Here is a 124,602-nt window from a genome sequence, read left to right as displayed (position 1 = left end):
GCACTTGTGTTTTATGTGAGTCCAAGTCTGACACTATAGTTTCTTTTTGTGAGCGTGGACCGAAGAAATGCAAGTGTTTCCTGTGTGCTGTGGGTTCTGTGACCAATGAAACCAAATGATCAGATCCTGTCACTCATGGCTGAGGGAAAACTGGAGTCTGGAGGTTTTGGTGGCAAATCACTGAGGGGGAGTGGTCTGCTGATGCACTAAGTTGCATTAATATTAAACTTGTGGGAATTTTGTTAATGAATGCCAAGCTTACCAGTTTCTAGCAGCTAGCAGTTAGCTTCAAATTTACCCAAGCGACAACCTACGGGTCTGCAAAGTAAAGCCAAATGTCTTAAACCTGCATTCTTTATAGTGTCCAGCAGGGGACGACTCCACTGGTTGTAAAAAGACAGTTTTTCTAGAAGTTTATGAGAAAATTGCTCTACTTTTCGTTTGATTTATTACCTCAGTAAACATTTTCCAAATGAGGTTATAGTCTCAATCACTAATTCAATTCTTCTTCAATACATGATGTTCAATTTGAAAACTGTGGTCCCATTTAGAGTAAAATAAATGATAAAGCAGGATATGCTTTTAGGCAGGCCAAGTTGGTACAATGGTGTCCTGAGTGCTTTTGTCTTAGAACTTTGACTCTTTCAGTGTTTTCAGTCTTGTTCAGCATTTGGTTATACTAAAACACTCTAAGGAGTCAGCTGTTCATTCTGACTTACAGATGTACCTTGTTAACCAAGCTATCCAGCACTAGTTTTAGCTGATAACATAGCTTGCCACCGTCTGCCATATCTGTTCTGACAAAATGACAAATTTAAGATTTAAAAACAGGATTCGGCAGTGTTTTTGCCCCAGGGGGGTTGCCAGGGGGGTCAGATACTATTTTTTATAAAAATATATGTCTTTTATAACAGAAGACACTGAATGTAATGAATAAATAAGCCTAAAAAAATAGAACATTTCTTAAAGAAAATGTTTACTGTTAATATTACTGTTGAATGTTAGGACAGAAGGAATGAATGACTATTATATTTATATTAAAATATATATTAGTTATCGAATTAAGATTAAAATATATTAGGTCTGATTTTTGCCATCATAATGTGGGGGGGTGGGGGGTGGGGTTAATGCTATACAGGGGCCCTTGGCATGGAAAAGTTTGGGAACCTCTGCTTTAGAGGACACTTCATCATGTTTAATCTATCATAGGGACATCTGAAAGGACACTTTTGCTCTCCCCCGAGTCCACCTGAGTACAAACGTGTGAGTGGTATCGATCTTATCTAATGCTCTTTGCAAGAAAGAAACTAAGCTTATTTCCCAAAGGGTTCCTTTAATACAACACACCATATACAGGTGGCTGCAATTATACAAATAATGCTATAAAGATCTATAGGCATGTCTTATCACCCCAGTTTACACATTCCTGACTTTTTCTTCATCTTTTTTTGGGCCTCCGTCCCTCTTGCTAAAAACCTCTTTAGTCCCTTCATGGCTTCTGGCCAGGAACACCATGTTCCCCGTTGTCTCGGCCTAGTCTAATCTCACTCTGCATAGACAGCTCATTAGCATCTGTCAACGCGCCCAAAACTGAAAATGGCCTGGGAGAGCTGAGGTGATGTCTGAGCCGAATAAGTGGAAGCGAACAGAGAGTTGCTAATGTTGCAGTGTTTTGACGACAGGAACGACTGTTGGAGGGGACCTCAGTCGTTCCTTTGCTGGGGGGGAGTATGTGACGACAAGGTTACGCTGAGGGACCTTTGTGAAAAATGAATTTGCGTGTGCATGCTTGGAGTCCAAAAGAGGGCAAAAGTGATGTGGATTACAGCATGAGTTGAAAGACTAGCTTGTGACATTATAGATTTATTTGCCCGACATGATATTATCTTCCTTTTCGATGTTTCCTTTGATAAAACCGTCACAAAGATTTACACTGAAGCTTCCTCGCAGCTGGATGACAGACCTCAATTCTCACAGCACCATTTTATCACCCATCTTGCATTAATTAAATAAGAGTGTTATTCATTCTGATCACATCATATAAGTGTGGGAATGGCAACTACTTCAACCAGCCCGCATTTCTACTATGATTCATAACAACCGCAGCCCCAATGGGCCCAGATGGGACCACCGTCCTGTGGGCATTATATATACAGATTGAAATCATAACAAACCTCTTCCTCACTGGATCCCACCACATGACTTCATTTTGGGTGTGGGAAGTATGGCATTCAATCAAAATACACTTCTCATGACCTCAGTTTGGAGAGATCTTCCTTTTCGATACCACATGGAGGGGGATGACTTCATACGAGGGGAGGAAGGCGTCTGTCAAACAAATGTGCTTTGTTTTTTGGAGTTTTTCTTTGCTCTGATTCACTTTAGTGTCATATGCGGAACAACAAAAAGGTCAAAAATGTCTTTGATGCTGCTACACAGCTGGTGAACTCTCAGGTGACCTTGCATCACCGTGTATCCAGTGGCGCTTGGGAGAGGAAAGGAATGTCAGGAGTTAACATCCAGGAAAAGAGTGCCTTTGTTTCTTAATTTGTCTGTGCATTTGTGTCTGCTGGAGGGTGTTTTCATTACATTGAACAAAACATTATGTCATCCCCACACCCATATAATACAGCAACAGCTACATGTGAATAAAACTTGATCAGATCTGCATTGCAACACAGAAGAACTGACAAAGAGGGAGTGAATGTGTCCATCTGACATAATTCCTTTGTGAGATGATCTGTTGGAGGCTTTTGTTTGCTTTGGTTTCCACCTAGAGATAAGAGTGTCCTTATGCTCGCGTTTCACTCTGGTGACCACAGGACTTTCACTTTAAGCAAAAGAAAAATGCCAGCTGTGGGGCGTTCCCTTGAGCCCTCATACTTAATACGTAACTATAGTTTGAATACGATACAACAAAAATCATCCAACTGAGCAATATAATAAACAGTCAGTGATGATCATGAGCTAAATGCCATTTAAACATTAACCAGTAACAGATAACAGGGTCAGGCTGGAAACAAAGACATTTCTCTGGAACTGTTTTAGTAGTTGTTCAGCCCTGTCAATGTTGCAAGGTATTAAAAACATCATAAAATACCAACAACCAGTCACATTGCTGCAAAGAGTTGCCCAGTGAAGCTCACCTTAGGCAGACAAGGAAACAATGGCCACAATCACCCTATTGACAAAGAAATCGAGAGTAATTTGTTTATCATGAGTATATTATTTATAACATTATGGATATACACTAGATCAGTGGCTCCCAACCCTTTTATGGTCTGAGGTTCCCCCACAGTCCTGTCAGATGAACTTGAAACTATAAACTAGATATCTTTTTTTCTTCCTACAATCAAACTGTCCATATTTAGGTTGGTTTGGTCACGATCTCAACCATTTACTCATTACTTTTAGCTAACAATTTCAACAATCCATTTTAGCTAACTATTTAACCGTTTACTAGCTTACTACTTCAACCGTTTATTCAGTAATGCTCTTTTTAGCTTATCATTTCAACCATTTGCATGTCAAGCAGTTTGTCTTTTGACTTTTGTCCATTACTTTTAGCTAATTTTTTTTAACAGTTTGCCCATTAACCTACTTTAGACACATTTTTTGAGCTGTTTAGTTAGCACGTTTAGCCATTTATTTCTACCATTCATCCATTACTTTTAGCTAACTTTTTCAGCCATTTATCCATTAGATCAAGCTAATTATTTGTACTGTTAAGTTTAGCACGTTTAGCTATTTATTTCATTAATTGACATTTGTCCATTACTTTTAGCTAACAATTTAAATGATTTACATACCACTATTTAAACCATTTATTCATAAGGTTACATTTACAAAATTGAAATGTAAGACTAATACATAATTGTAGTGGTCAGGTGTTACAGATGATATGTTTGAGAAATCTTAATTTCATTATTTGATTATTTTCAAATAAGCTGAGCTGCTCTGCAATCTTTCCAAGTACCTGCTGGCAACAGCTGAAGTAGGCCACCCCCTGGGGTAAAAGCACTGCTCTATATCTCTATCAAAAGTCATTTGTAAGTGTAAAGTGCTCTCCACATATGTAAAATTCAGGAATCTGCAACTGTTGACATTGAGAGATGTCTAAATGCAATCCCTCAAATAAAAAAGGAGGTGAACCAAATTTAGGTGTGTTTACTTTCTACTGCTTCCGTGCACATGTCTAACCAAACAGTATCCTGGCAACAACTATTCTCATTGATGCAGAGCACAATTACTGTACCTCAGATTTAGCTCGCTGGCCTTGTTTTCTGCAAGCAGGGCCAAAAAGACAGTCTGGCTGCCAAAGTCCTGGAGAGTTTGGCCTCAATCAGCCCTCCTAAGTCAGCAATTGGTGGTTCCTTGGACCACTGTTAGGGCTTGGGTGGCTGCTGTCACCGGACTTTCCCAGCATGAGAAAATGGCATAGTTCAGCTGTCACCAAGGGTCAGCGGGGAGAGTTAACTCTCTGGCTGGCCAGCCAAAACCTCTAGCATTCAGCTAGCCTCAGCTGCTAATAGCCCCCGTGCTGGCAACAGTGGAGGAGTTAAATATAGAACTATACTTTTAGCCTCGGTGACTCAAGTCAAAGAGAGTAGACAATGGAGGATGTTGCTGAGTGAAAAGATCTGGCCCTGTGACAAAGGACATCACTGCACCTCTGCCTTTCTCTTCACTGGGCAACAACCACTGAGAGGGAGTAGAATAGTGCCTCCCTCAGCCCCCCTCCTCCCTCTGCCTTTTATTCTCACACACTCAACTGACTTCTCGAAGGCAACGGAGGGAAAGAAAATGAGAGGTGTGTTTTAGACCGCTGTGCAGAGCAGATCTGGATAGGCTGTGGGAGTGAAAGAGGGAGGGAGGGTGAGAGAGAGGGAGAGGGAAGTTACAGTTATTGCTCTCTACCATTCCCTCTCTGACCTGAACAACTGAAAGGAGAGAGAGAGAGAGAGAGACAGAGAGAGAGAGAGAGAGGGAGAGAGAGAGAGAGAGAGAGAGAGCAGAGCTTGAGATGGCTCTTGGCACAACTCAGTAGCCTGCACAAACGAACACCACAAGTGGACCACACTAGCCAGAGGATATTAGTGGATACTTTACTGCTCTAGTGCCTTTTTCTCCAGGATTACCCTTGGTGTGACTACTAATTGCTCCAACCTGGGGACAACACAACAGCAGGTAAGTCTCCTGAGTTTCTCCTAATGAAGACATTCGTGTTCTCCCTGTACTTGAGTGGGAAACTGCCAGAGGCAGCCATGTGCTTCTGGCAAAGTGGAGCTTATCAGCTGTTCTGCTTTCAAACTGAAACACAGGAAATAGCTCAGGTACAGGTGCCGCCGCTGAGCTGTCATCAGTTTATGGAGCTAATAAAAAGCACTGATTGATAGAAATTAACTGGGATTACTTGAGCTGTGGTTAGAATTGTTCGGCACTGTATGAATGAAACAACTCTTCCCTGAAGCACATACTTAATTCAGCTCATTTTTTATGCTTTGAAATAATATGGATTTCGACATGTTGCATCAATTTCGCGCCCATTAGAAGACAAGGGGCTACTCTTGGTGCTGTTAACGCCAATACAGATTTGGCATTGTGACAGAAAAGGGAGGGTCATGAATCAAACATTTCTCAATGAATTACATCTTATATTGCTGTATGAATAAGACCATTTAGAGTGGAGGCTTTTGTGCTTTGCATGTAGGAGGAGAAACCCACAACTTCACCAGACTACAGGGCATGATATTGAGAACACCTCACTATTGCATCTACTGTCCACACACAGAGGCCCCCATGAGCTGCAACAGGATGACATCTTTCATCTTGAATATTTATGGATTGTAATGACGCCAAAACGAATTCCATTGCATCCACATGAAGTCATCGGGCTTACGGAGGAGACACATGGCTCCTGCTAGCTGCTGTCCATTTTTCAAAGCACACATCACCTTCCCTCAGTAAACCGAGAAAGAAATATGAAATGTATCTTGCTCTCAGAGAGGGAATCTAACGCAGGTGTGGCTAACACTGCTGTCAAAGATCCTTTCTGTCAGTGTCCAGGGGCTCTGTGCAACCTCACCCTTCCTCTCTCTCCCCCTCTTTGCCTCCCACCCTCTCCAGCTGATGTGGCCTCTGTGCACTCAGTGATATCACCACTGACACCAGACAAAGAGAACTAGTGGCCAGATATTACTCATTAACATTTTTGAGCTGGTTCCAGCTTTTATCTAAGCTCATCCTCTCTGGCTCAGCTCATGCCCTGCAAAGTCTGTGGAGCTCAATCAGGCAAATGGCCCCCTCGCGATAGACAGATTTGTGAATGTTGACTGGACAGTTATTGGTCCCAGCTTGTAAATGAATCAGTCTTACTGTAAATCAATTGGTGGTCCTTGTTTGAACTGAAACCAAGCTGGGCTAGCTTGGGTGTTAGCCAAAGCAGCATTGATTTGAGATGCACTAAATGTGTCACTGGCTTACCTCATGACATTACTATAGCTCCATGTCACTTGAGTCACGTAGAGAACTCAAGTGACAGGTTGTTAAAGACATAGTTTAACTGTGAGGTGCAGTGTTTGATTGTGCATGAAATTGTGAGAAGGAAGGCCTTTTTATCTGTTGCAGTTAAACTGACAGTAGCACACTGGGGATGCACAGTCAGGATTTTCAAAGGGAAAGTTCAGATTTTCTGAAGTGGGGTTGTATGATGTACTTATCAATAGTCAGTGTATTACCTGCAGTAGATGGCGTTCGGCATGCCGCCAGTTTGGAGAAGCAGGTGGAAGTATTGGCACAGAAGCTAAGCCATACACCGTTGTGGACAGGGGCAGCAGCAAAATATTTTAGCCACATAAAAAAGGTAATAAATCAATATCAGTTTAAATGTATGCTACATTGCACAATGCACAGTACTCTTTATTTATTATAACAGCTTTACCTTGCCGTCAGACAGACCTGTTATGCAGGAAGAACTGAAGCCGTTCTATGCACTCGTCAAAGCCACCAGACGTTAAGTTTGTTTATGTTTTTGTGTCTTTGGTGTTTTAACGGGTTAGTTTGAATCCACCAACTAGGGATGTCCATCTACTAAATAATACACAGTCTATGGATTTAACCCTACTGTAATTTTTTTAAACTATCCATTTAACCCTGCACAAGATGAGACCGTCCTGTGGGCATTATGTTTCTGCATCAAGCACTTTTCAAAAGAATTTCTTGTACCTTAGGAATACAAAGATTAATAGCCAAAGAAATTATGTGAATTGCAAAAATTGCAAAAAGAACAAGATGCTTTGAAGAAGAGGACTTGAGCCTTTAAGGGTTTCACATGCATTGCTATCATTACTCTTCGACACCTTTATGGTTTCCTGCACATTATCAACTCACTGACCCCATTCCTTCTTTACTGTGCATGTGTCTTGCATATGTGTGCAAAATCGTTTGCGGATATGTCTTTGTGCATGAACATAAACACAACATAGTGAGAGGAGGAGCTCACTGCTGCCAGTAGTCAGTGGCTTCCCCATTACGTCTGGTGGGCCTCAACAACAGCTGACACTGACACATGCAAAGCTCCAGTCGTATCAGGGCCTCTGTTCTTGAATTCCAAAAATGCAGTTCAGACACATTTGGATATTTCGCAGAACAGTGTTACTTATAACTCATGTCCCCCTGGTTTAAAAATAAGTCCTTAAACGCCATAGCAACTCGAGATCTTCTTGAGATCATTTGATATGTGGTGTGCAAGATGGCAAGGTATACCTGCTATTAACAGTAAATTGGTTGTTGACATGGATTAATATTAGAACAAGTGAGGTCATTATTAAGTTCACATACATTATGAATATCTGGGGTGTTCAAAAGTTTCAGGCCATCTAAGCTTAAAAGGATATTAAAAAAAGTGCTACATTGCAAGTTGTATCTTTCTGAACCAGGAAAATGAAGTAAGAGTAAGAGACATTTGAAATTCCACAGATTGGAAATATATTCCCATCATCAACATGACATCATCATGACTCTTCCAGTGAACTGGTGTGTGATGATGACAGCCACCCAGAGATCTTATCTGTCCAATGATGTCACTAATGTGGAGGGGGTAAAAATAAAGGGTACTAAAAGCACTGAGATAAGGAGGACTGGTCTGTGAATGATTGTCCCAGAGTGCTGAAAATCAGAATCACACTGTAATTTCACAGATCTGTTTTCAACCCAATGCCATTTAATCCTTCAACAATGCATTTCATTGTTTTGATGATTGCAAGTTTTTCCTGTATGAAAAAGGTAAACAACAGACCAAAGAACAGAGTCACAAAACCAAGAATAAACAATACAAATACTTACCTACAGAAGTTAAATAGGTAGTAGTGGTGAAGATTATTGTTGCGGTAAGCCAAGTTGTACATTATCATTCCAGGCACTCTAGTGTTTGCACTAGCGGACTTAAAAAATGTACTTGAACCACATAAACTAACAAACACATATTTTACCATTAGATAAGTTCTTAAGGAGCACTCACAAGTTGGAGACCTCAGGGAATCAATTTATTGAAAAACAATGCAGTAGAAACGTGCTACTCAAAAATCGGAATTCTGCATCAAACATAGGCAAACAGGATGTGACACAACCAAGAAGCAACCTCCGGGTCTGAGCAGTGAGACAAACCATGAAGCGCCTTTAGCTGCATTCTACCGAAATTCCAACAGCGGGTGGTGACGGTGGCTGCAGATGCGTTTGGGTCCATTCATTTCAATACAAAATGAAAAACTTCTCACTTGATTTATTACCTCAGAATCTTTTTTAGGACAACACTATGGTCTCATTCGCTAGTAAAAAACTTCTTCAAGACAATATGATGTTAATTGTTTAAATAATGGTCCAATTTAGAAAAAAATAGAAGATAAAGAATCATATGATTTGGGGCGTGGCTAACTTTGATTGACAGGTCACTAACAAGGCAGCCGTCTTCAGGAGAGAAAAAACCCCAATGCGTATTCACGGCACTGTTTCATTAAAGTAAAAAAAAAAAGGACATTAACCTGTTTGGTCTCTTAACTGCCCCTTTCACACTTTATTTTAACTCAATGGCAGTTTTTTTTGAACATTTTGTTCATTAAAAATGTCTTGTTCCGCGACAAGATGGCGACACAAGATGGCAACAAGTGTAACGCTAAACTCGATGCCTCAAATGAGCAGTCCACAAACCAATGGGTGACGTCATGGTCACTACATCCATTATTTATACAGTCTATGGACGCAACATAATGGAGAGTGGTCAGAATAAGTCTGAAACGTATGAATTAATGCAAATTTTAACACTAAAGAGGTTGCCAATGTATATTCATACATAGGCAGACAACAGCCTTGTAATTACCAGCATGCTGGGTGTTCAAGGGACCTGGAAAAAAACAGGAACAAGGAGAAATAAAAGCCTTCAGCCAGAAAATGAGTTGATTAGGAATCAGTGAACGGTTCATCTCAGCAAGTCATTGGTGTTAGCTAACGATAGTTAGTGCTAGTAACATGACAACACTGTTGAGTTTGCTTACATATTTTACCTCACCAGCTAGTTGCTAACTTTGTCTAACATTTGGGTTGGCTCTTCAGGGTTTGTCTGATAAGGAGACTAAAAGTCTACAGCCGTGCTAGCAGCTTTCTGAGGCTGTACACAGTAATGCTTTGAGCTTGATGCTAAGCGTAACAACATGCTTACCATGACAATGCTAAGGGCTTTATCCTCTGGGGACCATGAATGGTTGTAAAAAACAACAAACAATAAAACATCATGGCAATCCATCCAATGTTGAGATATTTCAGTCTGGATTAAAGTGGTGGACTAACTGACTACAGACCAACATTGTAATCCATGGAGCCATTCCACAAGCTAGCAGCTGACTGATGCCACAAATTGGTTAATAAAAGCAGTGAGTCTGAACTATGTGGTAAGGTTTTGAGCTATCAAGTGTAAGGTGATGATAGACAAAACAAGAAACGTGTTGTTATTATTAGCATTCATTGATAATGACTGAATACCATTGAGATAACCCAGTGCCAGAGTCTTTGAATTGTTTATTCGGACTCACTAGATTGGCCAATGATGACACATTATATAAGACAGCCTCAGTTAATGTTATTAGGTGCTTTTCCTGCTATGACAACTGAAAACAACTATTGTCTGTTGGCTCATCACCAAAAGCAATTATTTTACAAAACATGTAATAATTAGATCTTGCTTGTATAAAATTATTAATGCACATTACAGTTCTATTTGATCCAGATTAATTTTTAGATATTGCATGGTCCACATCAGAAAATTCCATAACAATTGAAACGTGGTAATTAAAAGTAGACCTAAGAAAAGGAAAAACTGGTTTAATTTATTGTCTATATAAAAAGATCTTAATATACAGTCTAAGGGCATACCATGCCAGTGACATTACATTACATGAACATGTGACAGTTAAACTTGAATAAAATCTGTGTTGCTGTAACAGTGCCAAAGAAGAAGATTTCTTCTAATCAATGAAGTGCAAATGCTGTCAAATTGCTCTAATATAGGTGTATCATCTGCATAACTTTGAACAATATTTCCTAAACCTCACCACACCACAATAGAATTGTCAGTTTACAATAGGAGTGCCATGAAAACATGGCTGAGGCTGACCAATCGAAACAATGCATGTCATTGGCCCAAACGGCCCAATATATATATATATATATATATATATATATATATATATATATATATTTTATGCAAGGAAGCTAAAAACTGGCAGAAAAAAATATTAATTCTGGGACAACTAGCCAAACAGAAGAGTCAATCTGTGTAATTCTGATCTTGTAGGCATTTACATGTGACCCTCAGATACATGGCCAACCCCATGACATTGTACCATATCTGAGACTGCTTCATCCATATGTTGTCTTGCTGTTTCTATTCATAGAACAGCCAGAACTTGATCTCCTCCTTGATCTCCATGCCGTAAAGCTGACATCCACTCATGCCAATCTGATGCTTGATAAGTTAGTGTCTGGTGACAGACCATCTCAAGAAACTTAGTAAATGCTGTTGCTGTGGAAATTAACTCACTTACTAACTACTGGATGTGTTCATTTCCCCCCATCATGTATATGACAGGTGGAGATGAGTCATTTATTCCAGCAGCTGCACCGATCCATATGCTTGGTGACAGTATGTTATTGAGAACAGTGGGGCTGGCTTGTTGTGCGTCTGAATATTATATGCATCCCACACACATCAGTGTTCATAATGCATGACCCAAATTAGAGCTTGTTGCTACTTGTAAAGATTTGACATCATATGACTTCATACAAGTCAATATTTAACAAACTGCCACAGGCACAACCATCATAAATATGTAATGTTTTATATGTGACTGATTCAGGAACTACCTGTGCTGAGCACCTACATTCCTCTCAGTTCAACCATTCGTGAAACCTTAACTGCTGAAACTACAGTAGGCTCCAGTGAGAGGATCAGGTTAATGTGACATCAGGAAAATACTACAAGATGAAACCCACAACCTATGCTGACATTTTGCTCAGGCATGGCGTGCCAAAGTTAGAGTTATTGTCGCTAGGAGGTATTAATAGAAGCCATCTTGCACTAAGACAAGCTGTAAATGCTTGGGTTTTGACCGTGAATGCTCTTTGATAGTCCAGTTTTCTGATGAGAAATATGTGCCTGAAAAGTAGAATCTTAAGGGATTGTGTGCATGTCTGAGGCGGTGTTGCTATCTGGGCAGAAAAAGCTTGTCATCCTTGTCCAAATCTTCTTTCTTTTCCTAGAACATGTCTGTTATGTAAAATCTGACCCCAGAGGTCAGTGCCCATCTAGGCAGGAACGCGTTGTCCATCAAAATCCCGGAACAGATCGCAGCTTTGTACCCTCGCATGAAAAATAGATGCTCACAAGACTTTCAATATCAGATGGATTGACTTGTAGATTCAGATCTCATCCACAGCTACAGTTTTGATTGAAATTCCTATATCTTGGCTGGCTGAGGTGTTTTTCTTGTCAGGACGGAAGAGCTTCTCGAGCGCACTGCATTTTATCAGTGTCCTCTGACAGAACAAGTTGCCAAACGCTCGCATGCAAAGAACATTTCCCACTCCTTATTTAGTCACATTGGGTTTGTGGTGTGAATATATCAAACTCACTGAAGTCCTTTTTCCTATAACATGTTGTTGCATTATTTGCAGCTGCTGTACTCATCTCCCACCTCTGGCAAATACATTTCCCCATCCTCACGTTTACTCTCTATGTGAATATCACAGACGAGCATGATGTTTGCCAGCATTAGGGCCTTTTATTTCAGGATATTCAGCATGTCAAGAGAAAACAACAATATAGACTTTACAGTTGTAAGGCTTTGAATAAGGCTACTTGACTGTAGATGCTAGAGTGTGTCCACCAAACAGTGGTTGGGTTAGTTAAGTTTAGGCATGTGGAGTTAGATTGGTTAAGGTTAAGATAAGAATATCAGGGAGAGCCAATCAGGGGCAGAGAAGGGCGGGTCATGCCTTTCGGTAGCTACATTCTAGCATCTACCCTACCACAACCCATGATGCTTACAGTTTCCCTTTCTGCTAATCTTGGTAATGCTAATGTTACTGCTAGTATTTTACAACTCTGATACTGGAATATCTGCACACAAACATTCAGTCATCTTTATACTATTAAAGTATCACGAAACACAGAAGCCACTTGAGTACAACAAACAATTATTTATCAGTAAATATAAGTCTAGTAAGTAAGTAAGTAATATAATAAGCAATAAGTAGCAATATAAAGCCATAAAAAGGGTTGAACATACTTTCATTTAACCCATTACCATACAATTAAGTGTTTTCAGTAAATTTCCTTTGCTAAATACCTTATAACTTTCTAAATAAAAGCCCCTCTGGAGTTGTGGTCTTGCAGTTATCAGCCTTAAGACTTTGGGTCTATAGGTAGGTGGGTGTGCTAAAGCTAGTTAATTGGAATAATTTTATGGGCTATTAACACAAAAGATCTTAAATACATAATTATTTTTTTCCCCAATCCCCTTTAGAGATAGATAATCTAGAATTAACTTATGTTGTTCAAATCGAGAGGGCAAGGAAAATTATGGCAGACCCCTCACATCCAGGTTTCGCCATGTTTGAAATGCTCCATTCCGGAAGAAGGCTTCGGCTCCCGAGAACTGCAAAATACCGGCATCGCCTGAGCTTTTTCCCTACGGCCGCCAGGCTGCTCAACGATAGCCCAATACCCCACCAGGACTGAATGCACTGTTTGCACTCTTCTGTTATTCCTACTATTATCATTGTTATTATCATTATCATTATCAGTATTATTACTTATTATTACTGAAAAGTGATCTGTTTCATTCTGAAGAGTCAGCTTTTTCAAAACCAAGATGGCTCAGTTCAAAATTTTGTTTCAAAACAAAACTTCTCATCTCTTCTCTATCCCTGTCAATCCCATTGCACTGTTGTCTTGTCATATCATGTCTTGTCTGTCAACCACATCCATGCATGACTGGCTGTAAAAAAAATTCCAATTGTGTTTTATACTATATGGCAATAAATTGAACCTTGAACCTTGAAATGGTGTAATTTCTACTATTACCCTTTTACCGTCTCCTTGTAAACTCTTTATTCAAGAAATTCTCAAAAAATAAATAAAATAAAACTTTTCTATTAAGCCACATCTTCATCTTATTTTGTTGGGCTACAATATCAATTATGCCAAGGCATCCAGGACCCCTTCCACTCCTTATTGTTTCAATTCTCAAGCAAAACATTCATCAATGATAATAAAGTTATTCTGAATTAAGTAAGAGCACTGCATTCTTGTATATGCATTTCTCACAGTAAATGGAACTTCAGACCAAAGATAAAAGTCATATAGTGAACATCAGTGGTTTTCACTAACTTGCTGACCACTGACAAAATTTTATAGCCCCTTTTTTCACTTTGGTATGGAGGCATGTGTTCCGCTTGGGCCTATAAATACTCATATGTGACAGCTGGACTTGCCCAAAGCATGAGACAGATTTGGGATCCCGCTTTAAATTTAGGCTCAGGCCTTGACTGGGACCTCGCTGGGTATTAGGCCAACCTTTCATATTAGAAGGAACTATGGACTTGGATGCCGGGCAATCAGTAACATCGTGCCAATGGTTTAGATGCCATAAATGTGTGTGGGCATTGTATCGGGTTGGCACAGACGTCAGAGTAAAGGCTTCACGTCTGCCAACTCTCCTTTATTCTCCATAAGGACAACTGGAAATTTAGCATGTCAGACTGGAATGAAGGCCACGTGCCTTTGGAATCCCCATTTGTTCCTCTGGAGAATTCACTTCAATCAGGAGTTGAGCAGTGACCGGTCAAGGTGGATCAAACAGTGAAGACATCATATGGACTTGTCATCAATAAGCTTTGATGACAAAGTCTTGTCAAACAAAGTCTTATCATCAATCGGGCCTGTGAAATTGTAGATTATTACTATCACCTACAGCTGTTGTGTAGTGTGTGTGTGTGTGTGTGTAACTTAGGAAAGCAAGACTTATATGTATAATTGAGTCCTTCCAATAATCAACATTTTATATTATCAATGTATACAATAACTATGTGTGATTTAAAAAGTGTTTCATATAATGACAAACCCACAGAGAATTGTCACCCAGATCTGCAGCTTCCCTCAGTTTTAGGAAGTGTTTTAGCATCATTTAGCAGCATTTAGCTCATTGTTTTGATTTTAAAGCCTACAACATAACAAGGATCAGTGTTGTTGTCAGAATTCAGTAGAAAGTTGTTGATTTTTAAGAACATTTTCTTAAATACAACTGTGAGCTAAGCAGACTACCTGGTATATACCCTACCCTAGCAATATCAGATGGCAGGAGATGCAGTTAATGAAGTATCGGAGCTAGCTAAAAAGGGCAGATATTTGCCCAATGAGTTAATGGAGACTAAAAAGGCAAGTATATTGGACTGGACAGTTGGATTAATCAAGTGGACATAAACAGGTTTAAATGCCATTGTTGCACCAAGTCTGCTCAGTAATATCGGTAAATAGGCAATTGCAACAAAATGTGTTTATTCTGAGATCAAAAAACAATATTACAATACAGTACTTTGAAAATGTGGTTTGCAAGACTTTTGTGGGTCACTTTACTGACCTTTAATACACCGATAGTAGGCAGTTTTATACATATAGGGGGTTGAGTGCCTTGAGCCTGATTGAATTGCTATTTAATAATAACTGTTTATAGTCAGATGGCTCACCGACACACACGCACTGGTTATGTTGTTGAACTGGAGTGACACCAACATAAAACGAAGCGAGCCGTTACAGTAGCTTCACTTGATTTCCATGGCATCAGCCCAGAAATTAAAAATAAACCTTTCGAGTGCCTAACTCAGTGTCAACCATTTTGTCGCCAGTACTTAGGAACTCTGCCTGAGTCATTTACAGTACTGCACATGTTTCTATGTTTCATCACTCTCATGCCCCCATGGTGCCAGTTTTAATGCCCTCCACCACTGGGCTTTATCTGGTCATAACTCTCTGGCACTGCTTGAATGGTGGGATGAAAGCTGTAAGCGCCAGTGAACGCTGCTGCGCTATGACATTTGACTCAACGATAGTGAGCCCACAGCTGAAACTAATAGTTATGGACAGGAAAGACAGCACTGCAATTAATCTCCGGTTAAGAACCGGCTCTCATTGGAGCCAACGTGCACTCTCTGAACTAAGATAAGGAATGTTCTTAATGTGATGGTTTTGAACTTAGAGATTCATTCGCTGTTATCTTGCACGTTTCCCTCTCATGTGCTTGAGTCTTTTTCCTGGAAGCAGAAGAGATTGGTTTCAAGCATCATTAGAATTCACTGCAGTCTTAACTTCGCTGACCACCATTAAAGAAGAAGATAAACATTTTTTCTAGATGTGAACCAAAACCTTTGATAGACTCGCGTTTAAACCTTTCAACATCGCATATAGAAAGTCTAATTCCTCTTCTAGAAGAACACTTTCACTTTTACCACCTTGTTTAAATCCAGGAGACTGATTCAAATGTTTATTGATATTGTGCACATATATTCAGTGATGGAAGAAGTATTCAAATCCATTACTTTTGTGCTAATACCACACTTTGGAATTACTTCACTACAAGTTAAAGTCCTGCATTTAAAACCTAAAGTAAAAGTACAAAAGTATCAGCATCAAAATGTACTTAAAGTATTAAAAGTAAAAATTATTATTGGATTATTATTTTTTATGCATTCAGCATTTTTCTGTTGTCAGGGTAGGGCTAATGTTGACTACTTAATATACTGTTATCTTGTTTAATTTATTAAAATACATAATCATTTTAAATTGATCATGCATTTTATGTAAAATCTTAAAATCTTAAAACCTTAAAACCTAAAAGTAACTAAAGCTGGCAGCTAAATGTAGTGTAGTAAAAAATATTTGCCACCAAAATGTAGTGGAGTAGAAATATAAAGTTACATATAGAAATGGAAATAATAAAGTACAAGCACCTCAAAATTGTACTTAAGTACAGTAATTGAGTTAATGTACTTAGTTACATTCCACCACTTCATACATTGTGCCACATATATACATATATGCATGCACAGTTAATGTGTTTTTTGTCTGTTTCTACATGCACCCTGTGTTTAGAGGGAACGGCATTTTGGCGAGTGTACTCAGGATGTCTCAATGCATGATTCAGAGGTCAGGGTGCTATGACATCACCAGGGTTCTACGGTGGGGATTTTGGGGGCCGGGAGCATTTTCTGTTAGTAATTAAAAAGCAATGTTGATGTCATATCTGAAATCAATCAAAAGGAGTGCACTTGCTCAATATCTCGAGGCTGTTGTTGCACGCACACACATTTGGTGTACACTTAGACACATTCATAAGGCCTCAATCCTAATGACCTACAGTGTGTCTTTAACTGTTTACTGCAGTGATTCCGAACAGGGGGTACTTGTTCAGCTCAGATGAACAAAAAAGTATCCACATATACATATACATTTGTGTTAAGGAATGAGAATTGGGGAGCTTTCTGCGGAGCTGCCACCATTTCTTGTGTATCAAGTTCAGACGGCAGTATCTAGCCCCTTTCAGACTGCTGTTTCAAGCCGCAATGTTATTTTTCGTCTTAGTCTAAACGTCCCAGGAGGCGTAATGGGGGGACCAAGTGATCCCCGCTCTGTACCGCCTTTGGAGGTAGTAACAGAGGCATTCAATTGGCGGGGCTGAGAAGTTTGAACCTGCGGAGCGAGAATAATGGAAAATACTAGTGTTGGGAAGTCTGAGTCTTTTTACTGTCTCGGATCACTGATTCCTGGACAATAAATTGAACCAATCTTTTTTTTTTAAGTCTTTTTGTTCATTTTAACTAGTGCAGTGCCCACAGCCCTGTAGCTAAGCAGCTTGTCTCGTGACAAATGAACGAGAGACTCAAACTTGAGGACGCATAGTTGAGTCACGAACTAATCATTTCTTTTTCCTGTCCTGACTGAACTTATGCAATGTACTGAATAAACGGATCACTCACTGAGACTACTCATTACCCCCCAGTCACATAAAAGATTAGTTCAAAGTGAATGAAATGTTCACGAATGACACTAGAAAATATGTGACATACGTTATTTGTGCGACCAACACCTGGGTGACATGAAAGTAAGTGGACCGTATCATCAGAAACACGCCTCTCACTTGACTCCAACAGTGATTGAATCATCTTCAGCAAAATGCAGAACAACTTTGCTTGAGTATGTAGAATCTCGACATTATTGTTGTTATTGTTTTAAATGGACTCACCACCGCTCTCACTTATTGTACATGTACAGCTGCTGCTCTGTCAAATGGCACTGTTGTCTCCTCCTAAAGCTATATTACAATGTGAATGGACACCAATATTATGCAGTTGTGTGTTGTCGGTATGAATGTCCTATGGTGGGTGGATGGATGGATGGATACTTTATATATGCTTGAATTTCCCTAGGGATCTATCTATCTATATTGTTACGGTACTTTTGCAGAAACGCAGTATGAAAAGGGCTCCTGTCACAGGTCTAATCACCCACCTACCGTTGATCGGAATCTCACACGTAATAGACAAGAAGAAGAAGAAGAATATGTTACAATACTGAAGTTATAAGGGTCATTACAAAATAAGAGACATAAAACGGTCCAAGTATTTGAAACCTTGTCATCCATTAGTGTCACTGATGTCGGCACCTATCTGGCATTTGGCATTAGCACCTACAGTACTCCTGTCAGCAATTTAAAAATACTGAATCTTTAGGGGCGCAGCATTTATGTACTAACTTCTCAATGTCATCCCCCCCAAGCTCACTGTATGTTTAAGTAATTAAGCATGCTACAGGCCACCTCAACATGACTTGTGTCGTTATAAATGATTAATGCAGTAAAATTTAATTTAGAGTCTGTCACCAACAGATTTATTTCCAGGATCTGGATAAAATGTTCTACTCAGACTTTTAATGTCAGCAGCGAAGGTTAAGACACCCAAGAGTGCCACAAACGTGCTTCCAGACCATCAACACTCAGCATGAGATACACAAGCACTTTGTGAGAGGATGTGTCAGGAATGCACACACAACACACAAGCACACACACAGTGCTGGGTAATCGTGGATATTTATTCCAGGCCTACATAGTGCAATCATATTCAGTGTAGTTATTCCTGTGTTTGTGCAGCAACCCCCCTAAAAATTAGATAGGAAAACTAGCTAGAGAAGCCAAAATCTAAAATCATGTGTCTTCTGTTCTTGTTGCAGGTAGAAGATGAGGTCCAAAAGCAGCGGGGTGGAGAGCCCGACCAATGGGGTGCTTGGGGTTCCACAGGGTGACCCCGACATCAGCCAAGAACAGGAAGTGGGTCTGCCCGTGAAGAGCCTGAAGGCCAAAGTTCAGCAGAAGGACGGTGAAGAGAATTTGGAGGTGGAGGTGATCTCTGACAAAGAGAAGCTCCTCCTTGATTCCTCTGAGGTGGGAGAAAAAAGAGGAGACATCATGGATCTGTCCAAAAAGGATCTGCTGAAACTGCTGGGGATCATGGAAGGAGAGGTTCAGGTGGGTTTGGTGTTCTCTTTGACCTTTGACCTTATACAATAAGTAGGTTACGTGCAACAATACAGGAAGATCACATACATGTGAATGAGGCACTTTGCATTAACACAAAGTCAGTTTGAATTGGATGAATTCTGACTGCAATTTTATGCACAATAGCTCTATCTTGTGGTTGAAAATGGCAGTTTGATGTGTCAGAGAGAACAGGAGAATGTGCCATGTGTTCACCAAGTGACTATTTTGGAGAAATCTGGAATCCATGAAACAAATGCTGCAGGGGTTTATACACCCTAAAATGGCATGTGCTGCATTCAGAGGCGTTTGAGGCCATATTTAACGCACCATTTCTCACATTTACATGTCTGGGACAATGAGATGTCTTCCTCCTCAAGTCATAATATGCTGTTTCCTTTGTATGTCTTCATATTTCAGGCCAGAGAAGATGTTATCAGCATGATGAAGTCCAAACAGACTGCCCCAGAGGAGCTGGAATCACGTTACGGCTCTGCGGCCCCTGGTTCAGCCCTGCAGGCCCTACAGAGGGACGGCATCGTCGCTGGCAGCGAGCCACACGACCACAGCGTTTACCAAAAGCCTATGGTGGAGGTCAGTCACAGCAGTTACATGTTGAAAAACAGCTGTATCACGGCTGTGCAGAGACTTTTAGAGGGACAGGTGCTCAAAGTTTTTTTTTTTTAAAAGGGCACATGGAGCAATAATTTGAAACTTTCCCAAAAATTTCAAACACTTAAGCTTTAATTGAAAGACTTCTTCTAGTTAGTTAGTTTTTTTAAAATTTTGTTATTGTAGAAACGTTAAAAATATCAAAGTAAAGTCGAATTGACATTAATGGAAGTTAAACACGCCGTGATATATGTTAACAGCTTGCCAAATTTATAATTTATAATTTTGGTCATAAATACTGCACTAAGCCAAATATGGGATGGAAAATAACCATCCTAATATAAGCTATATAAAATATTAGTAAGTTTGATAGTACATAAAGAGGCAATTTAAGAGTTTTACCTCCCCGCAATAGATCGATTGACTCTAAACTCAACTAAAGGTTAAAGTGGCACTGGTACAAAAAGAGTTATTGAAATGATATCCCCACCTACAAAACCTGATCTCTGTGCATTCTCTTTAATCAAAGGTATATAAAATAAATGACATGGAAATACAATCAACCAGATCAGTGGTGTATCATATATGTGTTTCTTATTGATCTTCTTTGCATACAAAAATATATGCAGTAGCCTACTCAGAGGTACAGTACTTGATATAAAAAAGACTGAACACAAAAAGCATCTGCAGATTTAAAAATTCTGTCCACATAAAAAAGTATCAATGTATGTATCAAATGCATGGCATTATCACAGATACTAACGACAGCTGCTAGTTTTTAATATCTAAATTATTAACAACTTCATCCTATAATAAACAATATAATGATTGTTAAACATTCTTAATGAGGGCCATGGGCAGGCCTTCACAAAAAATAAAAATGAATAAATATAATAAAATATGCACTTTAAGTACAAAGATTAAGGAAAAAAATGTCATATCATACATAATATATAATGATACAAGAGACATAAGGAATCAAGAATATTGTAATAATAATTATGTTTTAGCATTTTGCTGTTAGTTAGTTCCTTCAATTTAAAAAAAAAATGATATAGACTATAGAAAATAATATGCAGGACACAATAAAAAAAAAGTTATATATTGCTGTATAATACAGCCAACTAAGAAAAGAAAATAACAGATGGAATGCAAAAATAAATAAAAAAAAACAACTAAAAAAATCACTGAAGGCTAAAATAATGTTATACTGGGCAGAAAGTAAAGTGATGTTCAGTTTGTAAAATATACGTATACGTTTATAAAATATACACTACATTGTGCATGTGGTCCATGCTGCAGGTACCCTCAGTCGCCTCCCTCTGCATGTGCCTGAGCTGTATAAATATTTCCACAGTTAAATCTGACATTCAGGAATACCTTGCATGAGATTATTGCAACAAAAGATTTGGCATGTTACACCAGTAAATAAAGTTTACTTTTTATGTGTCCCTGCATGCGTTTTGTGTGCTTCCCTACGTGTCTGTGATTGTGTGTCTTTGCTGTTTCTTCAGCTGGAGCGTCTGCAGGAGAAGCACAAGGAGACGTACCGGAGGATGCTGGGTCAGTTGCTGATGGCTGAAAAGTGCCACCGCCGCACCGTCCATGAGCTGGACACAGAGAAACGCAAACACGTAGATTACATGAACAAGAGTGACGACTTCACCAACCTGCTGGAGCAGGAGAGAGAAAGGTGAGGAGGAGAGAAATGAGGAAGCTGGGGCATGCAACAAATAACTCCTAAATCATCTTAGTCAACAATAATGCACATAATGTCGGATTACTGTAGATGTTATAATTTGATACCATATTATATGGCAAAATGTACCAAATTAACCCTTTATTTGAAAAGTCACACTTTCCAAATTACTTTTTCTCTACTTTCTTCCTGTGCGAGATTTCAAATCTATTATTTTTACATTTGGAACAACACAAAAAATATCCATAATTAGGAGGAAAACAAAAAAACCCTCTTCCCTTAAATACATACATGTATACACACTAAAATGTTGCTTTGCCAAGCATTTGCTCAACATTTCAATTCAAATGAAAATCCAGAAATATGACAGTTTTTGTAATATTGGCATACATTTTTATTATAAATTGTATTTATATGAATTGAAATGATGTTAACATTTTATTTGCAGTACCATAAGGCAATATTTGATGTCAGTATATTATTTGCTATACCAAATCAAGCAGTATTGCTTATGGAGAATTTGCATACAAAGCAGACTGGTGAAAGAGGTGGCTGGATTAATGGTGAAAGGGAATCACGTGAAAGCAGTGGAAGAGGTGAAGAGTGGCATGAGAGAGAGAACATAAATTAGAGAACCAACATGGTTTAGTATTAGAGGTGAGAGAATCCAGGAAGAAACAGCAGCCAAGGAATGCATCTACATTGGAGAATGTGCGAGAGATGGCCTCATCAACCGGGTGAATAACGAGAGAAGGAGGAGGGGAGGAGATGAGAGGAAGGGAGGGGGAGCTGGATACTGAAATGATAACCTCAAATACCTTCATTTGACAGGGAGAGGTAGGGAGTGCGTGAGGGGGGAGGTGGAGTGGGGAAGGGGTCAGGCTCTTTGCTGTGGGAAAGAAGGAGGTCAGGGGAAGAGAGGGGAGGAGACGAGGCCACTGGGTGGAGGAACAGGAGGGGAAAACAAGCGAAGGAATAAAGGGCTTTGACAGGAGCGAATCTCCCATGACATCATCCGCGAAATGAAGTCATTGCCGAGGTGGCGACCTGGCTAGTTGGTCAAGGGGTGACAAGGGATGAGAGGCTGGGTGGAGAGAGAAAGAGGCACATACACAGAGGGGGTGGTTGCATCACGTGTATGTGGAGGGCCTCACAGAGATCAAACGAGTGTGGTATTGAGTGTGTGGATGTGTAGTGAATGAGTATGAGCGAGGAGGCTCTACTAATTAAAGTATTTACAGATGAAAGAGTTTGATTGGCTGTTGCTTGTTGGGGAATGTATTTAGTTGCAAATCCCACAACACATGGCTGTCCATTCTCACCCAATAAGCCTGAGGGATAAGGATGCATTCTTTGTAATTTGCACAAGTAAGTTAATGTGTGGTTTGCTCTGCATAAATAAGCATTAGGAGTTTGCCAGCGGACATGATAGCATATGTGAGGGAGAGAGAGCATCTGTACTACCGTATATATGGTCCGTCATGTGCAGAGCAGACCAGAGACCACTTATATGCTGCATTTCATGAGCTGTCAGAACTTCAAATGGCGGAGGCACTGACTGCCTCCCTTTCTTGAGCTTTTACTACAGGACACAGGAAACAGACCATGGAGGTTAAATCACAGTCGTGACAGCTGAGCTGCCATCACATGCCGAAGAGAGGGCTGGGAAATGAATAGCAGACTTATAGCTACTCCTTTGGCTCGTTTCATGATTCAAAACATTTCAATGAGGAATTTGTCTCAACTGTAAATCAATGTGCACACATGCCGAAATAAAGTTATCCAGAGTGAATTTGGTTGTTTTATGATTCCAACCAAATTGGTTCAGGAATGCATATGTGCAACTTACACAATTCAGGCTTTGTATGGTTCAGTAAATAATGTGGTCTGTTGACTGACAATTGACTGAACTTGACTCCACAACATATCTAACCTGAAGCTAAATATACGCATGAATGAGCACAGACGTAGAGTAGAGATAAAAACAGGAGACAACAGTCAAGTTTTTGCTCTTCACTTTGATGTTCAGGCAAATTTGTGCATTTTACCATTAAAAAAATGTTGTGACAGTGCAGGTGGGCCTGTAATAGTGAAAAGAGTACTCTCCAGCCATGCTCTCCATATATGCTCACAATGCTAATGTGGTGATGCTAGGCAGGTTTAATGCTCCTTGGAACCATTAATGTGTATGGAGTGGAAGTTATTTAACGCTAGCTAGCTAGCTAGCTTGATGAGCAAGGTTGCATGCATACTTCAAAATGAACAGCTGGCTCTTTAGAGTGTCTGTTAGTACAACTGGATGCTGACATTTTAGGCAATCAAAATGTTACAATTAACTTTCATGAACTGAAAATATACTGTGAAAGAGTCAAAGTTCAGACAGACATACTATTGAACTGTCAATCATAAAATAACAACTCCCAAGGCATTCCCTGCTTTATCATCTATTTTACTCTAAATTGCACAATAAAATTACAAAATGAATAGGTAATAAGTCAAATGAGAAGTATGTTCATTTTCTCATTGACTCATATGATCTGACTGTTTTTGCAGCCAGTGGAGTCGCCACGTTTGGCCATTAGAATAATAAAATGCAGGTTTATTTCCATATTGGCTTCACTTTTTATACCTAGAGGTTGCCAATTAGTTTGGACTGATCAACTGAGCTACCGGCATGGTTATTACCAAAATAATTGAATGTAACATGATTGAATCCTTTACATACTGGGAACAGTAAGCTTAGGATTAAGCATGTGGCACAAACCACTTACCATTCACTTGATCCTCGGTTTGCAGGCAATGACCTCCTTTTGTTGCCAGGTAGTTTCCAGCAGGTTCCTTGGCTCATGCACAGGTCGGCCTCGGTCACCTCGCAGAAAGAGTGAAGGGGATGAGTTGTGCTAGGTCTGGATCTGTCAGCACCTGCAGAGCCCAGATTCTTCTATCTGTTGCCGTAGAAGGACATGAAACTGACTTGGGATATGTGGATGAGCTGAAGCCAATATACAAAACACAGACCAGCAAACTCTGTGAAAAACAGATTCAAAAACATTACCTTATCCTTTCCTTTCCTTTCCTTCGCCAACGCCTTTACAAAAACACACACATAGTTGACATGTCTAGTATCTGTTTTGACATTCACTCTTCTCCAGTGAGATGGAAGCATTTCATCATCTCGTCTTTATCAGTGTGATCTCCTCCCGCCATCTGGGTGAAAGCGAAGAGAGAAAAGTCAAAGGTCTTGTGCCAAACACCTGCAGGAATGCAGAGGATGGGCACAGGAGGAGCAGTTTATGACTGGTAGCCATCAGCCATTAACACCCTCCCAGACAGCAGAACAATTTATATGTCAAAATGTTCAAAAGTTAAAATATTTAAGTGGCATGGTGGTATACAATAATTAACGGAAGAAATAGCTCACATGTAAAGTCACGCACCAAGAATGAAAACACTAACTTGAAATTGAACTAAAAATGATTGTTTTCTTGTCATTTTAAAGCCGTACAACCAAAACTCCACATTATTTCACCATCTGTCAGCAGACTGTGTACACACATATGCGTAGACATATTGTGGTTGTCTTTAATGTCCACTTTGCTTCTGATTTCTCTCTTTTAACACCGCATCAGTCTTGTGTACTGTACACTATCACGGACGCTCTTGCTCAACACTTAATGCTTTTTCTCTGTCAAGAGAGGTCATTACTGTACAACACAGTGTTTTGACAGCTTTTTGGCAGTTCACGTCTGCTTCAATCCTCGGCCTCCTGACACAGAGGGGCTGCAGTGCCTCTGAGCAAATTCCCCAGCAAACATGGGATGAGATGTTTTTCCAAGGTGAAAAAAAAAAAAAGTTCTCTCGTGGATGTTGGCTTATGGATTGCACCTGTGTATTTGCTCAGGGAATGTGTTTTTATTTCTCACACGCACATTTTACTTGAAACTGTCATTCAAACAACTTTCTAAAACCCTCAATGCACATGAAAAATGTTAAAACTAAGACAAAACATATGCACTTAATGTACAAAATAATAGAAACATGTTTTTTTGGGGAGGTTGGTCTTCTTTTCTTTATCAAAAGAAATGTTTCCCTTGTGCTCCAGCATTTAAATTCATAGCTTGTATCCAGCCATTTGTACTTAGGTATGGATATACTGTACACAGCCAATTTGTCTATATTTCTTTCTTAGTAACAGAGCACAGGCTTGCAAGACTAAACTGTGGTTCTTACATGGCTTGACCACTGGAGTCAGATACCACTGACATCATTACTTTGACCTTTGCATGAAAGTAATTTTAGAAGGCCAATTTTAGGGTATCAATGACATCTGTCTGTTTGACTATGAATTTTAAGAGCTGCACTCTGAGATCTGGATGGCTTTTTTGTACAGTAGCCAGACCCACTGATCCCACTTGGCTATGACGGCTGCTGGTGATATGAATCAATAGAGGTGTTTACTGCCATTTCCAAAGAGATTGTCCTCTGCCGAAAAATGACACCTTAAGTCGTTTGTTCAAGGAGCCTTTTACGATCCATATTTATGTGTATTGTGAGGAGGTGACCCCTGGTGGATGTAATTATGACAGGAGCAAAGCAGGAATTCAAGTAACATACACAGGTTGTATAAAAAATAGTGGACATAGTCACTGTGAAGTTACCCATTGCTTTGAGGACTCCGATGTCAAGTACGGCATTTTCCCCCTCGCCATAGTAGTTTATAATCGTCACAATATTGCTTTTTTGCTAGCAGCGTATGGAGATGAAATGGACTAAGTCATCAGCTAATGCTAGTGCTAGCAGGATAGCTTGGTTTAGAAGGTGCATCCAAACTATCTTATGGATCCCACTGCATTTCCTAGCGAGTAGATTTGGTCATGGTGGTACCAGACGTCCTGCATCACACAGTGTTGTGTCACCGCATTGGGTGTATGTGTCACCTTTGGATAAGCCGTCAATAGTGCAATGCCAACGTAGCGTTTATAAGAAGTTGTGTCTTAACCAAATATGTCACTCAACCACACAATTAGACCTACAAGAGACCTCACGTGTAATTATATGTTAACCTAAACCCTCACCCTAACTCTAAGGTTACTGTTACCCGTGAGTTGTTAGTTTTGCTAACTAAAGTTAACGTTAAGCCACAAAGACGTAAGACACCAACACCACTCTGACCACTCCTAGCATCATAGGGCAGGACTTGTTAGGAAAAGCTGTGGGGTTCGTAATAACGCAGCAAAATGTTCAAAATGAACAGTCAATTGCATAGGGTGTCTTTAGTGCAACTGTTTAGTATTTTACTTTAGCATACATAGATAAAATACTAGGTAGCATGACAGGGGATGTGCAGATACCATAGAGTGTATAAAATAATTATAGGATGTAGTGCTAACCACCTTGTACCCCTAAGAATCAACATTTAGAGTTTAAATTGAATTCATATGCAGGGAGGTGAATTTGTGGAAACCATGGTTTATCATAAGATTAACTGTTTCTGTACAGTTCCATGAGAAACTCTGGGTTTAACGCTTCATAAACCTATTGTCATGGTTACATATCCTCCCAGATCTTTTTAACCTTGAGGGAGACATCAGGCTCAGCCATATCTGCTTTCCTCATCACATGTAGACTTTGCAAGGAACTGAGTTCAAGTCCAGTTTCCCCTCAAGTGGAACTATAGCAGACGCTCTCTTCTGTACCGGCCAGATTATGGTTTACGCTCTGCACAGGCAATATCCTCTGCATTTTGGAATATGGAAACTTAATTTAATTTGCACCAAACTTGCACTGAATTTGTCTGAGAAAAAAAGGTTAATATATCTTAATTCTCGTAATACCTTTGTAAACATTCTGGAAACAAATAAGTCCATAGCTTCCCCCCTAAACATGCCATGTTTTATGAAAGCATGAAAATTGGGGGGAGTTTTGCAAAACACTCCTCCTGTGGCAAGGGTCCCACCCCCTTCACAGTGTCCAAAGCAGAGCAGCACACACACTCTTATACACACATTACTGCCTTATATGGATGAGGTGACATCACTCACTAGAGGTCCAGTAGTGCTTCTCTGTATTTATTCATCTTTCATTGTCTTGATAACATGCCTGGAATGTGACGGTGGAGGATCTGTGGAAAAGTAGGTCCCTGCTACTTCTTATGTGATCTCAGTGGATGTTGTGTAAAGGGAAAAATGTTTATGTACTGATTGTAGAGCTTCCATAGAGGGTAACTTTTAAATGGGGTTTGTTGAAAAGTTTCTGATTTGTTGTGACTGCACCTCCAGTAGTGCATATTGAACAGTGAGAGATTGTTTAAGCTGTAGATGCCCAACCTTACTTGTTGTGTTGGTCATTTGGTTTCTTTTGCAATGCAAAAATGTTCAGACTGAATACTGTATGTCCCTGGGAGTGTAAGCCGAGAAAATGCAGCTTTGCATTCAATCTGCTTTGCATGCATTTTGTTGGAGCCGGAGATGAGAATGAACATGAGCAGCATAGAAAGGAGCTGAGAGAAAAGAAGACCACTTGGTGAGAGGGTGTTAGTTAAACTTTCACTAGCAGTTTGTATTCTTAGACTCTATCCCCAAAACAGGGATGGAAAGTGTTTGGGAGTTGTTCTGTTAATCTTTGCAAGTGTTCTCTCTTGATATTGTTGCTTTTTCTGCACAGTGGTACAGAATAAATTATATTTATTTTTTGCATCCTGTATTATGATCTGTTCTATCAAATTCGTTCTGATTTTGTCTCAAATAGATAGAAATGGCTTAAAATTTTAGACTCAGTTTCAGCAGCCAAAATTAATATTTTGTGGTTAAAAAATGGTCAATTAGTGGATTTCTTTGAGTGATCGTTTAAAACTGTTTAATGCAAAAATTGTATCTTAGAGGTGTGTGTTTTGAGATTATACTTTCCATAACGAGAGAACAATTTTACAGTTGAAGAATCAGGATTATCATTCATTATTCTTGAATCATTAACTGGGATAATAACAAATTATTCCCATGACATGATGGCAAACACAGCTACTGGCTTTTAAATTAAAACACCAAACTAATGCTTTGCCTTTGTTTTATCTCTTTACATTCTAGGCTGAAGAGATTGCTTGAGAACGAGAAATCCTACCAGGTAAGAAAGGAGAAGGAGCACTCTAAACGCCTGGCCAAGGTGCGAGAGGAGCTGGTTAAGCTAAAGTCCTTTGCCCTGATGTTGGTCAATGAGCGGCAGCAGCACCTGGAGCAAATGGACCAACAGAGCCAGCGTGCCCAGGAACTCAGCCAGCAGCTCCAGCAGTGGGAACAGGCACTGAGTGAAGCCAGGGAGCGTGCTCAGGAGGATGGCCACAGGGTGCTGAGCCTGGAAGCTGAGCTTAAAGAGAAATCTGCCAAGCTTACCCAACAACACGAAGAAATGAATGCCAAGCTGGCCAGTCAGGAGATAAACAACCGTCAACTTAATGCCAAACTTTTAGGGCTTACGCATAAAGTGGAGGAGCTAGAGGATAGCAACAGGGCCTTGAAGAAATCTGAGGAGGAGCTGCAGGAGCTGAGGGAAAAGATCAGCAAAGGCGAGTGCGGAAACTCAAACTTAATTACTGAGTTGGAGAAATTGCGGAAACGGGTAATGGAGATGGAGGGGAAGGATGAGGAAATCACCAAGACTGAAAATCAGTGTAAGGAGCTCAGAAAGAGGCTACAAGAGGAGGATGGTAAGAGCAAAGACCTAAGGCAGGAAGTGGAGAAGCTCCAGAAAAGAATGATGGAGTTAGAGAAACTTGAAGGTGCCTTCAGCATAAGCAAGGCCGAGTGTGCACAGTTACACACTGCTCTTGAGACGGAGAAGGGCCTCACAAAAGAACTCTCAGACGAAGTTGTCGCTCTCAGGATCCGTATGAAAGAGGTCGAGTCTTCTGAACTCAAGTTAGAAAAGTCCGAACTGAGCCTCAAGGATGACTTGAGTAAGCTAAAATCTTTGACTGTTGCTTTAATGGAAGAACGAAAGACCCTGATGGAAAGAACAAAGTCAGACGAGAAGAAAAAGGAGGATTTGAATAAGATGGTCACAGTTGAGCAGGGTAAAGTTATGGAGGTCACTGAGAAATTGATAGAGGAAAGCAAAAAGCTCTTGAAGTTGAAATCAGAGATGGAAACCAAAGTGGAGACTCTAACCATTGAAAAGGGGGAGCTTAGCACTCAGCTAGCCTATGAAATTGATAAAACTAAGGATCTTAGTTCCAAGGTCAGTCAAATGAAAAAGAGGTTAGATGGGTTCGAGCAAGCAGAACAGCTATCAGTGAAGAATTCAGTGAAATGTGAACTGGGAAGAATGTCTGATACCATCAAAAGAGAAGACAACAAAGTTAAGGAGCTGACATTTGAAATTGAACGCCTGAAAAATCGTCTCAAACAACTTGAAGTCGTTGAGGGAGATCTGATCAAGACAGAGGACCAGTACGACATGTTGGAGAAAAAGTTTATGACTGAACAAGACAAAGCCAATGTTCTTTCCCAGCAAGTGGAAGAAATGAGGGGTCAAATAGCACGGAACAAAGCAATCGAGAAAGGAGAGGAGGAAAGCCAGGAAGCAGACCTACGACAGCGATGCAAGAGGGAGGAGGTTAAAACCAGGGAACTTCAGGCAGACGTTGTAGCCCTCAAAGAGAAGATCCATGAACTGATGAACAAGGAAGACCAACTTTCTCAGCTCCAAGTGGATTACTCTGTCCTGCAGCAGAGGTTCTTGGAAGAGGAGGAGAGAGCCAAGAACATGGGCACAGAAGTTTTCCATCTCACCAAAGAATTGGAGATAGCAAAGCGTCAAAGTCGAGCCCTAAGGCCAAGTTTGAATGGGAGGAGAATGGTGGACGTTGCTGTGACATCCACTGGAGTTCAGACGGAGGCGTCGTCCACTGGACCAGCAGAGGAGGATACCCCAGCTGTGTTCATCAGGAAGTCTGTTCAAGAAGAGAATCATATAATGAACAACATCAGACAAAAATGCCTGAAGAAGCCAGTAGATAAGAGTGGTGTTGAGCGTTCCCCTTCATCTAGCAGCGACTTGGGTGTGAAGAAATCCTGGATTCCCTGGATGAGGAAAAAGGACAACACCCCTCAAGAGACCAACTTGGGGAAGCATCTGCACATTAACGGAGGTCATCTGTCTTCTGAGCTGACCATGTCCCAAAAGCAAGGGCAGCCTTTACACATCCGTGTAACACCGGACCACCAAAACAACATGCACACTCTTGAGATCAGCAGTCCCACCGCTGAGGACGCTTTCTCTCGCTCGGCTCCCCTCAGTCCAAACCCATCGCAACCTAAATCCAGAATCACAATCATTCCAACATACTCTGCTCCAACCCACAAAAAAAAGTCCACCACTGGACCTCATGGGCCAGAAAGATCCAAGTCTCCAGTCACCATCACAACGATATCCAGAGCCAAGTCTCCAGAAAGCAGCCGATCCCCCTCCACTGGCTTAGGAAGGCCCTTGTCCCCTGTCTCTATTATGACAGTGAGCACTGCTATAGTGCCAGAAGCATCTGCCTCCCCAGAACCCCAGGAGATGACTATGGGCCGTGCTGTGTTCAAGGTTACCCCCGAGAAGCAGATGGTGCCAATGCCTATAAGAAAGGGCCCCAACAACACCAGCATCATCACCACCACAGACGATAACAAGATCCATATTCATCTAGGCAACACTATGAGCCCAAAGATGGTAGTCAGGCCAGTGGTTTCTACAACAGAGAGCAAGGAAATGACCTTGTCAACTGGGACAGTTTTACGCTCCCCCCGCCAGATCACCACCACTGCTACCAGGAGCACACAGAGCAAAGTGATGAGCACCATCACAATTTCCCCTGTTACATCCACCACCTCCAGACCCACACAGAGCATGGTAAGTGTCGCTCAAAGGTAACATGCATCCACATTCCTAACTAGTTTGAGCAAACCAAAAACTGAAGTGTACAAATGACAATTCACTGTTTGTATTATGAGAGAAGGGCTACTGGGCACAGAAATGCAAAAGGCCCTCACCTCTTTTACATAAAAGCAGGACACAGACTTTGCGGTGGTTTTGCATGTTTTTGTTGTTGTTTTGCATCACTCTCATTATGCATCTATCCAAGGTGTCTCTTTGTGGTAATTTTCTGTGTGGCCTTTTTTGTGTCTGTACTCATTTGTGTCTTTTTTGGTCATTTTCTGTCTCTTTGTACTCATTTTGAGTCTTTTTTGGGGGGTTAATTTCTGTCTCTCAGAGGGCTTTTGTATCTTTTTGTGGTCACTTTCTGTCTCTTTGTAGGCATTTGTATCTCTATGTAGTAATTTGGTGTCTTTCTTGGTCATATTTTTTGGTTTTGTGTGTCTGGTAATTTGGGTCTTTTTGTAATTATTTTGTGGCTCTTTGTGTACATTTTGCATTTTTTCATGGTTAGTACTTGTGATATTTCACTTCACTTTTGTCCCCTAGGCCTGTGACCAGTATAGGCCCGTTCAGTACAGTAATCCATCCAAGTATGTTCCAGATGACTTGACTACAAACCCCTGTAAAACGTCAAATTGTCATTTTTGCACTTTGGTTTTTGTACAGATTACAACAAACGTGTTAATGTGTAAGCTTGAGAGGAGACGGTAGTATTTTTTTTCACCTTTGGACAGATCCAGGCTAGCTGCTTCAACCAGTTTCAAGTCTTTGTGCTAAGCTAACCTACTACTTGCTGTAGGCTTATATTTTACAGACAGACATGAGAGAGCTTTTGATTATCTTGTGTAACTCTCAGACAGAAAGTGAATAAACTTATTTCCCCAAAATATCAAACTATTTCTTCAAGATGCATCACGTCTTGGTTTCATATTCTATATTACATATGTGATGTTTAATAACGTAAACCTATTGACCAACAAGTTAATCTCTAAAAATGAAAGAAGAACAACCACAGTTGGTGTTTCAGTGGACCTTATAATATGCTCTTTGTGGAACAGATAGCGTGACAGAAGTGGTCCTATGGGTAGGCCTCAGAACAACTAATGATGTGGCATTTTGCCACCCTGCTACACTCGTGCTGTAATTTATAGTTGCTACACAGTGTTTACATTCACAAACAGCCATACAGGGCTCGGTGCCCTTTGGCTGACACAAAACAGCCTTGCACCACTAACAGCACACTGAAACCTAGCCTAGACAAGCGCTCATTGAAGTGAAAGAATGAATAAATATTTACATTTTTCATTCACACAGTTCCTATGGCACATATGATCAGTTACACTGTTTAGAAATTCAAAATTACACTAAAATTACCCCTCAAGTGCTCCCTCGTCTTTATTCTCCTGCCTGAGAAACTGTACTCTCTCTCCCTATTATCAACAGACTGGGCACGACGCCCAGCCACCTCGCACAGGACTGACCCGCATCCCAATGTCCAAGAGCCTGAAGACAGGGAAAGCTGTGCTGGGATCCCTGGGGATTTCGGGTGGAGTGAAACTGGAATCCCGTGCTGAGAGTCAGTCGATGAGGATAGAAGTTAAAAAATCCACTGTGAATAACAATACTTTACAAAATGGTGGGAAAGCCTGATTGGTAGAATAGTACCAATGAAACACTCAAATATATCTAAATATGGTGCTTTAGAAACATTAAAACAATACCCACAGAAAAGTCAGCTAGATATTGCAAGACCTTTTTTTTTGTAATTAAATAAGCCATTTTTAATTTTTGTAAAGTCATTTGTACTTGTTTCTCTTATGCATTTCTGCCATTTAGAAAAAACATATTCTCTGTATTTGCAGTGTGAATTGTGATGGATTAAATATTATATCAGGCCGTGCTGCTACTAACAGTGTCTTGCTTTGAGTGGTTGTTTCACATATATGGAGTTTGTTGATAATATTTTATAAGGTCACTTTATGAGTAAAAATATTTGTTTTCTTGTAAATTATTATTTTTTTCTGTAAAAGATTTGTACTGAAATGTATTTTAAATAAATGTAATTTCAAAGGGTTTTGTGACATGTTTCTTTATATAGGCAAGAAGCAAAAACCTAATTTCTTGATCTTTAGCAATTTCCATATAATTGGAGATAAAGTGAAACTATTATGATTGTATATGGAATAAAAGAAAGGCCACAATATTCTTAAATTTAGAATATAATTAAATGATTAAGCAAAAGACAGGTAAATTAAATTAAAATAATATCATCATTATATATATAAATAAGCAGACTCAAACACAATTGCATTTAAATACAACTGAATTCATAGCAATGAATATTTTTGCTTTGAAAGCTATTTGTATGCATTTATGTAAATTAAATTCCCCTCCTTAAAGTTTCCAAACTTGAAAATTAGGTTATTGTTATATTATATTTTTATTTTTATTTTCCTGTCCCTAACTTCTCTGTTTTTAATTATATGACAAAGGTCACTTCCATTTGGGTTAAATTGCTTTTTCTTGGTAGCCTCAATTGCTTGGTATTTTTGTGGGCCTTTTTTTGAATAATGGACAATTTATTCTTCTGTCTTAATGTTCAGTGGTGGAAGTACTAATTCCATACTGTGACATTACTTCACTAAAGGTAAAAGTCCTGCATTCAAAACTTTCTTAAGTAAAAGTACAAAAGTATCAGCATCAAAATGTACCCAAAGTATCAGAGGTACAAGTATTCATTATGTAGAATTACCCACCCAGATTGTTTTATATATTCCAAATATATTAGTGGATTATTATTATTATTGATGCATTTATGTGAGCAGAGTTTTATTTTGCTCAAGGTAGTGCTTACTGCTTAATATACTGTAATATGGTTTAATTAAAAAATAGGATCATGTTTTTTTTAAATGTCAAATATCGAACTGAAAAGTAACTAAAGCAGTTGGCTGGATGTAGTGGAGTAAGAAGTATAATATCTGCCTCAAAAGGTAGTGTAGTAGAAGTATAAAATTAGATGAAATTGAAATACTCAAGTAAAGTACAAGCACCTCACTTGTACACAATTGTACTCTAGTGTACTTGAGTAAATGTACTTAGTTACATTCCACCAATACATATATTAAGTTTCAAATGGACTCAAATGACAAAGTCAGATGGACAAATTGTTCTTTCAATGCTACAAATTCAGTTAACCCTCTGGAGTCCATGAAAGCGCAGGAGCAGGACTTCTTCATGACGTCACAACGTAAAAACGATGCAGCATCGAGCCCTAATGTCAGCTTTTCTCTAAAGTTTTGCCCTTTTCCAGAAGTTTCCATGTCCAATTTAATGCCTCAACCCTGTTTCAGCCAAGGTAAAAAAACACCTTGACCAAGTGTAGGAACATGATTTTCCTATTTTTGCAGCGAATTTTCTAATTTTGCAATGTGCAGCATTTGTAATGCAATCTTTTGTTTTTACTGTTTTTTGTGTGTTTTTTTGTCATTTCTTTGTGTATGTGTGTGTGTGTGTGTTTAAAAAAAAGTTTTTGGTGTGTTTTTTTTTGTATTTTTGTGTGTGTTTTTATGTTTTATTTTTTTTTTTTAGGTTTTTGTATTTTTTTGTGTGTGTTTTTATGTGTGTTTGTTGTATTTCTTTGTGTTTTTATGTGTGTTCAAAATGTTGATCCAGTAAGTCAAAATGAAATAAATAATAGTCAGGTCATATAGGTGAGGTTGTGCTGAAAACAATGATACCAACATGTCATGGTAAAGATTTTTAAGTGGTTTATACAGGCAGAATGAAAAGGAATCAAAAACCGACAAAATAGCCCCAAACTCCAAAGGGTTAAGGATTCAGTGGTAATTACATTTCCAAATTGGGAAATTTAATTAAGTTTTTATTTTTATTTTTATACCAGATCAGGTGTTTCACCACAACATACAATGTGAGAAAGGGGCGTCTTTATTATCCGCGGTGACGTAACTGCTACGTATCGTGCTCCTATTAGCTCAGAAGCTTCCGGCTTCTTTCTCTTCGATGAGATTAACAAGACAGTAAAAAGCAATACTACAATGAGTACATATTTGGATTAGATAGAGGGTAAATTCGCCTCTTTAGACACTTTTAATCTTCGCTTTACCGTGTTTCCTCGTGTTTACCGTGTGGAATTAACGAGGAACAACACCGGCTGTCAACTACAGTAGATTATTTTTGCCCGAAGCGGATTGCAGCCATGATGGCGTCAAGCTACAACGCTAAGGAAGAGGACGGACACAACTCCGGTGCTTCTAATCACGGAGGCGCAGGGGTTGTGAAAAGTAAAAAGCCGGACAACACGGCGTTCAAACAGCAGAGACTACCAGCCTGGCAGCCAATCCTGACTGCGGGCACCGTGCTGCCCGCTTTCTTCGTTATCGGTCTCATCTTCATCCCCATCGGCATCGGCCTGTTTGTCACTTCAAACAACATCAGAGAGTTCGAGGTACAGTCACTGTTAACGTCTGCCTGTCTTATAAACAACAGTTTAACTTTATAGCCACCACCGACCATCTACTATTAACGAAGATGATACCACTATGTTATAAACGATACGTTTGCCCAGGGGTCGGCAACCTTTCACTTATCCTTTATTTATTTTCTCGAGGAATCATTGAGGGCAAACCCGCATTTACAATGATGTCGAGAGTACAGAGAAAACACATGCAAAAACATTAAAAACAGTTACAGTGAAAGGCAGAGTTATTGGTTATCATAGTTTTAAACTGGCCCATAGTTATAATTGTGCAGAGTTTGAGTGAATGTTGTAATAGCCTTGTACTTGAATACCGGACTGCTGTGACAACCGAATTTCCCTTCGGGGATGAATAAAGTAATCTATCTATCTATCTGAGATGTTCAGCCTCATGTGACTCCGGAGCCTCAGGTTGCCTACCCCCGTGTTAGCCTTAAATTGAAATGACCATGGGCACTCAGTTGTCAGTTAAGAAGCTAGCAATTTACTTGCTAAAACCAATACAACAGCACTAATAGAAGGTTTGGGGGAGCTGATTTAAAAAGTCAGGTGGTGTATATCATATATAGATTGTATATTATGTTACATAATATATGTAATAACAAAAATATAACTCGTCAACATAACTAAGATAAATCCATATAAGTAATGGAATTCTATGTCGATTAAGATACATTCATAAGTATTTTTTTTCATTGATAATGAATTTCTACTTTTGGTCAGGATAGGTATATCATGAATATATATCATATATTATTAATTTATGTTTTCACATGACATGAGGTAATTGTATTTATACAAATTTAGAAAAAGTAATTAGTGTATAGGTTCACATAAATAAGGAAGCTAGTTAAAAACAACAAAATGATGTATGGAGAAGGCACTTCTTCTCACTCCTTTTCATACATATAAACCAAGGCATCAAGTGATTTTCAATTTTTGCTTCATGCTTTTTATTTTCTGTAAATATTACTTGCTTGTATGATCATTTCTCTTTTCTCTTTTTAAAAAAAAATATATTTGGAGAGAAAAAATCCAAACAAACAGTATTTACATTACTGTGTGCACTCAGCTATAAGTTAAGAATATTATTGAAGGTTGTCGTCTTTAGTTTTGGGGAAATTGTTTTAAAAAGGTGTTAAGAGAACTTTATGGTTATTCATAGGCGACATTTAATGGTGCTATTGAGTTGTATTGCATTATAATAAACATGTGTTTATAGGATTTTGTCTACATATTTATATCAGAATGTTAAAAACGCCTCTTGGTACAACTGCAAACATATATTAATGAGGGCTGACAATATTTTAGAAACATCTCACAGTGCAACACCCTAACAATAAGCAAACAAACTACCTGACCTAAAAGCTAAATAATATTCAATTATTATAACCTTTATAAAAGTGGAACTATTACTGTTGCAGTGCCCCTTTGCGAAATGAAAACAGGAGGCTTTTTTGTTTGAACAAAAAATGTATTATAATTGAAACATGAAGCCATTTCCTCATTAAAGTTAAGTTAGATAAGCAGATGTAACGGTATGATAACTTTCACTTTTCATACTGAGGAAATGGTATACCGCTGCAGCCCTAGTTGTATTAGACCGAATATATTTTTTCTACTTGCACTTAATCAACTGGCTACTAAGTGCACATGGATATGGTGCAGCATGAAACAGTATGCATGTATTTTAGCTGGGTGAACTTAAAATGTTTAATTCTGCTGTGTTTTTTTAACTAATCATCTCTTCCTTTTCAGGTTGATTACACTGGTGTAGATATTAACAATCCATGCTACAACTGCGCCAAAAACTTCAGCTGGAACAGCACCACCCCATGCACCTGCGAGGTGCCCTTCACATTGAAGCAGCCATTTGAGGTGAGCACCAGTTGCAGTATGCGGACCTCATGAATAATACATGCCTTCAGCTGCAAAACTGATAGTGTTGCTTGAAGTGCAATTTAAGATGAATACAAAGATGCCCCCCTGACACTTAATGTCCATTAAGATCTATTTTAGGTCCAAAGAAAGGTACACTCAAGGTCCGTTTGGAGCCATCATTATCATTGATTATTCTAGCTTGAAAATATGCACTCCAACAACTTCCAGAAGGCTTGTATTGATTTCTTATAAAAGCTCTCAGCCAGTTGCATTTTCATCTTAACAGGCTTCAGATAAGACAAACCAGGGTCTCTAAGTACTGCTTAGTTTGAAATAATTGCAGTTAAAATCAAACTGGGGTAAAATTACGTCAAGCTCATCTGAAAACACAAAGAAAGCTATGTTTTGATACACATGGAGAAGTGAGTGTTAAAGAGCAGTTGATCCAGTCATGCCACTTTACTGAAGTACTTCCTTTCCCTTATTGTCAATAACATGATCTCTCTTCCCCTGCAGAGCAACGTCTTTATGTACTACGGCTTATCCAACTTCTATCAGAACCACAGACGCTATGTGAAGTCCAGGGATGACAGCCAGCTGAACGGTGACCGGAATTCTTTAATGGTATGTTCTTGGAAATGTTGTACAATTATAACATGCATAGATGACAATAAATGGCTTTTCCGTCAGCTTAACACTGGCTGCTTTTTACAGTCTCCCAGTAAGGAATGTGAACCGTACCGTACAAGTGAGGGACAGCCCATTGCTCCGTGTGGGGCCATAGCTAACAGCCTTTTCAACGGTGAGTGAGACACAGTGTAAGGATTACTCATGTGTTCAACTAAAGGCTTTTCTGACCATTAAAAGTCCTACCAGAAGTTCTGTACATGACAAAACTTTGGCACAGATTTTCAGAAGTTTAGTTCACTTCAGATAAGATATTACTTTGTTTTTTATCACGCAGTGGGGAAATTTAGTTGTCACAGCAGCTCAAGACAGAATAAACAATCCAAAAAAAAAGACATATGCATACATTATACCAATTCTATGAAATATACATACACAATATTTGGCATTTATTAATATATATTTTTTGTGCTTGTTTGTTTTTTGCGCTTGTTTGTTTTCCTGAAAGTACTTTGCATTTTTACAGATATTGCGTATTGAAGAAGATATATTTTAGCATGTTAAATAGGTTTAATAGGTTGTTGCATGTAGTTGTATGAACATCAATGAATAAATATATTTAAATATATAAGTGGTACATGACATGTATAATATAGAAAAAATACAGAAGGCCTAATATAGGCTTAAATTACTTAATGGAACAATATTGAATGTAACGTTTGTTTGTTTTAGACACTCTGGACCTGTATCACATCGATTCCAATGACACCAGAAATGTGATTCCTCTGGTTAAGAAGGGTATTGCGTGGTGGACAGACAAACATGTGAAATTCAGGAACCCCGGTGGAAACAACAACCTTACTGTATCTTTCCATGGTAATTTGAACTCTATGTATTTAACTGATCTTTCAGGCTCAGAAACACTTAAGTTGCACTGACTGGTTTGATTTTCTCATTCTTTCTCAGGCACATCCAAGCCGGTGAACTGGAGGAAGCCGGTGTTTGAGTTGGACCCATCCGATCCCGAGAACAACGGCTTCATCAATGAGGACTTCATTGTGTGGATGCGCACGGCTGCATTGCCCACATTTCGCAAGCTCTATCGAATCATCCAGAAGAAGTCCAGCACGACCCCTACTCTACCCAGTGGCAGATACATCCTGAAAATCACTTACAGTATCCTTGATTTATAGCCAGAAAATATACTGCACATTCAAAACTAGAGCGAGTCTGTGGGGTTAATGCTTTTTAATTTTTATATAAAGCTTATCTTTTATTAACCTTAAAGGTTAGATTATTATGTAGAAACACACTAAGTGTAGATCTTTTTAAATAATATAGAGCTACAACTGTAAATTCATAAATTCTGCCTGCAGAGCGACAAATCAGTGCAAAAGAGGTTGTTTTATATCAGCACATGTTCCAGATTAGAGGGAGATCTGGGTTTTACTCAGCAAAGTGATTCAGATATGCCAATAAACCAGCTTCTGAAAAGAGACCCCCTGGTGTAGAAGCTTGCGAGTCATGTGCAGACAAATCATGCAAGTTATACTAAAAGTAGTGTAATTAGTGTAACTGAAGTTTTCAGGCCCACATTAAGTTGTGTGATATTTGACCATATATAGGCTGAGAGAAACCGTAACGAATGATGGGACAAATTTATCACTTGCTGACTTTAAGCGGATTCATGTTCATGAATGTGTACAAGCTGTGATTTTACAAGCTATGAAGCCAGAATCTCTCTCATCTCATTTTTCCTTAACCGTGCGATCTTCAGATTACCCTGTGCTCAGCTTTGATGGTCGCAAGCGTATGATCCTGAGCACCATCTCCTGGATGGGAGGGAAGAACCCCTTCCTTGGCATTGCCTACATCACCGTGGGCTCCATCTGCTTCTTCCTGGGTGTAGTTCTGCTCATCATCCACCATAAATATGACACCCGCAACAACAGCGCGGACATTCCAAGCTAAACTATAATTAAATAGCATTTTCCTGTCTATGCATGCATGGGTGACCCTGAAGGGTCCATTCTGGATTGATTGTTGACTTTAGCCTGAATACACTGGTCTCTGTAATTGTTGTTTGTGTAAAGACAGCATTGTCTTGAGTGTCTCATCAAAAGCTGTGTTTCTGTGTAAGGGCAATGAAGGAAAAAGAACGATGCTGGAGTCTGTGTCTCTGTGCATATAGCTTCAAGTCAGCTGCTGAGAATGTCCATTTCTTGTCTTTCAAAAAAATGTATTTATCTTCTATTTATCTATACATTATCAAAGTATCTGTTTTATTTTAGCAGTGCTTTGCGAACGGCTTAATTATCGAAGGATGTATGTATTTTTTATGCAAGTTCTTGTCCATAGTCTGTACTGTAATATGTCCTGCTGATGAATGTACCATTATATTTCATTGACATACCTCTGTGGTTTTTGAGATTACCTTGAATATAGGATTGAAAAAGCCTTGCTTGTGTGCCGCTGATTATAGTAAGCACTGATATTTAACAAGAAGTATTTTATCCTTGAAAGAGTCATAGAATAATCATGACAAGTAGCAACAAATGTGTGATTATTTACCCTCTATGACTGGTTTTATAAAGAGACTGAGCCAGTCATAAGGCATCTTTTTAAAATTACAATCTGATGCTTATTATTGATAGAAGCATTATTCTATACCACTGTAACTAGTATCCATAATTCTATGACTCTGGGCAGCGTCTCAGGGTGATTAGAGCACAAAATTAATTTGGTATTTTTACAGATTGGCCTGAGTGTTCGATTACCTTTGCTTTCTTTAATGTTGACCAAATGATATGCACTTTACAAGTGTCACATTTGTTAGTCTCCTCCTTTGTTTCACTTCATCTTCTGTTACAAAATTGTTTTCTTGATTTATTAAGTAAATTGTTTAAATTTGAAATTTATGGGTTTTATAAGGTTTATAGGGTCCAATTAAACAATTTGGTGAATGTATTGGTGTGCTTTATGATTTTATTACAGATCACAGACATCACTTAACTACGATAGCTGTATGACTGCCATTCATTTTTTGTGTCGATTTTTTTTTTTTCTTATTTTATAATTATTAAATGACACACTAATGATAACCATCACACGCAACCGGATGTAATCATAGACTGTATAAATAAGGATGTAATAGACACACCGAGGGATTGTGGGAAGTCAGACAGTCAGAGTCCGTCCTTGTGCTGTGCATTAACCTCCCAGCTTAAGATAACAAGTTTTCCAGAATGTACAGACAACTTATGGTAAGAGAGGCGTCTAATTTATTGTATTTAACCACACAACTTTTCATTTTTTGTCATTAACATGTGTATGGTGGGTTGTTGTGGTGTAACTAATGAATTTTAAACCGTTTTAACCGTTATTTCCTTAACGGTACCTCGCTAACGTAAACTTTTCAAACAATCAATCAAGCAATTCATATAACGAAATAAAGTTATTTAATTTCAGAAACACATATACTCTTAATATGCTATTATTGTGTGTAATAACTTAAACACGGTTGCCCTTTTTGACATGACTTCAGTTATCTGATAGCTTAACGTAAAAGGGTCACGTTGACGTTGTCACGTACAAAGCTAACGTAAAATACTCGACCTGGTATCGACCTTAACCCATAAGAACCAATGGTGACACGGGTGTAACAAACACTTTAAATCTTCTAGAATCTCCCATATTCAGAATCAGCTTTATGCTTCGCCTTCACTCCGTAAACTCAACACCCTGGTGTGGTGATCATGTGACTGTGACAAGAAGTGACTTCTAAATGTGTGTGTGACTGGAAAGAGAAATGTGAAGAAGTAGGACATTTCAAAAAGCTTATTTTTTGTTACGAGGCAAAGTTTAAACCCATTTAATAATTCTAATCCATTAATGTCATGTATTGCATTTAACTTGTTCTGACCATATTTCCTGAACAAATTAAAGTCACAATTTTGATATATGTTATGGAGATGCAAACAAAAAGGCAAATGGTTATTTGTTTTTATTTATTATTAATTTATTATTTTGTTACTTAAAAACTAATCTGAAAACTAATTTGTTGTTAAACAGCACTATTGATGTCACAATTTTGATGAATGCTATGGAGATGCAAAAGAAAAAGGCAAATTTGTGTCTCTAAGCAGAAAATGTGTCTAGTTTTTTAAATTTAAAAATAGGAAATATTATAAACATAAATACCATAAACGCCCATTGTAATGTCAGAAACATGAGATGACAAGTATCATGAGCATTAATGTTACTTCAAAGTGTCATTAATGTTCATGACACATCCGATGTCATGTTTATGACAAGCTCATGTCACTCTTATGTAGACACCTTGAAAATAAAGTGTTACCATATCTTGCTTGACTCACAAAGGCATGTTCAAGAAAGTGCCTAAGTCACATTTTATTTTTACTTAGGCATATTAAATCTGCTGAAGTCACAAATACGGATTGGGGATTGACAAATAAGGCCATTATTTTAAAGGGGTAAATTTACATGATCTGATCAACTGAGGATGTAGGCGATTTTACCATTGGTGGCCGGCGTCATGAGGAGATGATTTAGGCAAAAAAAATAATTTTGACAAGAAATGACGTAGACGATTATTTTAACCGTGTGACGATAATCTACCACGACAGCATTGATATGACCTCTGTTGTGATTGACTCAGTCTTCCAGTTAAAACTTAATAGCATTACAGATGATTGACCAGCAGATGTCACCATTGTAAACTATACTGAGGACTTTGAAACGGACGAGGAACTATTTTCAAAGTTAAGCATGAATGTGAATATACCACTCATTCACTTGTGTAAACCAGAAATATTTTGATATTTAAAATGAAATGCTCTTTTCTTGTGTTTACAAACCTATCCACTTGACCAATATTAACCTTTTAAAGGCGTATCGATTGTGAGCAGTGAATTGAGCTCTGTTCTGACTCACTGTCTTGCATTTAAAACTTTAATACAGATGCATAATACAGGTTTGGCCAGCAGATGTCATCCTTCAACTATATTGAGGGCTTTGAAACAAGGAACTATTTATAACTCTTTTGCTTCAAAGTTGGGCATGAATGTGAATATACTCCTTGAAATAAAAGCTTGATTTTAGGACACAATCTGGTGTTTCATCTACACATTCACTTGTGTAAACCATAAATCCTTCGATATTGAAAAGGAAATGTTCGATCCTCAGTCAGAGCTAGATAAGTCTTGTTGATCCCTCACTCTGGCAATGAGAAAGCATTAAAAAATCATGATCAAAACATGCACAGTTAACACGAACAGCAGGTAAGCAAAGTTGCATTGATGAAATAAATTCTGTACTAAACTTTATTTTTCGTAATTGCATTTACAGTCGCAATTTAGATGTAATGATAAAGTCTTACAAAGTTGGAAAGTTTAATTTGAGGTAACCTGAAGTGCTTAAATTTTATTCTATCGAAAAGTCAGTTTATTGAACATAAAATGTTGTTAAATTGGTGGGTCTTTATGACACTTATTTCACTTTCTTATACTGTTTTATTGTTAGTTGTTTACACAATAATCCACCCTTTGTTATGCCTTGACTTATTACTGTTTAAACTAGTAAAGCGTTTGCACCTCCAGGGCCTTTGGCAGCTTTCCAGGCGAACTATTACCAGCAGTGCCCGCAGACAGATTGACAACACTGTGAAGGAAAAACAAAAGCTGTTCCAGGTTGGTTCATTATCTGGAAACAGTATGACTGATATGTTAAGTATTGTCCTAATGAGATAAAATCAGCAGTGTGAGGTGAAATCATGAGGTGTTTTTATACTGATAATGATAATGTTAAAGTTTCTACTTTATTCCCAGGTTCTGGCGACAGAATCTAATTTTATCCTTTTTATAGCCTGACAGATAAGTATCCCTGTGCAATGTTTAAATGTTTTTAGCTAGAATAATACTAATTATGCTCACAAGCTAATAAAAAATCCATTGCAAAATCAACGTTCCAGTGTGGCAGGCTTTGCTGATCCATGCATAGCGCTAGAAATGACTGTAGCCTTAGTTGAAAAATGGCCTAGCCTTGCTTCTAAATCCTAAAGCAAGCACTGCTTCATTGCATAGTGTACTGTACGCCACCACTTAATTGCTATGGTTAACCAGAGATGAGCTGTACTAAGCTTTGAATACCATAGAAACAGCAACACATAAAGCTAAAAGTCCTTCACATACCCCAGGAGTGGAGCTGTCTTTCTAAAATAACTTTATATGCCTTCATTCTTCGCTCATTGAACAGGAGAATAACGGTATGCCTATCCACCTGAAGGGCGGGACAAAGGACGCTCTGCTCTACAGAGCCACAATGACACTCACTGTGTTTGGTATGTCAGCATTTGCCTGGATTTGATGAATCAGACTCACTCCACATGTCTCAGTCTGTGTTTTTGTATAAAAACACATTTCATGCCAGTGGCCTGACCCAGTGTTATTACTGAAACTGACTTTGAAAGTCAAATTACTGTAATTGCATGATGCGTCATGAAGCTTTCGTTTGAAGGCAGGATAATTAGCTTGTGTTGTATATCTCGGTCACATCTGTAATACTTGTCTGGTCTCTTCACAGGGAGTGGATATGTGGTGTACGAGCTTTTTACTGCTGCGATGCCCAAGAAGCCACATTGAAACAGGGTTGGGTTTATTTATTTGATAAAACAATCATGCACAAGTGACGTGTCGTTTGTCAACTCTGTGTCTCTGGGAGAAGTATCTGTCCTGTCAATAATATCAGTATGTTCAATGTTTGAATCCTTTATTGATTGTAAAAATCATGAGCTGCAAATAATAAAAAGATAAATCTTGTGAAACAGTGTCACTTTATTAAACTTGATTTCTGCTGTAGATATTTGGTCAGTTTTACTACAAGCTACATATTGAACTTAAGCTTTTAAAAACCATCTGTACGCCAGTGAAGATAGCCCAATTTTTTGCTTTTTTCATTGACATGCTATAGTTTTAGCAAGGTTCTGGGACACCACAAACTAAAAACTCATTAGCTCCTATAGTGTTAGGTCTAGAGGTCTTGAATTTTATACAGGTGTGGCTGACAAGATGTAAAAGGTAAGTGGTGATGTGCGTAGTTCTGGCATGTTATGTTATTAAAAATGACTTACAGGGCGAGGACCAAATAACTTTGAACCATGTTTGAACAGATTTAGTTTAGGTTGAGGTTTTAGCCACATGCTAAAAAAGCAAAACTAGGAGATGTAACTTTTCCAATGAAGCGTAATATTTATTTTGTTATAAGGTTTTCCTTGTGGGTATACCATATAGACAAAACATTTGTGGATGTAAGCATACCAAATCCTTAAGGAAATAGATCAAGACCAATTTCCTATTCTTCACCCTGAATTTATATTAAACAGGAGACTTCAATCTGTTTTTAACTGGTGTGTTTTTAAGACTTTATTTCCCTCAGTAGTGCAAACTTGTTTCCAGTTCAGGTCTTTAGTTTGTGCACTAGAGGGCACCATAACCCAGTTAGTCTGAAGTCTCTCATAGTGGCAGTGAACAGCAAGGTACGCTGTTTCTAAATTACTTTGCATTTCCTAACAAAAGTAAAATTACATTGATTCCCATATTATAAGCAAACGTCCAAAATATATATTTTCTAACAGTATTACACTTGATTTTGTTTATTTAAGCATCCTGAACGCATTTTGAGTTATACCCAAGTTATGATACAAACATACAAGATGTTTCTGTGTACAAAGCGATAAATTCTACATTTATTTCAGTGTACATCTGAGTAAATATAGTGGATAAGGTTGCCTGTAGCGCATATAAAACACTTCCCCTCTCAGTGTTGTCTGGCCAACTGTTACCCTGCTGTGAAGTCACATTGGCACTGGAAACTCATTAAATCCCCAGACCAAAAGAATGCAGGAAAAAATGTAATTTCCAAACAGTGGATCGGTCTAAGCGGGGGACATACATCAACTGACAGGCTATGGTTTCGTAAGATGCCCATACGATGGTAAACTGAGAGTTGGGAACTGCCCCCCTATTAAGTAGCCGATGGTGGAAAGATTCTTCCCACTTGGAAAGAGGCTTTTCCTTCTTGGACATCTGCTGGCGGAGCTTCCAGTAGCCAGAGAGAGGAGAGAGGGGTCCAGCCGCAGCTCCTGAAATTTTTACTTAACTTTCCAGAGGGGGAGGCTTCAAGCAGGCTGCTCTGTTATTTGGTCGGTCCATTTTTAGGGGGGTTGAATAGGTGAGTTGATTAACTTTTATTTATTGTTAATATATTATTTTGGCACTTTAAACAATATAAATAGTTCATTTATATTTTACAAAATTGACAGAATATTGACATTTTTGTCGCTTTTTTTTGTAATGTAGTTCGTTTTGCAACCATCATTTAATCACTGTAACTCTGAAGGATTTAATGACGATAAACGCCATCAAGGCAAGCTGGATACATTTACAATAACTTCCTAAAAAAACGTTTTTGCTTTTTAAGATTTTACCCTGCTTTACATTATTTAACTCAAATGTATGTAAAGCACTGCTTTTAGTAAAGCAGAGTCAATGTAGTTTTTAGCCACGCAGCGTTTTTAAAATTTATTCATTTATAACGTTTTTTTTGTAATTATAATAAGATGAGCCCCAATTGTGTCCTAGGGGCCATGAAAGTAATTTCTGCCCCTGTGGCTGCAGTTTTCGTGCTTGTGCACCAGGCGGGGCGCACAGCCTGTGGTAAAGATTGAAGAAATTGAATTATTCGTGTGGATATGATTCACTTATCTTGTAGTTTAAAAAAAGAGAGAAACCCATGAGATTATTCCATTTAATTATTCTGCTTAAGCAAGCTTATGGTATGAGGTGAGTCCATGTAAAATATGCCATAGTCTCTCATTGCTTATTTCTGACTCTTGCCATAAATAAATATATCTAGTCTATGCAAAGGAGAGTAGGTAGGAGGTGGATATTAAGAATTGAGATATATTAATATGTGATGAACAGAAGGGACTGCTATCAAGATGTGTCATAATATTTTATATCTTGAAATACATGAAAAAAAGGTTGATCATTAATTACCTATGATATAGTTTTTGGTGACTTTCACCCAGACACCATCCGTGTAGGGTTAAATTGAGTGAGAACCACCATATTCAGATAATGCTCAAGCAGATGTGTTAAAAAGTCCCTAATTACCAAATACCTACAGTAATAACCCACCTCAGGGTGTGGGAAACAACTTGAATCAGCTAGGTGTGGCACTAGTTGTGTAACGAAGTCTAGCTGGATCTTGCACTCTGTCATAATGGAGAGAAACTATTCAATAATAAGAGCAATCAATATTGATTCCATAAAAAATATATTAAAAGAGGAGTTGGGTCGACTGCACAAGTTACATAATACCTTATGTACTTTTAGTTAAGGGGAAACTGGGCATGTCCAGCTAAATCTGATTATCATGAAGCAGCAGTAAATTAGACATACATGTATACCTTGCATGAGTTGCATTGTCCCACCATAATGTGTCACACACCTGCAGTTTAAAGACATTTTCTCTCTTGATCCACAGACTGATTGATGCTCTGCTGACCCTTTAGAGCCAAACATGAATTTACGGCTGTCACTGGCCACGGCTGCCTTCTTTGCAGCCCTGCTGTCCTCCATAGATGCTCAAGGTAAATGAAACCACCACGCCTCGGTCCACTCACATACTCTATCCCACTCTCTCTCTTTTATCTCCTGCTTCTCTGCTTTCACCTGTATATCATTGGTTCACAGGGATTCGTTTATTATTATTTTTTTAACTTTAATGTCAGAGTCATCACAATGACACCGAACTCTTTGTATTGATAAACTGAATAAAGTCTTATTTCATTTGTATGATATTTGATTATGTGACTTTTGGACTACTGACTGATTCCTTGATGACTGTCATGCTTTTATCCCTCATTTGTAGCATATTGTGTCCTATTAATCTGTCAGGACTCATTACAGGCTTTGATGTGAAATCCAAAATCCAGATCTCATTTACTTGTATTCAGGCTGTAATTTAGATGATATAAACCATTACTCCAGGAGCAATTTTCTCATTCAGATTTGGCAAATATAAAGAAGCAAGCACACTAGTTAGTTTATTTCATTTCCAATTTATAATCTAATGCATTAAACAGCAGGGGAGAGAGTAGAACAAAAGTCATTTCATGTTTAAATGTTTCCCTGTAAATGTTTTTAGCAGGGCTGTCGCTGTTTCAGTTTTATGATTTCAAGCCTCTTGAAGCACTTTTTCCAAAGCAAAATTTGGAAGATTGCCAAGTCCTTGTTAATTAGGCATTGAAATGCAAGATCACATATGTTTAAGTTATTATAATTGTGCTGAGGTTTTAGTAGGATCTTGTAAACTTGTGTAAAACTCTGTGCAGTAGCTGCTCAGTGTTTTAAGTCATTAAATTCCTTATGCAACATTATAGTACAAAAGTGGAAGTAGAGTGCAATAATTTAAAGTGCATCAAAAAGGTTGAACTGCATTCAAAACATGTAAAAAGCAGCGTAATGTAATTTAGTTGTTAGAAAGTCTAATAAATGGAAATATCCAAGGAAAAAAAGCAAATGCTTCAAAACTGTACTTAAGTGTCAGAGTTGAATAACTTTGTTACTTTCCATGTTTGATTTTGTGCTAATATATATTACTGTTTTAGTAGCTATTAAGTATGTTTTACTCTTCATGTCATAAGAGCCAATCTGTCATGGACTGTTAACAATCTGTCAGTAGTTTTGACAGAAAATGACTCAAAGTAATTTCATATGCAAACATTTCAATCCAAAATAATGGCAAATATGGAAATATGGTATGGAAACCCTGTGATTTTTTTCCCTTTGAAAGCTTTCTGGCTGTGCAAGAGGAGTCTAACGTCTACTCTCACATATCTTCACCAACGGAATGGAAAGATGAAATACGAGAATAGCAAATTAATCCTCAGACAGCACAAAGACAAAGAGCCTTTCTCGGGCTTCTTTGCGGGCATTCGCAAAAACGCTGAGTTGCAATACATATGGAAAGTTAATATGCAGTAGTGTTTAATGTCAGCACATGTTGTGGAATTACTTTGGCATCTGTCCTGACTCTTTGGGAGAGTCAGTGTTCTTTCCTCCTCTTCTTGGTCTTTCCTCCTGGCAGTAGCTCAGGCCAGGATAGCTGGCTGGCTGGAGACTGAGGTTACTAACAGAACAGTAGCCAGACTCTGGCCCCTGGGAGCCAGAGGTGTCCTTTATTAGGAACTGATGGGACAGACGTCCGTATAACAAGAGTGACCACAAGGTCCAAATAACATACCAGAGTTTGTTAGTTTGACAAAACCACCTTTGTTCCTCAAATATATTTTAAAACCAGGAGGACATGTGTTTCAAGAAATTGTAACAAACTCAAATGATGTGTTTGCTACAAACCAAAATGGGTGTAGCAGGTTGCTCATGTAAGTGAGCCTCCGCCTAAAACAATTTTATCCGAATTTGTCAGTCCACCATCTATCACCATTTGCCACCCATTCCATCTCCTACACACACACACACACACACACACACACACACACACACACACACACACACACACACACACACACACACATCCACACTCACTTCCATACCCCTAACCATTTGGTGTTGGAGATCAGTACTCGCGAAGAAATCAGGTGGAACGCGGCCCATCGGGGCTCCTTGAGTTGATATGCCAGGTTGGTGATCCTTATTTGATGGGCTCCTGTTTGTCATCTGCCTGTGCATTCAGTGTGTCCCAAACTCTGGCTTCATCCTCAAAGTGTATTTTACAATGATATTCTTGCCTCCCATGGCAATCTCATTCTACTTTACAGCTAGCATGAACCCACACGGCAAAGCTCTTTGCCTTACAGTCGAACGCATGCTAACTTACATCATCCCATCATGGCATGCTACCACTGTGGATAAAGTAGATGTTGTCCTAACATTATAAATTAGTGCAGATTACATCGTGCTAACCTCATTAGCATCTTTAATTTTCTCAAAAAAACTAATTAAACTAATTGTGTCTTATCTACTGTTTTTCAGTTGTTGTGTCACCATGAAGATTTTTGTTATCCAACACTAATCACACTTTTTTTAGCCAAGAAGTTAGTTGCATGAAACAAGAATTTAGTTTTGTTAATTATTTAATGATTAAAGAAAACTAACCGTATAACACTTTTTAAATGACAGTGTTTAACTTTGTTAATAAAAAGTGAGTTTGCCACTTTTAGATTAAACTAACTTTTATGCATGTAAATAACACGTTAGCACACTTTGGCTAACTAGCATCAGCCCTTTTCCGCGACTGTGTAGCCTAGAAGCTGTAAAATAAGAATATCATTATAAAATATGTTTGTCATCTCTGTCTGTGTGGTCCCAACTGTACATGGAAACTACCGTCCAGTCAATCAAAGTTGTTGAACCAAACAACTTTCTCATGTACATGATGCATGACGCTGTGATCAAGTCAGCTCGACATAAAGGCGTGCGACCTTGTCCCACTGTATGTTTTCCTATATTTATTTTGATGTACACAGTTTCTTTATTATAGTACATCTGAACAGTCTTTTGAGTGTGTAGAGTAATTTTGTTCTCTCATTCCTTCTCATGCATTATGCTGCCAATGAAAAAGTACACATGTGTCTCCGGTGACGAATTGTGTATTCTTTTTAAAAGGTTTGCAATGGATGTGTGCCACTCACTCACGTATAGAATTTTAACCAAATAAACAACAAACCACTTCTTGCCTTTGGAATATGTTTATATACAATGCACTGTATATATAACATATGGTGTTCAATTTTGTCAAGAGTTACTTCAACAACTAGATGGCAACCTTGATTCCATTGTATAATCAGTTGTATTTTTGTAATGCTGAGATCAACTCCATCGTAAAGGCAGTTTAGTATGTGGTCGAGGCATGCGTTGTAATGACTGCACTCAGCATGTGTTGGATGGTTCACTCAGTGTTTGCACTTTGGTAGAGTTTGCGTGGAGTCGTGCACATGTTGTGTATGCCAGTGCTTGAGTTACTCGCCGTCTTGGTTGAGCAACTCAAACAAATGCCATTTTACTCCAAAATGGCTTCTCACACTTTTTCAATGTTGTCACGTGTTCTTCACTTGTCACCCTCACAAATGGACGTCAGTGCCATGTGTCTGTCCCCAACAACGAACAACTCCACTTCAGTCATGAAGTGTTTGTCGTTGGGATCAATGTGAATGCTTGATAGACAATGTCTTTGATTTGATCAAAAATATAGCCATATTCATACATGTTTATAGTGATTGGAATTTAACATTGTTTCACCTCTTATTTGCAGTGGAACCCCCCTCAGACTTGAAATATAAAATTCTAAATGAGAATTCAGTGGAAATGTCATGGAAAAGACCCTCATCAAGGATAGATGGCTTCAGATTACAAGTTGTATCAGATGCAGGTGCGTATGGGAGTCACAGCATATTGATGATCTGAACCCAACAGTGTATACACACAGTTTATACACACAAAAGTTGATGTGCTGTTAAATTTCCTCTCCTAGATGAACCATCCAGAGACTTTACCCTTGATGCATATGCCACTACAACCTCAATCACTGACCTGACCCCTGACTTGGACTATACAGTGGCCATAAACTCCTATTATGGGTCAGAGGAGAGCATTCCCCTTTATGGACAACTGACCAGTAAGTACATATTTCAGAGGTTATACCTTAAAATGTATAATTGAAAAATTGAGGTGCATAGTTATTTTTGCATTAGACATAGACACATTTCTTTAGACTTTGGAGCTGTTGTACTCTTATAGTTGAAATCATTGCTGTGATGTTACACTAGCCTTACTGTAACATTACACTTGAGCCGTAGGAAAGTAGGAGGAAATCACACCTGTTTACTGACTCTTGAATTGCTTACTGTTTATAGCTAATGTAGCGTAAAGACTTGTGTGAATGTGGTTTTGATCCTGTCCACCAGATTTTACGATGTGTTGACTTGCTTGCCCTTTTCTGCTGTGAAAAGCACACGGTGAGACAGGCAATGTGTGGTGCTAACTCACCAAGCGTTTCCTGTGTTTTCAGTCCAGTCCAGTAACACCAGCGGACGACCCAGGAAGCCACAGCCAGATGCAATCAGTGAGTATGTTTACTGTAGTGTCAGGCAAAATCTGAACAGGGCCTGTCCCCTACGTAGCTTTCCATTTTTTATTTTTTTCCTCCCCTTTTAAAGCTGTCATCAAAATATTTTTTTCCCATGGAATAATTTGCTCAGACGTACATTTTACCTTCTGCTGGGGTTGTTACTGGGTAAGCAGACAGGGACTGGGAGGGCACAAACTGGTTCCTATAATTGAAACCAGTCGGCACATCAAGAAAAAAGGAAAGGACGGCTTGAAGCTAGGAGACATGTGTTCTGTTATGGGTCATTGAGTGGAGGGGAGCAGGGAGGGTTGTCAAGGAGTGATGTGTTGATAGTGCCACCTGGAGCCAAATGTGGTCCCTTTAACTGTTAAAAGATGTGGCAGTTCTTAATATGATTTCCCCTGTCTTCTGGTCATATCACAAGTTCAATCTATGTGCGTTTACGGGGGGAAATGCTCTCCCCCACCAACACCACCACCACCTGTTGATTCCTCTGGAAACTATATGCACACTTTCAGATTCTCCTAAACCCCTATTCATGGTCAAGCACTCAGAAATTCTCTCACAACCACCCAAATAGTTTGACTAAACCCCACTGTGATGCCATCATTTTTAATATGAGGTCAGGGAATTTAAAGAAAAAATTATGCCCTTTTAAGAACAAGGCTTATGAGAAGTGAGGAACAGAATTTAGAGTCAATGAGGCCTAGGGGATATGAGGATTAAAGTCCATCTACATAAGCCATGCCAATTATTTCAATAGAGTCATCTTGAATGTTCCAGAGGTTTTCGTCTGTGATTTAATGCCCCGAAGGATTTGAAAGTATAAAAGTGAACATTGCTGGTGGAACCTCTGCTAAATGTTTAGTCTATAAATCTCTATTTTTGCCTCTGTCTGCTGGAATGACTATACCAGCCCACTGTTTGGCATTCACTGATATTTCCTTTGATGTCAGAATGCATATCTCTAAGCCATCCAACTAACTGTCAAGAGTTTTATTTTATTTAGACAGACAGGAGGAGAAATGGGCCAATGTAAAAAAAATGGCCAAGGCCAAGCTGTTTCTGCCATACCTTTATTGGCTCATTTCTGGCATGGAAATTGGTTTAATTTAAGGCAAAGGACGTGATTTTTCTGCATTTTAAGTTTTTACACCGGTCATTAACTGGTAGTAAAACTTCAACTTTTCCTAATCTGCCACAATCCAAACCTGCCACATTTTTATGGTTATATTCCTGACAGACTCTTACTTCTCCACTTTCTTTCCCCAGAGTGTTCGGTCAGTGCAATTGCAGATTTGGTTTTTCTGGTGGACGGCTCATGGAGCGTGGGCAGAGAAAACTTTAAGCACATCCGTAGTTTCATTGGAGCTATGGCAGGGGCCTTCGACATTGGCGAGGACAAGACCCGAGTGGCAGTGGTTCAGTACAGTACAGACACCCGCACAGAGTTCCCTCTCACCCGTTACAACAGAAGAGGAGATCTTCTCCAAGCCATCAACTCCCTGCCATACAAAGGTGGAAATACCATGACAGGTAAGGTGTTTTGAGCCAATATAGATTTGCATCGTTGTTGTTGCCTTAGAGCTCTGAATATTACCTTGGAATTAAATACACACGTACATTTCTGTCTTTAGGCGATGCCATAGATTACCTGCTGCAAAACATCTTTACGGAGGCAGCTGGATCCAGGAAAGCTTTTCCTAAGGTAGCCATGATTATCACTGACGGAAAATCCCAGGACCCAGTGGAGGAATATGCTAGAAGGCTTAGGAACATTGGAGTGGAAATATTTGTCCTAGGTATGGTTTATTATTCAGTGTTTTGCTCAATATTGCTCTCCCATGTGAAAGTCTGCCTGTTCTTGGAAACCATTTGATTTTCCATTGATTGTTAATATCCATATTTGACTTGGTAAAAGTCAAGGACTGTTAATGTTTCTAACATACGCAATACTCTAAAACCGTCAACAGTCTACCACATCTGTACTGCAGCCACAGTAAAGAACATACGAGTTGATGTTGTTCACATTTTCCCCTTCAGGTATCAAAGGAGCAGATGAGGATGAGTTAAGGGAAATGGCCTCCACACCTCACAACAAACATGTGTACAATGTTCCCAACTTTGACATGATCCAAGAGGTACAGAAAAAGATCATCAACGAGGTGTGCTCTGGTGTTGACGAGCAGCTCAGTTCTCTGGTCAGCGGAGACGAAAGTAAGTCTAAAGAACTTAAATCAGATGTGTTAGAGTAAACTGGGTCCTGTCATTGTGTACTCACAACCCAGCAAATATTTTAATGCTGAATACATCTTGAAAGTTCATGTAATAATACATTTCCTCCATTTTTCTCCCTAGTGGTGGAGCCAGCCTCTAACCTGCAGGTCACAGAAATGGCATCTAAGTCAATGAGGGTGACGTGGGATGCCTCAATGGGTGAAATCACAGGCTACAAGCTCACCCTCATCCCTATGCTCGCTGGAATGAAACGCCAAGAGCTGTACATTGGGCCCACTCAGACATCAATCAATGTCCGTGACCTTTCCCCTGAGACTGAGTATGAGATCACCCTGTATGCCCTCAAAGGTCTGATTCCCAGTGAACCCATTATGGCAATGGAAAAGACCCAACCTGTCAAGGTGTCAACAGGTAAGATCATTTGTTGTGATCTTTCCTGGAATATTCTTAGACATATTTCTCACTTATTATTTGTGTTGTTTATCATGGAAGTCATACAAGACTGACCAATTATTTCTCGTCTTTTGGCAGAGTGCTCTCTGGGAGTGGATGTCCAGGCTGATGTGGTCCTACTGGTTGATGGCTCGTACAGTATTGGATTACAAAACTTTGCCAAAGTCCGTGCCTTCTTGGAAGTTCTGGTGAATTCCTTTGACATTGGACCCAACAAAGTCCAACTTAGCTTGGTCCAGTATAGTCGCGATCCACACACTGAGTTTGCCCTCAACACCCACCATGACATCAGCGCTGTCGTGAAAGCTGTGCGCTCTTTCCCCTACCGTGGAGGCTCCACTAACACTGGCAAGGCCATGACCTACGTCAAGGATAAGATCTTTGTCACTACTCGTGGAGCGAGACAGAATGTACCCCGCATCATGGTCCTGATCACAGATGGAAAGTCATCAGACTCTTTTAAGGATGCGGCAACTGGCCTGAGGAATAATGATGTGGAGATCTTTGCCGTTGGTGTGAAGGATGCAGTGAGGTCAGAGCTGGAGGCCATTGCTAATCAACCATCAGACACTCATGTCTATGAGGTGGAGGACTTTGATGCCTTCCAGAGGATTTCCAAGGAGCTGACTCAGTCCATCTGTCTGAGGATTGAACAGGAGCTGCTCAACATCAAAAAGAAAAGTAAGAAGATAGAATATCTAATCCCAATAGCCATGACCATACGTGTAGCCACATGAAATGATCATAACTTCTTGGCATGAGTTTTAGATGACTACCATTTATTTATTCAAATATGGTAGTACTTTCATGTTGGTTCAAACTGTCTTAATTAGACACATTACCATCTGACAGTCAGTTGGCCAAGTCCTCAGGGATTGGTGTAATGGCACAGAGTCAATGCAATTAAGAAAAAGTGAGCGTAATACTGTGTGAATTGCTGTAAGGCAAGACACAGACAAAATGTTACCTACTCACTGGACCATACCCTGCCAATAAACATACCATTAAGCCAAATATGTGCTTCTTTAATGAGTTCTATCACACCATTTGATACCAGTTACTGTATGAAAACAGTACAGGGGCTGGAACAATGGTGCTATTTTAACTTGACCATAATTTTGATTCAAAAGGCCACTCCAGTAGAGCTGTGGCTGTGACATCACACCACACACTATGCTTATTAATACTAAAGCCGGTAGTCCCATTCCATGCTTTGTAACCTTACTCTTTTTTTTAACCTTGTTAGCTGAACACGGTTACAACTTGCCTTTCATTGGTGCCAGTAATTGAAGGTAATACCCAGAGTCGAGGCAATGGGCAGAGAGAAAGTAATAAAATATAGCTACATTAGCCCCATAAATCTCACAGATTTATGGTATTATGTGATCATGGTAGTATTCGTTTTGAAATATTTCAAAAGGATTTAGGCCTGTGCACTGCCTTTTAATTGCATACATTAATAACAAATAACTTTTTTCTCCAGGTCTGCTTCCACCCAGAGACTTGGCATTTTCCGAGATTACCTCCAGAAGCTTCCGTACCACCTGGGTAGCTCCTGCTGCCAATGTCTTGTCTTACCTGGTGCGTTTCCGCAAGGCAGAAGACATCACCGGAGACTACATTTCCATGGCTGTGCCCGCTGATACGACTACAACTGTTCTGCCTCACCTATACCCCCTCACTGCCTACGAGGTCAACGTCTTTGCTCAGTATGACAAAGGAGACAGTTTCCCTTTAACTGGTGAAGAAACAACTCTAGAAGGTACGAGAGCTTTACCTCCCCCTTAGCAGATGTTGTAATAGTCCTTAAAATTAGCATATTTAGAATCTTAAATATTCTCTCATTTTCAGAGCAAGGGACTGTACGAAACCTACGAGTTACAGAGGAGACAACCAGCAGCTTCAGGGTGTCATGGCAATCGGCTCCAGGTCCGGTGATCAGGTATCGCCTGTCCTATGTCCCGCTGAGTGGTGCTGGGGAAGTCCTGCAGGCCCAGACTACGGGAACGGAGACCACCATAGTTCTCCAAGAGCTTTTCCCTATTACCACATACCGTGTGTCTGTGTCTGCTGAGTATGGTACAGGCATAGGGGACGAGATGCAAGTAGATGGAACCACCAAGGAAGGTGAGTCAGGAAAATTTTCAGTTTTTGGCAAACAGCAATGGATGTGAATTAGTATCTTATACATATTTGTTTGCTTTCAGTCCGAGGCGCTCCTCGTGACCTTCGTGTCTTTGACGAAACTGTGTCTACAATGAAACTGGCATGGGAGGCTGCTCCAGGAAATGTCCTTCAGTACCGCATTGCCTTCAAACCTTCTGAGGGCGGTGAGAGGAAGGAGATATCTGTCAAGGGAGACAATACCCAGGCTACACTGAAGAACCTCCAATCAGCCACTGAATATGAGCTGTTTGTTACTGCTCGATACTCTTCGGGTTTGGGTGATCCTCTTCTTGGCACAGGAACCACCTTAGAAGGTAAGGGAAAAATGTCACATTGCTAATGTCTAATTTGAAACCTTTAGAGCATGGCAGGATTATTTCTACAGCCAATGTGTGACAGAAATGTGAAGCATGCTTTTTGGCTGTGGGTACTACTGACTGGACAAATGAATTATTGTACTTAATTTCTTTTCAAGATGCAAGGAAACTGAGATTTATGCACGCACATCTTGTATTTAATGATTGTGTATATTTTATTAAGTTTATGAGATCCCGCATGATGTAAAACCACTGAAATTAGGTCAGTTGTCGCCTTCCAAGCCCCTTCAAGAATGTACCATCTGGTATTTCTCACATCATTTCTCACATCTGAATTAAGTAATGTGGAGCTTTTACTTTGCAAGGTTGGTTGAGTATATGGTCCGTGGATAGAAGGGAAAAGACAGGAATGTGGCACTTGATGTAATTCGTTTGGCATATAAACTGTAGGTTAGTGTAGCTTTGCCGCCAATGAAGGAAGTGGGATGGAAATGGGTGGGGGGATGCTTGTAAACCTATAGAACTTATGAAATGGCTTGGAACAGACTTTGACAGCCATATGGCTGGTTGTACCTTTACATCTTGGCCTGCCTGAGACCAAATTTATTGTTATACAGTCAGTTTATAACACATATGGGGAATATACGGTCTTTAATGTCAGATATTATTCCATTCTTTTTTAATGTACATGATTGGTGATCATCTTAAGTTTAGCACATCTGACAGTGATCGGTCAGCACACTTTACCTATGAGTTCATTTAAAGTAGTGATATGAATCTGTTCAAGCTCCTTTTTTTTACTGTCTATAGATGTTAAGAAGCAGTTTAGGAGACACAACAGGGGGCAGGACTTTTGTTGATTTCACACAGAGTGGGAAGAGAGATTGTTGGAGTGTCACACCACAGGAAAGGAAGTCAAAAAGATCTCTATTGAGAGAGAAGGGGGGGTGGTCCTAGCTTCGGGGGAACAAAATAACAATCAAGGTACTGTATCCCACAGAGGAGAATATCTCTGGCTTTAGGTCAGTTCCATTCATGGCTGCTAAACTAGTAAACAACGAATGAAATCAGAAGAGCTTACGTGGTCATGTATTCAATTATATTGAGAAACTGCCCGTATTGTACTGTATTGTGTAAAATGGTCTTTAATAGCCTGGGCTGTGCATTAAAATCAGGATCAGGATCAGAACTAATCATACTGAGATTGGTGAGACTCTGCGCCAAATTATTTTATTTTACATTTTAATGCTCTGCGTCGAAGAGCGGTGCAGGCACACCATACCATAGGAAAACTATGGTTTTACTTCATCTGTAATCATTCCCATGCTTAGCTCAGCTTGAAACTGACCCCTTTCTGAAAACAGTTTGAGCCCACTGTCACATCAAAGCTATTCCATTCATCATAACTGCAAGAGTGGAGTTCTTGTTCCTTGATGTCGCCTTCTTGCGCTCCTGGCAGCGCTGAGGTCCTCAGTGACGGGCGTGTTCCTATTTAACAGGGACATTTATTGCAGATCAGACCACATGGATCAGTGCACTAGGTTGAGTAAGAGGACGTTGGCTCATACCATGTCCTTTAAAAGCCTTTCAACTGTGAATTTACAACAGAAATAATGCATGTTTGTTTACATTTCGATGAGAGCAAGAATTCAAAAGAAATGTTTGTTTTACTGTGTTTCCCACATTGACCAAAGGGCTTGGTTCTGATTATAGACTTCGTTTCCACATTGTCAAATCTGTGCTGTCATCAACCATACACCCCCACTGGAAAAAAGCTCCATGACAAAGCACTTTGTTTCGCCAGCTCTATTAAGCTGTCATTACGTCAGGAGGCCACAACACTGATCTCATTGTTTTGAGTGCCACTCACTTTGAGTGACCCTCTCTGTGAAGTCCATGTAGGCGAGAACTGGAAGAGAGTGGCTCGCACAAAGTCATCCCTTGTGGCTCACAGTGGTTGGTAGCCAATACAGAAGCCTTGACAATTATAACATCCTGAAATGACTCAGAAGGAAGACAGAGAAGGTGTCATAGCGAATGCTTAGATGAACATCCCAAATGTGGATATTATACACAAACATGGCAAAATTATTTACTTAAGAAGAGTTTTATCCAGCATGTGGAAGACGTTACCTAAGAGGACCTTTAAGCTGTGTGAGCTGTCTGTCTGGTCACAGGGAAAACTGTCTGTTCTTCTTCCTCCAGGGTGGGGCAACAGACAGGCAGAGACAGAGAGAGTACAAAAAGAAGGTTCTTCAAAGTGTGAACCAGAATGTTTCAGGGTGGATAAAAAGCTCAGCCTTCAGCCGAGAGGTCATATGTCAAGCCCCTGAAGCGGCTATTGTTTCAATTCCTGAAATAATTAACTACTTGGATGATACAGCAAATGTTTTCCCATGAGCCAGAGGGGATTCTTTTTACTATCAGGTGAAATTGTTGCATCTTGGTTTGATTTCCTTTATAAATTTGATGTCTTTGGGGACTTTTATGCAGTGCCAGGCTCTTTGAGTGGTACTGCCAAACTGTTTTTCCCCGCCACTCTGAAGGTCCTTTGAGGTAATAGGCCAGAGACAGGCAACCTTGGCACATAGACACAGAAAGCTTCATCTTTGTGGCCCAGATGTATGTCTCAGTGAACCAAGAGTAATAAAGTAAGGGAATTTGAAGTGTGGTGCCAGTGCTGAGATGGCAATTTGAAGGAACGATGTATTTCCTGCAGTGATTTTTAGAGGACTTTACAGAGAATACTGAGTCAGTCAGAACTAGCTCAGTATTTTAACTCAGACAGCTTTATTAAAGATCCAAATACCTATTATCCAATACCATGGCTGTGAGTAAAGGTATACAGGGGCCTGATGGAGTAAGGGATCCACAACCATGTAAAACCATTATGATATTTTTCAGAGCATGAGCTGGTAGTGTTTCCTCTGCTTTTTTTGTTTCCCTGCGGGCATTTTGACGGTTTTCGCAAACAAGTGCAGTCATTTATATTTCCAAGCTTTAGACATGTTTGGCTGCAGATGTGAAGGTTATGTCAGCACATGCCCTGCAGGAGATTTCTGTGATGATCTCAATTTGTGTCATGTGGTTTTTCTAGAGCTGTGGGTGAGGCTCTAATGGGAATTTTAATCTGGTCATGTCCAAGGTCATAATTTGGGAGAACCCTTCTCCTTGAGGGCGTGATGCAGTTTGAAGGGGGTTGAGTAAAAAAGTTTTAACAAAGCAGCAAATCTAGAATGTTTTTATTAACATAAAAATTATATTATTTTAGTATTATATTGCTGTATTTATATTGCTTGTATACACATCTTTATTTATATATTTAGAAGCCTCTGTAATTATTCTAAAAAACATGTAGCTATATTTAAAGATGCTGGTTGTAACCAAACATAAAATTAAAAAAAATACAATTAATACATTACATTTGTGTAAATGCATATATAACATGCAAACTCAAGCCTTTGCCAGGTGTGCGGACCATGTGTTTCATGTATGTGTGCTTCCAAGAGTGGCCCCTTCTATTTAGCTTGTCTGCAAGTACTGATGAAAAGTGAGCCACTGTCTGCAGAAGTCATTATCTTGTGATCCTTTCTCCCTCGCTTCACACACAGCCGGAAAAGTCAGTCACATTCATCCTTCGCCTTTGGCAAGGATAACCCCTTTTGATGGAATGATCCGGGTATTTATAAGTGGCCCACACTGTTTTTCATGGTCCTCGAAAATCTGGAACTCTTCATTAGCTTGTGGTCATGGACATTATTCTTCATATCTGGCCTCTCAAGGTGCAGATCGCTCTGCTTGGCAGGCAGAGGCACTGTTGTTACTTTTGTTCAGATCAGTTTCCAATTCGTCTGTAATAGATGGATGCTGAGAAGGACTCATAGGGTGACAGATAGACACAGTAGCTGCCTTTTCTGCTCAATGATCATGCACTTTTGGTAGATTTCTGATGCATCCGATTCTTTGCATTTGTTTTTTTTTTGGTTCGTTTTGATGAATGACGTTTGAGAGAGAGACCACCCTGCTGTTCTCCTCTGCCTGTGATTATATTGTCATTAGGTGCTGGCATGTAGGGGCTTAGGGGCTTGGTTCAGGATCAGGATCCCGGAGGTTGTGTGGGAGGATATGTGTGCAGCGTATCCTCCTGCGGTAGATGCAGATCCTCTATATGGCAGCCAGACCTGAGTGTTGAGTCCATCTCAACACAGGCATCCCTTTCAGCCCACCATGTGCTGGCTGCCCATCATGAAACACCACCACGCTGTTTCTGCGCCTTCACGATGGTCTTAAGAAAACTGAGTGGAGTGGAGAAAGGGAGAGCGCAACATCTGCAATTGTAGCAAACGCACTTTCGTGGATCGGGTTTCTTCCGTTTCGATGGAAAATTAGAGTGCAGTCGTGAGAGATGCTGAGGATATGTGATTTATGATTAGTTTTGCAGAGATTTTTCCAACAGTCTCTTATTATGAAGGGAGAAAATCAGGTTGTTCAAAGAGATCCTGAGGGGTTAAAGCACAGACAGATGAGTGAGTGTTCAAGGTTTTTATCGCTGGGGTTCTTGTGTCTCACTCACTTCCTCAGACCTTCATATATCTGTGGTAGAAATCAACAGCACCTGGGCTGAAGCTCCCTAAAGCCTTTTTGTACCTTAGCACTAACACGACCATCTCAGACCAATTATTATGCATCCGAGCAACTCCAAACAAAACAAAACCTGAGAAATTCTTTAAGTAAACAAAAGTAAAGCTGTAGTGCTACTTATTTCCATTACGCACAGGCTGACTCTTTTCTAATGATGCTCCTTCACATGTATTCACAGTGCTTGGTTCACCCAGAGACTTGGTGACCAGGGATGTCACCGACACCAGCTTTGCTGCGTCTTGGGTCGCGGCTCCCGGTAACGTTCGTCAGTACCGGATCTTCTGGAAGTCTCTGTTCACAGACGAGACCGGGGAGAAGACGATAGCAGGAGACACCACAGACACAGTCCTGGATGGTCTCACCCCAGAGACACGTTACCAGGTCTCTGTGTTTGCTGTCTATGGCCGTGGAGAGGGACAGCCATTGGTTGGAGAGGAAACCACGGATGGTAAGTTACTTCTCCTGCTTTAACTCTTCCACCATACACTTCTCCCCCTTTTTTTATTTTCTACATCTGCTTCCTTTTTTTGTTTCATTCCTTTTTTATTGGTATTTTTCCTATGCTTTCCTCCTCTGTTATTTTCCTTCTCTGACTTTCTGAATGTCTCATTTTAGGGTAGAAAGTGTGAACCTAAGGTAAGTGTGATTTAACACAATGGCCATTAAGCATTTAAGTTGAGGATGACTTTTTAAAGCCAAGAATATTATTGTCATAAACGCATTCTATGCTTGAAGTTTCATATGCGTGTAGTAAGAGATGTAGAGATCTAGGACACCATCACTGAGAAATATGGGGCAGTGATGTAGGTTAAAAAAAACAAAAAAAATTAAGGAAATACAGTTTTGGCTGTAAGCTCCATTTTTGGGTGTAATGTAGAAATAGAGATCCGTCAGCAAAACTGTTCTGCCCATTATGTTGAGCTACGAGATAACGTCATAGCTGCTGGCATTCGCCTCAGCCATCAAGAATATAGGCGTGCACATCTTTAAGACTGTGTGTGTGTGTTATGTGCATGTACAGAGGTGACGTAATGCCCAGCACACCTGCACCCGCTTTTCATGGGAGATGCAGGAGAGATAGACACCGGCCTCTCCCTTGTTAGACTACACTCATGCTTGGATGAGGAAAGCACATTGAGCGGAAAATTGCACCAGTTGGGAGGGAATCTGTCCACCAGTTAGTAAAATGGAATGTGCTCAAGGAAAAAAATATATTTCCAGCCATCATTACTGTTTATTGATTCTGGCAAGCAAAAATGTGGCATACATGGCGAACACAACCATGAGGCAGCTTCGTAAACTAAACTTTGCTCATTCCTTCCTTTGCTTTGCACCCACTATCTGGTGCTCTCCTTTCTAGGCTCTACACAAATCACAGTCTCTCTGGGCAGACCCACACGGCAAACTTGGATGCGCTGCCTTTTTCCGTTAATAAAAAGTCCTCTCTCTGAAGTAGAGCATTCTGAATATTTTCCTCAGCTCGTTTGGAGGCCTCTGACAATTCACACTTGCCCTTCCTGCTCTGAAAATAAGAAACACTCTGTGGAGCACAATGGAAAATTCTGAACTATGGCTTTGCTCAAAATTCACAAGACATTTTAGTCTGGCTCCTCAACCCACCAACTAAACATGATCAATCATGTAAATTTGGGCCTGTTTAATGTATACTTTTAAAATCAGAACTATTTGGTTAGGTTTGTCTCCACACGCATGTGGAAACTGAGCAGATATCCAGATGAAAGACTGTGAGGTAGCCAAGCGTGTTACTGTTTAGTTTACTTACCAGCAGGAAAGCCATGCTGCTTATATTTCCAAAGGTATACTGGAAAAATACGTGGTTAAGCACACATTTAGGACAGATTCCCACCTGAACAAGGCCCAAAGTCTACATAGTCTTTCCCTCAGACTATCCATTCATCATTTCTCCTCTTTACATCTTTGTTCCTATTTGCCTTCCTTGCAGTCTCAGCCGCTGGCAGAACGATTGATGTCACTGAGGAGACAGAGAAGAGCATGAAGGTGACATGGCAACCAGCACCTGGAAATGTACTCAACTATCGCGTGACCTACAAACCAAAAGAGGGAGGGCGCCAGTTAGCAGCCAAAGTGCCTGGTGGCACCACTTTCACTGTGCTGAGACGCCTCACCCCCCTCACCACCTACGAGATCACCGTTCTGCCAATGTACCGTTCTGGAGAAGGCAAAGCAAGACAAGGAGAAGGAACAACATGTACGTTGGTTTATCATTCTCTAAATTATTGAAAGTGAAATGGATGGAAAATATAATGCAACTTAGTCATTCTATGCATTTCTCTTCTCTCCTTAGTGACACCTTACAAAGGTCCTAGGAACCTCCAGACTTCAGAGCCTGCCAAGACCAGTTTCCGTGTAACCTGGGACCATGCTCCTGGTGATGTTCAGGGCTACAAAGTCACTTTCCACCCTGTTGGTGAAGAAATTGACCTGAACCAACTTCTGGTTGGTCCTTATGACAACACTGTGGTGCTAGAGGAGCTGAGGTGAGACTGATTTCTCATTCATTCATATGAACTTTGAGTATTCTCAAGTGTATCATTTAAAAGAAAAATCTAATATTTTTTTTGTCCACAGAGCTGGTACCAAATATGCAGTGAGTGTGTTTGGTATGTTTGCTGGAGGAGAGAGTATGCCATTGGCTGGAGAGGAGAAAACCACTCTCTCTGATGCACCCGAGCCTCCTCCTTATGAGCCAACAGGTAAAGTTATCTAATATTCTACTATAAAGCCCCATATATATATATATATATATTTAAAAAATGTGATAAATCATAAAAGGAATAACAGTTTAAGAGGAAAACACATTTTCTCTTAGTAGAACATGAACAACTGAAATGGTTTAAGTCATTCTGTTACTACGCCTGTCATCACCTTAAAGGCAGCGTCTCCAGTATGTTATGTCTCTGGGCAGCAACAGTCAAACATTGGAGACTGTATCACATAGTACATTTTTGTGTAGGAAAATACACTCCAAACCCATGCCCCATAAAAGCTGAAGAGTTTCCTTGAATGCCTTTCCTCAAAGCTAATTGTTCCGCGAAATAACAGATATAATGGCTATTCCATCTGTCTGCCCTTTTCTCGTTTTCTTCAATGTGACACTTTGGGCTTCCGCTTTTTATTTCCAGTCCAAGTACAGGCCAGTGTAGATTTGAGCCATACGCATATAATCTGTTTGCAGTTATAAAATGTTTTTACTGCCCCGTGAGTCAGAGCGCGGCAGGCAGTAAGTGTGAGAAGAGGAAAAATGTTGTGTTTGCTGGAAGGAACTTGAAAGGTCAGCTTGACCGCTCAGCAGCAGGTCCCGTCCTAATAAGGAGGCAGACGCAGATTCAGTGACAGCTCCAGAAGATAAATTAGAACAGGTGTGAGAATCCCACTCTCCATTGTACCACCCGTAGATGACAGTCCAGTTCTCCACAAGCCACTGAAGCTAAGAAAGTCGTGGGTGTGGCAACATCCTGCTTTACATTTTCTGTAGCCCCTTTTTAACTGCAGGAACTTTTGCGAGAGAGGGATATTAGGGACCTCTAATGAATTCATTTCAACCAAGTTAAGTTCCAGGGACATTTTTGACATATTACGCCCCAAAAAGTCACTGTTCGGAGAAAAGTTCTTTGTGAAACAGGAACTCTGGAACTGATTGGCCAACTTGTTTACAGCTTTAATCATAAAACAAGGACATACTTTATTGATCTAGGACAAGAAGGGAATTCCTTCAAAGTTGCCCGGGACTAAAATTACCAGGAACTTCTTGGTGGAAACGCAGCTTTTCATTTTCTCGTAATTTACTGCAAACTATTTTAAATTACTGTAGAACCTAAAGTGCAACCACAAAGAACCTTTACAAAGTTTATCTCAGCCAACAGATAGTCAGCAGTCCCAGATTATAGGCTTTCTTTGTATTCTCTACCTTGCTGACAGCTGGTTGTTTGTCATGGGGCCTGGGTTGTTGGGTTTTCTGTGTGAGCAACAATTCTGTAAATCAAATATCTAACCTGTTTTCAGTTGCAGACAGTGACAGTTAGTGCAACATCTGCATATCTCCAATGCACATCTGCAGCACTCTTTTAGGTACCGAGGATCGGATGCCTTCCTTGTCATCACACAGGTGTTTGGAAAATCTGAATATTACCTTGATGCTCTGGAGGGCACAGTAAAGTCTCCAACGGAGGCCTTTTATATGTCACAATTAAGTGTCTACTCTCCTGACTGACTCATGGATCCAACCAAGAGAAATACTGCCTCGACATGCCACAAGACAAGAAGATAATAATTACAACACCTGGAAAATGTCATCTGATAAAAAAAAAACGTCACTTGCCTCTGAATATATTGTTTGTTTAGCACCTTAGGGAATGTTTTCATGTCTTGTCGTTTGGTTGAATGCCAAAATTGTAATTTTATGTCATTGAACTCCTCTCTTCTTCTTTCCTTTACCTCTCACACCTCTTTGAGCACCTCTTTCATTACAATTCACCACACGCCACAGTGTGTACATAAACATGGACTTCTCTTTTGTCTATCTTGTTTAAAACTTTCGACTTCATCCAATTAAGACACTGAAATGTTGCCCTCTCAGATGTGATGTGTAAGACCACTGCACAGGCTGACATTGTGCTGCTGGTGGATGGGTCCTGGAGTATCGGACGTCTCAACTTCAAGACCATTCGTGCCTTCATCGCCCGTATGGTGGGAGTCTTTGACATTGGCCCTGAAAGAGTCCAAATCGGTGGGTCTCCAGTCAGCTAGTTATTACTAATAAAACAAAGAGAGGTAACAGAGATAACAAATGTTTTTTTGATGTCTTCAGGTCTTGCTCAGTACAGTGGAGACCCAAAGACAGAATGGCACTTGGATGCTCATCAAACCCGGGATTCTCTCCTCGAAGCTGTGGCTAACCTGCCCTACAAAGGAGGAAACACCCTGACTGGTACTTGAATATTTGTATTTAAAGACACTTCCTCTACCTCTATACACAGTAGTACATATTTTTTGTGTGACTATCAGGGTGAAAAATGAACACTGGTGTCTTTATTGCAGGTCTGGCTTTGAACTACCTCCTCCAGAACAATTTCAAAGAGAATGTCGGGATGCGTCCCAACGCTAGAAAGATCGGTGTGTTGATCACTGACGGCAAATCCCAGGACGATGTCAACATCAACTCTCAGAGCTTGCGTGATGCTGGCATTGAGCTGTATGCCATCGGTAAGCACAAATCACTTCTGTTTGTGTGCACAAATCCTTGAACAACTGTGATCTCAAAGTGCTTATGACTGCTGTCTTCCTTATTGCTCTTTAGGTGTGAAGAATGCTGATGAGAATGAGTTGAGGTCCATTGCCACCGATCCTGATATTACTCACATGTACAACGTGGCTGACTTCTCCTTCCTGTTGGACATCGTTGACAACCTCACTGATAACCTCTGTAACAGTGTCAAGGGACCAGGTATGTGTGAGTTTACAGCAAAGTATGCATACAGCTGATCAAAGTGAAGGAATCACTGAGGAATAGTACACAGATTTTAAGGACAGATTTCCTTTTTACAAATAACTAGAAGGGAACCTCTGACAAATGCTGCATCTTCTCATGTTAACTAAAGTGAAAAATAATTTGTCTATCTGCCCTGTAATTTAGATCCATTCCTAAAATCAGTGGGTTGTTCCATTATCCTGCTGCCAGACAAACAAACCTTGGCAGAGCTGATAACAACCATGTATACAATTGTCTAAGCCAACCGCTCTATTCCTAGACATTTGATAAGTATAAATATAATGTATAGCATCCCAGACCTGCAGACAGTCAAATATCTAGCCCACCATGGACAGCAACTCCAGAAGCAAAGAGCCAGCCAAGCTCTTGGAAATAATTGCAGATGTATTATTTTTTTTCTTCCCCTAATATTCTCCCTGCCTCCCTGGAATAGGAAACTGTCTGCTCCCTTATCAAATTAAAGAGCTGCTATTGGATACTGCAGGGGAACTTCTTGGAGAGGATGTGGCTTTATAGTCTCAATAAGTACTTTGGTGTGTAAGGTTATGTTAGGACTTGTTAGTAGATATGCATGTTTTTAACTGTTGCCACATCTAGCAGTTTGTCCCCAGCTACGCCACTTATCACTACGGATATTAAAAAGCCATGAAACTGCTCAGAAATGTAAAGTTTATTCAAATAAGGGAATGGTAGAAACAAAACAATCAGGAATGCTTTTCTTTAGTGTTCACTGTGATGGCCCATACTGCAGTTTCTGTGCTTTCACTTCAACAGGAGGCGCACCCGATGCCCCAACTAACCTGGTGACATCAGAGGTGACTCACCAATCCTTCCGAGCCACCTGGACCGCCCCCGATGGTGACGTGGATAGGTACCGCGTGGAGTACATGACTGTATCTGGACGCCCACTGCAGGTATACTTGCCACATGCAGACACGAATCAATTAGTTGAATTAATGAAAGATGTGTAAAAGTAAAACTTTTCCCAGAAAGAATCAGACAAAAGCACCACTTCAAATATTGTGTTCACCAGAGATGTGCTCATAGGTTTCTTGGAAATAAGTCATTTAACATAAAAAAATATTTTGATAAATGACCAACTAATCTCAGTCGATTAGTGGACTAATGAGTTGTTTTGGTCTGAATACAGTAAAAGGGGGCAGCAAAAAAAAAAGGCCCTAAATTGTTGTAAGTGTATCGCATTTCCCTGTGTGGGTGTTGAAGAGATATTGGCTCCAACGTGTCCTGACCCACTGTTTCTGAGACTAATGGGAAACTCCACTCAGACTCTATTTCCAGCCTCCTGTTTGTTTTGGCCACTTACTGTTTGGGTGTCTAATTACATTACGATTTGACACAGGGCAAGGAAACAAAAACAACACAGCTCTCAGTTTAGGAGGATTACAAAGCAAATAATGACTTCATGAGTGATGGCTCCTTTGGCCAGCAGGGTCTTGGCTCCACAATGTGTAGAAGAGATGCATTTTTGGTGTCTGAATCTAATTACGTGTCGGAGATGTTTGTTTTTTGTCCAGCTCCCATGGTTTTGTTAAATAGCGAATGAGTGGATGAGGTTTTATTGTTGTTTATGGATTTGGAATTGAATCACACGCTGAGTTTTAGTCCAGTAAAAACTTGTAAGAATGTATTTCTGGTTTTTATTGGTTTTAGAAAATGTTCAAGTCAATCCAGTGAATAGAAAAAGGGTTTGATGATAATTTCACTTTTACTTGTGCAAATGCAAAATATATATTCATGCTCATAAACAATCTATAGTATCTATAGACACTCAAAGCTCATTGGATGAAAGCTTTGTATAAAAAACTGCAATTGGAATTCAAGACTCTTTGTCTGCGATGTTCTAACTGTCCTTTCTGTATCAGGACTTTGTGGATGGCACCCAGACCACACATGTTCTCCAGGGCCTCAACCCCCTGACCGAGTACCTGGTCAACGTGTTCGCAGAGGTGGGAGAGGAGAGCAGCGAGCCTCTCAAAGGAACTGAGACCACACGTATGTCTTTTCTTTCTGGCTTCTTGGCTTACATCATTTCATTAACAGAGATCCACTTATAAAAATCCATATATGGTGAAAGTTGTCTGTGGGAAAGTAAACAACCTAAACTAAACTAACATAAATTGTCTTGAGTGGTCTTTAATCATTTGCTGTAGATGTGACCATTTCCCACTTAAGGGAACCCAGCAAGTAAACCTTTTAAACTTTAGCACTAGTGAACCTCCAGCCTCTACTTCTATGGGCAGCAATTTTCACTTTGAGTAATCCTACATCTCTAAATCTCTCTGGCTCAGTTGCAAAAAGAAACACAAATAATGTGCACTCAGTGACTGTGATTTCTGCGTCCTCTCCATTAAATACACATTCAAAGGTAATACACACACACACACATATATATATCTTGGTCTTGTTTATAAAACCAGATGTGGCTGCAAAAAGATAGCAACAGTAAATCTTAATAAGATGCAAATTTCAAAACGATTACACTGAGGTTCAAGCGCAATTTGGCCTTCTTTCTTTCTTTCTTTCTTTTAAGATGTTAATTTCCGTTTTACTTGTGCTTTCAAGAGTAGCAGAGATTTAATAGTGCTATATAGTATCTATAAAAGCACATATAAAACAGCACTAATTGTTGAGTTTATGCAGTGTGAATGGCAACAAAGAGGCCTGAGAAACTCTCCTTGTAATCAAAGAAACATTTCAGAAATGTCCATGTCTCCCTGTGAGCACAGATGTATAGTTGCTAAATTAAAGCACAGGATGTTATGACTTAGTTTCACTGTGCCAATAATTGTTGTTTTCCTGGTTATCTAGTGCCTCTGAGTGCTGTGAGGTACATGACTATTTATGATGAGCAGACCACCACCATGCGGGTGAGATGGGAGGAGGCCGAAGGTGCTACTGGCTACATGCTGCTCTACAGCGCCATCAATGCTACTCAACCCACTCTCGAGCAGGAGGTAAGAAACTTCATCGGAAAACACTGAGAACACAATGTGACTGAACCGAAGGGCATCAGGCCAATCAGCTGCGGACATGACAGATTTTCACAAGGAAAAACTGAACACATGCAGACATGTGTTTATGGGTGGACACAATCGTGATTGCTTGCATGCATTCACACATAGCTGAACACTAGAAGTGACCAAGCATTTCAACTTACTGTCAGCAGTTCTTGACAAACTACAGACGTCACCACTAAAATAACATTCTACAAAGCCACCAGTGTTTGCCTCGCCATACAGCAGACAAGGCAAAAGGGAGAACACAGAAGAACGTTGTTAGACACAAATGGGAGGATGAACCATGAGCTCACTCTGCCAAGGGAAAATCAGCATTTGTTCATGAGGTGTCAAACCTCAGCGGGCTGAAACCGGAATCGGCAGATGTGCCGCAACCAAAATATTTGTACAAATGTCTCTATCTATGTCACTGAGGACCCCCCTGTCATCCACTTCCGCTCTGGCCTTATGTTGTTGTTTTGGTCTGGTCCCGTTGCAGATCAGAGTGGGAGGAGATGTAACTGACGTCCAGCTGGTGAAGTTGATCCCCAACACGGCTTACTCACTGTCCCTCTTCGCCCTGCATGGAGAGTCAGCTAGTGAACCCCTGACCCAGCAGGGAGTCACCTGTATGTGTCACTGAATCATTGGTTGATCTTATTTATGTAGCACAAACAGTATTCCTATCTGAGCCACTGTAGACTTAGCAATTATCATGAAACTAACACTAACCTTTTGCCCCTTGTTCAGTGCCCCTGCCACCTGCGGGCAAACTGACAGTTCGTGAGATCACCCACAGCACCATGAGGCTTATTTGGGATGCGGCTCCTGGTCTTGTTCGCAAGTACATCGTCACCTACAGGCCTGAGGACGGAGATGCTAAAGAGGTGAGTTTTAGTTCCAATCCTGTTCTTTTCCTACTCATCTCGGTGAATAGATTCTACATTTAAATGCAGAATATGTACGCAACTGGATCATACTTTGGTATTGGAAGCGTTCCGGTCTCTCTCTGGGCTTTATTGACTTTACATGTCTTAGCAGTCCATGTGGAAAGCAAAAGTAGCAGTTATTGGTCGAAATGCAAGTGTGGAACCCATTACCTACAATATTGAGCTTAGCTTAGTTTAGCTAACTTATCTAGACTGACCACTTTTAAAACAATGCAGTTATAGACCTCATCTCTCAAATCTAAATTCTCGTGTCCTAAGTTGCTAATCAGACTGTAAACAATGACCAGCACATGGAAGACAAAGTTCTCGCCCTGATATCTGTTATCAAGACTTTCTCTGGCTATACCAGAACACAAAAAATATGAGTCCTTCCTCGATAGCCAAAGGGTTACTTTTCCTACTAAAACCATAGAATACATGAAAACAAGATGTTATCATCCTATGTTTTTACCAGTTCTATCCTCTCATGTTTTTCTTACAAACGTTCAATATCTGTTTGAGCCATTAGGTTGGATAGTGATGAATTTATATAAAATGTTTTCAACGATCCCTTTGTATTTTGGCTGAGACCACATAATGAAGACTGCAGCTGGTTGGATGGAAATGTTTCAGAGTCCAGTGAGAAGATTAAGAAACGATCAGAATATGGTTTTGCGGGGTTTAAAAGGTGAATTGGACAGCTACTTTATGGTCGCATGTCCTCTTTTAGGAGTTCTCTGGGATAGGGCAGCAAACTCTGTGGTCTGTGTTTTGCTACTTCCTTAGCTATAAATCAGGTGGAGGTGATCCTCAAAGCTCTCTGATGGAAACACACATGTGAAAGTGAGTCATGGGAGCGGAGGATGCAAAAATGCAGTGCGTGGGCAGGAAGCGCTTATTGCCCAGAAAGTAGCAGAATGTCATGTTTGACCTAATGGATTATTGGACATTATATGGACAGGACATATTCCCTGGAGGTGAAGCCTTTTTATGGTTTTATGGTGTTTTATTAGACTTATAACTAACTTATAATAAGATCAGACAAACACCCAGCAACGGTTCAGGCTCTTGGGTGTACAGAATGAATCCCTTAAGTTCAATTTCTTGAAATTAAGCTAATAAACTTTAATGGAATCAAGAGCAATAAAACCAGTGTGGTGTTTCCTGTAAGTATTCCAGGTAGTTTAGTTTGCAGCTTTTTTTGTTTTCGTTGCTTTTGTTTATTGTGTGTTTTGTTTATTCCAATTTTCCTCTGGAAAAAAAAGTTTTTTATACCTTCTGGTCAAATTTCCTACGAGTCTTAAAAGGAGCACATTGTTCCTGGAAACTCGTGCTGTGAACGGAATGAAAGAATTTTTAAAGACTTGGCAAAACGTGGCTGATAGAGAAAAACATCTGAAGTTCTTTGTACTTTCAAACGTCATTTGCATTATTGAATTTGTGTATAATAATATTTAACAAGCATGGTTATTGTTGTTCTACAGCTGGAAGTGGACGGAAGTCTGACCACCAGAGTGTTGGACAACCTGATCTCACAGACTGAGTATGGCCTGGCTGTGACTCCCATCTACGATGAGGGACCTGGTCAGCCCATGTTGGGAGATGCTATCACTGGTAAGAATGAAAATCATTATCATGACATTGTAGATTATGGCTTTGTCCCTGTTTGCCTGCTTTCACTGAGATATAGATCATAATTAACTCCCCCTCCTCTGTTCTGTAGATGTGGTTCCTGCCCCAAAGAACCTGCGATTCTCAGAAGTTACCCAGACCAGCTTCAGAGCCACCTGGGATCACGGAGCCCCTGACGTGGCTCTGTACCGCATTGGCTGGACAAAGAGGGGAGATACTAACTTCCAATATGTAAGAGAAAACCAGATGTCTGAATTGTTTACATTTCTAATAATTCATGCTGGTTTTTCTTGACAAGGCCCACAGAAAATACTTTGGCGATGCTTTGAAAAAAGGCTTCCAGTGGAGGCTGGAACATCTAAAAAACAGACTTTTTGCATCAATGCAATTATAATCCCTCTAATATTGGATTGATTGTTTTAGGTTGGCTAAAACTTCCGCCTCACGCTGTGATTGTGTTTTCCTCATCAGAACATTCTGAACAGCGATGAGACAACCCATGTGTTGGAGAACCTTGACCCAGACACGCCCTATGATGTGTCCGTCACCGCCATCTATCCCGATGAATCAGAGAGCGAGGATCTGCTGGGCACTGAGAAGACACGTAAGATACACACCCCAGCACCTCTGTGATGACAACTGAACAATCATTTTAGTTAACACTGTTTTGCTCCAGTTGCTTGACAGAATCTCTATTGGATCTTTGATTTAAAGTCCAAGTGAAACGGAAGTTAGTGCATCTTTAGCTGTGATGTATTTCCCAACAAAATATTTAAGCACTATACAGTTACAAGAGGAATTTAAATAAAATTGTTCCTATTTGATTGGACTACTTAAAAATGGGCTGGCTTAGAGTTTAGTGCTATAGGGAGCCACATAGGACTGTTGGCTCCACACACACTTCCATGCAGATTTTCCACCGGCTTTGAGTCACTGCAGTGCGGGCAGCACATGCATAGTCGCCCCATTCCTGCAGTGCCGGAGCTCCCCGCTCACCTGCTGGCAAAGTCTTTATGTAGCTGCACTAAAGCGACAGAGAGTCGGCCGAAGAGTGGGAAAGCCTTCCTGAAATTAACCTCAAAGTCTTTGGCCCACTGATATTCAGACACACTACTCTTCTTATCTCTTTTCTTGTTGCCCTGCTAGGTACTACAGTCAATAAATGATGCAGTTTTATATGACCAGCGTGGCTAGAAAGTCTCATTTAATTGGACTTAGTTTTATAATATTTTACCTTGGTTTTAAAGGAAAAGAAGGACGGGGACTTTGATGTAAAAATACTCAGATACTGATTTTGGGAAATATATTTGATCAGAGGATTCAAACTGGGAACATGCATCTTTCATTTCACTGGGACTTTAAGGCTAGACTACTGATTTACCTTCTTACTTTACCTTCTGGAAATATGCAGTGAAAGTGAAATGTTGAGCAAAGGGTATGCCCATTATACCTTTCTATTTCTGCCTCTAGTGCCTATAGGGTCCACGCAGGGTGGTAACAGACGTAAGTATATCTGTGGTAAAGCAAGAGGATGCTTTTTATTTCGAGTGATGAAAGCATGTTTTTATTATTTCAACCAGTCATCGGCACTTGTGTTCATCGAACAACCATCATTACATCATCAAGCAAGGCCCTTAACCCATCCACTGCTCCAGTATGGTGCTGTGATGCACCATACCCAATTTTATTGTGTTTGTCTGTCTTTGTCTGTGTTTGACCCATTGTCCATACCATTCATCTCATGGCTGTTCCTGTTCTCATTCAGTCAAAGGACAAATGAAATGGCTGAAGATGAATTTCAGCAATGCATGCCTTGCAAAACCAGGAATTTGAATTCTTGTTTCTGAAGCCCATTCCATCATTCATCATCCATCATCCATCTATCCATTGCATTTATCAGTCCATCCATTCATCCAGCATCCTTCCATCAATCCATTGCTGTTCACAAGAATCCATCATTGCTTCAGAAAAGATCAAATCCGAGAGAAGGATTGTCTTTTCCTCTTTAAAGCTGCAATCCTTGATACAAATTATTGGTAAACCTGCAATGTTTTACCATAAAGAATTTCGTAGAAGTAAAAGAAATTTGATGGCGAATGAGCATTTTAAGAGATTCAAGATGGAGTAGACATTTTAACACGAGCTGACCAAAGTATCAAGGACTGTGCCTTTAAAAGATGATTTCAAGGAAATCCATGGAAAAAGTGCTTTGACCAAACGTGACAGATTGACATGTCGGCATGGTTGTAACTGGTATATGTGTGTTTGCATGCGTTTTCCAGTGCCTAATGCACCTCCCACCAACTTGGTTGTGTTCAACGAAACCACCACCACTCTGAACGCCAGGTGGAATCCAGCTGCAGGTCGCGTCCAGAACTATAGGATCACTTACGTCCCCACAGCTGGAGGCAAGAGCCAGACTGTAAGTCTCACAACACACCAACACACTTATCACACTAATCATGTTTTATCAAATTAGTAAGAGTATTAAATCACAAGTTGCTTTTATTTCCCATGCATGAAATCTCTAAACACCAAAGAGCAAATTGAGGTTTTAGTAAAATAATCAAAGGGAGAGAAGTTTAATTGAAGTTTAATGGCAAAGAAACACAAGTTATCATTTTAATATAAAGGAAATAAAGCAGTAGCAGCAGCACTGGCATTAAAATATTAGCGACTTACTCCTTAATCTTCTTCTCCTTGCTTTCTTCTTCTTGAGTCTAGCATTACTTAGCCAGGCAAACTGCTGTTCATAGCTCCTTGAGCTCTAACTCAATCACCGGATTTGTTTCTTCCTCCGGAGCTTATTTGCCTCAGGAAATATATATATACGCACAACCAAAACTCTGCCACTCGTATTGCATTATTTTAGTTTATCCTAAGTCAAATCTCTTAATCTGTTGTTTGGATACGGCAGCATTAATGTGGACAAAATCCTTTCCTAGTTTTTTTTTTCCCCCCTTTCCTGACATTGCAGACTGTCTCCCACTGGCCATGCATTTTTGGCTGCCTTACTGAATGCGCAAAAGTCTTTTTGGATGTCAGATAAATATTTGGTTTCAATTTGCTGTCAGACATTTCTCATTGCTTCCACAAGCAGGACTTAAAAGCAAGCATGCTAAACGGTGCTTATGCACACGCCCATACGCAAGACTGCAGACTGATAAGCTGCGAAACAACCCTTTAAATCAATGGAGGATGTTCCAAACAATTTTATTAGAAGATATTTCATCTCACTACTTGGCATTTATGGGCTGTGAAAAGTTGCTTAAGAGAGAATTTAGATGTTGTAAAAAGTTCACATGGCACATTTTTAGGACTGATAGTTCAACAGCTCTTCAGGGAGACAGTGAACAGAAACAGCAGAGATTAAACCGTCAGGGTTCAAATGCAGTGTGTGCTATTTGGCTTTGAACAAGTATGTGTGGTGTTTTCAAAAATGGAATGCACTTGCCCTGTCGGGTCAATATGTTTGTGTAATGAGAGAGTACATTGTGAGTAGATTGTGTTAAAAAATGCTGCACAGAGTTGCAACGATCACAAATCTGCCTATTGGTTCTCTGTTCTTTCACCTGTTTTAATAAGGTCCACATGACAGCCAACACTTGTCATACTGGAGAGGGCAGCTAAAGGCTGAATTATTTTTTCTCACTTTAAAGAATTTGCTTTGATGTCCTTTAGGGCAGAAATGTCAGTGTCAAGAAAATGGTTTAAAAGTATGATATATGAATATAATATTTCACTTTTACTGAGTTAAATGTTTTAACATTTAGTAAATTAGTCCTGATAACTACCAAATATTCATTCATTTTCACAATGTCAACCCTTTAACCCTCTGGGATCACTTTCATTTACTACCCTTTAAGGTCATTAAGGAAAAAAATGTTTTTTCTATTTTTTTATCATAAACGTGTTAAAAACTTCCACCCTGCTTAAAACTACAAAATGTTTAAACATTTTTTGCATTTTAACCCTTTAAAATGCCAGTTTGATTATGTGATGTCACTGATGTTTTTTATGAAAAAAAACCCAACAACACAAAAATTTAGTTATTTTCCATATAATAAATATTTTTTGGCTGGGGCATTTGCCTTAATCATAGTCTTGGATATGTCAAAAAATAGGAACAAAATTTATTTTGTTACATTTTTAGTTTTTGGGTAGTGTCAGATTTAAACTTTACTACACTTTAAGGCCATTAAGGACAAAAATGTTGTCTTCCAAAAAAACGCTATAACAGCTTTACATGTAAATTTTTCCCCCTACTTTTTTTGTACACAGTGTGTTATAGACCCATTAGAAAAATTGAAATTTCCAAAATCTTTCAATAAAAAAAACCTTCCAAAAACATGCCATATGCAGTGTCGGGACCAAATTTGCAATTTTTCACTTTTGTTTTAGCAATAATTTTGGCTCTTAGTGATACCAGAGGGTTAAGCGCCAGTTAATTTACATACTGACTTTGCTGTTAAAAAACACAAGCATAAAACCACAACAACGAAAGAGAATTATTTTCTGTATACCAAATACACAGGGATGTTTTTCATAGTCAGAAATATGTGAATGATTAGCAACAAAACTGACTTTGATGCATTTCATCAAACACTGTGGTGCTCCATAATACAGCGGCAATAACCCAAATGGAAACCAGGGGGAATAAGCATGTATTTGCCCCATAGGGTAAACATTAGAAAATGTCTTGATCTGGTGGAAAATGGTAAAAACCACAATTATATGGGTTTCAATGAGGACATTTTTGTTATTTAGGGTCTGAATGTCTGTATTATGGCTGCACAGTTTATTATTAACATATGATTGGAGCCGAGGTTTAACTTCTAAAATTCTAAAAAAAAACAGAAAAAACCCTCACACTCACAAAAAAAAAAGCTACAGAAGTCCCTAGTGAGGCACAAGGGTTATGTTAATTTTTCTTTCCTTATAATTTACCCTGTCAAAAGTATTATGCAAAATTCACTTTCGGCTCAGCTTTCGGGTCATTGGTTGACTATTAGTTTCCCTTTTAACACAAGGTGGAATGTTTTCCTCTTTAGTAATTGATGACATTTAGTTGCGCTGATTGCCTGGGTGATATCACACTGAAAGGTTGATGGAAAGCTGGAAGCTAACAAGCTAGCGTCAGCCAAGTCGTCTTGGTTCACTGGCAGCATTTCAACAGCTAACACAGTTAGTTTTGCATTATTTCGTCTGGGACAACAAGTCTCTTTTCGGAAATGTCTGACACATATTTTCAACTGGTGTACAAGAAAACTACAGCGGTGCCAAATTATAAAATGTCCTCATTTTTGTTTCTTTTTCTTTGCTGATAAATGATTCAGCCAGTTGGTTGTGAGACAGAGCTGTGCAGTGATCAAAGAAATCCACAGAGGATTAAAGTGGACGTAAAAGCACAGGCGCGTGCAATATCATACACAAATCCACATGCAAGCACACAGCCAGACGAAATGTAGTAAATTCATCACCAGTCATGACTGTTATGACAAGACATCCGACTGTTTCAGCCATCAGCTTGCAGGTTTACCTTGGACAGTGTGCTGCATATTAATCATGTCCGACAACACATTAAAAACTTTCCCTCTCTGAAATGTTGACAGTCTAATAGTTTTTAGGTAGAATTCTTTCCATCAGGTTATTGACATCATTTTAACACACACATGGAGACTTGTTAAACTTTTCATCCCATCCGATAAACAGATCAAATATCTTTTCCCTCAGTTGTACTACAGGTGCAAAAGGTTGTTGAAAGCTCTAGCAAGAAAGACAACATTTGCATCTCCTACAAAATAGAAAATATAAATGTTTAAGTAGCTGAATTCATTATGTCTACATTCAATATGATCATATAGGGTTCACAAACATTTTACAGCATCCGTGACTGCTTTTAGAGTTATAAGGATATATGATTTTAAAATATGTAAGCCAAGGAAGCTGACTTTTATTTTTCCCCAAATAGACCCAGGTTGGAGGAAAGAAAACTACAGTCCTGCTGCCCAAGCTGACCCCTGACACTGAATACGACATCACCGTAGTGGCGGTCTACGCCAAAGGACTCAGCGGAGAGCTGAACGGTCTTGGAAAGACCAGTGAGTAGTGCTTCTCTTTGGGGACTCCTCATGATACAAAGTACACTCATAGAAATTATTTAAGAGCATTAGCATCCATTAAATGGACCCTAATTTTCTACTAATAATCAAAATAACAGCCTAATCAGAATATAAATGCCTGATGTAACCACCTCAATCTGTTGGTGGCTGATTGAACTTTTATATGTGCTGCTGAGATAGTTGCCTCAAAGGAAAACCTCCAATCTGGCGGTACATCTGCATTATCTCGAGGTTGGTTGAAAATCGGAAAAGTTTCACTGTCATTACAAAGAACAGTCAAATGCAAATATTGCTCCCTGGAGTTAAAAAAAAAAGTCTTCTGTTATATTTCTGGCAGATTAGATGCTTCAAAGCAAGCTGAACCACTTTGCACAAGTCAAAAAAGTTGATTGAATGCTTTAGGCCATGTAGATCTTATCAGATCACTTTATTTAGCGTTCATGTAAACAGATAACTTGGAATCTCTAATTAGAGTGAATTCAATTGGTTTGAAGAGATATTGTCCATGTACCTGCAGCTACTGTTTGGATATGACAGTTCAATTTTACTTTACTTTTTTCTTAACCCAGAGCCTTTGGGCGGCGTTAGGAACCTGCGGGTCACTGACCCAACTACCAGCACCCTGAATGTCCTGTGGGAGGCTGCTGAGGGCAACGTGCGTCAGTACAGGATCTACTATGTCCCTGCAGCTGGAGGAGAGGAAGAGATGGTAAGCTGGAAAATAGCTCCTGAGCATTAGACCACATTAAATGAAAATGTCCTTCTCTTGTAATCACAATAAGGCAATACCGGAGCACAACCTGATGTATGTCTTATCATGCTTCTGCCCAGGCCCAGGTATCAGGCAGCACCTACAACACTGTGCTGAAGAACCTGCAGTCTGATACCGTCTACACAGTAACTGTGGTTCCCATCTACTCTGCTGGAGAGGGACAACGCTTGTCTGAGAATGGCAAAACCTGTAAGCACTGCATGCATATAATTATTTGTGTGGGTCACAAGTGACAGTGGTGATCCATGCAGGGACATTTAGGAGCAGTAGTCACATTTTTTTTTAGAAAGACAGGGTTTCAGGGTTTAAAATAGCCCAGGCAGACTAAGAGAAGGGATGACTTACTGCATGACGGCAGTGGGATTTCAGGAATCCATTCATGTGAGTCCAGAGTGAACTTACTGGCCTTGGTTGCTGGCTGGCTGTAACTGAATGTCAGAAACCTTCAGTGAGGCAGCCATTTATAACTGATTTGCTTCATATCATCCAAATCCTTTCACAAGCTGTGAGCCAAGCCAAACCGCTCAAATGCCATTTGTTTCTCAGGAGGTGAATTAATGCACACTAAATTCACACCTTCCATGTAACATGTATCATAACGCATAACATGAAATGACAGGATTAAGCTCAGTCAGCTTAGTTTGGACTTTTTTTTTGAAGAACACACATTTTTCCAGTTTCTCCCACAATTTCAAACCACCGATCTCTGCTGGGAATGAGTCAGCATTTTGTGGGGTGATTGCGTAGGAAGGAATTCCTCCGGGTTGGCAGCGTTATAATGGTGTCTCCTCTCTCTTTACCGTAATACTGTCCATTTATAGGCTGGATTGAAGGCTAGTGGTCAGGATAATGGTGGGGCTGGGAAATGGGGGGTTGGGGGGGTTGGTGTATTGAGTAATTGGCTCTCCTTTGGGAAAAAGAAACAGAAGGGGGGTAAGAAATGAATGGAGAGCATTATATGTTTTATGGCCCTCAACTTACTTGGCTAAGGTCATGCTCCATGCTCCTACTGTTACCCCTATTTTTCCTCCTGGACCAATGGTCCTTCATGTTCTGTGGCTTTTTCCTAGACATGTTCACCAAACTCTTTTACAGCATGTACAGTATCAAAAGATTTTACACCTTATCTTAAAGCTTTGATATCTCTGTAGAATATATTATCACCTCTATTCAAACTTCAATTGATTTTCCTCTTTTCATGCATTTTAAAGAAGCATCTGCTCTCACTAATTGAGCTAACTTTGCAAGCCACTAACTGTTAATTGTGCCTTAAAATTCAAAGCGGCTTTCTAGGCAACAGGCTTTGGTTTGTGTAACTTTAAAGTACGGAAGCTCACTCACTGTGTTTTGCCCACTGCGTTTTTTCCCTTGCATTTATGGGGTTATAATGGGGAGCGGCACAAAGCCTCTAAACATCTGCTTTGGTTTTTTAGAAGGAAAGCTTCACACAGGGCTACACATACGCCTTGTATATCCTTTTCATTAACCTTCAGGGCACTGACAGGAAGCGTCCTGTTGATAGCAGTATTGTTAAAAAATGCCTTAAACTTGTCTTGGTTGGTCGCTGGCCAGTATTGTTCCAGTTTCATTGAAATGTTCTCATGTAGTTACTGGACTCTTCTGGCTGTCCACAAAACAAGTCTAGACCATGTTAAATGAGACAAAAAGAAAATGACAGTACCACTTAATAGGAGATTCACAAAGGCGTCATTTAAACACTTGTAAACCACCCACATGAAACAAGGTTCCCATACATCCTGGAAAACCTGGAATTTTGAGACCAGCTTTCCACTCATGGAAACACCTGAATATGTATTAAAATTACCAAATATCCTGGGAATAATCTATGTCTATTTTATTATATTTTAGCCCCACACTTGACTACGTAAACCTAGGTACAAATTTTGGTTGAAACTTGACTGTTTGTATGATTAGCTGCATGGTATGAAATTATCAAGCAAATAGTAGAGCAGGAAAAAAAACTCCCTTTCCATTTTGGCTCCCATGTCAGTAAATCTAGCGCTTTATACCAGGCACGGAGTGGACCAAACTCACAGCAATCTCTTTGGAGTTAAGCCTTTTTCTTCAAAAAGCCCAATGGAAATTAGCCAGCTAGCTAGCAGACTAACATTACGCTGATGTGTTTTAATGTGGTTTTGTTGGGCAAAATGCTGAAATTGGGTGTACGGTGTACTGTTATAGGCAGAGGAGAGAGACAAAAGTAACCATGTAAGCCTTTTAACGAAACTGGAAACAATAGTTTTGCTAATGTTTGGGTGAAGACACAAGACTTAAAATTATTTGATGAGCTCAACTAGCTGGTAACACAAGTTTGAGGCTATCAGCTTTTGTCGGTTCCCAGAGCTGTTATTGACTCAATCAACTGCTTTGAGAGCAAGTGCTGTCCTGGGGGAACCCTGATGAAACTAGATCAGGTCAAACTCAAAAGAATACAAATAGGAATAAATAACATGCATTTGTAGCAACTTTATGGGAGTTATTTTTGTGAAATTGATGGTTTTCGCCTGTATTTTACTGACCTCTGTCCCCTTCCCACTTATGTATACCTGCCATAAACAATCTCTGCTCTGCCTTATCTCGTCCCTTTACCCAATCTATCTTCCCAATCTTCCCAACCACTTGAGTTTCTGCCCTTTTACCTTCACCCTGCGATCACTCTTTGCTCTGTATCCAACCTTCCTCTCATCAATCTTCTTTCCACTTTGTACCCTGTTTCTGTTTTACCTCTCCCCTGATCCTCACCCTAACCTTTCACTTCCTCATCTCTAACCACGGCCTGACCACCTATTACTCATGTCTCTGCAGTGGAGCGCAGCCCCGTCAGGAACATCCAGGTTTTCAACCCATCTACCAACACTCTGAATGTTCGCTGGGAGGCTGCCACAGGCCCAGTCCAACAGTACCGGGTGGTCTATGCTCCTCTGACTGGTGCCAGGCCCTCTGAGTCGGTGAGTTTCCATCCACAGCACACATATGAATAAGAAGAGAGAACATTTACATTGGTGCGCAATGCCACAATTTACTATTTAGGTAGAAAGTTGCGCTATACTCCGTTACAGTCATTCCCTGGCTGTAATGAAAAACAAACAAGTATGAACCTGCAAATGAGCATCATATGGCCCCATTAGGAAAGAGGAGAATTAGAGTACACAGCCAATTAAAAAGTTTTAACAGTTTATAGTTTACCATATGCTATCAGGAATGAATCAGCCTCACCTTTATCTTCTAAAAGAAAACTGTTTATTATGTGAGTGCCTGTGTTTGCATGCATGGGTACAGCTTCTGCCAGCTGAATTCTTTTAGGCTCTGCTAACGATTTAAACCAAGAATGGGTTCATTAAATTACAACTCCCGTTCTTGACACGATATATATGACATCTGGCTCCAGTGTGCCCACATCTTCAGCTTCTTCTCGAGCTGCTAAAAGAATCCACAAGTGTTACTTTGACACGGCACCATTAGCTCTCTCCAGCATCTGCAAGAAAGATTGCATTACGAACAGCTTTTTTTTCTGCTGGGACAAACAGTCTTTGAAGAGTGAGGAATATTCTTTTTTATTAATAGAGATTCATATTTATGGCAGGAATTTTTCCATCACTGGAGCCAATAATGTGCACAGCGTGGCACCACCATCAAAACTTCAAGCACATCAGCAAACTGATCAGCAAAATAGATTTTAGACAACATGAAATTATTGTAGCATTTTCCATTGCCATGAAGTTATAGTGAGCAACCCATTTGCTGGTCCAAAACTCACAATGGTGCTCTCCCTTCACCCAGTCTTTCTGTTTCTACCGTGAGCACCTACACAAGTGTTCATCCCTCCCCCGTCCTCACTCACTCACAGAGGTTATCAGCAGCCCTCGAGCACCGCTGACCTTACTCTCTCCAATTATTTAACCCACAGTCAGAGAGAGAGAGTATGTAATCAGCTGTCTTCACTGTCAGACTGGGTCAAACAGCGGTGCCAGCTGTCAAACATCAAAGGGTTATTTGGCTCTTCCTTTCACTTAGTGCTGACAGCGAGGGACTGTTGAGTAAAAGGGAGGTGTGAGAGGCTGTGTACGACACAAGCAGCTGTCAGGAGAGAGGGGAAAGGTCTTTGTTTGTGTATGTGTAGGGTGAGGGATTTGCATTATGTCTATATTGTAGTTAGTTTTTTTTCTTTTAGAAAATAAACACATTTGCTGTAAGCTTTGTCTGATTTTACTGACTGTTTAGTCTACACATGCTGCACTTCAAAGGTGTCTATTCCTGATGTATTTGGTGTCTGTGTGCAGGTTGTGGTTCCAGGGACCACCACCACTGCCCTGCTGCAGCAGCTGCTCCCAGACACTGATTACAATGTTGGAGTGGTTGCCCTGTATAGCGACGGCGAAGGACCCACCATCAGTGACGCCGGAAAGACACGTAAGAACCTGAGCCAGTGTGTTTAAAGAAAAACAATCTGAGGGCTCTATGGATCATGCAAGTGAAGATCATTCATATGTATTTCACTAATAAATAATAGCTTAATTTTTCATGTTTTCTCACTCAGTCCCCCGCAGTGGCCCAAGGAACCTGCGTGTATATGACCCCTCCACCACCACTCTCTCTGTGAGCTGGGAACATGCTGACGGTCCTGTTACACAGTACCGCATCACATATGCCCAGACCACAGGAGACCCCATTGAGGAATTTGTAAGCTTACTTCCGCATGATTCCACTGTTGCATATATAATATAATACATTTAGAGCTGCAGTTATCCCATTTTTGCCTAGTCCCAAGTGATAAACCAAACATTTACTTGATTCATTCTTCTAATAATACTTCTTTGTGTCTTTTAGACTGTAGTACCAGGAAACAGAAACAATGTGATCCTGCAGAACCTGGATCCAGACACTCCTTACAATATTAAAGTGACTGCCATGTATGCCGATGGGGCCGGAGGACAGCTGGAAGGAGATGGACACACATGTATGGACTCTTTTTATTAGTGCAATCTGTGTATTTCTGATTCAAAGATACTTTTAGTCCATGAAACTAAGCATACTGACAGACACATATTAAAGGTATCAGTCAGTATTCTACCATCAGAGTGAGGAATCCACAGCAGAAAATCTGAATAGATTGATCCACTGATTAGGATCCTGGATCATAGTAAAGTAAAAGTGGAATAAGTGAAATTCTTGACTTTGCATGAAGGCCAAACACACCGAGAGCCTTTGCCAGATAATTCTAAACTGGCTGTGCTCCAGTGAGGGGGATCTCATGCTCGCAGTGCTGGCCAGTGTCTTACCTAATTCTGCCTTTCAAACAAAAGAAGCCCTATTACTTTAGTAATGCCACTCCGCTCCTTGAGGCGGCTTTATTTTCTTTTCTTTTCCTCTGATGTGGCAGAATTTATCATACCCTTGATCGCACATTGAGATATTTTTCAACCATAATTCAAAAGCCATAATAAGCAATAAGCTATAATGCAGTAATTGCCCTGCTGACAACACTGAATACACTGGAATTCCATCACATTGCAATGAAAAGAAGCCTGTCTTGACTGTGCTGCCCTGTCTTGTTTCTCACAGTGGGTATGCTCGGCCCCAGGAACCTTCGTGTTTCTGATGAGTGGTACACCCGCTTCAGGGTGTCCTGGGACCCCGCCCCCTCCAGAGTTACTGGATACAAGCTTATCTACCAGCCCGAGGGTATGGACATGTTGTTTTGTTGATAATACTGACTAACACATGTTACTGAGAACATGTGTTACTTGTTTACTTAAGAAATCAGAGGCAAACACATGAGACTCTGTTTTTTTAATTTCTCTTCCAGGCTCTGATGAGTCCTTGGAGGTGTCTACTGGAGATGTTACCTCCCACCAGCTGCATAACCTGAAACCTGGAACCACCTACGACCTGAAGGTGCTGGCACAGTACCCCACAGGCCTCAGTGCACCTCTCATTGGACAAGGCACCACATGTAAGATGATTACACTGTGATTTATTCGTTGACAGATTTACCTGCACAAAATGAAATGGTTGATTCTAGTTTTGACTGCTGATCTATCATCGTGTTGAGAAAGTATGTTCACAAAGAAAATGTTTTTTCTCTAGTGTACCTGAACGTGACAGACCTGACCACCTACAATGTTGGCTATGAGTCCTTCTGCATCAGGTGGACCCCTCACAGAGCAGCCACCTCCTACAGACTCAAAGTGAATCCTATTGATCGTAAGTGTTTTACTCACTTTTAGACTTGTTCATGAAGACTTTGAATTTGTTAGATTACTGCAATCTGAATCTGGAATCTTTTTCTCCTCTCTTCTAGCCTCTAAGAAGGGATCTCAGGAGATCACTGTCAGTAGCTCGGAGCATAATTACTGCTTTGATGGTTTGACCCCCGACTCTCTCTACGATGCCACAGTGTTTACCCAAACACCCAATCTGGAGGGACCTGGAGTCAGCGTTAAGGAGAGGACATGTAAGATAACATCCTCAATGCTGGTTTAAAATGTATGAGATGACAATGCTCTCACTCACTCTTAATGTTGTGCATGTGTTTCTGTTTTGTCTTGCAGTGGTCAAACCCACAGAGGTGCCAACCGAGCCTCCCACCCCCCCTGCTCCAGCAACAGTCCCCCCTGCTCTAGATGGTTAGGGAACCGTTGATATTTATATCACTATGCTGAAATAGTCATTTTTATGTCTTTTTTTAAGTTTTAAGTTTTATACTAATATTGTAAATTGTCCCTGTGCCACAGTGTGCAAAGGTGCCAAGGCTGACCTGGTCTTCCTCATTGATGGTTCCTGGAGTATTGGAGATGAGAGCTTCAACAAGGTCATCCAGTTTGTCACAAGCATGACCGGAGCCTTTGATGTGATCAGCCCTAAGGGCATGCAGGTCAGCAGAATCTTTGGTGCAGTCTTTAATCTTTATCTCTTTGTACATTTTCTGGACACAAACCGACTATATGCAATGTTTTGAAAGACGATAAATGTGTTTTATATAGGGGGATTTCATTACAAAATGTCAAAAAGTGTACCATGTGTTCATGCACTCATACATGTATGTGCTTATGCACCCAGCATAGGCATTTTCAATTAGCATATTGCCCTGGAAACTTGACATGCATACAGACAAATCAGTGTTACATTTTGGCGTTGCATTGTCTATGTTTTCATATTAGGTTAGGTTATAATGGGTTGGATGGAGCATGATAAATGTCACCATAAGCACTGAATACTTGAGACAGCCAGCTTAACACGGGGTCAGTCCCACTCATTGTCACTCTCTTATCTTTTTTGTACAGGTTTCATTTGTGCAGTACAGTGATGACGCCAAGACTGAGTTCAAGTTGAACACCTACCACGACAAGGGCATAGTGATTTCAGCTTTGCAGACCGTGCGTTACAGAGGAGGCAACACCAAGACAGGTACGCCACCAAGCAGCATCTTAGCAAACAAATTGTTTCAAATGATCAGATTTGATGTTTACTGTCCTTCCTCCTTCCTTCCTTCCCATCCTCCTCCTTCATCAAGGCGTTGCTCTGAAGCATGTCTATGAGAAGGTGTTCACCTCAGACAGTGGCATGAGGAGGAATGTCCCGAAGGTGCTGGTGGTGGTCACAGATGGACGTTCCCAGGATGACGTTAAGAAGAGTGCAGAAAAACTGCAGCATGCTGGTATGTGTTGGGTTGTTAATCACTGTGTTTTATTATGTGTTGTACGTACAGGCTGTCCTGTAGCTGTTTTGAATTACCGACAGTCCAGCTTGCTCCCAAACACTGATTTCCTTCATCAGAACCACAGTTTTATGGCTGATTTAATAAACTGTTGTAATAATCCCTGCTGTGATATAACTGACTGTGGTTATTGGAAACTTAACAATGGTCTTTGTTTTTTTTTCCGTGTATGTGTTTGGCCCCCACAGGCTACAGTGTGTTTGTGGTTGGAGTGGCCGATGTGGACCTGACAGAGTTGAGAAATATCGGAAGCAAGCCCAGTGAGAGACATGTGTTTGTTGTGGACGACTACGACGCTTTTGCCAAGATCCAGGACAACCTGATCACCTTCATCTGTGAAACGGCTACTTCCAGTAAGGCAGACATGAATACATCACATCACACTATTATAATTTAGCATTTCTGCACTCCAAGAGGAAACTTCCTCTTGACATTTCTGTTGCTGATTAGTGCACCTGCAGAGGTAACAGGAAGCTCACCCATTGCTGCACTTTTCAACTCATCTGCTGCCAGGAAATGTACAACCAGACATGAATCATGTTCTTTTAAGCCATAATCTGTTTTTTCCAACCCTCTACAACTTTTTGTCCTGTTTCAGCTTGCCCTCTGATCTACATCAATGGGTTCACAACACCTGGTAAGCATACAGCATCCCCATGCACCTTACACGTTCCTTCCAGGGGCTTTTTGGCATTCGTTATCATCTATTATTTCTATTATTTCTCTTTCCACACTCTCAACATGTTCTTGTTTTTTTAATCCCTTCCAGGCTTCAGGATGCTGGAGGCTTTCAACATCACAGACCGGACATTCGCTGGCATGAACGGAGTGTCCATGGAGCCGGGATCCTTCAACAGCTACATTGCCTACAGGCTGCACAAAGATTCCTTCTTAAATCAGCCCACCAAGTAAGCTGAGCTGAGAACTAACAATTCTAACAATGTATTTGTCAAACAGAGGGAGTGTGAGGCTCACTATGTGCACATTCCCAGCCTCTTGGCCTTATCTCCTGTGCGCTATAATCCTGCCCAGCCCACAGTAATTATTCATAATGATGCCTCTGTAGTCATGAGGGTTTCCCCAGTGCCCTCTGGCAACAAGCCCAAAGCCCTATTTGTTGTTGCAGCTTGTGTAATACGGGGTGCTCGCAGGATAAAAAAAATGTGGTTACAGAATTAAAACGTTCCTGAACCCAACCCTTCTCCCACCTTCACCCCTAGGTCAAGAGGTTTGTCTCTTTATTGGGCTTAATTTCAGCGGTGTTAGGATATATTCTGAGCTGCGGGAGAATCTAAACCTCTTCAGCATTCTCTGTTAATATGTTTATAATGATTCGTACTTTGTGTGCATGGGTGCAGCTATTGCCATAATGTGCACAAATGGAAACACTTCGAACTGCAGCAAAGTAGAGGGGACAGAAAATACTTTCAATATGTGGGCAATTTCTGCAAGGCCAGGGGGAAAAAACTGGCAATCATTTACAAGTTCTGCAGCTGATGTGAAACACTGGGTGCTGCATCATTGTAGCAAGATTTAACAGTCTTGGTATTCATTTGTAAGAATGATGAGGGCACAGCTCTGACTAATGATGATGTATGTTTTTAACAGGGAGATCCATCCGGAGGGTCTTCCCCCATCCTACACCATCATCCTGCTCTTCCGCCTGCTGCCCGACACAGGCTCTGAACCTTTTGATATCTGGCAGATTTCCGACAAAAACAACAACCCTGAGGTCGGGGTCACCGTCAACCGTAAGCCTCTCATCCTGTTGTGGCCCTCAGCTGGAGGGGGAAGCTTCTGTACCTGACCCAACATATACACAGCTGTATACTCTTTATTAACAGCTTAAAGCTGCTTTCTTTTTCCTCTCTTACCTAATTTACAGACAGACAAATTGATTAATCTTTGTCAGACACAATAGGCAGTAAATAGGGCAGTGGAAGCAGTTTGTAGTAAATATGACCACTGCTCTGACTCACAGTGTTATTCTGCATTTGGCTCGACTTTTTCAAATATGCACTTACACACGTGGTAAATGCATGCGAATAATTACGGACATGGACCTAATCCCTCCTAGCCTTCCCTTTATCCCTCTCTGCTCTCTACAGCCATGTGTTCTCTATAGTCCTGTCTGTGCTTTGCGTGCCACCGCATCGTAACGCACTGTCAGGGATTCATCAAAGGCTCTTCTCTTTTCAGCTTCCAGCAAAACAATCACGTTCTACAACAAGGACACCCGAGGAGAGATCCAGAAAGCCATGTTTAATGAGGAGCAAGTGAAGCGGCTTTTCCATGGGAGCTTCCACAAGGTAAACACAATGCATGATTTCTTAAAGTGAGGAGCACTGTGCTCACCACATAGTGATATTATTAAAGTTTGGCTTTAATACGACAGACTGAGAATCTTTTGTGGTCACCTGTGGGCTGATTATCCTTTCCAGATCCTTTTACATACTTAATATTGTTTCATTCTTCTCACTTCCTTTCACATAGATTGGTTTTCAATAATTTCATATGTCTCTGCGTGACTTTTACGCTTCATTTGATTTGGATGAAACGGACAAGCTGCCAATGCAATGCAGCGGTATCGTGTTTGCTGTCAAAAGTTCCCAGCTATCCATCACAGAATGTCGGCGTGCTGTCAAAATGGGCCTTTTTTATGAATTGACATTAATCTTTGTTTTTTTAAGACTACGGGCAGTTAATTTGATGAATGGGTGGTGCAGGCTATAAATAATTTTAAAGAGAGGTTGGGGGGACATTCTGATACTTCAGTGACCCAGAATAATGTGCAAGTTGTTACAGTTACCCATGGAGGTCCGACCACATCAAGACTGGAGACTATCATGGTAGTTGTTAAGTGAATTTCAAAACAGTCTGCTCCTAACTTCAGCACTGGTCAGGGGAGTGGGTCGCTTTTAATTTGGGTTCAGCTTGAGTTGGGCTAAAAAAGGCACAAGGCATTTCAAGAATAGATCCTAACGTCTGCATATTTTTCACTGAATAAGCAGACATTATGGTATACTTTGAAGAGGTTCTCCAGGGACCTAATATACAGACTTTATGATATTTTCTTAAAGAAGTACTCCAGAGACTTTTTTGAAACTGAGATTGAGATATCTTGACTTTTAGTCCCTAGTGTAGCTCCAAAAGTATTGAATCCTACATCTCCCATAATGCAACTCATTAGCTTATTTTGTGAGACTTCCCTTACCTGGAAAAAGCTCACATCCTCAATTCCATACTGTAGTTTGTAGTACAGGCCTTCTGCTACAGTATGAATTTGAAACTCTGTTGAATGTTATGTCAAAAATTGGTGTAGTGTCCCTTTAACTTTTTTTCTGAAGCTCTAATAGGGGGTAAAAGATGGATTAAGGACACTTGGTGGTTGTGGAAGCAAGAATAGCATGCATTGTAAGCAATGGATTAAAGGTTGTATCCAGATGTTTCCAACTGTCCCACAGATACATTTTCTTGACTCTGAAACTAATCCAGGCCATCAGCAGCTCTGCTTGTCATGACTCCCTTTGGGGAGGGCTTATTAGAAGATTCATTTACAACAGCTACTCTTCAAACAATCTGTCTAAACCTCTCATCTAACTAAAAATAACCACCCACAATGGTGTTATTGTTTTGCAAACTCTGTTTCTTTTCAGTGGTTTAACCACTACATTAGGCCCACATGCCAAGCTTACAACTTTGATAAACAGCATTTGTGTCATATAAAGTCTCTTGCAGCCACAGCAAGAGGTAAAAAGAGACATCAAATGCCTGTAAGTTCAACTCAAAGCAGCAGCGACTATAAAACATCCTCTGTTATGGTCCACCACGGTGGGGTGTACAGACCAGAACAATGAAGGACAGAATATTTTCATACCAATCTTGAATGACTTAAGATGCCAGATGCATCACAGGAGGAAAAACAACTGGTTCCAATGTACTAAAAGTCACGTCCAATTGCATTTGATTTTGTTCCCAAGGACAGCGTGGTACTTATTTAGCACACAGGTTTCTCCCCCGTCTAATCCTAAGGTAATCAGACTGAATGACCCTTTTCAATGGACTAAAATCTTATCCAACATCAAAGTACGCCCACTTCCTGATTTTACAAAGTACAGTTTTTTGAACTGATGAGAGCGATATACTGTATTGGCCCCCAGATCAGAGAGTACCATAAATGGCTTTTCAATTTGACCATTTAGCATCTACACAGCTAATTGTAGGGTAACTTCATGAATGAATGGTGCCCTGGAAAATGTTGGGTCAGGACTGGATGAAAATGACATCACTGCTGGTCTAGTTGGACAGCAGCCTGATTTGTGTGAGAGGGCACACACACACACAGTCTGTGGCCATGGTGGAGACTGTAGTCTGAATGTACACTGGGTGGCTAGTTTGTGGTGCAGTAGTTGTTGTTCCATGAGCTGGCGAGTCTGCAGCGGTCTACCTAGCTGCTTATTTGCTGGTCTGCTGAGTAAGTGCCACTGCCGACAGCTGTGGTGCTGTGTGTGTTTACATGTTGTCAGTGGTTTCCCAACACTTTGTCCATGGCTATTACAGAGTGACCTCTGTAATAAAAAGTGTGTGTGTGTGTGCGTGCGTGTATCTGTGTCTGTGTGTTGAAACCTGAGTGTGACCAATAATGAGGGTTGTCACAAATGGCAGTTTGGCTTATTGTCCATGTGTGAAGACAAACAAACCAAAGCCCAATAAACTTAAATGTTGACCCTTAGGTTTTAGATTTCCAAATGACATCAGCTAATGATTAATTCTTTAGCCATCAGCAGATGGATATTAGATTAGATATTACTTTTTTAAAACGTTTTGTTTACTTTTTTTAAAATACAAATGAATCATACACTTATAGAGACTGTCTAGCATCATATCACATGTTCCAAAAGTTCACAATGACATCTTCAGATGAATTGTTTTGTTCAACCAACAGTTCAATCTGCAGAGATATTCAGTTCATTATTATATAAGACTAAGAAATATCAAAATGTTCATGTGCCATTTTTTTTTTTTTTAAATAACTTAAATAAATGTACAATCAAAATGCTGATTCCTTTTCTGTAAATCATATAATATATTCATTTCCTAATCAATTCAGCTTTCTCCATCTTTCTCCTCATCTTTATGTAGTACTGGTGCGACTAGGGTTCAACACTGCATGTTCAGTACCTTAAATCATGGCTATTCCTGGCAATTCATTTTGACCTCAAATCTAAATTTATGCGAGGCTTGCTAGCAGTTAATTTCATTCAGAAATTGTGTCACTTGATCTGCAGTTTCTGCTTCCGTCGAGTGTTGGACGTACTTTATGTGTGTTCATGCCACAGTGCTGGGTCAGAGAGTGCTTACAGATTTGGCTTTGTTTCCCAAGCTAGTTAATAAAGAGTAACCCAGGCTGGAGAGGTCGTGGTCTACCACTAATAGAACATGTGGGAAAGCTCTCAGAGATGACTATAGCAGATGCTAGCCACTCACTAGCCCACTGGGGAATCCCCTCCCACACTCGTCGGGTGGGAGCCCATAGAGGGAACTTTCCTGTTAACTGAAGTGAAGAAGACATTTTCCATAAGCCACAGTGACTAGTCATGTCTTACAGTTAGATTTGTGGAAGTTTGAGCATGTAGTCACTGAACAGTCCACTGTAGTTTGCCTCTGTGCTATAAAACACACAAACCCTATTGTTCTTTGAGAAGTCTTGAACTTAATCCTTCAATGTTTCCTTTCAGGGACTTTGTTGAAAAGGTTGTGCCAATATACGCATACACTAATTAAGACAGAGAGGAAGGTTTTTGCCAAATTGCCCACTGACTGCAGTCATTGTACTCTTCATTTGTGACGACTTTCTTTTAGAAACAAAAAAGTCTGATTTCTGTGCAATGGACAAGTAGACTTACTGACCTGAAAAGCCACTCTAGAAATACAGGAAATTATGTATTGACTTCCCTTACCAAAGAAATCCACAGTGCCTTGTCTGTTCACAGGTGCCAGATCAGACATGAGAGCTTCACATCTCGAATGATACAATGAAAATGATCAGCCCAAGTGGGGATTTCATGATCCGTCACAGCACTGTTTGCATTGAAACGGCAATCTAATGGAGATTCGTACTGATTATCTATTTCCCATTACTGTCAGTGAAAGCCAACTTAATCTTGGATGTTTTTGATAGAGAAGACTCGCACCTAATTATTAGTGCATGCATGAAATTGAGGATCTGGATTATAAAAACGAAGAAACAGCAGGAAAGAGCCAAGAATAATAAAATCTAATCTGATAGCAATCATGGAAATATATCGAGTGTATTGGAGCGAGGACAGTGTCAGCCTGAAATCTTACCATATGGACTCTGAATGAGTGTTGACACAGGGAAGCACAGTGAAACCTTCTGTGTTAACAATTGATGAAGAAAAACTGTTCATCTGTCAACACTTTGCTGCAGTAGGACCAGATCACTTTGCAGCAAATTCCATCAACCGAGGGAGCAGTGGTCACTAGAAAGCTAGTTGTTCTGAGGCTTTTTTTTTTCCAGTAACTACAGTGTTTTTATTGTGTTTACTTATTGGTCAGTGAGGTAATATATACATGCTCATTATTTGCAATCCCACTATATCATCCAAAGCTGTTTTGGTAAGCTCTCAGAAGCATCATGGTATAATGTATTCATGCCAGGACCCTGGGATAAACGACACCCCTCTTTCTTTGTGGTCCACCAGATAGTTTGTTCTGCTGCCAAGGAAGTCAACTGTAATTTTGTGATTGGTTGCCAAGAACTATGGCCTAGCCTGTGGTCGGTATGGTTTTGTAGAAAGAAATGGTAGCTTGCTTTTCCTGACATAAAGAAAGCTTGTCTGACTGTTGAGCAGGGGAAAATTTGCAACAGTGAGGGGAGAGTATATGGAAAGTGTAGGACGTTTGATGGCACGCCGCAAATGATATTGCTTCAAGATGTGGAGCAGCGTTCTCTGGACAGGAAACTTTAAAATATGGCACTTTGTCATTCTGTGTTGTTATACAATCATTGACTTCAGCTTTAAAGCTGCATAGAAATGCCAACTGTTGTATATTTTGCTTTTTTAATGGCCCATTCATCTGTAGAGGCATCAAACAGCAGTCCTATGCCAAATCAGTAACCACTTTGGGAATAATATCAGAATCTATAATTAACATGGTTCTTCTAAAACAAACAATTCACTCAATCTCGCAATCATGTGGAATACAGTATCAGGATCTTTGTAAGCTTCAGACAACATAGTTTAAACAGGGTTAATGAAGTTGTGCCTGACTTTATGGTTGTTCTTAAAGAATTTCCCTTCTCTTTAAAAGGGCAATCATGCCCTTTCCAATACAAATGCATGCCAAACCCAGCTTTTCAAAAGCTCCACTGTTCTCAGTACTTTTCGCCAAGTAATTGTGTTGCAACAAAGCTGGCAGCTGTGAAGTATTGAGAAGACAAGAACATTTTGTTAATTGTGCCCTCTCTCCATCCTCTCCCTCCTACAGCTCCACATCAGCATCTCTCCAGAGAAAGTTAAGCTCAACGTGGACTGCCAGGAGGTGTCAGAGAAGCCCATCAAGGAGGCCAACAACATCACACTGGAGGGCTATGAAGTGCTTGGCAAGATGGCGAAGGGAGGCAGAAAGCAGTCTGCGACAGTAAGTGAAAAAAGGAAACTTGTGAAAAGCACAAATGCTTGGGAAAGCACGTTCGGAAAAGCATCTCACAACTTTCCAAAGAATGAATATCCAAATCCTCTTGTGCGTAGATGCACAATTAAGTTTTAACTGCTCCCAGCGACTGCTGGAAGGATGAAAGCCTGCATCTTTCTGTTTCTCTGAGGGACCCATTGTTTTTCTGTTTTCAGCAGTGTTCATTTTCATCAAAAATGGAAGCCATTTGTAACACCCGTCAATATTTTTTCCTTCTGTTGTGTAGTTCCAGCTCCAGATGTTCGATATTATCTGCAGCTTGAGCTGGATCAGTCGAGACAAATGCTGCGACTTGCCCTCAACAGTAAGTGTCATTTTAGTATCACTTAATGTAATGCCAGAAGGCCATCTATAGGTGCATATGAACTTGGTTATCCCTTCATCTATTCCTAACGTTCATTCCAAATGTAAAAAACTAGTCATTTTACACAATTAAACTCACAATATTTAGGTTAATTTGGTCAGCAATCAGAGGCTATAACTACTACTTCTACTTTTACTTGGTCTAAGGCTGAATGTTTTAACTGTTTATCCATTACATTCAGCTAACTGTTTCAACCATTTATACATTAACATTACTTTTAGCTAATGCTTTTCATGTTTATACACTAACATTACTTTAAGCAAACTACTTTAACCATTTATCCATTAATATTCCTTTTCGCTAGCTATTTCAATCGTTTAACCATTAATCTTACTCTTAGCTAATTATTTCAACCATTTATCATTAACATTAGTGTTAGCTAACTATTTAATCTGTTTATCCATTAACATTACATTTAGCTAGCTATTTTAACCGTTTATCCATTAACCTTACTTTGAACAAGCTATTCCAACCATTTATTCATTAACATTACTTTTACCTTCTTATTTAAACTATGTGCGTGCATGCTAGTTTTAACACACTTAGATAACTGCAATATGTAATGTCCCAGTTGACATAATGTTAATATGTATATTTATTCTTTTCATTAAATTGTTTTTTTTTTTTTTTTTAACATCTACAAGTACCACTGGTTGGGAATCACTGCACTAGATGGATATTTTGGTTGACTTCTTACACATGTTTTAATGTACATGAAGGAATAATTGCATTTGTAGTTGAAAAGACCACAAATTTTATAATGTTGGTTCTTAGTATCACTCTTAAAGGAGCCATTGTATTTACTGTATATACTGTATGCATGCATACCTTCTCAGAGGTTTATGTATGCTGGTACAGTATGTATTAATTAGGCTAAATGCAAGGCTGATAAGTAGATTGCAGTTTAAAAAGAGTCCCTCTGCTGAACTCAATAGAACCCTGTGTCGTGTGTAATTGTGCTAATCGGACTGTTGCCAGTATGATCTCCCAATTACATGAAAACAAGTTCTCCTTTAGATCACGGAGCAGACAGTAAATCACATTTATTTTGACTCTCTATGGTAAATACCGGAGGCAGGCATTTATCCTATTATGAGTAATTCATCTATAATTTGCATCAGATATTAATACATCACGTCAATAATTGCGATGTTATATAACTCATAATGTCAAAGACTCATTTCAAGTTTGCAGTCACTGTACATCTGGTCTTAAAGCCTCACACGGGCTTCACATAAGCCACTGTTCCATCATGGTTTCTAAACTGTCTCTTCTTTTTAAACTGCAAGCAAAGTCAAAAGCGTGGTTTGCCAGGATGCTGTCACATAATTACATCAAGGATTTTCTCTTTTACCCGTTGTATTCTGATTGCAGACATTGTCTCAATTATCAATGTGTGGGTGTGAAATTGACTATAAGAACATTCTTTAAAGTGCATGAGAGCATTTTGTCTCTTCTCTAATTTCTTTCTCTTCTGTCTTTCTTTTCAGAGAGACGAGGCCAAGTGTCCATCCCTTCCCCACTCCTGCACATGCACACAGGACAGCATCGGCCCTCAGGGGCCTCCTGGACCTTCGGTAAAGACTCTCCCTCCTTGTCTTCTGTCCTTCATCTCCTCTACCTCCGTCTGTTTTGATGTGGTGATGATGATGATGAAACCATACGTTTCTCTGCTAGTGTTATAATGACCATGCAGCAGTAATGAGCTACTTGACATTTGCCTGCTATACAGTTTGAACTAAAGTAGACTGTGGATGTCCTTCACATCAGGAGCAATATTTTGTTTTCCTTTGGAAAAGCGGAGATGAGGATGAGACCAGTGGCATGCAATGAAATGTGGGCTCAGGAAGAAGTGTCAAAAGATAAATGCCTGTCGGAAAAACGACAGTAAGGAGATGCCTGGAATATGTGTGCTTGGTAACCTCACTAAGCCCCTGTGAGGTTCTGGTAGGGCTTGGGGTTTTAGGGATTTCGGAATCTGCTCCTGTTGCACTCACTCTGTTTGTGTCTCCTTGCTTTTCCAGGGCGGCCCAGGTTCTAAGGGGCCACGAGGAGATAGAGGACAGAACGGCAACCCTGTGAGTAAAAACTTACATCACTTGACATCACATCACGCACATGTTAAATGTTTTTTTTACTGCTACATAATACATTAAATCATTTATAGCTTGCTGACATTATCAGTAATGCTAAATCCATTATACAAGTATTTTAGAACTGCTCTGTTACACCTTTATGTTACTACAACCGTCAGATGAAGCAAACTGCTCTAAATTAGGTTATCCACTGTATATTTTTCCTGAGTTTAATTTAAAACCTTCAAGGCCCAATTTCACTACCTTTTTTTACATTTGTGCTGTAAAAAGTCTGATTTAATAGTGTGAAACATCTTTGTTTTTTGTCTGGGTAATGCTGTAGGGTCCAATGGGTCCACGCGGTGAGATGGGACCCCCAGGCTCAATGGGACCACCAGGTCCACAGGGACCTAACGGACTGTCTCTACCCGGAGAACCTGTAAGTTAACCTGCAAAAGATTGAAGAAATGTTGGGAGATGGGGTGTAATATATTTGACACATTATCGCTAATACTTAGCGCCTGTGCTCATATAAAAGTGCAGTTTTGTTGCCGATCCAACAGTGAGTGGGCTTTACAGCTGAAGCCAAAACACATTATGCTCCTCTCTACTTTGATTCAGCTGGACTGCTACTGTTTTTTCTTACCTGCAGATGTTCTTGTCAAAACATGAAGTCAATCTCAATAACAGACGAAAAAGGATAAAATAAAGACTAACGCTCTCTTTTCCTCCTCCTCCTCCTCCACCTTCAGGGTCGCCCGGGACCAAAGGGAGATCCTGGAGACCCGGGCCTGGCTGGTCTGCAAGTAAGTACTCCCCCTCTCATTTTGTGGTTTATGAACAGGAAACAGGAGACTATCCATGGAGAGCAGCGTTGCTACTGGAGCCTGGATTCGGTCCACATGCTGAGATTGAAACCACACTCAGAGTGGGAGGTTTACCATGCCATCGTCAGGGGAGACCCACACTCTTGAATCAGCCAGTTGATTGACAAACAGTAGAAGGCCAGTGATGCAGTTAAATTATTATGGAGAGCAGACTCGTGTTACCAAAGGAGGAAATAGGGAATGGAACATGTTCTTCCCCGACCTTGTAATTGAAGATGATCGTGACTTGGTAAAGACTTAGCGATTCTGAAGTTTGAGCATCTTTGGCTTACATTACTGTAAATGTCGTTCTATGGACTTATGGATGAAAGTGATAGTCGGATAAAAGCAGACTAACCACAACATTCAGAGATTAAAGGTCTTTGAGGTTATTGATATCACTAGACCATTCCTGTTATGCAACATTTTTGTTCCCATGAATTAATTCCTCCCATGTTCTTTCAAATGTGTAAAATATTCATTAAAAATGGCTTACATAATAGATTAAGGTCTTCTTTATCATATAAACACAGGCTTAAATTGACCAAATAGTCAACTAAAAATGCTGCCCCATCTTTGTGGATTTATTTGAATTATTCTAAGTCAAATAACATTTTTTTTATTTTTAGTTTGAATATTTTCTTTTTTAAAAATGGTGCTTTTGCATGATTCTTTGTGGAGAAAACCATTTGCCACACTTTTCTAGTTCAGTGTAACATAGCAGGGTGGAACTTTAAACATATTTGATGTAACCAATCACAGAGCTTTGGCCAACATAGTTCAAAATGTTCAACCCTGTTAGGTTGATAGACAAATATGAACCAGTCGACCCATAAGGATTATTATTTGAGTGCCTGAGATCGGGCAATAGGTTTTCCTGACGATTACACATGCCAGTATTTTTATGTAGTGCACTTTTTACTTTTTTTCAAATGTTTTGAGGCCGAAATCTTGCTGCGTAACAGGAATTACCTCACCTCTCTATCAAGTCAGAAGCAGATTTAAAATTTAAGCTAAATCATTTTTACTTGACAGGGGAAGTTTTGGTTTAAGGGACATTTTTGAGTGGGCTGGCATTACAAAGCCAATTCTTGGCCGAGCAAGCGTTCATTCATCCAGCTGAGGTCATTCAGCCGACTCCCACCATTCAACTGGAGAGAACATCACCACTGGTTATTCTGACCTATGAATAAGCGAATTCAGACATGGGAGAAAGTCCCATTCTATGATCTTCAGAGCTTATTGGCAGCATTGTCTTTACACAATAACACTTATTATAACAGCACTGTCTATTCAGATTTCCAAAGGACATCATATGTCAACAGACAAGAGGGGAAATTGTTACAGTTTTTTTAACAAGATGATATATTATCTTTGGCTAAAGAACTGGGAAACGGCAGGATTTTTTCTGTGAATTCTAGTTCAACAGAGGCATTAGGGAGCTGTATAAATGTATCGTTCCTGATCATTAGCATTTGATTAAGTGTGTCTGCTTTTTTCCCAGGGTTCTCCTGGGCAACGTGGTCCTCTGGGCCCTGTTGGACCAAGCGGAGCGCGGGTAAGATCTACCTCCAGGCCTGTTCAGTGTATACACTATGTCCACAGCCTACAACACTTCATTAAGCAAGTTTTGCATGTGATCCCCCACTTAGCACAACGTAAACAGAAGTACTGTCCTTCAGTTCATGCGGTCACACTGCATGTTCTCACTTGCGTCAGCCAACAATAATTGAGCCACTAACATATAAATATAATTTAAAAAGACAGACTCAAGACTGAGACCAATATAAAGCCATGACACTGATGTATTGCATGAACTGGGCTCCCCAGTGTGTTGTTACCTATGTGTGATTGTATGTTGTTTCTACATAGGGGCCACCAGGAAAGGAGGGACCATCTGGACCGAGAGGCCCATCAGGACCCATGGTGAGTGTGTGTTTGTCTCTTTGTGTTGTGCAGAAAAGAGCCAAGTAAATATTCCTTGGAGCGTGCTTTCTTTCCTGATATATCTGCAACAATTACTCCTCTGGCTCCACGGTTCCACTCTGCTGGAACAGCACATAAAAAAAGCAGACTGTAGGCCCCTCCACTGTTACGAGGATGGTGCATGCATCCCGTTTTCTTCTTCTGTGGTTTGAGGAGGTCTGAATCTACTTAATCCAGCCATCATGCCAATCGGCAACTTGCCAGTAAAGAATTCACACACACACACTATACCATCCTGAGTGCTCCAAGAGCCATTAGCAGTGGCTGGTGTGTGTGTGTGTGTGTGTGTGTACATCCTATCCTGGTTGGCTGTTGGGCACGTTTGTTTCCATCTCCTCTTTAGTGTTCTTGGCAGCTTGTGCCACACGCCCCCCTCACTGCAGCATACAATAGATCTCTACTTAAAGCTTGTTATATAAGCGTTAACAGGGAGCAGGAGTTAAACGTTGCAATTATGTTTATTGTGCAGTAATGGTAAATAAACACTAATCTTTCTGTGTTTTCTCTTTGCTTTTCAGGGAAGCCCTGGAAATCCAGGTGTACCAGGAATTACTGGTAAACCAGGGAAACCAGGAGACACAGGAAACCCAGTATGTACTTCATAATAACACACAGAAGACAATGTTTAGGAGCGGTCGAAGTCGTTGCTTGTTCTAACGCTGGTTTCTCTCACTAACAGGGAGCTGTCGGCCTTAAAGGAGAGAAAGGAGAAAAGGTGGGTATTGTGTTTTATGGCCATGTATCAGTTATCATACATCAATGAGAAAAGCATCTCTTGATGGAAATATCTTTGCTTCCAGGGAGACTTTGCCTCCCAGAGCATGATGCGCTCCATCGCCAGACAAGTTTGTGAACAGCTTGTGAACAGTGAGCGAAATATTTCTTAACCTTTTGGGAATTTTAAAGTCGTTTTAAAGCAGAAGTCTAGATCCAACTGGTTTTATTCTTTTCTTGCAGGTCAGATGAGCAGAATTGACATGATGCTCAACCAGATTCCTTCCGGATATCGTAGCAACTCTCCAGGGCCAGCTGGTCCTCCTGGCCCTCCTGGAAACCAGGGAGCCCGCGGAGAGCCCGGACAGTCTGGACGAACTGGTTTCCCTGGAAACCCAGGTTTACCTGGAAATCAAGGAGAAAGAGGTACTTTATTGCTTTGCTTTTTTTTCTGAATGTTTGATAGTGTTAAAATGCAAGAAGGAAAAAAATAAGCAAATTATGAGCAAGGAATGAAAAAGGTCACAGTGATATTGACTCTGTAGACTGTAGTGTGGAAACATCATGACTGCATTACCTTGTAGTGTTTACACATCTATTATTTAATCCTGAACCCTGTGTTTTATACTGCACTTTTCTTCTAATTTCAACTAATTTCCAGATACTGGCGAGTTTTCCAGAAACATGCTTTATTGGTGTGGAAGTAATGCCACTTTTCTCTCATTTTTACAGGTTTGCCAGGAGAGAAAGGAGAGAGGGGATCTCCAGGAACCGGTCTCAGAGGACAAAGAGGTCCAAATGGGCCACAAGGTAAAACAGATGGTTCTCAATACTGGTTGACTCTCTCATCGAACTTTATCTTTGCACTAAAACACAGTTTCAGTTTTACCTTTCTGCGGACCTTGTAGTACACATTACTCCCCTTTGTCCAATTAATATGACACATTCCAACCAGAGGCCAGAATTTACCTATAGTATATGTGTCTCAGGCACCTTCGGTCGGGCAGCTGCACTGCATAAATTCTTTGGAGGGACCTCAAACATATTCCCAATTCTTTCCTTTCTGTAGGATTTATGTCTCATGCACAGTGTTTGGAGAAGCTCAATATACACATATACACATTTGAAATATTATACAGTTAATGGAAGGCATTTATGTGCACAATTTCTGTGTCTAGAGTTTTGACAATCTTCAGTCAAGGCCATGATGCAGTTCAGCTCACCACTTCAGAAGATTTCCTTTCCCAAGGGAAACTTTTGAAAAACAGGAACTTTCTATTGATGTCGACCCCACAATGGCAAACACTGATATGTCTGTTTCTGTGAATGAAGTGAGAAACAACTGAAGACCGGTGGGAGGGAGGAAGTCCACACTGATGGCTCACTTTTTGTGTGTGTCTGTGTGGGAGAATCTGATTGTTGTACAATGAGCTTTCTTTGGTGGCTTCATTGACAACACATGGGCTCACTTAAGGAAGAGAAAAAGAGAGAGGGGGAAAATTCCATCTTGAGTTTTTAACGTCTAGACAGACTGGGCCCATGGTGGGGGGGGGGGGACTCCACACAGGCCCAGACTTTTTTTTCTTGGTCAAGCTTTTTTAATTGAGCCATTGAAAAATTCAAATTACAGAGCTGCAGCCCCGTGTTACCCCGACCATTTCCACTGAAGATTTACGGGTGATGTCAGCAGGTTTTTATGCAGAGCTCCAGAGACTTTTTAAACTGGCCTTATTCACCGTCTCTCTCCACTTTGCAGGGCCACCAGGAGAGTCAAGAACAGGACCCCCAGGTGCTTCTGGCTCTGCTGGGCCTCGTGGCCCTCCAGGTCGCCAGGGTACTCCAGGGGTGAGGGGACCACCAGGACCCCCTGGATATTGCGACTCCTCTCAGTGTGTTGGCATTCCTTACAATGGACAAGGATACACAGGTACACTCACGGTCTAAGTCCTGCATGGTGCTACATAAGATAAAAGACTAAGTGTATGCAGACTAATTACATTTGCAACTCGGTGCACTACTTCTTTCTTTGATAATGTATGGAGGTATGGATGTAAGTGTTCCAGAGTTTTGAGTTTTGAACTGAAAGCTTATTTTTTTCTGTAAGAGGTTCGACTGACCGTTCATGGAACCCCGCCCCACTTCAAGTTGCTACGTCTGTGAACAGCCTTTGGCATCAAAATTCTTAGCAATTTTTAAAAAACAGGTCCTTGATTTTAGAGGTGACAAAGAAAAGGTTTCTCATTTCTCTTGACTGCAATGACAGCTATCACAGCAGATTTCTAGCTAGCTAGCTAGCTAGCTAGCGAGATGATTACGCTTTTTATGTTTCAAGCGAACTTGATTTAAAATAACCCTGTAAAAGGGTCTTTTAAACATACACACAGAGCTACCTAACATGGTGTAGTAACAGCTCAGACTGGCTTTGTCACTTAAATATATTAAAAATATACTTAAAAATATTGCAGTGTTTGCGCTATTGTGAGTTCCCTTTTTGAACGTAAGGTAAACGACGTAAAAATTTTGCCTGAAATTCTCTTTATTCTTGAGATTAACATTCTGTTACTATACTGCCACTGTAGGCAGTAAGCAACTTAGCTAAGTTACTTACATTAAAAATGATTGCAATAGAAAAGCTGAATGGAAACAGCATAATTTGTTAAAACTTCCTCAACTTTACAAAAATGTTTTAGGCCCGCTTGAGCTTAAACATATTAGTTTGTCTTTGTCTCTGGACAGCATGAAATATGGCTAATACTTGCTGACATGAAAGAACAATTAAAACTTTCCCAAATGAACCAAATTCCTGATGACCTTTCTCCATTTTTCTCTCTTAGATGGGTTAGATGGCTAAGACGGTTTACTTCTTCCGCTGTATTTACTGGCAGATTACAGCCAAGTGTAGCCAGTAGCGCAACTTCCAACGAAACTCAAGCTTAGATTCGCTCCAAACCAGTTGATGCAAATGGCTCTTAATTGCCATTTTAAAAGTTTGCATGAAATTTGCTCTACTCTTGTAATTTTGGTTAAAAAAGGATTAAAAAATGTAGTGAAATCCAAATCTTGCATTCTTACCTTTGCTAATCCATGTTTAGACAATCCTTTTGGGGTTTAGTTAACGGTCAGTAAGGAGCCGCTATATTCCAATACCTCCATACATTTGATGTACAATTTTAAAACTGGCATGTGAAGCATTCTAGCTAATTGTGTATGATGATTGACATTAAATCAAATAAGATGCTTATAACTTTGTTCCACAGAGAAAAACTCACACCCTCTTTGAACTATTTGCAGGTTTGGCATAGTAACCACTAAGTCACCTGTGCCGCTTACACTTTGAAGTCCTGTTTCTGAGATGTTTGCCCGTTTGCTATGGGGCATGTAAGGATAATCACCATGGACATAATTATTGAACGCTAAGCACAAACATTACAAAAGCCAAAAAAAGCAAAACAGAACGGAGCGGACTGGCACTAACATCATCTCACAGCTACAAGCTACAGTGATGGCAACCTGCTGGCCTGTTTGCATCTTGAACCGTAAACCGTTGGGGAAAAAAAATAAACAGAGACATTTCTACGAAGGAAGGAGCATGTACAAAACCAACCCAAAACAACTACTAACAAAGAGGATTTCATAACTGAAAGCAACGTTAATGTAGAGGTGATATGTGTAAATAAAACTAATTTTTGTGCCTTGTAAATGATTGTATGATCCAGGACATTTCACTAAAAAATCAAGTTAACATCTGTATTGAGCTTGTGCCTCATAACCCTCTGCTTACTTACCTCCAGCATAACCTCTGTTTACGACGCATTAAGTGCCTTAGACAGCTCTGATCCAGACTGAAGCATGTTCAATTTGTACATTTAATCATCATGTTCTTTGTGTACTACGCCTAATCGGTGCTAAATATTGCTCTCCTGCCATTTCCATGTGTTCTTTGTAGTATGAGCTGGTTATTTTACTACGTGATTATCCGATTGCTTGATGGATTTTATTGTAAATGACATCACAGCCTTTGGAACATTTTTTTATTAAGCTTTTATGGTACTTTAGGAAGCAATAGTTTCACACAAGACAATTTTCTTAATTCCAAAGTGCAATATAATTTAAATTGTGCATGTGAAAAATTGTACAAGGAACCCTTTTTTTGATTGGAATATATTTCTAGCCAACAACTACCAGCCTGGACCTGAGGTAGAGTCTATACCTGTGGAGCCAGCTGGAGAGTATGAGTCAATACAATCACCCGGTTACTCACGAAACCAACGAGGAAAGAGATCACTACCACAAGACAATACAGAAACACTAGCGTCATAGCTGCAATAAGAACTTCCCAGACAGTGTAATGTTGAAATGACTTCCGGACAAAACTAGTACGTATATGGGTTTGATACCCCTGGCTATATTGAACATATATTTTTTTGACATGAGAAAATACAGCAAGATGAATACAAAGCTACATGTTCGTTCATTACAAACCTGTGTGCTTGCTAATTGTTCCCCTTAAGTGTCTGCTTGTAATATAACTGCAAGTGTTTATCAGACCCAAATGTGTAATGCACTAATCATGTGAAAACCAGCAGAAAGTATGTCAAAGGAAGTACAGTATGTATGTTTTTTCAACACTTTCAAACTATTCATTTTGTCTTTTGTCAGTATGTAAAGCTGTTTCAGATACTCCCAACAGTAAAAAGAAAAACATAGATTTGATCACCAAAGATTTGTTCATTAAGATGTTTTGTTAGGCCTTTCAACCAAATGATAATCTGACTTATTGGAGAAAACCAAACTTTTGTTTTATTTTGTTTTGTTACCAAAGGTGGAATTGCATGTTTGTGTTGTATATTTACTGAGGATTTCTAAGTCAGAATATAGTTGTTGTTTTCTATCTATGCAGTTTGGATTTGGTTGCAAGACTATGGACATAGAATTGCTTTTCTCATGTTTTAACTGCACATTTTGTGAATTCCACACAGCCTTATTTTCTTATTTATTTCTGAAACAGAAGAGGCATTTTTCAATAAAACTACTGAAAATGTAGCATTTGTCTCAGCTTTCCAGTCATTTTTGTCTTTTGTTGTTACATTTATGGTACAGTCATTTCAGCCAACAAAATCAAACTTAAGTCACGTGGGATCATGGGAGTTGCTGTGTTCATTGTTTAAAAACTGTGACAGGACTCAGGCAGAAATAATAAGTGAATAAGTTCACGGACAAGTTAACGTATTAACCCTTTATCGGTCGAATAACCATATTTGGTAACTTCAGCAGACATCCAAATGGGGTCCCCATGCTTCGCCATATGGATTTCTCCCAGCCAATCAGCGAAGACCAATCAGTAAAATATAATAATAATAATAATAATGATAAGAACTCAATGGATCTTGATTTGCAACATAAAATGAAACATTTTGAAAAAAGTCACAAAAGCAGCAAAAAGTCTTGTCATTAAGAAATGCTAAATTTCAAAGTATTTCAATGAGTTTGATTCACATTATATTAAGTCACATTATGTAATTTTATTCTTATGAAATAGCTGCAATAAAGCTATCAGAAGTAAGTTTGGAAGTTAGCTAACATAACCTGAACTTAACTTGCCTATACTACTACTACTGCTACTGCAGCTAACGTTATGTGGTGAATTAAATCTTGGGGTAGTCCAGTGATGCTATCCGTGGTCAAAACCAGCCAAGTCACCAATAAAATTTTTTGCATTTTATGTTTCTGCAAGCAACAGATAAGTTATTCATGACTCATTGTTGGAAGTAATGTCTGGAATTAGTTTTTTTTTAAGCGTAACCCTTTTCTTCTCACCTAAGCTTGATCAAGTTCTGTGATCGTCGTGTTGAAAACATCGATCATCGCGTCTTTACAACGTGTTGCGGAAGTCACATGTTTTGCAATGTGTCTAAATGAGAACTGGTAGCAGTGGTTTGGAAACATATTTGTGGTTCACAAATGTTGAAATTCGATGTGTCTGTGGTTTGCAGAAACGTGAAAAGCCAACATTTATTCTGGTGACTTCATATCACTTATTTACTCTGTGATGTATCATTTAGTGTTTCTTTAGAAATTAGAGCTACACCATGAAGGGACCACATGAAACATGTTTTCTTATCTAAAATTAAAGATTTATCTGGGATTGAATATTGTTGGAAACCTTGGTATAATGCAAGTACACAACTAAACACAATATACAACAAATTCTAGCCTTTTAAAAATATTTTATTTGCTGAAATGTTACATATTATATCTTTAAATCTTTAAGTTCTCACGGGATCTTCACTTCAACATGGAACCATCTTCCTTTAACTACTAAACGACTCCAAACGAAACAGAGTTTATTTGATCTTGACTGACAAGACTGTTTCTTCCCAACATTAGGCCTTGAGAAATATGCTTTGAAGTTGAAACCTTTATTTATTTTGACAGCTAAAGATATTTTGTACCGTTCAGAATGTCAGTTCATGTCAAGGCAACAAGGAGAGAACGGAGGAGTGAGTGTGAAAACAAACATTTCCAACATGTGAGCTTCTTCACAGTCTTTGACATGCACCCAGTTGGCTTTGGTCCTATCAGGTTGTACCGATTATGCATAGATTTCCATAAGGAAGCAATGCAAATGAGATTGGGTGGATGCCAGCTAGAGAAACTCACTGATTTCCACCCATTAAGCATATCAAATGGTGAAATAAGAGATGTATGAGGTAAGGACTAACTCATGCTATTTCTGTTTATCGTGATGAAGGGAAAGCATGTCTGAGGAGGAGGTCGGCACAAATGCCAGAGATAAGGACTGGGGAGGTGAGGTCGAGATTACCAAAATAAGACGACATGGGAGAAATCCTGCAAACATTTTAATTTGGTACTCTTGTTTTGCAAAAGCGAACGAGCACTTCATGGAGCACCTCAAAATAGATTTTATAGAAGTTTATATTTCATGAGGAATTCTTGCAGGTACAGTACTGTATGAGTGTCTGAACAGCTGGTACATGTTAGCCATAAAGGAGAGGGAGAGAAGTCTGCTAAAGCATTTCAACATACAGAAAAGAGCTTATAGGAGAACAAATGGAGAGAACAGCCATTTAAATCTCACTTTAGCAGTACATTGTCATATATTGGAGAACATACCAAAAACCCGCAGTTATGGTCTCAGTGCACATGTTATGATGTGGCTTTTCTATAAAAGCAGGTATCTCACAGCTACACTTGGAGACATGCTGGCCTTGATGAAATATGTTCACACCTGTTATAAGTGATACGCTTTTCATACCATTTCTCAACATCAGGCTCTGGTTTTGGTTTCAATGTCGTTCCATGACACTCTCCATGACAGTGCTCTAGCATTGATGTCCCCATTTTTTTCCACCACAATCAATCGTAGCGTGTTTCCCTCAAAACTCAAATAAAACACTGTCTTCAGTGATGCCTGATACCATCCTCACCGTAAGCCTGTCTGGTTTCTGTCTGCTGATTTTCTTTGAGTTTGTTGACAATCCAGCGTGCATCTGTGTTCACTTTGCGGCAAGAGCTTCAATCGGGCCGTTCCAGAGTCTGCGGTTGTTGCAGTTTTTAACTAACCTGTTATATCTCCGGTTGTCCTCTCGCAAAACAGCAGACAACGTCTCTCTTTCACAGCAGTGGGTAGGACTATTGGTGTCCTCATGTAGCATATAATTCTCAAATTAAGGCCTGAATTGATTTTCTGTCCATTCAGGGGCTGCACAAACAGCTGCACAAAAATACGAAACAGACTTTAAAAAGTAACCTACAGTATTTACACATCTAGCCAACATGGAGCACCAGTAACATTTTCTTGGTAATATTTCTTGACACATGGCAAACATAAGTTCAATATCTTTACTGCTTTTGGCTCAATTTTGATCTCCACCACCTTCTTCTTCTTAGCTAATAGGAGCAATGACAGTGAGACTGAATTAAAATACAGAGCTGCAGGCCACAAAACTAAAACAACCAGCTGAAAGATAATTAAAATGTTTTTGTTCACATAAAAATATAAATTAGTGCAATTTTAAACAGTAATTGCAGATACAGGCAGACAAGTAAGAGTACTAAGGCTCTTCAAAGGGCTCTACAGTGAGAGTATTTCATTCACTTTTGCACCTAAAAGTAAGTATGTGCGAACTGGAAAAATCGTTCATGAGCACAGTGTATGAGTAAATGTAGGATTACATGTACTCCTCTGGGAAAAGCTTGCATAGAGCCCTACTGGACCAGTTAAAAAGTCAAATCTGGGAACTCTTACAATCTTGTCAATAAATGTAATGTGGTATAAGATGATGAAACTGTATATAAAGGTCATGCTTTGCGTAATTTCTTAAAAAGCTTTGATGTACTGTTATAGAAGGTCAGATGTTTTAAACTTGTGTCACATTGTTTCAGGATGATATCACATCACACGTTTGATATGAATTTGCTTTGTGATGTGATATCAGCTCTGGCACATTAAACCATAGCCAGAGGTTCAATGAAAGCCAAACTCACCACGGCAATTCATGCTTTTTTGATTTACTGTGGAGCTGCGTAACAGAGTAAAATTTTTAAGAACACTGCAAGACATTTTTCTTGTATCTTTGTTAAACAATTCATGATTTATATCGTATCGTTAATCGAGCAGCGGAAATTTACAATGAACTCTTGCATGGCGTTTTATAAAGATTCAGTGCCATAATAGACTGGAACCATGCATGGGCATTGGGCAGCAGATGAGATGAATTAGCCTCGTATTGAAAAGTAATCACAAGTGATTGAAAAGTTGAATTTTATTTGGACTTTTAGGGCCGCTATGAAAGCACTAGCATGAGAATTGGTTGGATGACAGATAAATGATGGAGATCACATGCCGTGGAACGCAGACATGTGGAAAGTTTTCCTATTTTCATGAAACCATGTTGTAGCTCTACTCATAATGTAACCTGCCATAGAGTACATTAATCATTGCAATGAAGACCCTATAGAGAACACATTCATGAATTGGCCTCTTGGCAAAGGAAGGCAAAAATAAATACATGATGCCTGAATGTGCCAATATCAAACTATGCATGATTTACAGCGTGGACAGCTCTGACGCCCACTAATTGACACATAATGTCTTGTCTTAATCTGCACAAAAACCAAGTATGAAAATATATTCATTGGTTTTTGCTTCAAAGCTACTGACTGATTTTATTTGCACAGAGCCACAATACGTGTTGGTGCCATGCCATTGTACTGATGTCCCATGGCCCAATGGTCTGATCTGAAATCCCATTTGTCCAACAGGCTGTTATCCCAAAAACAAAAACCTGCTGTTCCTAAAAAAACTCTCCCTGGAGATTTTTTAACATTTTTTTGGTGTATCTGGTAACCATGGTCTTTCTCTAACCCTAACCAAGTGTTTCATGCCTAAAACTTGTTCAAGAGTGAGGGTAAAACGGAGCGTGAGATGAACAGGCGGTTTGGTGCAGCGCCAGCAGTGATGCAGGCGTTTAACCGGACCGTTGTGGTGAAGAAGGAGCTGAGCCTGAAGGCAAAGCTCTCGATTTACCGGTCCATCTACGTTCCGACCCTCATATGGCATGAGCTTGGGTAGTGACCAAAAGAATGAGATTGCAGATGCAAGCGGCTGAAATGAGCTTCCTCCGTAGGGTTGCAGGACCCTTAGAGCCTTAGAGATAGGATGAGGAGCTCAGACATCCGGAGGGAGCTCGGAGTAGAGCCGCTGCTCCTTTGCGTCAAAAGGAGCCAGCTGAGGTGGTTTGGGCATCTGGCAAGGACGCCTCCCGGGCGCCTGCCGTTAGAGGTGTTCCAGGCACAACCAACTAGTAGGAGGCACAGTGGAGGGATTATATCTCTCGCCTGGCCTTTGAACACCTCGGGGTCCCCCAGGAGGAGCTGGACGTTGTGGCCGGGGAGAGGGACGTCTGGAATGCCTGTGAGTGAAAATGGATGGATGGATGGAGACAGCAGAGGTAGCCTAAATGGACTATTTGGCCGTCAGATCAATGTTTTTAGGGGGGGATAATGGTCTGTTGGTGAAATGGACTTTGGGTCCAATGAGACATTTTTTTGATGGTTTGGCTGTCAGAAAAGTGTGCAGTCCCAATGTGTTTCCCGCCATTCCAGTCTTTATGCTAAGCTAAGCTACAAAGTGTACAGACACAAGAGTAGTATCAATCTTCTAATCTAGAAAACATTTCCTATGATAGTGAATTACACCTTAAACAGTGCCCACCCCCAAAGTTTTGCTGAAAGAATCTTCAGCAGGGTTGACACATGCTGTCACAAGTTTCACCTGGCTGAAACTCCATGCATGTAACATAAACTGACACATTACATTCAGTGTCTATATACAGGAGTTGAGCTGAGGTTTCAAGCCTCCAATGGGATAAGGAGAGAGGTTGACCAATATGGGATTTGATGACCAATAATACCATTTTTTTATTGGATGGCCTTTGGTACAAGCCAAAATCCTGTTCTGATTTTATGTTTTGTTTTGTTTTACTCAAAACAAAACCTTCTTTATTTAACTTTTGGCAGAGTGGACAAGCTTCTGGACCACAATTTAAAAATATTTGGCACTCCAGCTTTCCACTAAAAAGCTGTAGAATAATTTATTAGTATGGATGCTTTTGTGAAAACCTATCAAAAACTCAATAAAACCAATTTACACTGACATTGCTGTAAACAGAACTATCATATCATGCTGTGTCTAATCTCAGCTTGACTTTAATGTGGTTCAGAGAGGAACTCGCTACACAAATGGAACCAGGCACAAATGAATAAAAATCGCTTCGCCTGAAGCTGCCACCCATTACAACGGAGTGGCTTTGATTCTTGCCAACCAAAACCTGGGGAAGGAATGAAGTAGTCCTTTTGAACTTGAAGGGGGGTTGATTCCTCAGAGGGCAAATATTCAGTCAGCATTCAGACAGTAGGTTTCCACTGACTGAGACGCCAAAAGCAACAGCGGAGCAGCACTCCCCTTTGAATATGGGAAGAGGAGAACCAGCAGTTCTCCAGCTGAACTTGTAAAAAACTCAGCTTTGATTGTGAATTATTCCTCATAAAAACCTGTGTCCTTACTTTACCTGTCACCAAAATGTCCTCCAGATGGGAATCAAAACAAGGAACTATGCAGCATGTTTTCTAGATAAATATCACACTTGATCCCTTCCAATGACCCGAGTTACTGCCGCCTAAAGTATCATATAAGTTAAATCGCTAATAAGAGAGAAATATAACTCAAAAGAAAACACTTGGTTCAAAATTAAAAGCCAAGAATAATCAGTCCAGTTATATAATGCTTGCAATGCATTTTTGCAACACATTTTACCGCAACACATCATTTCTATTAGCGTGATAACAGCATGTGCAGTTTAATACCACAACTGAGCAGCTATTTAGTCAGAAATAAACGAGAATAGCAACTGGTGTGTTTGTTTACAGAGCAGCCAAATAAACACGTTGTTGTAATAAAGTCAGTCCAAAATAATTCCAACCACTATCAGCTTTTTGCTGCACATAACAGGGGTAGATAGATGAGCAGGGCAATGTAAGATCAGCCTGCTGAGAAGCCTGCAACGCATCATCTAACAGCTCATTGTAACTGCTCATTTTGCTGTATTACTGCCATGCAAAACTTAGAAAATAATCCACTGATTTAAAAAAACGTTTTGTTGACACATTTTTGACCAACACCCCTAATTAGCGCTAACCTCTGGGACACATAAACTGTGTTTCCTGTGGCTGCTTGACAATAAAAGCCACCCCCTGTTTGTTGCTTTTTAATGTGAAGCAACAGGAACTGTTGTGTTTGCATTAACAGTAACTTAATACAGCTCTGATACATCTGTGGGAAACAGAACAGTAAACAGTGACTATATTGCACACTATTATTCCAAATATGACAATATTACGAATTTGATAGGGTTCACACAGACAGCATATTTTGTTTGGATATTTTGAAAACTGCCTTTTTCCCAAATGTAGCATTTTCCGAGATATGGGATTGAGCCAATACTGCTCAGGTTTTAGGAGTATTCTTTGGGCATGAATACAGCACACTGGGTCACACAGTTTGTGAAAGTTTACAACCTCTTGCCTGTTTATTGGTGCCTTCAAATGGGGTCGTGTTAACCATTTCTAGGAGATAAGCCCATATGAACGTCACCCTCTTGTTGTATTTACGACCTGGGAAGTGAAAAGTGTCTGAAAACTTTGAGTTCACATGTTGTCATATAATGTTATACTTCCAAATCTTACAATATTTATTGTCATCAGGAAAATGCTGATATTCCCAATGGCCATTACACCTTAGCATTTCCGGCATTAACGTCACATTTCCCGTTTGCTTGCTTGACTCAGTGGTTCCTAGACATGTTGCCATGTTGCCTCCTCACAACATAACCCTTTAAACAACAAGCATCTCTTGTACATGACTTCCCACGTTGTATTTAGTTCCATGCGAACTAAATAGCAACATAGGGTTAGCTTTGTGCGTTGTCCAACCAGCCAACACTTTGCAAGGCTAGGGTAGAAGTACCCATTTTTCTGGTCTGAAGTAGAAACACTCAAAAGACTCCGATCATTGGATAGATGCAAATATCCCTGATCTTTCTACAAAGGTGGTTGAAGGAATGATTAGAGTTTGTTTTTGCACTTTTGAACAGGTCTGCCACTGGATGGAAAACAAAATCAAACCTATTTCGATGCCAAGAAGCAAAATGGCACAATCGGCTCCAGCTGTTCCACTTTTCCATAATGACTTGATAGATGACAAACTAAGCCGAGAAATCGTCTAGTAATCGGAGTATGCTCGGCTGCATGTAAACAGGGATAGTAGTGGAGCATTCATTTTCATTAGCCATGTTAACAGCTCACTAGGAATATTGGGCCTCATGCATGAATCATTCATACGCGAAGATTTGATCTTAAATTTTGTCTACGAGCACTTCTAAAGTTCAGTTTATTTCTTCAAGAGTGTCACTGATTTGTGAAAAAGTGGATGACATATGCTGAAGAGTCTCGAATGTCTTCTGTTTGTTTGTTTTTTATTGCTGCTGTCAGGTGGTATTCCCTTCCCTTTTTCCTTCTTTTCTTCTTTTGAGTTGAACATTACTTCAGATGGCTTGTTGGTTTGTGGTTTGCACACGGCCCTTATATGGATCTATTGAGCCATTTCTTAATGCAAATTGCAAATTGTCTGGAATGTGCATCCAATCTAAGATTAAACCTGACTCATGAACATTCCCTTGTGGATGAGAACAGACCTGTTGTTGCAGACGTTTTGTGAATCACACTTATTTTTCTCTTATTGCTTTGTGCAAGAACAAAAATAAAACATCCATACATGAGGCCTAATATATATATTTATTGTAATATGGTCACAAAACAGAATATTGTGTTTGTTTTCATTTTTTTTATCTTGTTGATTTCAGACGTTCACAATGCACAAAGGGCGGACTCCACCACTAATAATAAAACAAATACTATATATATTTTAATGGCTTTTGCTTGCTTAATACAATCTGATGTGTGGTTTGGTGTGCTTGATGGTTGATAGTGTTAGTGGAAAGGATGGAGCAGTTGGGGTTGATTTTTCAGATAGCTAAAATATTATTCAGAAGGGCCACAAAAAGGAAAACCAGTTTTATTTGGTTTATCACTTGTGGCCCTCTGCAGTCAACTAGTTGGAAACAAAAACTTCACAGCACACAGAACACTGGCCTGCCTCCACTCTGCTGGAGAGTGGAAAACAGACCAACCAGTTTGCTGTCTTCCACAGCCTTTTATACCCTGCCACCTGCTGTCTGTAGCCAATCAGGGAGGGGCTCCACAATTAGTGCTACTTTGACCCAGGTGGCATCAATCTACCCTGATTAAGAGCTTGAGAAACAAGTTAACATTCCCTTATTTCAAACTAACTCACATTACAGCGGGAAATTACCCACAAATAAAAATTTTTAAAAACTAAACCCAAGTGAACAAGCATATCATAAACATCACACAGAAGTCCGTGGCTTAAGTGAATATTTCATATTGGGGGTGGAGAAAACAGGCTCCAAGACAGAAAATCATATGGTTTATAACTTTAATTTTGCATATTTTGTGAGGCACAGGAGTCTCTGAAAGTCCTCCACCCACTTCGGAGCTCTGCCCTGTGCTGCAGGAAGCAGCTCATGGTGAGCACAGCTGTGGAGATCACTGGTTAGAGGCCAATAAGTGTTTTGATTCCTCTGCCGATCCCACAAAAGGTTGCAACGATGTTTGTGAAATGCCTGATGTTTTTACAGGGTGAGCTTTGATGGTGTATTTATTGAGAAATGAGGGTGGTCTCAGATGTCTTTTTGTTGTGACTGGAAGGCTAATGAGGTGAAACTCATCCAGGAGATCTTTGTGAACACAAGGCAGTTGTTGAATTTTGTATGCTGGCACATTGTAAAATGAAATTCAGCATCCCTTTATGCTGTGAATTCATCCAAGAGCGTAGGTGTCTACAGCCTGATTAATTTAACATTCTCCTACACCCCTTTCCTCCTAATGTTAAGCAGTTTACATGTTTATTCATTCCTTTTTTGAGCTGTTTAAATGTTCCCAGGCAGCTGTGAAATATTTTATTGGGAATAAGTCATCCCAACTTTGACATGGTCCATCGGCTCCTATTAGAGCTCACTTATTTCAGCTTCATTTTCCAGTGCTTTCTGCCCAGTGAGGTTTTACAGTATTACAAGCCAAATGATGCAGAAATCAAGAGTCTTGTGGCAGCACACACTGCCTCCAGTTAGCATTTCGCACTAAATATATTAGCCATCCCAGCCCAGCTGCTTGTCAGATTGTTCTGGCGTGAGTTAAAAATTAAGTGTGACAAACATTGAGGGAAGATGTCATATGTTTCATCTTGTATTGATTAAGTTCCAAGCATTTGTAAATAAAAAAGAAGACTGATTTCATGGAAGGACTGAGGAAAGGTCTAGTTGTTTGTAAGGTTTGTGTCATGCTAAATGTTTGCCCTCTGAAGTGGTCCGGCACAGGACACATGTATTCATGCAATCAGTTGTTTACTGTAAAATAACATGAGAAGAAATTAACTGTGTCTTGGAGGGTGGATTACGTTCTGGGTACAGGATGCAGCCACAAGACTTCAACACAGTTTAACTGAGCTGGGACAGGATGCTACAATAAACAATCACTAAATGATGAACAGATATCTGTTAGTAGGCATTCCTCATCCCTCTTCAGAGATAGGCACAATGGAAAATATTGCGACAGAGGATTTGCTTGCCGTTTCCAGTTCTTGTGTGATGAGGCCTTAAAGGCACAATGAGTAGGATTTTCCAAATTTAAAAAATAAATAAATAAACCTTTTTTGTTTGTCTGGCCCATGTCTCATGCACATGCACTACTCTATAGGCTATAAGAGCCATTGGAAATCTGCATATTTTTATTCACAGAAGTCAAATTATTTTGTGTTAAAAACATGCAACCCACGGACAAACTACAAATTCATCGTGGCTCTAAAGTACACCTATTAACACATATCTCGTTTGTTTAATCACAAATTTAAGTGTAAAAACAATTGTGGTTTTAGAGGGGGTTAAATACCTGGAGTCTCGTCATCATTGTGGCTCTCCCACATGCAATGAAGCTTAGAGGTGTTGGTTGGCAGGCTTTTTTATGTTTGGACAGAACCGGGTTAGCTGTTTCCCTCTATTTCCAGTCTTTTCGATATGCTAAACTAAACGTCTCCTGGGTATAACTTTATATTTAACGGACAGTTATGAAAACGGAATCAATCCTTTCTGCAGACTCTTGGCTAGAAAGGGAAGCGTGTTTCCCAAAATTCTAAACTATTTCTTTAAGAAGTTTTAGATGTCTGAAGAGGTGAAACTTTCCAGTATTGTACTCACTTTTATTTTAATGCCTGACCAGTTTAAATTATCTAGTATTTCACAATAACAAAAGGGGGATGAAGTTAGAAAATAAACATCTTTCTGTACCAGATTTTTTTACTTTATTTCTTTAATCATCTGGTGACCTATCATATTTATTTTTGGATTGCTTGGGAGGTCCCTTCCCCGAGGCCCAAGACCACTGATCAAAATCAGTCATGGGATATTATCAATAAATGATAGCTGACCCAGAGGGGACCCTGCAATAGGCATAATAAAATAGCTGGAAGAGCTGAAAAGAGAACATTGTAAGCAGACATTACACTCTGAGTTCATTCAGATGTTTTCTGTGGGTGATTGTGTGGGGGTCTGTTGGTGTGGGCCTGCACAGACACTGTCCCAGAGGGCAGTGAGGGAAAATGCTTACTGGGGTCAACGTAATGCTGTGTCACTGTTTCCTCATACAGAAACTTTGGGAACATTGTCTCCAGTTTCCCCTCCAGGCCGCAGCAGCTGGCAGAGCAGCCTTCATGATGACCTGTGAACCCCCAACGGAGGAAGAGTCTCCGTGACTCAGCTCCCAGAGGTGTCTGTGAATGCTAGTGAGAGGATAAAAAGGGCCTTTCTGTTCCGGGAAAGAAACTATGTGTCAGCACCAGTTATGTATTCTTTTCCTTTTTTTTTTTTTGCTGTGAGGTAATTGGTATGAAGAATAAGTTACTGTTAAGATTTAAAGATAAGTTTCTTATAAAAGAAGGAAACTGTTCAAATGTCCAATATCAAGTGGTGTTTTAGAGTTATAGGGTAATTACCAAACCCCTTCAATTATAGCAGGATTCCCACATTTTAATATGACCGCAAATACTCTGGGTTTACTATCATGAACTCTTTTACCGTTCTAAAAATGGATGGCAAGCACAACACACTGTATCATGACTCGACAAAACTTTAAGCACAATTTTCTGTGACATGATTGTCATCAGGATTATGACAAAAAATGGTTTTCATGAAAGTTGATGGATGGAGGGTGTTCGCAGAATTATTTTTTAACGTTATTGAAATTGTGGGATAGGTCACTTGTGCAGCATTCATGTGGTGTAGGAATTATAAAATAAACATGTTCCCGACTGGGAAATTCATGTGAAATTCATTGTGAGATTGGGCATGCGTTGGCGGAGGTCTCCCCTCTCCAAGTGCCCTCTAGTTAAATATATATTTGCTTTTATACATATTTGGTCATGATTTGGACAGCAGATGTTTTGGTTTATCTTAGCATGGATTTAGGTTGCGATAAATTGGTGTATTTGTTTTAAAAAACAATTTTAGTCAAAGCATTTCATGTTCTTCATTTGCAGATATGTTCAGCTAAAGTAACAAAATAAACGTGTCCTTTTTCATTAAATTACAATTTATGAATTAACTTTCCAACTATGTTATTATCAAGGACTACAGTAAGGTTTTCATCACTAAGGTATGTGTAAATATAGTATACAAGTTTCTGCATGGCACAGATAACACACTATCAGATCCGGTAATTCTCCATGACAAGCATTATCCTACTTGACCTGAGACTTTTGCTGTCTATAAACTAATACTCAGAGCCAAAAGATGTTAAAGTTTGCCAGAGGAAAGGCCAAGAGGTCATTAAACACTCAAGAGTTGATCCCCTATGAGAGTGACCTGGAAAATGTTTTAGGATTCCCAGAGGAGAGCTGGAGGATGTGCCTTGGAAGAAGGATGTATGTGCTACTCTGAAGCTTAGCCTGCTGCCTATGTGACCCAGACCTCAGATAAGCAACATAAAATAGTTGGATGGATGGTTGGTGCTGGAGGAAAGGTCAGGAGGTCACCAAAACAAGGATTTCTCCTTTGGGAAACCTACAAAACCTATAGTAAATTTCAGGCAGTTAAGTTTTGTCATGAGCCAAATCATTCGAGGGGAACTGTGGTGCTAAAAGTAACATTAAAGTATTCTCCTATTCATTAGAATATCCTCTGGGAACCATGATTATTCATAAAGAATTTAATGGTAAACTGAGGTAAATAGGTATGTTTCCACCAACAAATTTCTATGTGCATTTTGAAAATTAGCACAAGAAAAGCTTAATGGAAACACCAACATTTTAATGCTTGCTTGAGGTGGTTTTTGTCTTTTTTGAAAAATAGTTAATGCGCTGAACGGGAGATTGAAACGCTTTTCCAACTAAGTTCTGACATAGCCAACATTTAGCTCACATGACTGATCAACTTTTTCCGCTCTGCTGGTCAAGACGATCTGAGATGAAAGAACAATTATAAGTTGCCCAGTTGAATCCAATTCCTGAAGACTTCTATTCATTTTCTCTCGTGGGTGGCTGAAGTTGTCCAAAAAACAAACCTCTTTTTTGTTGTTATTTCTTATGTCCATGCAGCTTTACTTATTTGCTCTGAATCAGTTGATGGAATCATCCTTAATTGACATTTTCTTTAATGTGACATTTAAAAAAAATTCTTCAAAATGGACTTTGACTTCAATGGAAACACAGCTAATGTTGGATGAACATTTTACCACCCATGGTCGAGCCACTTGTTGGCCAAAATTAGAGGGTAAAGAGTAAAGGTATATGGTTTCAATTATTCTGCCATGGTGTTTGTGTTAGTTTATGTCAGAATTTGAGCTTTCATAATTCCATAGATTCTATCTTAAACAGAATCAGAGTTGAATATATTTCAACTGGTGCAGGAAAGGAAGTTCTGACCATTACAGATTGGAGAACTGGTTTATTCTGATTCTAGCTGGGCATGCAGCAGTTTCAGTGACTTTTCAGAATACTTGAATTAAGGCTTCACATTGTTTCTGTAAGGCTGAGAAAACAGGCCTAATTTCATCCATACTGCTGCAGTTAACAAGTAGTGAGCAGCCAGCGGAGTAAAACTACAGGCGCAGCAGCCGTTCCATGTGTCCCTCGCTGGTCATTTGGAGGCATTTTACAGCTTCACACTGAAGTCATTGTCGAAAGTCTCACTGGAACGTGTTAGTTTAAGGTTACAGAACATGTAGTACATCATGACTCGCTGTGTTGAAATGGTGTTTCCATCATGGCCTTTAAAGTTGTCACGCTGATGAAATATGGCCACAACAGCCTCTATTTTAATGTTAAAAATGTATTTGGAAGAAGTTTATCTTGGTGTCATGATCACAGATAGGACACCTTAAGTTATAACATGAATTTTTATGTTTCTTGTGTGTTCTCTTTTGAACTTCCCTGCAGGGTGAGTAATTTCTTCCTCAGACGATGAACGAAGTGGAGTGGGGGGTTGGGGGAGGCAACATGATGGAGGTGTTATGAGGCCTGATGTTTTTCATCCGTGTGGGAGGGACATTCCAAGTGGATGATAGTGGAGGTTTTATAATCCTGTTCCTATCAGTGATGGATTTCACAGACAATCACTGTCTGATGTTCACTGCTGTGCTGTTACAGAGGAACCGGATGACAACTGGAGGAGTTGTGGTCTTTCCCTTTTCCACCCCCTCTGTTCCCCAAAGAAGCATATGTCCTCACCAAGTAATGTGTAATGGCAGCAGTCGGTCCTGGTTTGAATTTAATACATTGACAATCTCTCAGCGCATTGAATTTAATGGAAAACAAAGATGCTGTGCATATTCTGCAGAGATGAAACACGATCAGTATATTCACAGTTTTCCATATACAGTAAACAACATACACAGTTAAAGTCCGAAATATACTTGTGTGCAATTGAGTGTTTGCTAAGCCCTGTGCTGATGACGTCACTGTGCTAAACCCAGCTTGTATAATTGACATAGACTTCACCTGGGTATACCAAAGTATCACCCAAAGTATTCACCAAAGTATATTTAACTACCCATTTAATCATTATTTATTTTCTAATTGCTGTCCAAGAGAACCACAACATTCACAATCAATGAATTCAAGGACAATCGCCCCTCAATCTATTGCTAATGCTCTGCGAAGAAACCATAGACTCTATAATAACAGTTGGACAAAGTGACGTCTCCCATTGGGTTTTTTTTTTACTGCTGCTTTGAAGCCTCAAGTTCAGCATTTTGGCTGTCGCCATATTGTTGTTGTTTTTTTGTTTTTTTTTCAACCAGTACATGCACATAACAGATTTGGAGGTGGAATAGTCATCAGCTAATGGTAGTGTTAGCTAGCTAGCTTTATAAGCAGGAGACAATCATTCTTCTAGAGTCTTTTTTAGATCAACCGAACACTGAACAAGACATTTTTAAGTAACAAAAATGTTCCAGTTAACTTTAATCAACTTTGTCTACTTTACTCAAAATGGTACCATCATTTTTATGCTGAACATTGAGGACCTAAAACTAGAGACATTATGAGAATGTTTACTGAGGTAATAAATCAAGTAAGAAGTAGGGTCATATTCCTTTTTGCTTACATAAAAATTGACACTTTTTTTTGCAACTGGTGGTGTCACCCCCTGCTGGCTCTATAACATGTTCCTTCAGTTGATTATCTGTATTTGTCATAGATTGGTGAAGAGTTGATGAGTGACAGGCTCAAACCCTTTGCAACTGAAAACTCTGACTTTAGAGTCAACATACCTTCTGTGTGCACCTAATGTCACTTCATGGCACAGCCCCCTGCTGTGTTATGTAGTCATGGTTGCAAAGCTATGATTGGACAATCATTGTGGGGGAGGGGTTTTGCAAATGGTCAATTAATGAATCCAACCAATACTTATTCAATAGTTCATCTGATATTGTTGTTTTTGGCCCCAATCAAAACAAGTCTGATTCATGATGTTCTTTCCATGTCTTATTAATATGAGAAACACACATAATATCCCTGTAATTTAGTCTAACTACTGTAATTAGGACCAGGTCTTTTTCAAACAAAATTAATCATTATTCTTTAATGGGCTAATATATCTTCATCTGAACAACAAGGACCTTTTTCTTCTCATGGTTTTACTGTTCAGGAAGAAATCCCAGCTCTGGAGAAGCACACACACCACATGCAGACTCACAAATCTATTAAAATGATTTGCAGTTATGGAATTAACAAAATAAAGGTTAGTCAGAACAGTTTAATAAATAAGTTCCTTTTGTAGTTTATATTAAATGACAAACATTTTATCTTTTTTACGACTTTTTTGAACAGCCTGATGTTTCTCTTCACTTTCATCTGACAAAGCACAGTGCTCTATTTTTTAGCAAATCACATACTGACATTTTTGCATGATTCTGGGAAAAGTGCCGCTTAGTAATCTATCGGAAACTCAATCACTGGTTTAAACTGATTAAGGCTGAGAGCCCTATGTCATTTTTACTGGCAGTTTGACCATTTTGCCAGAGTTAATCAAATTTTCTGTAAAACTTTTTGCACTGCTGCCGAATAAAATAGTCAAATCATTGTGTGATCTCATGATGCTTTTAGAATGAATCATGAATGGAAGGTTTTGATGTCTGATGAAGTTTGTAATTTGGGCTTCATTTTCAGCACTAGATGTCAGCGTACTGGTGATTAAAAGGCTGTTTGGGCGGTTTGGCGGTTCTGGTTTTTGCCCACAAATGTATTCAGATGGCACCAGTCAACAAATTATTACACTGAAAAACAAATGACTTGTTCTTCCTGAGTAAAATGTGTGTGTGTAGATACATCTTAATATCGGTACTTGTGTGATTTCTGTCAATTTTATTCGGTTTTACTTGTTTACCCAATGTTAGAAGAAAGGAAAAGTAGCTGAACCATTACCTGGGTGAGGTTATAAAGGTCATTTTTAAAAAGTCTGTAAATTATTAAAAAATATATATATATTAAAAACACACACAAACTCAGTTACATTAGACATACTGCTGCACTTGGTGACATGGGACGGCACTAAATGTGTTAGCTGAAAATAGTCCCCATCAGATGCACTATTGAGTACCAATTGATGGAGTTTACAATGCCAAGAGATGACTGAGCCTTTTTCTTTTTAAATGAGACTTTAGATTTCTGATAAATGTTTGGCTGACCACCTGGCAGCCCTACACATGGGTCTGTATGTGACTGCGTGAGTAACAGAGTTACCTACTTCCATTCGAAGCTGGGTGTCCATCTGTCCTCTCCTACGAGGACACATTATTTCAAACATGTTGTCATTATCTCATAAGGACTGCTGACTCTGTCTTCCGTCGCATTAAGTGAAACTATCTGCATAGACAGCTGTTTAAAATCACACAAACGTCCCGCTGTATATGTGTTCTAAACATATTCACCAGTGTTAATTAATAATCAAGGCTTCTGGTTCATCTGTGAGCTTTTCCTCACTCACTGGCATCCGGTTTGCATGTCCGGCTTGGACTATGCTTCCTTCTGACAGCCACCCAGCTGCCAGGCCGCATGGGAGGTGTCATGGGACGGCCAGTTGCTGTTTCTATTTGATCTTTTGATCTGTGAAACGCATAAGTGACGGGTTCATTATATCATTAAGTGTATTATTACTTGTTTGTCTTAAAGGGACAAAAGCATACTAACTAATCATGGACAATACCATTAACTATTCCTGCCCACAAAATAGCAAAATCGGATTGCTCAAACAGGGTCAGCCATATACAAGGTTTTCACAGAGTCTTGTTGAATAGAAGAGCATTTTTTACACCCCATTTACAACTTCAGGGGGGATAGGAATTCGATATTTCCAAATTCAGAGATTAACATCTCTGCTTGAATCCATCACAATACCAAGCCCACAATAATGCGTAGGCGTGCCAGTATACTGTTGTTGCTGGAGTGCGGAGAATGGAGTAAAGAGCAAAGTTAAAGCAATACATGATGTTGGGCAATATTAAGAAGAAATACTGGAAGCTCATTGGATCAATTGCAATTTAACCGAGACACCAATGTTTCATGTTGTGATGCCAGACGAATCAG

At 39.9% G+C, this 124,602-nt stretch overlaps 4 protein-coding genes across 4 annotated transcripts; all 4 read left to right on the top strand.

Moving 5' to 3' along the window:
• The first annotated feature begins 18,836 nt into the window (after positions 1 to 18,836).
• Positions 18,837 to 33,432, top strand: LOC131987715 (filamin-A-interacting protein 1-like). The gene is made up of 5 exons (XM_059352564.1): positions 18,837 to 19,124; positions 19,554 to 19,727; positions 21,260 to 21,438; positions 28,527 to 31,332; positions 32,803 to 33,432. The coding sequence occupies exons 1-5, from the start codon at positions 18,837 to 18,839 to the stop codon at positions 33,007 to 33,009; spliced, it is 3,654 nt and encodes a 1,217-aa protein (XP_059208547.1). The 3' UTR covers positions 33,010 to 33,432.
• Positions 33,433 to 35,343: 1,911 nt separating this feature from the next.
• tmem30aa (transmembrane protein 30Aa) lies at positions 35,344 to 41,221 on the top strand. The gene is made up of 7 exons (XM_059353965.1): positions 35,344 to 35,824; positions 37,613 to 37,732; positions 38,252 to 38,359; positions 38,450 to 38,537; positions 39,095 to 39,238; positions 39,329 to 39,538; positions 40,140 to 41,221. Exons 1-7 carry the CDS (start codon positions 35,576 to 35,578, stop codon positions 40,331 to 40,333), a joined length of 1,113 nt encoding a protein of 370 aa, XP_059209948.1. The 5' UTR covers positions 35,344 to 35,575; the 3' UTR covers positions 40,334 to 41,221.
• A 365-nt stretch (positions 41,222 to 41,586) lies between these two features.
• On the top strand, positions 41,587 to 45,203 carry LOC131988470 (cytochrome c oxidase subunit 7A2, mitochondrial). The gene is made up of 4 exons (XM_059353588.1): positions 41,587 to 41,625; positions 43,981 to 44,070; positions 44,636 to 44,720; positions 44,963 to 45,203. The coding sequence occupies exons 1-4, from the start codon at positions 41,608 to 41,610 to the stop codon at positions 45,019 to 45,021; spliced, it is 252 nt and encodes an 83-aa protein (XP_059209571.1). The 5' UTR covers positions 41,587 to 41,607; the 3' UTR covers positions 45,022 to 45,203.
• A 1,231-nt stretch (positions 45,204 to 46,434) lies between these two features.
• On the top strand, positions 46,435 to 106,853 carry col12a1a (collagen, type XII, alpha 1a). Its single transcript, XM_059352542.1, has 66 exons — positions 46,435 to 46,609; positions 47,927 to 48,032; positions 51,716 to 51,832; positions 51,935 to 52,078; positions 52,472 to 52,525; positions 53,804 to 54,067; positions 54,169 to 54,333; positions 54,575 to 54,748; positions 54,890 to 55,180; positions 55,301 to 55,903; positions 56,706 to 56,984; positions 57,074 to 57,349; positions 57,430 to 57,702; positions 62,525 to 62,794; positions 64,310 to 64,576; positions 64,673 to 64,865; positions 64,957 to 65,081; positions 66,965 to 67,114; positions 67,196 to 67,315; positions 67,426 to 67,590; positions 67,685 to 67,831; positions 68,651 to 68,790; positions 69,760 to 69,889; positions 70,706 to 70,851; positions 71,393 to 71,522; positions 71,644 to 71,780; positions 73,307 to 73,436; positions 73,546 to 73,685; positions 73,926 to 74,058; positions 74,925 to 74,957; positions 75,737 to 75,876; positions 79,426 to 79,555; positions 80,146 to 80,285; positions 80,408 to 80,537; positions 83,175 to 83,317; positions 84,650 to 84,779; positions 84,907 to 85,049; positions 85,197 to 85,326; positions 85,932 to 86,051; positions 86,176 to 86,322; positions 86,457 to 86,573; positions 86,671 to 86,823; positions 86,921 to 86,995; positions 87,104 to 87,243; positions 87,653 to 87,776; positions 87,883 to 88,026; positions 88,275 to 88,439; positions 88,685 to 88,723; positions 88,856 to 88,994; positions 89,695 to 89,837; positions 90,286 to 90,395; positions 95,599 to 95,751; positions 96,032 to 96,109; positions 97,660 to 97,746; positions 98,194 to 98,247; positions 98,588 to 98,683; positions 98,997 to 99,050; positions 100,615 to 100,668; positions 100,983 to 101,036; positions 101,615 to 101,686; positions 101,776 to 101,811; positions 101,897 to 101,963; positions 102,054 to 102,236; positions 102,543 to 102,620; positions 103,567 to 103,737; positions 105,102 to 106,853. The coding sequence occupies exons 2-66, from the start codon at positions 47,963 to 47,965 to the stop codon at positions 105,110 to 105,112; spliced, it is 9,216 nt and encodes a 3,071-aa protein (XP_059208525.1). The 5' UTR covers positions 46,435 to 46,609; positions 47,927 to 47,962; the 3' UTR covers positions 105,113 to 106,853.
• The last annotated feature ends 17,749 nt before the right edge of the window (positions 106,854 to 124,602 follow it).

This window comes from Centropristis striata, chromosome 16 (genome assembly GCF_030273125.1).
Source record: "Centropristis striata isolate RG_2023a ecotype Rhode Island chromosome 16, C.striata_1.0, whole genome shotgun sequence".
Taxonomy (NCBI): Eukaryota; Metazoa; Chordata; class Actinopteri; order Perciformes; family Serranidae; genus Centropristis; species Centropristis striata.
The sequence above is the reverse complement of the archived record's forward strand: the minus strand, read 5'-3'. Positions and strand labels throughout refer to the sequence as shown.

Bases quoted from the DNA above. Each gene is read 5' to 3' on its own strand.
- LOC131987715 (XM_059352564.1), top strand. From the start codon at position 18,837: ATGAGGTCCAAAAGCAGCGGGGTGGAGAGCCCGACCAATGGGGTGCTT. The intron at 19,728-21,259 runs GTCAGTCACAGC...CTGTTTCTTCAG, and splicing joins ACCAAAAGCCTATGGTGGAG to CTGGAGCGTCTGCAGGAGAA. The intron at 21,439-28,526 runs GTGAGGAGGAGA...TTTACATTCTAG, and splicing joins CTGGAGCAGGAGAGAGAAAG to GCTGAAGAGATTGCTTGAGA.
- tmem30aa (XM_059353965.1), top strand. From the start codon at position 35,576: ATGATGGCGTCAAGCTACAACGCTAAGGAAGAGGACGGACACAACTCC. The intron at 38,360-38,449 runs GTATGTTCTTGG...TGCTTTTTACAG, and splicing joins GTGACCGGAATTCTTTAATG to TCTCCCAGTAAGGAATGTGA. The intron at 38,538-39,094 runs GTGAGTGAGACA...TGTTTGTTTTAG, and splicing joins AGCTAACAGCCTTTTCAACG to ACACTCTGGACCTGTATCAC.
- LOC131988470 (XM_059353588.1), top strand. The intron at 44,071-44,635 runs GTTGGTTCATTA...CTCATTGAACAG, and splicing joins AAAAACAAAAGCTGTTCCAG to GAGAATAACGGTATGCCTAT. The intron at 44,721-44,962 runs GTATGTCAGCAT...GTCTCTTCACAG, and splicing joins AATGACACTCACTGTGTTTG to GGAGTGGATATGTGGTGTAC.
- col12a1a (XM_059352542.1), top strand. From the start codon at position 47,963: ATGAATTTACGGCTGTCACTGGCCACGGCTGCCTTCTTTGCAGCCCTG. The intron at 57,703-62,524 runs GTAAGGGAAAAA...ATGTATTCACAG, and splicing joins CACAGGAACCACCTTAGAAG to TGCTTGGTTCACCCAGAGAC. The intron at 102,237-102,542 runs GTACTTTATTGC...TCATTTTTACAG, and splicing joins TGGAAATCAAGGAGAAAGAG to GTTTGCCAGGAGAGAAAGGA.